General features: G+C 39.7%; 4 protein-coding genes across 5 annotated transcripts; 1 reads left to right on the top strand and 3 right to left on the bottom strand.

Moving 5' to 3' along the window:
* Positions 1-59,080: 59,080 nt before the first annotated feature.
* Positions 59,081-67,137, bottom strand: dsc2l (desmocollin 2 like). Its single transcript, XM_075483320.1, has 16 exons — positions 66,824-67,137; positions 66,600-66,690; positions 66,238-66,446; positions 66,049-66,147; positions 65,533-65,682; positions 65,114-65,258; positions 64,867-65,021; positions 64,606-64,740; positions 64,277-64,462; positions 63,877-64,124; positions 63,538-63,680; positions 62,763-62,984; positions 60,878-61,099; positions 60,512-60,627; positions 60,066-60,389; positions 59,081-59,738 (listed from the first exon to the last, which is right to left on the bottom strand). The coding sequence occupies exons 1-16, from the start codon at positions 66,860-66,862 to the stop codon at positions 59,541-59,543; spliced, it is 2,682 nt and encodes an 893-aa protein (XP_075339435.1). The 5' UTR covers positions 66,863-67,137; the 3' UTR covers positions 59,081-59,540.
* Positions 67,138-70,143: 3,006 nt separating this feature from the next.
* On the top strand, positions 70,144-78,029 carry LOC142399002 (desmoglein-2-like protein). Of its 2 annotated transcripts, none has more exons than XM_075483318.1 (15): positions 70,144-70,234; positions 70,315-70,524; positions 71,091-71,213; positions 71,808-71,966; positions 72,060-72,201; positions 72,290-72,453; positions 72,554-72,688; positions 72,776-72,961; positions 73,096-73,373; positions 73,843-73,985; positions 74,100-74,321; positions 74,797-75,027; positions 75,259-75,380; positions 75,475-75,801; positions 76,025-78,029. In XM_075483318.1, exons 2-15 carry the CDS (start codon positions 70,471-70,473, stop codon positions 77,027-77,029), a joined length of 3,291 nt encoding a protein of 1,096 aa, XP_075339433.1. In that variant the 5' UTR covers positions 70,144-70,234; positions 70,315-70,470; the 3' UTR covers positions 77,030-78,029. The 2 variants fall into 2 exon arrangements, with proteins under 2 accessions (XP_075339433.1, XP_075339434.1); XM_075483319.1 differs by having other exon boundaries at positions 70,218-70,234; positions 70,318-70,524.
* Positions 78,030-81,060: 3,031 nt separating this feature from the next.
* Positions 81,061-86,068, bottom strand: LOC142399001 (tubulin beta-2A chain). The gene is made up of 4 exons (XM_075483317.1): positions 85,860-86,068; positions 85,296-85,404; positions 83,976-84,086; positions 81,061-82,483 (listed from the first exon to the last, which is right to left on the bottom strand). The coding sequence occupies exons 1-4, from the start codon at positions 85,914-85,916 to the stop codon at positions 81,399-81,401; spliced, it is 1,362 nt and encodes a 453-aa protein (XP_075339432.1). The 5' UTR covers positions 85,917-86,068; the 3' UTR covers positions 81,061-81,398.
* Positions 86,069-86,664: 596 nt separating this feature from the next.
* On the bottom strand, positions 86,665-119,322 carry LOC142399000 (solute carrier family 22 member 23-like). Its single transcript, XM_075483316.1, has 10 exons — positions 118,255-119,322; positions 112,100-112,203; positions 111,856-112,010; positions 99,397-99,565; positions 97,562-97,689; positions 95,235-95,337; positions 94,273-94,508; positions 93,044-93,076; positions 91,986-92,109; positions 86,665-91,277 (listed from the first exon to the last, which is right to left on the bottom strand). The coding sequence occupies exons 1-10, from the start codon at positions 118,690-118,692 to the stop codon at positions 89,708-89,710; spliced, it is 3,060 nt and encodes a 1,019-aa protein (XP_075339431.1). The 5' UTR covers positions 118,693-119,322; the 3' UTR covers positions 86,665-89,707.
* Positions 119,323-125,668: the final 6,346 nt, after the last annotated feature.

Raw genomic sequence — 125,668 nt, 5'->3', positions numbered from 1 at the left:
CATGAGCAGAATAATCAATGAGCAATGTCTTCCCTGCTTTGCAAAAGTGAGACATATGTTCCACTCACTCACATTTGTAGCAATATGTCAGTGCGAGTAGGACAGGTCTTGCCAAACCTCTCCAATAGGAAATATGAGGAGGGAGATTTTATTTAACAGCTCATTTAGCATTCATGTATAGTACCTTTAGCCCAGGTTCTTAATGGCCTGTATCCCCCAGGATTTGTCAGAAGATGTATAAAAATGCAAATATATCAGCAGGAAGCGCACCCAGCTCTCTTGGCATGGTGAGAGATTTGATAGAACTGCGTTAAAAGCTCAGACTCCAGTGGGAACCTTTAACTGGTCTTCGGCATTGAACGGTTGACACACTTTATCAGAAAGGAATGCAATGTCAGAACATAAATTAAGATTACAAATGTTTTTAACCTTTAACCCATGTGATTAATTGTGTCAGTATCAATGTAAACTTTGCTTTTAATGGTTCTGTTATAACATCCTTTATCATAATCCTTGTTTTTGTAGTTGTTTGGTAAGTGCAAACTACCAGACTAAACATGGAGAAGCAGCATTTAGCTGTTATGCTGCAAACAAGTGGAACAAACTGCCGATGGAGATTAAAGGAAAACTCCGGGGCATTTGAAGCGCAATCCCATTGCTAGAGGTTGTTAAATACTGATAGTAGGACATAGGCTGGTGCAAATCGGCGCTCCCTGTGTGGAGATCGCGCTGTTTGCGTAGCCTGTCATGCGCGCGCCTACCTCTTGTCGGTAGGCGCGCGCATGTGAAAGCCCAAAAGAGTCAATGGAGAATAATCACATATACAAAACAATTAATCTTCTCTAGAAAAACTGCGTTCAAGTATTTAAAACATTACAACAATATTACTGGGCATGTATTGTTGTAATGTTTTAAATACTTGAACGCAGTTTTTCTAGAGAAGATTAATTGTTTTGTATATGTGATTATCGTCCATCGACTCTTTTGGGCTTTCACATGCGCGAGCGTACAACTAACCGGTAAGTGACATGCTGTTTATAAAGTTGTTTTGTAACGTCCCCATGCCAGTAATGTGAGAACCATGCATATGGTTTTGATGGTAAGGCTTGTGACTTTATTGTCGGATGGTTTATAAAGTGGTGTGACGTTTCTGCAGTGTGCAAGTTGTTGTTTTACGTGGAAGGGTTAGCGCTTGCCCCTAGCCACCACGTATTAGCCTCGCATGACAGGCTGCGCGAACAGTGCGATCTCCACACAGGGAGCGCAGATTTGCACCAGCCTGTGTCCTACTATCAGTATTTGACAACCTCTAGCAATGGGATTGCGCTTCAAATGCCCCGGAGTTTTCCTTTAAACTTCCATCAAATGTAGACATTTTTAAATCCAGGTTAAAAAACATTTCTTTTCTCATGTGTCTATGCATGAAATCTGCACGATATCTTTTAATTTATCTGGACTGTTGCTTGTTTTTAAATTCATTTTAATTATTTTATTTGTTTCTCTTTATATTATTTTATGTATGTTTAATGCTTCTTACACTCCTTGCTGCAATGCTTTTATTTTATGTAAAGCACTTTGAATTGTTTGTACATGAAATGTGCTATACAGATAACTTTGATTTGATTTGATTTGATATTTTCAGAGAAATTACCCCTTATTTGTTTAGCTACTTCTGCGATTGCAATGTGCGTCATATTTGTGCCAACACTTCTACAGACTGCTGACTAACACAGTGACACGTTTTTTGGGGGAGATAAGTTTCAAGATTTGATCTGTCCAATATCTCCCGAGATGTATCTCCTTCTGTCTGTAATGCTTCTTGGCAGTTTGCAGCTAAAGCACATAAAATAGATGAATGGTGTTTTGAATATCCAGGAAACATGCACAATTTATGCTGCTTTACTCAACCATGTCTGTGTTTCAGCTGGCTATCCCACAGCTTCTTAATGTCTACTAGGTGTGACTGAATGTAATTATGAAGAAATAAATCACCTTTTTGTCTGTGGATTAAAGGAGTTTATGTTTACTTTCATGGAAAATAACAGAATAACGTTTTTAGAAAAATGTACAATGCAGATTATCTTATTGAATTGCACATCCTGTCAGGGCCAAAAAATTCCCCCACACAAATGCATGAACGCACATCCCAACACACACAGTTGTGCATATGACTTTACAAAACATCCCACTGACTTCCATTTCACTTCCTTTACTATATTACTATTATTTACTTTTTACTACTAATCTTGACGAACCATAACCTAACATTAAAGAATGTCTTCATTTTAACGGGACTTTTGTCCCCACAATGTGACACTGTCAATGGAATAAGGTCCCCCATATCAAGAAAACTACTTGGAGAGACACATGGGACATCGACCCTTCTGAGACAAGACCAAAACTTTGAGAGTCTGAGACCAAGTCAAAACCAAACCAAGACCAGAGCAGTAAGATGTTGAACCTGGAAACCATAGGCACTCATCAAAACTCATCTTAGAGATCCACATTACAATACACTTCCCCTGTCTGCCCATCAATATTCCTATCAATGTTCCTATTGTGCCCTGCACAATAGATGTGCGCGTACGCATTAGTGCACCATAATCCAGATTGAATTCATCATACAAATAATCTACACTAACAGAGCAACTCTAGCAGAGTTGTTTTTAATCAGACTAGTCCTAAGCAGTAGATTTACCAAAATGATTTCTTTAAGGTGAGGAAAATATATAGTTTGGCATCTACAGAAAAAGTCCAAGAGAACTTGATTTTTGCTCTCCTTTGACTACATAGCCTACATAACGTTTTCACAGAACTGCTTCTGTGAAAAGGTTCAAATGTGGTGTCACAATCCTCTTGGGTGAGACTTGTTACCTTGATCAACAAGTAACTGTTGACACCGAGATGTAATTGTAACATATTGCTTGATGTCGGAACAGTTTTAAGAAGTAATTTCACATTTTCCTGTGAGACCAGGCAGGCTGCAAGACCAGGCAGGCTGCAAGACATGGCGGCGCACTGGGATGTATAAATGAACACAGCCAAATGACTATATGCAGTCCACGTGAGCACAGTAAGATATAAAATACTCTGGCAAGGGCCCAATATCTGCCTGAATAGCTGAGGTTCCCACGGTTCTCAATAGCTGTCTAATAAATGAGAGCACACTGTGGGAGGTATATTAATCACTAAAGCTCAACACTGAGACACAGAATCCTTGCTCAGCCCACCTGGCTAGTTTTCATGGCACCAAGGGTCAGTCTTTTGTAATACAAGGTCGTGTTTTTAGTTACAGTGCTCGAAGAATGAGCGTAGACATGAGAGTGTGTGTACTGTACGCATGTCTTGTGTGTTTGTGTCGGCTTTTGCAGATACAGCAAAGTCTCGAGTAAGATAAACACCTTTCTTACTTACAGATACCACACATTTTCTATCACGCCCACAGTTCCTGAAGTGAGAGAAGAGATGAGCAGCGTGATCATGTTTAACAGATCATTTAGCATTCATGTTAAGGACAGTTTGCTCCAAGGTTTAAATGCTCCAGCACGGACAAAACTGAACCATCAAACACAGGCCAGTATTTTCAATTTGAACACAACTCAGCTGGAGGTGTAGTGATGTTTCACGTAGTTTAACGTCTCACCACAGGAACTAATCTGTGCACAGCTCATTTTCCATCATTTCACGATGTGGCTGTAAGTGCCCTGAGGCGAATCCTTCTTGTCTGAAAGTTTTATAAAATGTTAGCAGCTTTAAAGCCTCTAAAAATAGCCCTTCTACTTTTTTTTTGTTCTAGTCCTTCACTTATTGTGTCAAGCGAGAGGACCTTCACATTCACGCCTGAGCATGGCCTCTGAGTTGGAGGCTTTCTCAACTTGATCCACTTTTTTCATTCCCACTGCCTGCCAATTTTCCTGACAACTGAAGCAGAATGCAGAGAGAAGGGAGTAGAGGCTGACGCAAAAAGCATGACAGTCTGTCTCTGGCTCTTGTGACGGCTGTGCTCCCCCTTTAAACAGTGCCCACCCCTCCTGTGTTCCTCCCCCACACTTACCAGAACAGGGTTTATCATCTGTGATAAAGTTCCTAAGGTCTGGGAGGAATCAGCTCGGATGTTTTCTACATTAGGTCAGCGTGCACTAATGGCAAAACTCCTACAGACCATGTCATCGCCACAGGGCAACAGGGTAGCAGATACTAAACCAGATTAACTCTTCGCCCTCTCACTCTCTTTTTCATCTTTTCTTTTTCAAACACACAGACGCACTAACACAGGAAAAGTCACAGTCAATTAGAAAGATAATTGCAGACCCCAGCATATGCAGTTTATTTGAATCTATGTAATTTGAAAATAGATAAGAAATTACATATTTTATCTCCTGCTCACACACACTCCTCCGTCAGATTCCATTTATTTGGCAGCAGTAGCAGACAAATCAGACAAAACCGTTTGAAAAGATTTGCCCGAGCAACATGTTAGGATACGTCTGCATATATTTGCAATGTGAACTTCTACACCGGCACTCTGATGATGCCTTCACTCTGACTGGTGTAGTTCAGGTGTCTGAGAAATATCAGCTGCCAACTCACCTGAGGCCCACAATTAGCGCTGAGCAGCTGCTGAGATTTCTGTGCCACAACAATTCACACTCTGTGGACACACACTGTCAGCCTTACAAGATCAGCCGCACACAGTGATCAGCCTGTCTTCTCTCCTTCCCACTTTCACTCTTTTGTCCTGAACGGGAAAGTGCTTGCAAAAAGGCAGTACACCTTCTGCCTTACCTAATGCTGAATGCTAAGCACCGGTTTTCCTCCCGAAGCAAACCGCACATTAAAGTGAATTCATTCATTTTCATCAGAGGGCCTTTGGATGGAAACAGACTGCTTGTTGACCCCCTGCGCAGAGCAGCCATGCGCTGGCCCATAGGTAACTATGGCCAGTGTAACATCAATAGTGGTGGTGGCACCATTAATGAGGCACAGTAGCCGTGTGTGATGTGAATCATAGAGAGGACGAGAGGGTTCCTTTTGCTGTGTGAGGCACACATCGTTATAATGGATATTAGCAAAGCCAGGGAAGGTCTGGGCAGATGGTTTCTCTTGAGGTATTCCCTGTTAGGAGCACTTGTCATAAGTGAAACTTGTCACATTAAATTATCTCTCATACTATATAAGAACAAAAACAATCATCATAAGATGTAGACAGACAGACAGACGCTTATCCTGCAGACAGTATTTCAGAAGCATTTTTTCAGCCCCACTGCACACATCACATTCATTCAACTAATTACATGTTCATTTTTCACTTCCAAAACTTCAGCAATTCATTTAGTCCCTTTGTCCTTTCTTGTTTAGCCTTAAAAAAATGGATGTGTGGTGTTCCATTACACCAAGGATCAGATGTTTCACGACTAAAACTGCGTGTAAGCAGAAAGGCAGAAATGTGCTTACACCCAGATTTATAAAGCTATGTAGGTGTATTTCTCTTTTTTTCTTTTTTGTCAATTGAAATGACCATGAAACTACACATAAATGTAGAATCCTAATTGCCGCTCTCTTTTATTGCCACGAATGCATGTGGACATTCCCCTTATTCATCATTTGCACATAAAAACGTTGTCGGCACCACAACTAACATACGTCGGTGAAGTAGAGAAAATTAAATTTGAAGTTTGATTTTGTGATTTTAGTTCTAGACTGACCAAAATAAAATATATTGAATGCTGAAAGGAAACGAGCTTTGTATGTTCAGAGCAAAGGTAAAAGAGTATAGGTAAAAATAGAAGGGTTGAAAACTCCCTTCAGAATCGGGGCTGCAAGCAAAGAAGCGACCACCCTCACTTCATCTTCAGTGGCTGAATACATCGCCTGTAGCCTGCAGCATGGAGCCTTGTGTGGAGGTCAGAAAGGAGACACAAATGTAGACATGGATCGTTGCACGTTGACTGTCTTTTAGACAGCCTTTGATAGCCTGTAGCAGTGTATGGCAGAAAGGGAAATCAGAACAATCTCTAAATATTAAAAAACTTCTTTAAAGCCTCGTCAGCGAGGACATCCGCAGGTATCCTTGCCCACAACCAAGACTCATGGCTGCAGTATGTTTGGCGCTTGCAAATACATGACATGTTTTGAGTGATGTTCAGTTTTTTTCCTACATTTCAACTTGACCATATTACCATCAAATTGCTCTGAAACAAGTGTATAGGTAGTCCGAAAAATAATCTATAAGGTAGGCACATTCTCAGTGTTTTATTTCTGTTAATATTCAGAAATACATTATATTCCTTTAAGCTCATTAAGTCCTTTATTTTAGTAATACAGTTTTGATGGATCACAAAATACACATATCTCTAACAATGACTATATTAAAAAAAGTTAATTAATGAATTAAAACTTTAAATTGAAAAAAAATTTAAAATTTAAGTGCAGCAACACAAATAATCACCGGATTGTGATGAATTAACGAGACTACTTAGAAAGCTCCTTATGATCAAGAATTGCTTTTTCTTTGCCTGTTATATTTAACTTAGTAACTGATAAGATTTTTTAAGTGATGTATTCATAACTTCTATTAATATACTATCATAGCGATTTGTCTGAAATTTTTTTGCTGAGATGCTTTCGTGCAATTAAGAGAGCAAACCAATGTAGTGTTTTGCTGACTGGTGTGTCTTTTTAAAAAAAATTTCTAAGTCTGATTTAAATACAAACTAGGTTTCCAAGTAGCCATCAACATTGAGCACGGCTCAGTAACTCAAACATTTTTTTAATTACCTGTCGACACTGGAGGGGATGGCATGCAGAATGATATTGATTCAAGCCCTAAACGAACATTCTCTGTGTGAAACTGAATTAACATATTGGTAAATGAGCACATAATGTAGGCATAAACTTAAATGCATTTAAAGTAAAATGAGTTTCACCTTACATGCTTGTGCAAATGTCCCCAAGACAGACACAAGCTCTCTCTCGCATACACACACGCACGCACACACACACACTGCTGGAACTTTTATGACTGCGGAATTACCTGAGTTCATGGAGCATAAGGTACGGTAGCATTCTGCTTCTGTGCTGCCAGGTGTCAGCGTGTAACCGGTGTTTACATAAATGAAGGAGTGTAAATGTCTTCAAAGCGGAGCAGATAAAAGAACAGCAAATGTCTTATACGGTGTATTTGTCAGTAAAAAAGAATGAAAGATTCTTCCTGGAAGCAGCACATGTGCCTGCCTCAGTGCCTCCTTTCTGCTACCTATGTGAGAATTTAGTTTTTCTTTCCAAGGGGGTGAAGGTCTGCTCGGTGAGAGTAACATATTGCAACTGTACCAAAACAAACAGGATAAATCTCACCAGCAGAGGCAGTGGTGCAGAAACAAGCCTGACAACAGCCGCAGGGCCCTGCGACTACTGCACCCTGCCTAATCAAGCAGCCGCTTGAAAACATTGTCACTTTTATCCTGGCATAAAGAGTTGTATAAGCATACGGTTTCAGGTTGTATCAGATACAGAGGGAAGACAAAAGAGTACAAGGTTTATTTATTTAATAGGTATTGAATAGCCACCCTTCCAGGTGTAGCTGTATAAATCAGGATTGGGCAAAAGGATGTAGCAACAAAGGAAATACAGCAGGGCCAGCTGCCCGAGAAGCAGGGTTGCAGGCTTGTTTTTCAGAAGAATGCAGTAAGCGTCTGAAGAACCAATAATGGAATGTTTTCATTGGTTGTCTTACTTTGGTTCGAAAAAGAAAAAAAATACCTCTGAGTGCCTCAGCTGTTATTGACTTACATAAAATTCGAGTGTTGAGAAATTAGCGGTAAGTTCTGTGTGGAAATTCAAAGCAAAGCAGGGTGGTCAAATGTCCTCCAGAATCTTTCATGTTTTCATACCCACCAAATAATACCTTTGGAATTATTATACTTTAGATCAAAGCAGGACTCTTTATGATCACAGTCAGACATTCCTTTCTTTGAAATATCCTCTCTGCAAACATGAGAAAATGTCGACGCTTTCAGCCATAGAGCAAAAACATTCATCTCTGACTTGAGAAAACATTTCATTCTCTCTCTCAAATCTCCTGTCTCTTTTAGATGTTATCATTTTTTTGTGCTGTATTATTAATGGAAGCTGATTACCAAGTGAATTAATTCTCATCCCTTTGAAGAGTACCATGTTGGATACTTTAAATCTCTCTGAAAGTGTCTGTCAGAACTACATGAAAGAATGTCCGGGCAAATGTAAACCCGCAGTGGCTGTAAAAGGCATGTTTCAGTCAGCTGTTAAAAGATTAATAAATGCCTGTTAAGCGTAAGGCATAACTACATAATATTCAGTATGTTGTGATAATTAGAATTCACTATTTGAATTGTTGAGGTTCGCTTGTTTGACCTTCATTCATGCAAATATTTTTTTTTACCCGTCAGTGTTTTCCATTTCAGAGAGGCGAGCCAGAGCAAGTGACCTTCTACTCTTATTCTTTCCCCTCTATCCAGTTAAGGGTCTCGTAATTACTGGCCTTTACTGCCACTGCATCTCAATGACCCTTGTTCAAATCAAAATAACTCAAGGTTTAAGGTTAATAATTCATTCCGGATAATTGAATTAAAATCATCTTGGTGGAAAGTGTTCTTTCTGATTAAAAGGTAGGAAATTTGCTGAAATGTTTTTTAGAAAATGAAAGTCAGATAACATTCAGACCTCTGGGAGATTGTTCAGTATAGAAGTGAATAAAGTCCATACATGCCTTTTAGTGTGTCTGTTATACATTAAACGGGTATGCGCTTGGAGGTATAGGCTACCATTGATGAACCAAACAATAGAAAAAACAAGGATTTTCATAGTTATTTTGTCGATGTTTTTGTCCAGCAAATGGAAAATATGGTGGGCAACTTACCTAAAGAGATATGTTTCTTTGGTTCAACAGCCGTTGCTGAAAAACCTGATTCAGGATGTCAATTTTTGCGCTAACCCATAGCTAGCATCATGATATAAACCATTAACAATGAAATGTTGGAAAAGTATAACAACCTAACATCTTCAAAGAAATGACACCATATTTTCATCCATTTCCTACTTCCTTTTAGTAAAGTGTCCTCACGCTTAATGGAAGGAAAATCACTTGAAATAGCTATTAGCCGTCATCAGCAGTCAGCTGGTAAGTAATCCTAAGGAAACACTTCTGCTAGAATAACAGAATGTCTGACATGTGTAGGTGAGTTCACATAAGCTGAGGACTTAATTGAGTCCATGTTTATCATGTTTATAGGTTCCAGCCTCTCGTCTAAGTGGTATGACCGTCTTCATTGCGCAGGACAGAGAGGCTGGAAATATGCTTCACACAAAATCCTGCAAGCTTTGTAAGGCAAATTAAACAACGTTCAGATTTAGCCTGTCCCCCTTCCAGGAGAAAAAAAAGTTGACTTTTCCTCTTTTCCCATCCGTGCATAAAGTAGGGTAACAAACTTGCTGTAAGAAGGAAAATAAAGTTTGTGTGAGGAGATGAAAGAAAAACTTTTGAACATCTGGCAAGCAGACGATGGCAGGTTAAGGTAAACAGCGTGTCCTTTTATGGTAGTGCTCCTAGTCTCTTCAGAATCAGAGGTATGATGTGGAACACCTTCAAAGGAGAGAGGGGCCAGCACATCTTGTTTCAATTTATCCCTGCACTGGTAGACATGCTCTTGGGTCATAATATACTCCCACAAAGATGATACTCGGCTTGTGCTCAAACAGTCATGCATTGACAGTGAGCTATGTTAAGAAACTGGCACACTTACAAACACAATAATTGAGTGAAAACATGCATTTCATACCATTCAGACTCACGCAAACAAATTCAGACAGTCAGATATTCACAACCTCACATATTTCCACCGTGACCTTCTGTGAAACCAGGGCGGGAGTAGATTAATTAGTTCACGGCCAGCCCTGAAACTCTCATGCCAGACCTGCATGTCCACCTGTACAACATCTGGCAGCGGGCATCTGGTGCCATACATCAAACTCGCTCCTCCACCTTCCACGCCCCACACACTGAGTGTCGGCCGACTCAAACTAACTTCTTAAACTAACATTTGCTTTACAGGGGAAGATAAAGGGGACTGCAAGGTCCAGAAGCAGAGCAGGTTACTTGTACCTGTTTTTTAAAGGTCACTGCCAGTGCAACTGTACTTATTTTTGGTTGGAGGGGAAATGTTAAAGGAGAGAGAAAAAGGTACAGGAATGCTTGTTCATCTGTCTTTTGTATGTGTGTGTGTGTGTGTGTGTGTGTGTGTGTGTGTGTGTAACCTATTCCAACCTTAGGCTCCCAGCCTCTATACCCCCTGCCTCTGCTCCATGCATGCCCCTATGCCAAAGGCTTTGATGTGACTTGCTGAAATGTCACGAACCTACAAGCGCTCCAGCCGCTTAGAAAGCTCTAATGAACAGAATAAAAACACAACCCCTAAATCAGTGAGCAGGCAGCAGCAACCCTGTAGCTGTCACGCTGATATCAGAGCAGGTCTGCCCTCCATGCTGAAGCTGCAGGAGAAAAACAGGCTTCCTCTGTGATAATAGGTAGCAGGCTTTAGGCTGTTAAACTGGGTTACTTAGTGGTGCCTCAGTGAAGCCCTCTTCTCCTTTGTCTCTTTTCTTCTCTTTCTCACTCCTCACTTTATAGACCTGTGTTAAATATCTACCACCCAACAGAGCACCACTCTTTAACCTTGCCACCCACAGTCCCCCACCCCTGATAACTGTAACTACATTCCGCTTCAGTAATACCGCCAAGTATCACGGTTGCTGGTTAAATAGCACGCTGTCAGATTGCCATGTTTCCATGGTCATGAAGCAGCCAATTGAAAAAAAGGTGGCTATCTGTCTGCTTGTTTGTGATATTTACAATCATGTTTCACTGAACTCTGGCTTTCTCATTCTGTAATGAGGGGAGAAAAAAAAAAAAGATTGCAACCTCTGCCGCTTCTTTCTCTGTGTGTGGCGTCATTCTCTGAGTTGGTGTATAATTGAATGATTTTTTTTGTGCGGGGATCAATGAGATTAGGGATTGTGTTTATTCCTCTGTCGCTCTGGATTAGTGGTTCTTTAATATCTGCCTTGAGGAATAGATATACAGCACACACAGTTTACACAAACACACTTCCACACGTATACACACAGCACGGGTGGCGCAGAGACCAACATGCCGACATGATAGCAAGACAAGGTGTTAAAGCTGTAAATGTGCTTAACGAGCAGCAAGGTGTTTTTTGCGTTAAAAGGAATAACATTATTGTAAACACCTCGTGTATACACCTGTGTTTGCTTTCATCTGTAGGAACACAGTCTTTCCGCTTGCTTTGTTACTGTGCCTTCATACAAGTGTTTGCAAAGTAGCTTCAGAGGAGATTGTTCTAGGAATTTTTCTCCTAGACTGCATTCTAAAAAGTTGGGGGCTCAGACATTTCTAACGCCCGCAGGTCTGTCTGTCTGTCTGTTGCTTTGTGAGTAAGAGGAGAGTTTGCTATTATTAACCTTCCTGTCTTCCTGCGAATCCTGTCCTTCCATTCCACCAGTAATCCTAATAATCCAAGCTTGTGCCCCCATCGCTCTGTAATAAATGCCAGATGCTGATAGCCCAGATAAACAGCAAAAACTGTGTTTTTATCCAAGAAAAATAAAGAAGAGAGGCCCGCTGGAATCTGCATGCTGTGATGAAAGAATGTGAAAACAATAAGCAAAGAAAGGCTCTCATCAGCGAGACACCTAATATACGAACAGATTTGTTTTCTAAGAGGCACACGGTGATTTAAAAGAAATTCAGGCCTACAATTGCCATCCCTAATGGCAATTTGCGGGACCTAATGAGCAAAAAGAAAAGCAGTGTAGGATGATGATAGCAATACATTTCTAAATAACGACCTGAAAAATTGCTAATAACATAACTGGAATATGGGTGCAGCAATCCAAATGTAGGCAGTGGGGAGGAAAGAGACAAATACAACAATGTACTCACAGTGTATGAACAGTCTGATGGTTCAAAGAAATTGCTTTTGGGGCTGTTGTGAAATGAAAAGAAGAAAAGTTATCTATGCACAGCCCATGCTTGCTGGGTCTCAAAAAAAGTAAGTGGCAGTAGAGTTTCGTTCAGATTCATCTACCCAGGTCTTTTGGGGCTGTGCAGATTGCTTTTGCCATTCCTCGGATGCAGCCTAGATCATCATGTGTGGAGGGGTTACAACAAAGTCTGAGAGATTTATCTGTTCATATAACAACCTATCAGGACTCAGTAAATTATCATGCAGAGCACATCTAAAGGAGTTAGCACTTAAATAAAAAGCCAACACTTTTGTTTTTCGATTGAAGTGGCAATGAAAGGTGACAGCAGTAAAGAAAGAGGGAAAGGTAATTGTGGACGCTTTTATATGGGACCCACAACCGGCTGATGGTCCAATTCATGTCACCGGTTTGACTGGAATAATTTCCAAAAATGTCACATGAAGTGTGCATCGCAGTAGACGTTATTGATTTGTTTCTTTTGTCACTTCTCACAGTCGTTCATTGTCCATGGTAGGAAAAGTCTGACTGACCCACTTCCAAAAATGTGTCCTTTTGTTTTTCTCCCTGTTCCTTTCAGCTGAAGAATATTCTGACCTTACTCCCCCACAATACCTCGCCTTTAAGGCTTTTACATGGTCCCTGGTTGGGCACTATTCAGTGTTGCAGTGTTAACTGTGAGACATACCAAAAATATATAGTTGCTTTTATACTTTATGAATCCAAGGCCAAACTGTGCTGCAAGTATCTCTATACTGTAGACAGTGCGACACAATATGGGGAGATTAACATAAAGAATCTGCCTCAGTGATGGTATTTCAAAATGAACTGAAGAGAAACTCTTGACAGCATTGCCGTCTATAAAGATTAAATGCAGATGCTGTAATAGTCCCATAGCTGTCCTCATGGCAAATGCATCCTTTGCACAACGCAGTGCTAAGCAGCAGCTCTGAGACGGCAATGTTTAAGAAACAACTGCGTCTTTGTTTACCACCTGCAAGCCTATCAGCACCTTTCCTCCAGAGACAGTAAAACAAGAGAACCAATACCAAGGACGAATCGATCATAGTAATGGTTTTTCCCTGCGGATAGTGAAGCTGGGGCAGGTGACATATCCACCCCATCATACACAGCGCAGCACTCCATCACCTCTGTCAGCCTGAACTGCAGACTCCTCATTCTATCCAATCTAGTGGTCCTTTTCCTTATCTTTCTACCCAATCCGTTTGCTCTTGATCCCATCCCCTCAGCCAATTTAGATTCTGGAGCTTCACTTTAACCAGTCAGATTCCTCTGCGCTTTTATCATAGCAACCGGTTAAATGAATTGCCACTACCTTTACATGTAACATCAGAGGATATGCAAGGCGAGAGGGACAAAGACGGGCACCCTGCTGCTTTCCTTTGATATTCTTATGCAAGCTAGCCAGACTGCTCACGCGTTTGACATTTGCAGTGTCAAAAATATGAAAAATCTGTTTTTCGTGATGGCCCTTGAGTGATCACATTACGTTCTTGAAAAATATAATTTGATAGTGCATCTCTTTTTCACACATGCACATTAGGCAGTTGTTGTTTCTGCTCACTCATGCTGACAAGCTGAGGTGAACTCAATTTGAACTGAAAAGTAGCTGCAAAATTAATTCCAGTCAAATTTGAAACATTTAATCAACTGACAAAATTATAAATAAACTGGTTCTTTTTCATACCATGATTATGTACTTGTTATTTTGAAATCAAATAAATGAAGGATTTTAATAATTTGGGGAAAAATGACGCAGGGAAGGAAAAATGTTTCTTTGACCTCTTTCTCTTTTAAATCAACAAAATGAAGCTTGTGGGAAGACCAGAAAGGTGCGATTTTCCACAGAATGTACACGCTTGACTGTGCTGTTTATTCAAGCTGCAGAACAAGTAAAAACTCTTTCAATATGGCTGACGGAATCCAAACGCAAAGCGTCATCAAACATGCGGTCACTTAGAGGGTCCGAGACCACTAAACAGTTAAACTCATTATCGCTAAGTATTGAATGTGAAACGTGCTGCTTTTAAAGTTGTTGGGGAATTATGTACATTACAGTCACTACAAGCTCTTTTTTAAAAGTCTGTCTCTGAAGTGTTGTGTCTTTCTTCTTTGACAGTAAAGACGTGTTGCCCAAGGTTTTCTCATAAACCTGTGACTGAGCATGAGCAAACACAATCTCCTTTGTTGAGAGGATGATGGTGGGGGTGACTTGTTCAGATGGTATGCTGAAAGCCAAAGCTGCTCTTTATGTCTCACCCTTTATTTTCATATGGGATGATGGTGGCCCCCATTAGGCAGAGATGTGTAATTGCATGAGTCAGGCATGCTGAGCACCTCTTTTTGTCTCTTTTTGTCAGGCTGCACATCACACTGCTGATTACAGGAACCAGCCATCTGCCAGCCCCAGAGTCCTGATTTTCTTTATCCACTACATATGTGTGTTCGCATGTGTGTTTGTCCCTAATTGTGTGCATATGTGCTCATTTCACGCCCATTTCTTATTTATTGATTCCTCTGTCTCATTATTTGTCTATTTGTCTTCAGTCCATTACAGCATTATTGCCATGATTGCACTTTGGAATAAATCATGCAGAAGGCTGTTCGAAAGTCAAACCACATACTGTACAATGAGGCATATATCCGATACATATTGACTACATTGTGATGGTTTATTAACACAATAAGGATACTTGTTATCGGTAATCAACCAGATAGATTCAACTAAATAGCTTCAAATAGCCCCACAAGGACCACGGGCATGTGAGAATTATTTCTGCAAGGAGCAGTTTCAGAGACTTTTCAGCGGGAAAGCAAATGAGCTCATTTGTACTTGAAAACCTCTTTCCTGTATTACAAATTACTCGAGTAAAAATAGCACTTATTCATGCATTTATCCCTGGTGGAGATGCAAAACTCTTTCATAAACTTTCCCAAACCGCATACAAGAGGAAGAGCACACACACACACACACACACACACACACACACACACACACACACACTGTGCACAGCAGTGTTTTCCAGCTTGAGTTTTTCAATTTGAGCGTTTAATGAATAAAAAATGAATCATGAATAACGAATAAAATTAAATTAAATGTACACAGTGGAAGAATTAGTATGGATATTGTTACCATGTTGCATAAAATTATCTTTTTGGATTGCAAATCATATGGACATATGGTCACGCCGTTTTCAAAACAACATCACTGCATGTTTGTGGGTTTATTGTTCTTAAAAACAGAACTGTCTCAAAGTTTTGAAGTGACAGCTGTTGTTTTAGGCACAATTCAGATTGCATTTAACGCAACTAACGTCATCATTTTTCTTTTCATTGACAATATTTAATCAGAAACAAACACAAAAATTGCCTTTCCGTGCCTCAGAGCTCATTAGTTCATTATGACTCAACGAACAAGCAAAAATAATATGGTCAGAAATAAATCCTCTTTCAAATTGCTTGTAGCCCTCAATATGTCACGTTACATAATTGTCTGTCTCTGCTGTCAGCATGTTACAAAGTGGGAAGAAAAAAATCAAGGCAGGCAAGTGAAGTCATTACCTTCGGATACAATAAATCACTTTCTCCAGGGGTTTTTTGGCCCAACCTTAGTATCTCCAACTAACATGCTGAATGCCACAATTACACCATCACCCTCCACCAGTCATCCACCACAGGGAGAACAGGTTTCATACAAGCCACATACTGCATGGGAATGACAATCCCTCTGTGAGAAAAAAGAAAAGAAAAAAAACTTTGCTCTGTTGCTGCATATAAATTATTAATGTGACGGTGTTTCTCACTATTCTCTTGTACTCTCCTTTTTTGGGCATAATTAAAATCTCAGGAGCACTCTGTCTGTGGTGGGAATTAATCTCCCATGGCACATCTCCATCTGCAAGCTGCATCATCTGCCATCCCTCTCTGCATTAGCCCACAGCTGTGCAACATGTCAGTCCAAACCAGGGCTCCACACTTGCAAAAGGAGTGACAGAAAGCAACAAGAAACCTGGAGATAGGAGGAGGACTGGGGAGGGGTTAGTGTTGAGAAGCAGCAATAAATCTCGATGTTTCACATAGGTTTTGTTTTGCACAGCTGATTTGAGCTTAATTTTCTCTCAAATGACCTTCTCCACTGAGATCTGATTGATACTAATAGCTTATACAGCGCTTACATTTGCGAAGGATAAGAGGCTTTTTTTTTTATTGGTGCAGACAGTTGTTAGTGTGGCAACACGAAGACTGTGAATTTGGCTCTTTCATCTTATGTTACTCTTGAGGGTTGTTAGGCTGAGAGCTTTGGATAACCCACTGCTGTCCATCTACACTCCCCCTCTGGCCGTCCAACATTAATAAGTTGAGCAATTTCTTAAATTGCTGAAAAAAGGCCCAAAATTATCCTAATTTAGCTCATATGACAAACTTTACTAGTTCATATACTATGTTTCTGGCAGCCAAAAAAATACTTGGATTTTTCTGGCAGGTTCAAACATAGTCATTAATCATGACATTCTCGTAAATTGTGCTCTAATGCAAATTTGAGCCTTTTGGCGTTAATAGACAACAGGCAGAGATTTTGCATATATAAGCAACGCAATACAACAGCAGTCAGTCTCAGAGTCCTATGGGTTTATAACTCTCACAGGCACTGGATCGGAAACGGTCTCGCCAACTAAATAGCCAAGTATTTGGCTGCATCATATTCCAGATGATTTAACAGGCCCTCGGCTCCGACGCGCAAGATATGGTTGATCCAATTTAGGCCATGCTCAATCAACTTAATTCTACAGGGGACACGGCGGCTGCGTACTGCAGTGTGTGCAAGAATGGATTGCTCAACAAAGCAGCTTTTAAAGGTCATATTTTCGCTGCATCCCTGCCTAGAAGATCTTAATGGAGGGCACTGTTTGCAAACTGAGTATGTAAATCCATCACAAACATCCAACGGAACACTGATTTATGATACAAAACTACAGTAAGGGGTCCCAGTTTTTAGAATGAGTTTAAAATGCAGCAGGGCCCTGTTTGTGGTATTTGCTCTCTAACAAGACTCAACACTAACATTAAAAGTAGCTCAAAGTTTTAAAGAATTGGTGCAATATGCCGACTTTATTTCACTGTGCACGCTTGTTTTCTTTTCGTTGTAGCCACAGTAATGACTTGCTAACGCTGTAACAGAAGTACGCATGTGTGCACATCAACGAGGTTTTACTGCTTCTTTTCAACATCCTCGTCTTTCTCGTGGGGGAGCACAGTGTCATGATGTTGCTTCTGCCATACAAGGAGCCAATTATATTATCAGCGTGGGACCTCCGCTTGACATCGTATGTCCTGATGGTGTAATGAAATAAAAGAGGTTTCACACACATGCTCCTACTGTGTCCTTGACGGCTGGAAATGTCTACTTTGCAGTTTCTGTAATTTGGGTGAGAGGTGTATTTTCAAAGATGCCATAGAGCTGAATGTTCTCCACAGGGGAATAGGCAACTCCGCCTTCGATTTCAAGGGGCAACTCTGCTCAGGGATGCAAAGAAAACTCCTTTGGGTTGTTTCATGTGGTGAAACTTGCTTTCATGCTTCTCTGGGAAATGAATAATGCCTTATCATTTTTTTCTTTTTATTTGAATCATAAATTATTGTTGTGGTTGTGGGAATGCCTACACTGGTGTTTCCATTCGAAACACGGAGTCGATAATAGCAATGTAGCCCCCTGGGGAATTAATCAAATCTGAAAATGTAAATTATATAAAGAGGTTTTACACATTATGATTGGAGAGGAAGGACTGTTTAATTGAACCTCTATGTTAGCCAAACGTCTGTATGAGAGAAGGCAATGAAATGATTCCCAAATACTCCATCATAAATCAACACAACAATTCACAGACCAGCTTCCTGGTTCAGTTTTAACCGAACATACTGTGTCGTGTGAGCGGTGAGGGATATTTACAATGTATTTTTTTGGCAAACTCAGATGTTTCAGTGCTGTGCAGATATTTGTAATAAACTACATGCAGTTTTTTTTTATAAGCCTAAACTCTTTACCCTTTCTGAGTTCACTTCTACACCCGTTACTGTGAAGAACATAGCTTAAAACAAATGCTGCTCCTCGACTTTAAAAAGGATTTCTAACACTGTTATTAATATTTGAATTCAATAGGACAGTTTGAATTTGAGTTTTAAGCACTTTGAATTGCCTTGTGTACGAATTGTGCTCTATAAATAAAATGGCCTTGCCTTGCCTTGCCTTGCCAGTTATGGGTTTGTTTCATTGGGGGGTGCAATTTTCACAGAATACAAATCTGCTGCAATCTTGAGGAGTGATAATTGGGCAGAGCCAGAGCGATCATAGGTCATGCCAAAGCCATTTTAAGGCCATACAAGTTTGTTAGTTTGTTAATCTGAGCTAATTTTTAGTTAGTACTTTCCTTTTTTTTATCTTGTTTGGCTAGAGCATTTCCAGACATAGAATGTGGAACAAATGTTGACATGGAAACCGTCTACTTAATGATGACGATGATGATTTTTACTGATTGTTGGAAGTGATCAAGTCTAACATGCAAACTTTTACAGCAGTCAAGAATGTTTATTGTAAATGCTCAACATGCTGTTATAAAATGAGCCAAGCAGAGCTTGATGCCGAGCTTTAAAACAAGCGTGTTATAATGAGATCTCCCACCAACAAACAGATGTGGTGAACCAGGATTCTGTGAAGCTCACATCTGTAGATAATTGGATGCTGTAGCTATTGTGGAAAACATGTTGTGGGCCCCTGTTCATTGGTGAGAAGTCATTATCTGTGTTTATATTAATAGCCTTGCCATAGCAAAGCTGCATGTGCAGCATTCTGGATAGGAGGGGGTTTGGCTGAATATTTCTGCTTTCCATTTCATGGTCATGTATTGCTACTTGGATTTTCTGAAGTATTTCAAGCCCCCATTAATCCAACATCTTTGAAGAAAGCCTTTCCAAAAAAAACCTCGGCCTCATACTTTTGCTTACTAAAACTTAAAGGCTTTTGAACAGTTTGCATAAAAAGGTGTTGTTGTTTTGTTTTTTTTACGTTGGATTGACGTTCTACTTCTTTGAACTGTGCTGCAGAAGCTGAAAAAATGATTCTAAATTAGTGAAGAGGCTGTTTGATTCACATTTAGCCTCACCAAAAATTCAAATGATTATTTATCTACTTACTCTGCTTACTTAAAAATCAAGTAGGACAAAGACAGAAAAGCTAGGCCGATTGAGAGGTCAACTGAGTGAGCCAGGAGCTCCAAAACTGTTCAAGAACCATGCCGACTTTAAGTTTGCTCTTCCGAGAGCTCGCTTGGATAGTCACATAGCTGTTACACCAGCTCTCCTGAGTGCTTGGCCAGGAACTCTGGATTAAGAACTGCATAGGACTTAAATATATGAAAGTTTGTATTTTGTAACTTTACTTACATTGCTCCAACTTGTATTGCCAGTGTTCATCAGTTTGCCTTCATGATGTGCTTCTAGTTCATTTTCTAAGGCTAATGTCTTTATTTCAACAACATGTCTACATCTGTGCCCTGACAGTTTTCTGAGCATAAAGCTGACCTGAAGTGTATTTTTCTGGTATTTTTCAGCACCACCTACTGTTATTGGATATCAGGCTCAGAGTGCTTCCAACATGTTGGTGACTTCCGCACGGTGCCTGAGTGCCTCCTTAGCAGATGCAGACAGAACACAGAGCACCGATGCTGGTTTGCCGACATGCAACCCAATGCAACCATGGATTTAATCATATCAAAAAAGAATGTGACTGAAGCAAATCTGAACGTTTTTAATCACTGGATGAATAAAAAGGCTGAGAGATTTAAAACCGAAACAGCACAGTTTTTTTAAAGTCGAGCAAAGTTTCGGGAGCCTTGTTTATTTTGTCCCAAATCTACTTCTTCTCCTTCTTATTAATCTTTCTTGCAAAGAAGTGTTTGTGCAGGAAAAAATAAGACAAAATCTGGAAACATGAAACTACATGATATTGCCTTGAATACCTACTTCAACTCAAATCCCAGAACTTGAGGTATGACACCCATGAACAACATTGTGCACTTCGAGTATATGTTTTTGCAATGATTGCAATAAAAAGTGATTGAAACTGTTAAATCAGAATTATTTCACCATTTTAATCTCTCGATTCATCCTCATCTTTTCTCTATTGGCCTTTTGCTTTGAAAATGTAATAATTGTCATACTTCTTTTTTCATCATCTTGAAGACTAGATGTTCAACATTTTTTCAGGGACCGCTGAACTTCTAAGCAAAAAACTGACTCCTGATTATCTACAGACTTTGCAGAAACCACGTTTTCCTAGTGGCACAGTCAATTAATCGTCCTCCTCAGAGGAACCAAATAAAACCTCTTGTTGCCAAGTTATACTTGCTTAAAATCATTCAATTTATGATCATTTTATTATTTCAATGCTCTCAGCTAATGCTCACAGTTTAAATGCTGCTTGAACCTATATTTGGAACTTTAGAGAGTTTAGCCTCCTTTTTGTGTCAAAATTGATGCAGTGTAGGGATGATTAACCAGGTAAGGATTTTTGGGGATCTTATAAAAAAAAAAACAATCACCAAAACAAAATTTAGTACCATTGCAGCGACTGTTCTTTATTCCCATGGCCTGCAAAGCTCACAATTTCAACGTGAGAGAATCTCTGGATGTTGTTAAAGTCGTGCCACAAATAATTCAAGCTGTTTTGCAGACAAACATTGGTTCTTCCTCGTATAACCTGATAATAATTACATTTTCAAATTATTGCTTGCTGACATGGTTCATGTCATGCTCTGATTAAAAACTGGCAAGTTAAATTGAAATGGGGAAAATGTTTTGAGTTACATTCAGTGCCTGCTGCCATATGGCTCAACCATATCTATAACTACTGTCTAATATATTACAACAGGTCAAGGATAACGCTCATTTTTTAAAATGTTCAAAATCAATTATGTCTATCAAGCAAATAACCAGAAAAAAATATTGATGACAAGACTACTTCCCATCATGTGACAAGAAATCAAAAAGCACCCAGTATTGATTAATGTGTCACATCTCTTTATCAGGCGGAGATTCAGTTAAGGATGTGTTTTTCACCAAGTTTTAAGCAAATGTTTGAAGCTGCATTGACATCTGTGCATTATTCCGAATATAAAGGTGGAACTGTGTCGGCTCGGTGGTTTCGGCCACACTTCAAGATAATGTATTGCTTGTGAATTAGCAATTTACTACTAATCCAAAAGCCTTGTGCATATATCAGACTTAGATTATTATATAATGGCTTTTGTAAGTACATCCAATTGGATTTCATATTCTCATCCATCATCTCGTTTATATATATTTTTATATTGTTATACTTGAACAGGCTCAGAGATTAGCTTTAAGTCAATTGACAGGATCCTCATAAAATGGATATTTTGTACAACATCACACACTTTGGGATTAAAAAAAAAAGTCCAATGTAATGTCCCACATTTAAAAATCTAAACTAAGCTATATGAACCAACTATCAATAAAACATGCCCAAAATAGAAGTATCAAAGATACTTTGAAAGGAGAATATGTTTAGCAATAATTACAATACTTTTTTAAGTTTTTAGAGTCTAGACTTAAATCTACCAAGCGTTAAGTTTTCTGTGCTGGCTCGAGTGCAAGTTCGCCCACATCTTTGCATTCCTCGAAGAAAAAACAGGGAATGCTTCCATGTGAAATCCAATGAACACTGGAAGGGAATTAAACTTAGAGAACTGAAAATCTTCCAGCGCAAGTTCTCTAGCCTGAGGATAACGTTAATCAATTTGTTTTGGGCTTCTGATAATTAGTTTTAGTATTTTGAGGGCTGAATGTCATGAGCTTGCAGCATAATCAAACTATTATTGGAATAAGTCCAGCAAGTTCAAGATGTCAGTGCTCAACCAGCTCATAAATCTACCCATGTAGGTAATATTCAGTATACTGTGGTACATTGTAGTTATTGTAGAGTTGTCTTTGTGTATGATAAAGCCTCATACATGTGAAGGTATATCAGTGTTTTCATCAACACTTTTGAATGAATTACGTACCAGAAAGCCCTCATTGTTTTTAAAGAGGCAAATTGTTTATGCTTTTTCACCCTGTTACTGACTGATGTGGCTGAGGACAAGTTTTATGCAGAGAATGGAATGCTGTGGCATGCATCATCTCCTACAGTCTTATTGTCTCATGCTGATAAGAAGAAAAATATGCCACGTCTTATAAATTTTTATCTCGGTATAAGACAAGAGGGAAGATGAATGCCTTACTGCAGACGGAATTAGTTTTCAAGCACTTTCATTAAAGCATTGGGATTGAAGTAACTGCTTTGCCAGAAAAGATAAAGTTTCCCGAGGCTTTCTCTGCTTTACCAACAAAACGGCTGGGCAGTGTTTGTACTGTGACTGCATAGTATATAATTGAGAGTGTGGCCTGTTTTTTTATATAAACAGGCCGGGATAATTGCTATCAGCGCGCCATCTGAGGAAATGTGTTGTTATCTGTGAAAGCTTTTAAGCCATTTTTTTACAACGGCAGAATTTAATGGCCAAATGGAACTGGAAGGAAGGATGAATCTTTTTTAAAATGGAGCCATGCTGCTATTTTTGGGCTGTTGCTTTTATTTTCACTGATTTTACTGTCATTTGAAGATACTCTATGAGGCAACATAAACCTCTCCTAACAAACAAGCCCAAGCAAAACCCTTCAACTTTCTCTTATTGGACTCATGGCTTCCAAGTCCCAAGGGAACAAAACAGACCAAACATATGATTGTACCTCCATCATACTTCACGTTTGGGAGGAGGTTTTTGGTGCTGCTCTGCAGTGTTTATTCTCCTTAAAAACATAACATTGTGCTTGCCTAACAAAGCAGCTGTGCTCTCACAATATTTGTCAAATCACAGTCATGAGAGAATCCATCTTGACAGGCTTTAAGCTATGCGTTTTTTTTTCACAAGAAGTTGTTTCAGACCAATCACTGGCAACTCATAAGTTACTGGTCCAAGTGACACCAGACATCGATGACCACTCTACCAGAATATGATGATTGCAGTGTTATTCATGACCAAACTGGAGAACTTATTGTTTTTTTTTACCAAAAAAAAGAATGGAGCAAAGACTGACACTGGTCAATTATACTGGTAAAGTGAAATTTCTTTTTTCTTGTTTGGACTAACTTTAACTTTTGAGTTTCATATTACCAACAGGTTTATATATATAGATAGTTTATATATATATATTTTATATATATATGCACACTGATGAAGATGGAATTATTAATAGCTGAACTGAATTTTGATTTGGGGCAGTGCACAACCAAATACCAAAACCAGAGCACTAGTCTGGAGCTAACCTACTAACCTGCCAGTAGAGCTTTGTCTCCCCTTGGGAGAATGTCTTGGGCTCTTCTTCAACTTGTCAACAACCTCCCTGCGTGTCTCTGGGCAGAAGTGATTTATTCTCAGTTCCCACAAAAGAAGGAGTACTGCAGACCTAAGAAATAATTGTCCTACTGAGCGGGGGAAAAAAATCAGCTTGATGATTCCACAACCTCCAGCAGGGTCTGAGAGCAATCTTTTCACCAGTGGTCAAAATTACAATTGACCTTTGATGAATCCAAAACTACACCGTGCTGCTGTTAAATGATAGCATGATATTTTCTTTTCTTTTTTTTCTTTTTTTTTGCTCCATCAGTTAAACTAATGATACATAAACCTATACAAGAGTTTCTAAAAAAAATATACTGGCTAAGCAGCAACATACTATACTAGGATATGAGGTCACTTGAGGCCACTTGAGGTCGACACCAAAAGCAAATTATCCCCATAAACCTGCATGTTAAAATGCTTTCCATTAGACAACCAGGTATACATTTTTACAGCATGTTAAAAAAAAGAAAAGACGAAATAAGTAAAAGCTAGTTTGCTTCTTCACTGCAGCCATTTTCTTTTTTAAAACTCACCTACATCGTCCATCACGTACATTTCATGTACAAAACCATTCAAAGTGTTTTACATAAAATAAAAGCATTGCAGCAGGGAGTGTAAGAAGCATTAAAAATAATAAGAGAATATAAAGAGAAACAAATAAAATAATTTAAATGAATTTAAAAACAAGCAACAGTCTAGATAAGTTCAAAGATACCATGCAGATTTCATGCATAGACACATGAGAAAATAAATGTTTTTAACCTGGATTTAAAATATAGTCAAAAAGTTTAAAAAAAAATAAATAATATTGGCGCCCACCTAGCAGGATGAGCAGAAAATGACACACTCACGAGCAGCTGTAAGGCCGTAAATAACAGTATTCCGGAGGCAAGATTAAAGAGTAGCTAAGGATAAAGATCTATAATCTTACGCTGATTTTAGACATTTCATTTATCGTACAGCGGTAAGCTTTGGTGCAAACTAAATCATGACCACCCACATGCACTACATCAACACCAGCACCCAACGCTGAACCTGTCACGGGCTCCACCAGATATTCCTTTCACAGCAGTGTGTGAGCAGGTGTGTGTCTGTGTGAAAAAGACTATAAACATGTGTTTGTGTGCATGGGAGCAATAAATCTGTGTTAGCAGGACGTGATAAATCTGTATTTGTGCTTAATCTTATTTTCTAAATAAAAGAACTCAAATAAAGAATGTTTGAGGGTAAAATGAATCATCCTTCAACGTACAGTTTTTCTGTTATTATTAAATCTGAGCCTGGTGAGTACCGAAAGCCACACTGATTCAATTTTGAGGGAGAGGGTAAAGATTAGGATAAATTATCTACTGATGTCTCTTTTAGATACTTCTGTCCCACTGATGTGTACTCAACCCACACTATCTCCCCCACCCACCCACCCACCCCAACCCTCCACCACCCCAACTTCTCTCTATCTCTTCCTTATTTGACTTAATGCTGATAAATGAGCCGGTTCTCACCCATTTCTCATCCTGAGCATCCTGGGTGGACTCACTTTGCAGTATCTCCCCCTTCTCTTCTTATGTGGCCGGTTACAAGGGCAAAAAAGATTTGTATTGTGTAATTCCGTTCAAGGGCATCCACCAAAGGATTAACTCGTCAAGAAGATCTGAGTGAGAGTGGGTTACTTGTGTTCATGGACTCAAAGGAGCAACCGTTAGTTCCTCAGATACTGACAAAAATAGATTTCTTTTTTTTTTATTTTTGTAAATTTCTCATGTTCTGTTTTTTGTTTCATAGAACTGTGTGTAGTGATCTGTGGGAAAAAAAAGACTTTTATAATGTTAAAAGGAAAAACACTGGCGTTGTTATTGTGCAAATTTTACCTTGGAGACTTAAAGTCTTTAAAGCTTTGCCATCGATGTAAATGAACACAATTATTCACCCGACTGTTTTCCAGAACATTACTATAATTACCATAATTATATACAATACTTTTTTTTTTTTAAAACTACTTTGCTGAACAACTGGAGCAATATCTGCGATGCCACACTGTTTCATGTGTGATTGCACTTTTTCTGTCAGAAACACTTTTAGCAAACCTATCATAACCCCCGGCCAGCTTTTTTATGTTGCTCTACTTTCTTTTTCTCATTCTATTCTTAAGGCAATGGGTGTTGAGAAGGAGAAACAGAAAGAACTACGTGCAAGTGTAAGAGAGATGTTGAGCTTCACTGATCCTGCTGGCTGCTGCATGTGACACTGGGATGCCATATCTGGGTCAGACCTCTCAGCCTGGTTCAGGCATCATGTGAGATCCTGCCGGGAGTACTCTTTAACAGCAACATGGGTGAGAAGGAGATGGATTTTGAGATTATCTTGTTTCGCAGGTGTGGCGTAGCAGATAAAACACTTCCTGTTAAGACAGCTGAGTGGATATTCATCAGTGGCTCTGTGGGTTGAAACGTTCACGGGCCAGCTGGTGTGTTCTCACAGCTATTGATGGCACAGAATTTCACTTGTTATCTCACCACTTGTACGTGTACCTGTGTCTGTATTTTTTCCTGTCACAAAACTGTGGTGAAAAGTGATGGTAAAACACAGCAGGGTGCTCCCTTGACCCACTCTACTAAGCTATGCCCTTGTGTTACCCAGGGCCTCTGGGGTGCAGGCCTGTTGATGTACATAGTTTAATCAAACTGGCAGCATGGCCTGTGCTGACAGGGTCTGTTATTTGAACACGCTGCACTCTGCAGCTGGCTCTTCATTCCTTAAAATGTGGATCGGTGATTAGAGCCACGGCAACAGACCGCATTGCTTGTTTTCCTGTGCACCAGCTACTCCCACACTCCCTTAATCAACAAGGCACTCCAAAAAGGCTGTGTTGGTCTTGAATGAATTGATTATCTGTTCATTACATGATGATTTGTGCATGTTCATTATGGTTGTTTTTGCGTTGCTCTGTTCTGAATGTCAGACATGTAGTTGATCGTGTGTATGAAAGCATTCGGGAATTTCTGCGCTAAGTTGCTAATACCATTTTGTCTTACAGCACTAACTGGGAATATTTCACTGCTGGAGCACTTTAATTTGGAATGACAGGATTCCTCTTGGCAGAGCCTGTAGTGTCTTGTGCATTCGAATGGAAACATTTGACCGTATTTGCGAGTGGGCATCCTCGTTGCATAGCGTAGAGCTGTGGGAGATAGTGTTAACCTCTTATGTGTTGCAGCCTTGGTGAGGCTGATTGCTGGCAGGTGAAAGGAGGCTGCTGGCAAAAACATGTGTCACAAAAGTGGCACATGTTTGTCTGTAGCTCTGCTTCTGCAGGCCAACAACAGTCACAATTACTGCAATTTACGAGAGACTGGGAAAAAAAATAAAAAAATAAATCTGAATTATTAATCAGAATCATTATTCCCCTACGGTTTCAGTTAATACTATGGTATTCCAAGCCGTTTTTACCAATTGCAGAAGTCTGCTTGACCTTAAAGGGATAGTTCGCCTCTTTTGACATGAAGCTGTATGACATCCCATATTAGCAACATCGTTTATGAACATTGACTTACCCCCCACTGCGTCCTGTGAGCCGAGTTCCAGCCGAGTTTTGGCGTTGACGAAGATAGTCCGGCTAGTTGGCTGGGGCTTAAAAAATAAAGTGTCTTGCTTCTCAAAACAATATGCGTTCAAAAGAGTAATACATTTGCACATTGTTGGTCAAGTTACTTTTAAAAAGTAATTAGTTACAGTTACTAGTTACTGCTCCCAAAAGGTACTAATTGAGTTAGTAACTTTAAACATAAAAGTTGGAAGAAAGAGATGGAACAATTAGAACAAAAGATAAAAAACATTCAAACAGATTATTTTACAAACCCCTCTGAGGCATTATTTAAAGAGCTGAATGAAAATAGACCTAAGTATAATGTACTGTCAATAAACAAGGCAACCAAAAGCTGAATGAAATTGAAACAGTCTTACTATGAGCAAGGTGAAAAAGCCAGTAAGTTGTTAGCCTGGCGTATTAAGCAGTTGGAAACTGAGAGAACAATCAATACAATTACAACTGAAGAGGGTTTAGAAACTAGTGACCCACAGGAAATTAATAGAACTTTCAAAAAGTTTTACGCAGAATTATATCACACAGACTGCTCATCTGCAACTATTGAAACACAAAAGGAATTCTTAGATTCGTTAAATTTTGCAACTTTGGATGACGATTCTGTAAAATCCCTAGACTTGGAACTAATTGCTGAGGATCTATCCCTGGCCATTTCCAGCATGAAGGGAGGAAAAAGTCCTGGACCTGATGGAAATCCTATTGAAATATATAAAATATTTAAGGATAAACTAATACCTCCTCTATTAGATATGTATAATGAATCTTTGGATAATGGCTCCCTTCCTCCATCTCTTAACATGGCAGAAATCTCACTCTTGTTAAAACTAGGAAAATCATCCTCCCTGTGTACATCATACAGGCCAATCTCACTTCTTAACAATGATCTTAAAATTCTCTGTAAAGTGTTGGCTAAGAGGCTTGAAACTCTTGCCACAGATGGTCCACTGTGACTAGAACGGTTTTGTTCAAGGAAGACAAGGTTTTCATAATATGCGAAGAGTGCTTAACATACTCTTTGAAAAATCTGGTTGTCATGACACCGCCATTTTGTCCTTAGATGCCGAGAAGGCTTTTGATAGGGTGTCGTGGCAATACCTATTTGAAGTTATGCAAAGATATGGTTGATCTTAGTTGATTAAGATTAAGATCAGATTTATTGTCATGCATACACACAAAATTTGTCCTCCGCTTTTAACCCATCCAGGTTGGCACCTGTTTGACACACACGCACAGGGTCACACACTCAGAGACAGATGCCAACCTGGAGCAGTGGGCAGCCATGAAGCGCCCAGGGAGCATGGGGGGTACTGTGCCTTGCTCAAGGGCACCTCAGCCGTGACAAGGAGGTGAAATGACAGTTTTTTTGAGTGGCGAGAATCAAACCGCCAACCTTCCGGTTATTGGACGACCAACTCTAACCACTGAGCCACGGCCGGATTAAACTAATGTATGCTGATCCACAGGCCATGGTTTTAACCAACGGACTGACTTCCCAGCCTTTCCATCTGCTAGGGGGCACAAGACAAGGCTGTCCTTTATCGCCACTGCTATTTACCCTGGCTATTGAACCACTGGCTATGGCTATCCGTAAAGATCCAAAATTAGAGGGCATAAAGGTTTGAGATGTAGAACATCGTATAGCACCTTACGCAGATGATATTCTTTTATTTTGTTCTAATTTGAAATATACATTACCCACTCTAATATAACTGATTGAGTTATTTGGGTCTTTTGCAGATTATAAGATTAATGATACTAAATCAGAAATTATGTTCATGAATGAAAATGAGGCACAAAATCCTCCAATATACAGTCCTTTTCGGATTTCCCCAAAAGGCTTCACCTATTTGGGCATTAAGATTTCTCCATATGTTGATAAGATTGTTCCTGACAATTATAATCCAATTGTGGAAAAGGTCACTCAGCTGGTGAACAGATGGACAAAACTCCCAATCTCTATGATAGGACGAGTGAATGTTCTTAAGATGTCAATATTACCAAAGTTTTCATACCTCTTTCAATCAATCCCACTTGCACCACCATCATCTTTTTTTCCCTCATTACGAAAGCTTTTTTCTAACTTCATATGGAACAATAGGCGCCCCAGGCTCAGGTTATCACTTTTGTATTTACCTTATGATAGAGGTGGACTAAAGCTTCCAAACCTTAAGTGGTATTATTGGGCAGCTCTAATCAGGGCAGGGATGTTTTATTTTGGAAAAGATAATCCTCCATCCTGGATTTCAATTGAATCACATCAAATCAATATCTCCCCAAACTTATATATGTACTCTGCCAGTAATAACATACTAACTAGCAAGACAAAAAATCCTTACCTTAAAAATACCATTTCAGTCTGGTTTAAAGTCTGTGCACATTTAGCTGAGCCTCCACAAACATTAACACAGTTTTCCCCCATTTATGGCAATAATGCCTTTCAACCTGGTAGGTCTGATGCAGGATTTAAATTTTGGGCATCTCAGGGTATAGCTAAGGTAGCTGACCTATAGGATGATAGATCTGTCTTCATGTCATTTGAAGAACTTCAGTCTAAGTACACAATCCCTTCCAAACACTTCTTTAAATATTTACAATTGAGAAGCTTTATCCTAAGTCGCCAAGACGGTAGCTTACAACTACCCCCTCTTTCTACTTTAGAAAAAATAATTCTCAATTTCTTAAACTCCAGAGGACAGGTCTCTTTATTGTATAACCTCCTTGTGAGTAATTCCTCAGAATCATCACATAATATCCTTCAAGCTTGGAAAGCAGACTTACAGGAGGATATCACAGAAGAAGACTGGTCTGAAGCATATACTTTAGCTCAGTCACAAACCATAAATATAAATTCTAAACTACTACAATACAAATGGTTGAATAGACTATACATAACTCCAGCCAAGCTACATCGATTTAATCCCAATATTCCAGACACCTGTTTTAAATGTAAACATGGCAAAGGGTCTTTATTTCATTGTATGTGGGAGTGTCCACATTCCTTTTCATTTTGGAAGAAAGTGACAGAGGTTGCTAGTCGGATCATCGAGGAAAAGGTGCCTCTTAAACCAAAACTATGCCTACTGCACATCTATCCAGAAGACTTTACCCCCTCTAATTATGCACAACACTTGCTGAATATTTGTTTTTTGGAGGCTAAGCGCTGTTTGGCCAAAGAATGGAAAACAGAAGTGTCCTGTGTTTTGGCGCAGTGGTTGAAAGGAATGTGCTTTTATTTTGCTTTGGAGAGAATTAGTTATACCACAAAAGGCAAGCTAGACAAGTTTTGGAAGATTTGGTACATATTTAGTAGAAGTAGAAGTAGAAGACTGGGATACTGTTGGAATTTGAATTGAGCCCCCCCCTTTTTTTTACTTTATTTTATTCCATTCTAATTTATTATTATTATCATTATTAGTAGTAGTAGTAGTAGTAGTAGTAGTAGTAGTAGTAGTAGTAGTATTTATTATTATTATTATTATTATTATTGTTATTGGTTTGTTTTTATTTAATTTATTTAATTTTTATGTATATATGTATTTTCTTTTTCCCCTTCAAAGAACCCACAACTTTATCAGTTCTTTACCGATTGCTTTTGTTTGTGTGTATTGCATTGAGGCTGAGACATTAAAGCTGCAGTCTGCAACTCTTTTTCAAGCACAATGCCTGGAACTGTCCGGGGATTCTGAAAGTAGTACATTAAATACCCCAATACAAAAAAAATGAGTTCTCTATGTCCCCTATATGTCCCGCTAGGTCCCTCCAAAGCCAGCAGGTTTGTTTACAAAATTGCAGACCGGACCGGTAAAAGGTAACCAATCAGGTTTACGAGCTGGGCTCTGCTGCCTGTCAATCACCGATTGTGCACGCGCGATACAAGGTAGGCTCGTCCCCACGCTTATTTATCTGGACTATTGAACTTCATTACGGGCTGGTCTACTTACTGTGTCTTCCATGATCGCAAATGACAGGTGAGTTGATGAATGAGGAGTCGTGTAAGCGCATCTGGCGTGCACGTCTACATGCACGAGTTCTCATGTGTTTTGATGGGGCGGGACAGGAAGTTGAATAACTTTTTATTTTTCGGTTTAAAAATAAGCATTTCTTGCATTTTGCGACTACGGAGGTCACCGTTTTCAACTTCAAGCGTTCTGATAGATCATGTAAACTCTTAAAATGCCAAAAAGTAGGACTTTACGTATGACAACAACAAATCCTGCAGACTGCAGCTTTAATCAGCTTGACATAATACGTAATGTGTCTTGAAACATCTTGTTTTCGAGTGGCTCCGTCTCCTTCGCTGGGGCTCACGCTAGCTGCATTTGGATGTGCATGTGTTTTGGAGTTTGCAGCGCGTTTCTCTCTTGCATGGGTTTTGAAGTTTGCAGCGCGTATGCTCCGGTCGTTTATGTGATTGCCGCATTTTTCTCTTGCTGCGTTTTACTGTTGGATTTGTTTTTCCGTTTGCAGCGCGTTTGCACATGTCGGCCACCGTATCCACCCACCCAGCCAATCATCATCGTATTTGCAACGGCGTCATCATTCCCACCCCTGCTCTCTCCAGGCAGCATGCAGCATGTGTAGCCGAAAGCCTACAACCAATTGTAGTAACGCGCCACTTTAAATTCACAGTAACGATAACGGCGTTGTAACGATGGGAAAAGTAATTAATTAGATTACTCCGTTACTGGAAAAATAACGCCGTTAGTAACGCCGTTATACTTAAACGCCGTTATACTTAAACGCCGTTACTCCCAACTAGGGCTGGGCGATATGGAAAAAAATTTTATCACGATATGTTTTTCCATATTGATCGATCTCAATTCTTATCACGATATGTAGTTTTTGCAGTTGCTGCCAGTGTGAGGGACATCCTGAAGCTTGAAGAAACAAGAGATTCACTGAAACTTTATAATAAAGTTTAATAACATAAAAAAATGCCTTCCAATAATGAGCACAAAATGCTTTCGCTCATACAGAAAAAAAACAAAACAATTATTAAATAATAATAATCTTAAATATTTGTTGAGGCAGTACAAAACCAAACTCTGGGAAGTATGCTGTCTGTAAGCATTTGCTGTGTATAGCCCACTCCTTGTCAATGAAATGAATCGTGAGTCATATATGGCTCCGATGTACGGCTAGACCATAGATCGGTGGTGGTGGCAAAGTATTTAATATCATTCAGATGAATTTCCACCTTACGATGGCATTCATCATAAACCTGTGGCATCGCCGTCCGAGAAAAGTATTTTCTACCAGGGAGCACGTACCTGGGGTCTAACACTTTGATCAGTTTCCTGAAGCCTTCTTTTTCCAAGTGTTCAGGGGCATCATATCTTTAGCGAGGCAATAAGTGATAGCGCTCGTTATAGTTTTGCTCCGCTTTGACTGTTTTTCAAACAGGGCAATGGCTGCAAAGCACGACTGGATGGATTGTTGTTTATTGATGCTACCGGGCGACGTGTGTGTGTAGCTTAGCTGTGTGTGTGGTGTGCTAGCTTGAGCCCGCAGTGTCACACTCTCTGTGTAGTTAGTGGGGTGGTGCCGTTTCAGGTGATTGAAAAGGTTAGTCGTATTCCCCGTCCTGGCTGGTACTACCCACCGGCATATTTTGCAGACCGGCTTCGCTTGTTCCTGGTCGCTTTTGCCATAACCGAACCATGTCCACACAGCTGACGTCGTGTGACCATTTTCATCAACAATGTCTTCGAGTAAGGTGTCGCTTTCACGTTCGCCAATAGTTTCACGGTCCTCAGCTTCAGTTTCGCTCATTTTTGACTTCTTTCCCTTTCTCCCTCTGTCTCACTCTGTTTGCAATGGTAGCCACGCTGCTCGCTCGTGGGCGTGTCCTACCGGCATACAGCAGCCGGCAAACTGATACTGGTGTTGTTGCGCGGCGCCTAGGCCTACTTTTTAAAATGTCATATCAAATAATATGTCCCAGGCATATTATCGAAATTGATCAAAATTTTATCGCGATCCCGAACCGAGATCGAATTATCGCCCAGCCCTACACCCAACACTGCATTTGCATCACAAAATCGTCCATCCAGAAGAAGTCAGAACTCACATCGCTTGGCGCTATTTCTCTCTACCTTCGTATCACTACGGGCTGTGTAAACTGTGCAGACCGAGCACTCCCCTTCTTCCGAGCAGTAAACACCGTAACAGGTGCAGCTATCGCTAGGTGGCTGAACGCATTGATATCAAGGGAGGCAAAAATAGCGCCAAGCGATGTGAGGTCTGACTTTTTCTGGATGGACGATTTTGTGATGCAAATGTATTACTCTTTTGAACGCATATTGTTTTGAAAAGCAAGACGCTTTATTTTCGGGACCCCAGCCAACTAGCCGGACTACCTTCGTCAACGCCAAAACGAGGCCGGAACTTGGCTCACAGGACGCAGTGGGGGGTAAGTCAATGTTCATAAACGATATTGCTAATATGGGATGTCATACAGCTTTGTGTCAAAAGAGGCGAACTATCCCTTTAAAAAACAAGTAACACTTTGGATTTTAGACTTTTTTTCAATGATAAAAGAAATTTGGGTGGGAATCCTTTTCAATAGGGGGCCTGTTACTGTGTTGCTTTAAATGGGTATGAAGTTTGGAAACTGACCTCTATCAAAATAGCTAAATACCTTGACTAGAGATGTCCTGCATTATAAGACAGACGGAAATGTGGTCAGGACTTGATTCAGGTTAGACCGGGATGTACAGTATGTAGTCTACAGCTTATGTACAACTACAACTACAAAACAGCTTATGTATGTTAGGTTTACCTTTTTTGTCTTAGAAACCCAGTTGAGAAATGCTCACGAAACAAACACATTTTTTTCTTCTTCTTTTTTTCCGCACCAGCTTCAGGCAATTCCCCTTTTGTTTTAATTTTCAGACAGGAAGCCATGTAGCTATACCAATTTTTTATATCATATACGATGCTGTATTTTACACCAAACCTTATTTCCTGTCCTACCAGGTAGCTTGGGTGTTGAAACAAACTTGCTTTACTTCCTAAACCTAATCAAAGAGTATGAGAGAGGAAAAGTTTAAAATAAGACAAAGATCGTATCACATGGGACAAAAATTGTAGTATTTAGGTTGAATTTAAAAAAGCAATGGTGTCACATTTGGAGTAATCTCAGATCCCTTAGAAAGAGGTCTGTCAACATATTCCACTAAAATCTCTCCCACGACGAGATTATTAGTTGACATGGTCTGGAATAAAATGTATTTGTGGATGTTTTCCGGACCATTCACTGAAATATTTCCATGATTTAAAGAACAGTAGAATCTTAAGAAACATCGACATCTGGTTTTGAGAAATTTAAAATGGCAGCGATTGGTGTATACATAATATTATACAGTGTTTCAAAGTACACTGATTTTAATCCACATTTTCACTGAATCTGTGGAATTTCTGTTCCTCTTTGTGTTGCAACCTATTTCGGCTGATCGGCGGAGATGACCTTCCTTTTTCTTATCGCCAATGAAAATGCTGAATACTCTTCTGCCTGTATTTCTGTTTTAAGGTTATTCTTCACACTGTTCAGTTTGGTAATATCTTTGACCAAACCAGTAGTTCTCTTATGAGCTTCAAATTTCTTTGAACCTCCTTTCTTCCTGTCCACACTGTGAGTCATAAGTACCAACAAATGGACCCTCAGCAAAATTGTTCAAGGTTGAGTCAAGGTTGGTAGGTTGTGTATAAAAAAGAAAATGAGCTCACTTCCACCCACGATAGTCTCTGTCACGCCCAGAGACTCTTGTTTTTAGTTTTCATGTTTAGGTTATGCTTTTGTTTTCAGTCCATCTTTAGTTTTTTGTCATGTCTTAGTTTTCCCTGCACCCGGTTAATTAGTTCACTCACTGCACCTGTTTATTCCCCTCCAGCTGCACCTTGTCCCAATCACGCTCACTCTCTATTTAGTTTCCTGCCTCCCCTGTCGTTTTTGTCGGATTGTTGTTTGTTGCCACCCATGTTCCACGAGCTCCAAGAAGTCTAAGTATTTATTCCATGTAATATCAAGCTAAGTCTTTTGTTTTTTCTCATAGTCAAGTTTTTGTTTTGTCACAGTTAAGTTTTGGAATCCGGCTCAGCCGCGCTTTGTTTTGACCTTTTTGTCTTGAATTAATAAATCTTCCTTATTTGTGAAAGTCCGCACCCGTGTCCACCTCCCTCCACCACACATCCTGACAGTCGCCCTGTCCAGATAACATCTCAACACTGGCTGATGGGTCATCGCGTGGTCATCGGCCAGACGAATCCGTTAAGCTTTATAAGTGGAATCAGATCATCTCAGCAGGACTCCAATATGCATGCAGCGAAGTCTGAGGATATTGCATTTTTTGTTCCAGAATCCAATACATTTATCCGTGTGTCACTGTGGGAACACAGCTTTTACAGAGTCATCTGAAGAGTTTCTTGTGAGAAATTATCATGTCTAATAATAAAGGCAGTCTACAGGTGCAGAGACATCCACCTGTGAGTCTGAAGTAATCATCAAGAGATTTTGGTTTGATCAGCATTTTCAAAGGTGGTACACCCGATCAATACATCAGAACTCAGTCATAAAATGACAACATACTTATCACAATCTCCCATGCTCTATTCCTTCCTCTTCTTTCTCTCCCCATCTCCCTATAGGTATAGAAATGCCAACGTGCGTTCTTGCTCATCTTTGTTCTCCAGAACTAATTACTTTCAATAAAATAGCTTTCCTTTGGGGCACTAATTTCCTCCAGTGTCTGATGAGCTGAAATTATATGTCTAATGGAATGGAATAGTTGTGCACATTAAAGAAATGAAACACACTTTTTTTTTTGTCTTGGTGCCACCTTGAATTAGATTTTAATTTGGAACACACTAACACATAATGGGGTGCAGTGAGCCTTCTTTAGAACCCCTTCTGCTTGCCTTTGGCTTTTCTATTTTCTGCATATTGCCTCTTGTATACATTATGAACTCCAGGAAAGTTTGTACTTAGTACAGCTCCATGGAAGAAATGTTTCTGCAGCTCTGGAGAAACAAAAGCTTTTCTTCCTACCTGGTTAATAAAGTGACATTCCACAAGCAAGACAGCATTTACAACTCTTTAACATAGTCAGTCAGTAAGGTAAAGGTTGATGATACATTAACCTAGAGGCAATTTACTACTTTATTCAAGCACTGCAACTTGGTTATAATGCGTAATTCACGTATCATTTTGACATGGCATGAGTCTGAGCTCCTGCAGCCACATTAACGGTAGCAGTGGGCTCCTTCGGCTTAAGTTCAGCCATTCAGAAGAACCTGATAGGTCACATTATCAGAGTCCTGCTGTCGCATCACCTGAGCCAAAAGAAGACAGAACTGTTTTAAAGCATTGCCGCACTTTGAGCCTCTGCTTTTTGTCTGACCATTTATCAATATTTCCAGCTTCTCCCATCCACTTTTGTTTGATATTTTACATTCAGCAAATTGTCACATGTCTATCAGCTTGATGAGTTTTTTTTTGTATTTTGGCTTCTCACTTGTGCAGAGATAGTGTTTTCAGGCGAAGTGAAAACCGCAGTCTTACTCAAGTTCATAGTAAGTACGCTGTTATTACAGTGCAACTCACCCTTAACAGTTATAACACTGACAGTTTGATAGGCTTAAACAGGTTGAAAAGTGACATTAAATCATTACTGTCATGCTTTATACTTGGTCCAATCTCACAAAAAAAATGTCAAATATCGGGCACATGTCTAAATGACACGTGTGGAACATTGACACAAAAATCATCAGTGACAGAATGACTGAATACCATTCCCATAACAGACAGATGAAGCCATTAATGTTACAAATTTCCTGTCTGAAAAGGGCTGAAAGTCTTTAGGTATTAGTATGACTGTTATGATTGAGAGTGCTGGCCTATAGGCATGCTTAATAATGTACTATCTATTCTATGAATAGCCTTTTCTTTCTGAAAACTCGGTGTATGTTAGTCACAAGGAGAAAATAGGGTCTCACACAGTGTAGAAGTCATTGGTAGTCTCCAGCTTCACTTGTAAAACTCATGCACCAATATCACTAGCAGAACCACACACAAACACAAGACTGTAGAAGTATAAGTTTTTTTTCTCCCTGTTTTTGCACTCTCTTGGGGGAGGAAAGAATAAGCGAGTAAGCGAGGAGAGGAATGTTTGCTCTGACTCTTACATCTGAGCCCATTTGAAAACATGCCTGAGTTCCAAAACAGAGTGAAATAAAAGACAAGATACAGCTGCCTGAGTTAAAAATAAACAAAAAACTCCACTTACGGGAAGAGAGTTGGTAAGAGCTTTAGAGGCTGCTTGAGGAAGCTGACCTGTGGGCTCAGAGGTCGAACTGTGTGTGAATGTGTGTGTGTAAGAGACCTACAGTGGAGAGCTGACTCAGAAAGAATTTAGCAAGGCCTGAACAAACTTTTCCCATACAAAAGACTGCTGAAGATACTAAATATAAAAGATATTATACAATGATATGTAGCTTGAAATGTGCTGACTTTGCTCGAATATAGTCTCTTATACGTATACTCTCTTCTATTAAACACAGACTAAAAATCATATTACTTTCATGAAAAACTATCGTAAATGTTGGGAGCAAAACATTTGAAAAAAAAATTAATTAAAAGATTAATTAGTCTATTCATTCGTTATCGTCTTTGGTCACTATTCAGAATTGTACGGGGACTGGTTCCAAGTTTATAAAGCTAAGATTTAATGACTGATGAAAAATGCTTTTATCAAGTCTCATTAGACTTCTGCCGCAGCCATCTATGTGCTGATGTAAAACCGAAATTAAATAAAGAAAAAAAAAAGGCTTTTTTATGAAACATGAGGGGAGTCTGGCAGCTGTCAAGACACTCTGCTTATAATGTAAGCTGGGAGACAAGGCAGATACAGTGTGTTGAAAGAACTGCACTAACAATAGTAACTCATCAATGACACCAGATCTCCGTTCTTTGACTATTTCACAGCTGAGTCACTGTGCTCTCCACTTAAGAAACTTGACCTACTTCAGCCAGGTATCATGAAACTGTATATTTATATCTCATCTTGTCACATGCTATCACTATGCTTATCAAATTGATTTTTGTCCCGTAACTTTACACTATGATCTCAAGGAGTTACTCCTTGCCCTGCACATTTATTTGAACTCTTACCATTTCACTACATTTCCCTTACCATAAGTGCATTTTGGGCCCGGCTTAAAGTGCCTAATCTGTAGTCCATCCTTTTCTTCTGAGACCTATCCACACAACCACAGCTGTACTTGTAACAGATTTGCATTCATAAGTTTGGCACACCTCAATCAAAGAATGTGCAACTAATATGTCTTAATCTTTACCATTTTTAACCAATGAGCTGAATAGGCCTCAAAGAGAAAGAAGCTATATAAAAAAAAAGCTTACTACTAGCATGATATGGGCTTAATGGCCTTAAAATGCTGCCCAGAAAGCTTAGCATATGCCTGAAGAGATGTGTTTTTTTATATATATACACTGCAATGAGATTGCAATGAGATTACCTTAACTCCATTTCAAAATTATTATTTTTTTAAAGATCAGGTTTAATCAAGTTTTAAATTACACACATTTCTAAAATTGAATTAGGTTTATGGATATTCTACCAAGGCAGAAAGCATGCGCACAGTCTTCCAAAAATCGTTGCACCACTAGTAATTTTTTTGTTAAGGATTCCCAATACATAATACACTCTGTTTGGATTATATATCATGCGTTAACAATACTAACTTGGTATGAGGGCCTTGCAAAATGCAGATAGGAGGTTTTTCCCACTTGTCCTGGATTGTTTTGCAGTTAGGAGCTTTTGCACTTGGTGCAAGTTGGCAAGTTGTGCAAATTTAAAAAGTTAGACCAATGTAGTAAAGGTAATAGTCACTACATTCTGGTATGCGAGGGTCAGAATTCCTTAAGTGGGAAATTCCATAAGTTAAATGTCTTTGCTTCCTTGTTCACTGGAAATGAATGGGGCTGAGTTTAATGTGCATAACTACTAAATAATGACAAAGAGTACTGGCTATTTATGAACTCTGTAGAAGCAAAAACATACACTTTCAACTATGGAATACTATTTTTATTGTTTTATTAAAAAACCTCCAATAACACTGAACAAATTGAACACATATTGTTCGCTGTATGGCTCAAAGATTCAATGATCACTGATGTGTGCAGATGTTTCTGAATCAGACGTGAATGTCACAAGTCCCTCACAACAAAGTTTTACTGTGATTACTCGCTGCTCTGCAGTTCCGGTTGTCTCAAGGAATGTTACGGCTTCTGCAATCACCATATCCTTAACATATGGTAACATAGAAATAGTCAGTTCCCCTTTTTACAAAGTCACATTACTGGGATGGCTACACACTGGCTACACTCACTGCAGTTCAGATCAAAGAAAAAAAATACCGACCAATATCTAGAAATAACACAGAAGCCCAAACAAAGAAAATGTGTGTGATGTATGTAATGTATAAAAAAATTAACAATTTACGACAAGACGGATGTAAGAGATCCCGATAATGATGTTCACATCAGGTCAGAAACGATGGCCTCCAACCACAACTTCAAAATGTTTCATGCCAATAGGATTTTTTTTCCCCCAGAAATAGTTAGCTCAGTCTGGTGCTGAAGCAGATAGTAGGTGTTGCGCCTCAACATATTCCGAGCAAACTTGACTGGAGGTTTTCGTCAGGTGACCTTTATATCACAAGGAAGGGCGGGATTATCTTGCAGACAGACTGAATATGAGAAACTTTCCTTGTTCTCATCATCCAAAGTGGAATCCACTAATCAGAAAATCTTGCAGATGGGAGGTTTTGCGTTCAGTGGCAGTGCATGATATAGATGAGAACATAATTAGTGAAAGCACAGCTGTCTGCACCTAAGCCAAAACAAATGTTCAACCTACATTACAGGTGCCTTCCCTGGGCTTTTTTGCAATACAAAACTGCCTCTTAAATCCTTATTCTGCTGGCAGGCATTGAATCTCTTTTTGTCTCTCATATCTCTTCTCTGAAACTTGCTTGTTTTTTTTATGCCATTTTGGTTTTGTGAGCCATTCTTTGACAGTTTCGGGTTTTCTCTCTGGTGAATGTTGTAACATAGTTCTATGCATGTCCATTATTGCATTGACCCATAATTCCATGCAATGCAATGTAGAACATCACATCATCCACTAATCCTCATTAACACGTAATCGATAACTGCGACAATCGATAAGGCCACAAATAATGTGCTTCTATTAATACATCTTAAATGACTATATTTTTTAATTTTTTTAGTAATAGGACATCATAAATATGTGACACCATGACATCCCAGACATCAGATGGCACATTCTCCTATCATTAATGCAAAGCCTGCCTTGTCTGTGTGGGCATCATTGGTAGCTCTACAACTGATAAGATTAAAAAGGTTAGACCCATGCTAAACTAGAGCAAAGTTAACATTCCAACTGACCTCTTTTTGTAATTCATTTATCGTTTAACCTTCAAAATAATTTGTGTTGTGTTTTTGCTGTGCTGAAGAATTATGCTACAGGATTTTTATAAACCATGAGCTCAAAGTCCCAAGTTGAACAAACAGCATGGGGCTACACAAACACTAAAGGGTTTCATGACTTTGTTGCCGTGGCTGAGATGAGCAAAGAAATGCGTTGAGGTATTTTATTTGAGTTTTCTGTAATGCTATCTAAGGTGTCTCAACAGTGGGGAGTAAAACGTTTTTTTTTCTTTAAAAAAAGAGTTGCTTCATTTGCTGAAATGAAATTCAGTCTTCCTTTTAATGAGTGTTAAATTGTTATAATTTTACATAGTCTTTCTGCACATTTACCTTGCAATCCCCCCACCCCACCTCCAAAGTTCATTTTTTTTTAAATATAACGCTTTTAGAGTGAAAGAAGATGCTATTTTTGACTATTTGGACAAAGAAAAACAGAATGAATTCATTACATCAACCAATATAGCGTGGAGTGTGCTGAAAGAATTACCTGTAATAAACGACAGCACAGGCAGGAAAGGGAGAGATAAAGTGAGTGCATAAAAACAGAGGAAGGGGCCCACCATTTGCAGATTTGTTGGGTGAATTGGCTGGCCATTATCTGGACGGCCAGAGAGGTTTAGCACAGTGTGAAAAATGTGAAGGTGTGTCCTGGCGTGTAATTAACAGATAAACCTGTTGGTTCATTAAATACATATGCAGTGTCCTGCGATTATTTTGCTAGTATTGATCGTCCAGACATCTCCACGCACCTCCCTGCTCACCAGACTTCTGACACACTGCATCCATCACCTCACCTACCTCCACCATATTTATAGAATTTTAATTAGCTCTGAACTCAAGCCAACATCATTAGCTCTTTCTCGCTCTTCTTTTTTTGTAAGCAAACATCCATGCATGATAATAATGGTGTTCTTCGACAGATGCAGCAAGTACAAGGGCAAAGCTTCAGAGAGAAAACACAGGGCTGAGGGTTGACAGTTTAAAATGACAATGAAAAATGAAAGCTGTGGGAAAAAAAAGCATAACACATGGAAGGTAGGTACTAATGTCACCTTGGAATAATTTCAGTATGATTAAATGAGTAGCTTCAACAATCCCCCTTGATGACAGTATCTAAAAAAAAAAGTGGATGCAAGTGATATTTAAGAAGGTTGGTGTGAGGGTCTAGTCGTTCCAAAACAAGACACCTGCACAAAAAAAATGTTGGCAACAATGTTCAGTGAATATTTTAGAGTGTTAATCTCACTGTCTTTGTTTCTCATCACCACGGTAACCCAGAGAAAAAGGAGAACCTTATTAACAAATGGGGGTAGTTTGCCTTTTTGCGATTAAAGTTGTAACACAGGTGTTAAAATTGGCTTTATTAAATGCTGTACTTTTCCACGATGGACACGAGACATGACCTTAACTGATCCAGGAATGGGGAGACAAAACAATTAGCCTGAGAAAGCAGGTGCAAGATTCACACACACATTATTTGGCTTATTCAGAGACATTATTTGGCTTAGTCAGAGAATATGACGAAGCATGTTGAACCTACTCATGTCCAATCATATTTGGTCGACAATGAGTCCAACCTATGTGAAACAACGAGGCATATAAATACAAAATGTTACTGGAAATCGAGGCTCTGTCTGACAGATTTCCTGCGAGAGGTCTGTCATACTGGGTCCAGCGCTGATATACTCCATTTGTTACCACAAATAAAGACTTCATTTAACTTGAGATTACTCCGGCTTGTTCTTCAGCATCCAATGAAAGAATCGATCTAACACAGGTCTGTTTTAAACAGGGGATGCACCAATTGTAAAATTCTGAGTCCATGTTGGTAATGATATTGAAAATAATCATTTGGCCGATGCTAATCGATGAAACCAATTGTTTTTGTCATTTATTTTTCTCTTTATTGGCAGGGTAGCAATGAAATATGCTTCATAAACTAATAATTTAACATTTTTTGTAAGTATTTCAGCCCATCATCATATTATCTTTGATATGTACAAATGAATTTATACAAACATATCAAGACACCTTAATTACAACCTCTTATGGTTGTTTTTAGACTTTTTAGCGGGCTAAACCATTACCAATATAATGATCAATACAGCAAAAACAGAGCACTGCAGATAATGATCAGCCTCTTATTTTCCAATCGGTTGATTGCAGTCAATAAGCTTAACAGTGGCTGAGGCCGATGTCAGGCGTTATACCAGTCCATCCCTAATGTTAATCATGATCTTTTCCTAAAACGAACCAAGTAGAGTTCAATCGAACCAAATAGCATTGAAAATTAAACAAAGAGGTCTATTTTAACCCAGCGATCCTGTATGTGTCTAAACCTAACCAAACAGCAAAAACACCTCATCTTTCTTGTTCTGAATCATGCAGTTTTACTATGGTTTTTCTATGGCAGAAAAGCACTGGCAGGGTGTTGGGTATCACTTCATCACAGGGATTCATGAAAAAAGGAGTTCCAATATGTAGCTTGCATGAGGCTGTAAAGCCCAAATGGATAAAACAACACATTCTCTTGCAGACAGATATGGGATAGACATATGATAGATATGGGATTTCTTTGTACCATATACAAGTTCTGCCCATATGATTCGTCATCCTAAAAGAAGCAACAGCAACAACACCAGCATCAAAGTCCAAGTTACTATCCCGAAGTGAACAGAGTGGCCGCACAAAAAATTAGGCTGAGCAGTATGAAAAAAGACTCTGGGACAAACATGCATATTAAAATACAGATCACTTTATGTTCCATTAGAGATCTGATTACTAACCAGAGGTGTGTTTGAAAACACTCCAATGGCATAGTTTTACCAGAGCTGCTCTCAGAGGATTGATTCATGAACATGACCCTCTGGTCTTTTTGGAAATAGAATTCACACACACATACTCTTAAGGACCTAAACAGATGCACACTATCACACAATACTCACATACGGTAAGGGTGACCTAATTAAGCCGGAGGGCAGGCGTAATTACATGCAACCTTGAGCCGCCCTGTTCTCTATTGTTATGGCTACTTGCGGGTTATGGACTAAGTCACAGTGTTCCCTCACTGCTGTTACCCAGGGACTCATTTTTTTTCAATTCATTAGATGTACAGCTCCTCGGAGATATAAATGTCATTTATAAAGCTTTAAAGGGACATATATAGTCTTGACACATTGTCTTAATGTTCCATTTACTATTTCATGGAACTGCATATAAGAACATATTACTAACTTGTCACTTGGCTCCGTGTTGGCGAGTTATGAAACAGTTACATAAATGAATAATGAAGTCCATTTTGTATTCTTGGTCACAGAATGTTGTCACGGATCTTGTGCTCTTCTAACTGATTACACTAGAATATTGTATGCCAGTATATACTATTGTACGGAGCCCCTTGAGTCTTAAGGTGAAATATATTGGGGTGTCGAGAAAGCGTGCACCCGTTTTAAAAAGCGCGCTCTCATTTAACCAAACCGTGCTCTCCTTAAAATATAGCAAGCGCACGTTTACCTAAATCGTGCGCTCGAATTACTAATGTCGTGTACTCGCTGTAATACAGTCGTACTCACGTTATATCCCTCGTGAGCACAATTTACTGAAACGTGTCTTCACTTTGCAAAGTGCGCTCTCATTTAACCAAAACGTGCTCTCGTTGAAATACAACGCTCGATTTAGTAGTTTCATGCTCTCGTTGTAGTAACAAAGTTATATACCTCGTGACCACAATTTACTAAAGCGTGGTCATGATTCACAAAACGTGTTAACGTTATTTAAGAAATATATAGCCTAATTAAAATGGGCACAAGTAAGCAAAGCGTGGCCACGATTCCACACTCTCATAACATCATGAGCCAAATTTACCAGCAGGATATGATTCTTCACCATTTTGAAATGGACTTAATCAGGGTTTACCATGGGCTAGGTATGGAATACAAGAATATTCTTTCAACCTTGGCGTCCAGTCATGGCATCATCATGAGCCTAGTTGACTCAAAGTACTTCACACACCCTCACCTGTTCTCAAGGCTGCCTTGTAAGGCGCCCAAGTCAGGGCTGTAGCCAAATGAAAATCCTAAAATATTTATTTGCATTCGTTAATTTTTTCCCCAGGATGAATTGAACAGCATCCAAGACACATGGAATGCACATCGCATCCGTCCGTCCAGAAACCCAGGTGTTCCGGCTGGAATACCGGATATAATGCACCTGGCTCCGCATCTGTGGGGGGCTGAAGATCATCTCTTTCCTCTCGATGAAGCCAATCTGACCATCTGCAAGAGGAAATGCACCTTCCTCGACTCCATACCATGCGACATCGATGTATTTGATTTTTGCACAGGCATAATGCAAGAACGAGGGTTACAGTTGACAAACAGTCCAGACCAAGCACTTGAATTATACATTACATTAAGGGACACTGTTCGTCCCATAATATTTGCTTAGGCATACATTCGCCATAGCACAATGCACTTACTGTTCCATTCCAAGCAACTTCCAAATAGATTAAAAAGGTGAGATGCTCACACTGTAATGGTAACAGATTTCGTGGCCACAATTAATACAACGTGCGAACGTTTCAAGCAATTTGGATTTATTGTTGCCATACAGAATGTCGTGGGCACGTCTTACAGATCGTGGGCACACTTTTGTTTATTGCGCTCACAAGGTATATAATGTGGGCACGACTGAGGGGCAGTGAGCACACGGTTTTAGTAAGACGAGCGCATGGTTTATGTATACGCGCGCATGCTTTATTTAGACGAGCGCACGATTTAATAAAGCGAGGGCACACTTTGAAAAGTGAGAGAACGCTTTCTTGAAACCCCCTGAAAAAGATATTGTTTGATCTCCACCGGGCTCCGTACTATTGTGTAAAGCAGAGAGATGATTTTTTTTTTCCCACCAAAGTAGTCAAGCTCCGTAAGGCTACTGATTTTCTACCACCAAGATAATTGGTCATTAGTCTCCAGATTAGTGATGGAAAATGTTGTACCTAATAGACGGCCTACACTCAGACTTATTCATTCGCATATAGCGATAATATTGAAACTATTTGCCTAATATTAAGTACGTCACCCTATGCTGCTAAAACAACTCTAATTCACCAGTGGATATACATAAACAACTTTGCAGAGTATCCTGTGGGGATTTGACACTGGGACGTTTCCTTTGGATCTCTGGATTTCATGACGGGACCTTGAGCTTGCCACGGGAGCTTGGGCTTGATTCACAACAGTGTTTAGGTGATTGGTACATATCGACGTAATGTCCACATACACTGTACGGTACGATTCGTTTCGCATGATCATTTGTTTTAATACCACGGTTGATCAGAGTGTAATCATTTGGCTGTGCAAAAAAGAAACAGTTTCCTCTGTAATGTTGATGAGACAGGTTTTTCTCCCACTTTGGAGCCAAAGTTTTTGAGATTCATGAGAGATTTCATGAAGCAGCAAATCGTCTCACTTTCAACATTTGATACGTTTTCTATGTTCTGTTGTGAACAAGATCATGACATTTTCAAGTCACTGTTTACTGTTCAATTACATTTTACACAGCATCCCAACTTTTTAAGTTAAGGTTGTAGATCTTATTCCCTGGATGGCATATAAAAAGTAACTTGGAAATTTGCAAACAATTCTGCTTACAGGTTTGCATTGTTTCTGATTATTCATTACTATTTGCCATTATTAATTATTCATTATTCATTCTGTTTATATCTTTATTTTTAATTTGCCCCTTAGATTTATGGAGGATTATAGTTTACTATAATAAGAAATATGCAACTTTAGATCTATGATGAATGGTCCTTTAATGCCTATTTACATGAATTTGGTTATTGGAAAACCTGGTTTGATAACTACTGGCCGAGTGCATGTCTCATCATTTTTTCTCCCCCTATTTTTGTCCTGCAATTGTTTAATGAGCTCAAAATAAATCTGCAGACACATGAGGCAGATTACAAAAATAAATTACAGAGATAAAAAAAGAATAATTAGGACAGGAAGCTCCAGCCAAGTCCATAAAGAGAAAGTAAAATGACTATAAATGTTCCCACAAGGAAACATGAATTCCAATGGAGAAACAAGGTACCAGGTAGAGCAAAAGAAGACATCTGAGCTGAGGAGGGGAGCACAGGAGTGTGATGAGGTAAGTGGATGCTGGTGTGTCAATTAGAAACAAAGTGTTAAATAAAAACTGTGTTTAGATTGTCCGCTTGTTCATCCACTCACTCACTTTATAATGTAAGCTGTTCAGGACTCAGTAGTAGATAGGAGGAGGCAGCTGCTGATGCATTTCAGATACCACTTGAATGCATTGATGCTTCATGATTATGTGCCGGATATCATCTCGAAAACCCAGATACATTATAACATACACTCAACATGTTTACTGTATAGACTGAACAACTAAAGCTTCAAATATGGTTCAGGTGCAAATTCTACCAATAGTTTCTCAGATCAGCCAATGGCAGGGGACTAGCCACACTCTGAGACGTCTTAGGAGTATTGCCATGCTCGGGCATTCTCAGCGGGTAAGAAAATCACAATAAAGAGTTGTGGATGTAAGCATGTTCTGTTGCCTTCATAAGTACTGGTTACAGGTCGCAAAGCATGATGGTCTACATTAAAGGATGTGAAGCACATGGCCAGCCAGTAAAGCACCATATGATGGATAATTATATTCATGTAAAGCACCTAATATGGCTGATTGTTTTGAACTATACATACTCGACTCAATTGAATGTGTCCAGCATCAAAAATCCAAAGACCTTGACAGTGATACCATCTCATAATGAAAATTGCAATTCTCATCTTGCAATTTTTCTTTTTTTGCATCAATGACCCCATTAAAGCTCTCCATGATGGAAACTTTATTCATGGAAAATGTGATAGAATTCAGTGAAAAGAAATTTTATAGTGAGAGCTGTTTGCATTTTGCTGCGGGTCCTGTTAGTAATTGATCGAAGTCCTCTGGAAATGCATCCATTCTATTGAAATTAATTGATCACACTGGACAGTGACCCTTCAAAGGTCAATCTCCCCAGTTAACCTGTGTATGGAGGCTGCAGGGCGAGCTCACCCCAGCCAGAACCAATTACTTATTATGCACATATTAAATGAGTCCCAACCGAGACAGAATTTAAATGTGGTTAATAGAACCATCATAATGTACCAAAATTAATTTACAACTTTAATACATTGTACATCTATAACTTGTTTTTTATTCATTAATTTAATTCATTAGTTAATGTGATTTAATTAATCAAAATAGTACTGCTAATGTCAGCAACATCAAGAGTTTGTTTTCAATTTTACCTAAGATTAACTTATTGCCACTAAAAGATAAGATCATTTATTGAAGACTCTGGTTTTCTGAATGTAGCGGTGGGGGGTGGGAGTCATATGCAGAGATCTTGTATATTGTCTAAACCTAATTTTCATTATTCAGTGGAATTATTTCAATTCGTTTCACGGTGTTGGAACTGCTGATGACGGGGCTTTGATTTGACCTCTTGGTGGAAAGGATTATAGGTTAGAGGAGGGGAATGACTGCCAAGTGTGCTTGCATTGATTTCTCCTCCTCCAGTATTCCTTTAGCTGCCACTTTCAAAAGATGAAGTGATTTTTAAAATATGTTCCAATGCCAATCAATGAGAGGGGAAGAGGAGGTAGTTTTGGCATTTAGGAAAGCAGCAAAATAGATTACACTGAGACAGAGGGTGTCTTCATATTCTTTTTTATCTATCTATCTATCTATCTATCTATCTATCTATCTATCTATCTATCTATCTATCTATCTATCTATCTATCTGCCTGCCTGACGTCCGTCCGTCCGTCCGTCCGTTCGTCTGTCTGTCTGTCTGTCTATCCACCTGAAAACAAAAAGGGAAGAAAAAAAGTTGCCATTTTTCAGGAAGTTCTTTTTCAGACTTATTTCTGAACTACTGCCAGGCATCCTGTGGAGACTCCAGGAAATTATTGTATTCTGCCAAGAAATAGTCCACACGTAACCCAGTGCAAAATGGCAAATTATCATCTGCACACAATTAGAGAGTTTTAAAGAGCTGCAAGTAGACAGATTTTCCTTCCTCTACGCTATCTCTACACAGAAGGTGTAGTGTGTGGGGTGTCTGTGTGGTGTGTGTGTGTGTAAGGGTGTCCTCCCATGAGCCCTTAAATTTAAGCTGTATCATCCATGTTTTAGCGGCACTTACTTACTCACCACAGATACAAATAGAAAGCAGTGGAAAATAAACTTGAAATCCAAGTTGGTGCATTTATAATCATAGCTCAAGTAAATTGTGAATCATTTGAGGTCACAAGGCGTTCTATGTACTGTATGCACAACCTAAGGTAGCCAGACAGGTGAAAACATTTTACCCAGAGAAAATCCAAAGTGATCCTCCCCACTTCTAAAACAACTAACTCCCACATAAATCCAACAGCCTAGGAAGATAATCCTTACATCTTTTTTAATTTAGCTAACTGGTTGCTGATTGGCTTAGAATTCATTTTGAATTAGCAATCATTTATGAAAGTGTTTTCATTGTTTTGTCATTTCAGTTTTGTTGTGTTGAAAATAGATCAAATAAACTAAATATAACTAAAGCCTTCTTTTCTCTATCTTTTCTCTATCACCTCTTCTTTTCTGTTTTTTTTTTCTTTTACATATATATCTTAAAAAAATTGTTGCCCATGACATTTTAACCAAATCCTGACCAAATGAGTCTAGTTGATACTGTCGGTAGATGCTCAACCCTCAGAATAGAACACAAAATAGGTCATTTGCAAAAGTCTAGTGTGCTCCTGTGATTCTTATATTCATTTATTTATTTCTATTGATTATCAATTTACAAACTGTGTTGAAACAGGACTTCACAGACATCAATCACTTGGCTGCCAATTGTCTGAGGATGCAGGGCAAGTGCACTCAGATTTGTAAGTTTCGACTTAAGTTGAGTCAGCTGTATGAGATATGGGGTCAACCCCTTAGTTTTCCACAGCATGCATCTTCATTTGCTGGTCTATTTGTGCTATGCTTGCTGTCAGGCTGCTGTGTTGGTAAGCGGCAATAGAGCCAGCCGTTTGAAAGGACAAGGTTGATCCAAGTTTGACAGCAAATCAATAAATGATATACCCATAGCGCCAGTGTTGGTATATATAAGAAATGTCTTTTGAGCTAAGTCTCAGAACCTGAAAGAGATTAACATATAAGGAGTGTCGATGTGGGTTAACATCCTTAGACTTTGGTATAAAGACACAACATAGTGGTCACAGAGCTTAGTAGGAGATTTGCTGCTCTGCAGCATTGGATTTTTTTTTACACTACTGTGGATATATTTACTCAAAGATAATGCATCTGTGTTCCTATGTATCCTATACATACAGTGTTTGCAGATTGTGTTTTGACCCACTGAAACATCCTTAATGACTGACAACTCATCTCTGTCATGCTATTAGAAGATTACGGTGTGTAGAATATGCTATTAGAAGATTACGGTGTGTAGAATAAGCTCTCACACGCACAAAAATATATCTCTAAACCTTTACATTTACTTAAAAAACTTTAACTTTACTTTTTTTTTTGTTTCAAATTCCAATAGTTTAAAAACTTTCTAAGTATCCTCATCAATTTATGAATTTCCCTGATATGGACATCGAGCTCAGAGGTCTGAGGGGGCAGATATTTGGTAACACACTGCGTGTCTACAGCCTCAACCTTTAGCTCATGTTGTTTTGACACCTACAGTGTCAAAACATTCCCTGAAGTAAAATGTGCAGTGAGCCAATTAAATTCCACACAAGACTGTGTGGTTATCAGGGCATAACCCTGAGTGAGACTATGTTTTGTAGTCAGTTGAAGTCTCTCTCTGCACCCAGCCAAGAGACAGGCAATGAGGCAAAATCAGCAGCTCACTCAGACGGTGGTCTGATCAGTCTTATAGATCTTCACTGCAGGGGTTTCACACTAAGAGTCTGGTTTGCCTCCGTCCATGCGCCAGCTTAACATCAGTCCCCATAATCAACTCCCAAACACCTACATGAAAATGGTCTAACATCTTTGTGCGTGTATGTCAGCCACTCTGACTCTCTTCTTTATACTCTTAATCTACCTGTTTATCCTCTCCTCCTCAGCCTGTCTAGCCCTTTCAATCTCTTTCTTTCAACTCAGGCATCTCGCACTCTGCTGATCCCTGCATGTTCAGCTCCTAAATCCTACGGTGCAGCAGTTCAGCTGTTAAATTCTAGCAGTTAGTGAAACATGAACAGTACAGCTTTGCAGAGGGCTCACTTTGATTATGATAACTACAGATTCGGTAGTTCTCTTTGCTCTTCGGTAGTTTGACATATACTTAGGGTAATATCAGCTTGACCTATACGAGAGGAAAATTTCTTTTCAAACTTTCAAAGACAAACAATCTAAGCTAGAGAGAGCTTTGTAATGTAAGCCCCAGCTGTATGAACAAGAACCCGACTTATGACTGTTTTTTCCCCCAAGTCTTGTGTCTTGCAGATACTCTCTGACCTCTGGTTTATTGCACTTCAGTACTTCTGCTCAATAAAGACAAACACAAGCTGATATCCTGACCACACACCTAAACACAAAAGCCTTTTGATGTAGGTCAGAGGTGCGACTGTGCAGCTGAATGGCATCAGGAGCAGTCACCTGCAGCCTTTGACACAGTAATGGATGTGAGGCTTTGTCCTTCACCCGGCTGTTACTGCAGTGGACACTTGATGGTGATGAATGCAGCAGATCCTCTAGTCAAACAATAACTTTAGCGGGCATAAAATAAACCACTGTTATTTTCACGAATCTTGGCCATTAGCTGTTTGTAGAGATTTAAGAATACGTCTAACATATTCATTTCTGATCTGGGCTTTTTAAAGAGTGCATTAATCATGTCATTGTATCCACTGATTATTACAGCAGAGGCTCCTGTTCAATAATGTCTATGTGGACTTGACATTTAAATCCATGGACAATAATGGCATGTTTCTATAGACAGTGTTTCTAAGGGGTCAGGACAGTCATTATTCACTATTTGGAGAAATACAGTTGTCACATATAGTATTAACACTCTTCTCACAGAAACACTGTATTGAGAATCTAGACCAATCTGATTGACTTTCAAAAGAAAACACACCCTCACCCCCTCCCCTCAAACAAATACACACCAACACATCCAGTAGACCGTGAACTGACACTCAGTAGCCTCTGATTACAACATGAAAACATCTTTTTAAAAGATTTGCACGCCAATATTAGTCTTAAACAGAAACGGCCCATTCACAAAATTATTCTTTGCACATGCCTATTTGGCAGTCCTCACAGCAAAGAGGGCTCTTGGGTAAGTCTCTATAGGCTTTGCGCACCTGGGCTGATAATAAATTATCTAATTTTTCCAGGTAGGTTTTGTCAAGTTTTGTGAGATTGTGAGTGACGTGTTAGTAACCTGCCATCCTCAGGTCTCTCCGCAGGTGTTCTGTAGGGTTTAAGTCTGGGCTTAGGCTGGGTCACTCAGAGACAGTCAGAGATTTTTCCTGAAGCTGTTCTATTCCAGAGTCTTCAGTGCATGCTTTGGTTTACTGTCATGATGGTATGTAATCCTTTACCCCAGTCTCACGGTACATGCATTCAGGAGCAGGCTTTCTTCAAGAACCACTCTATGATTAACTATGTTAATTCTGGATTGTTATGTCATCAAGATGGTGAACAGTGCTACTGTTTACCAGATATAGTGCTTACAGATCAGGCCAAACACTTAAAGTTTTGTCTCATCAAATAAGATTGTGTGTGTCCTCAGAGTCCTTAAAAATGTTGTTTAACAAACTCCAAGCAGGTTGAGATGTGTGATATACTCAGAGTAGCCTCTATGTGGCAATTCTGCACTAAAAGTGTGGATGTGCTGATGTGATGGTCATCCTTTTGGCGTCTGAAGCTCTCACAGGGACAGTCAGCTTCTTTAGCTTAAATCTATAATTTCACAGTTGTGCTCCTGGGCCAACCCAAAGCTTATGAACTTGTTTTTAAAAGGTAATCCCAATCAACTGTAAACCTCAAGACAAGAAAATTCACTCAGAGAATTGGACATTTGAGAGGGTTCCAGGTGTTCTGCCTCTATGCGTTTCTCATTCCTCCCATGCTCCTTCTTCATGTTACTATTATTTTGGATAGATACAAATATTGCAACTGTGCTCTTTTGCTCCTCAGCATCCAACACGTTTTTGGCCAGCAGCTGCTTGTCAGACTGGAACTTAAGATTAACTTTGCTGCACTGTTTACAATACATGAGTTTGTGTATCCCAGTGGGGTTTTGTGAATTCTCTGTTCAGATGTTATTGTGTATTGCCACAGCCTCTTGCTTATGTCTCATGCTGTAACCTGCTACCATGTGCAGTCTACACCTGGGATCCTGTCTGCTGTGGTAAGTTGATCTTTTGCTGCCATGCTCAGTGTCTGCTTGGCAGACTAAGAGCTACTACATACTACGAAGTTGAATTATTATTGTTGACCACGAAGTAGGGTTTGGTCAACAATGATAATCTCTCCTCATTACTCTTGTTTTTTTCAATGACCAACTTGAGGCCTATCCTCCCGAAGCTTTTGTTGATGTTCTTTGTAAAATTCCAGGTAGCTGCTCTGACATCCTCTGTGCCATCATCCTCCTGGTATGTGCTGCAGCTGAAGGGGGCTTGGCGGCCTTCAGTGTTGCTTTCCACAGCCACATTAAGTTCTTAATGAAATATGTCAGTGCCTTGCTGCCACTGTATAGTGCCAAGCATTGTAGTTTCCATTTGTAGGGTATTGAGTCAAAGCCTTTTGTTGGAGTCAACAGAGTATGTGAAACCTATTCTGCTTCAACTTATAGTGTTGGATGGTTGCTTTATTGACCATCAGCTGATGTGTTGACCCTCTTATATTATTTTCGATCCTCATCTTAGCTTTGCTCATGTACTTGCTCGTGTGACCACTCAACCTAGCTACTACTGTGTGTATGTGTGCCTGAAGCCGGAGTTATAGTTGACGCGTCTGTCACGGCGGTGGCGGACCGTGACGTCAAAATGACGTTTCAGGCTGGTGGACAGAAATTGTCAGAACTTTGGGGAAAGAGGGAGAGTTCTGTAAGAATGTGTGGAAGAAGCTACGGGACAGATACGTGAAGGCAAAGAAGAGGGCAGAGACTCTGTTGATGCCGGGGGCTTCAAACCTTCACCTCTATTAACTGAATTAAAAAATTAAAATGATCCGAATACTGCAGCAGCATCATTAATTACAGTATTCTTGCTCTTGACAGCGGCATTGTTTTCTTCTCCACTTTCGTGGTTGTAGAGTAGCGGTAACCTTCACGTAGCAGCGTCACCTCTGTGACGGAGAAAATTGCAACTACTGGCGCATCGTCTTGCGCCACTATATATTGCGGGCACGAAATCGTGACGTCATCAACACCGCTCGCGCTAGCAGACGCGGCAACCATGCTAGAGCCTTAAAGCTGGATCACGGCGTTGGTGGCCCGTGACGTCAAAATGACGTTTCAGGCCAGGCGCGAGCCATGAAAAGGCGGCGCAGCACGTTGTCGTGCACCAGTCGAATTTTGTAACTTTGCGCGCGCTGAGAACGACAAACCTGATGGACCAACTGGAAAACAGGCTCACGGCTGACAGTTCTGTCATGTAAAATACTTTGTGCAATTATTTGTAAATAAATTATGTCGTTAGGAATTTGGTGTTGTTTCATTCACTGGAAGCGGCTTTGAGTATTTGCGCTATATAAAACCGATCTATTATTATTATTATTATTATTATTATTATTATTATTATTATTGTTGCATCCTGAAAGGTAACGTTAATTCCTAAGTGTGTCCATTGAAGCACACTAACAAACAAACAAACAAAGGGTAACACAATACACTAAGTTCTAAGCATTTCATCTTACAGATACTGCAGCAGTAGACCGAGATGTCTCAGACTTTCTGCTGCTTAACAGATCCATCTAATTAATGTGAAGTGTGGATGCTTACAATCAACCTAACAGTTCATCTAAGTCCCTGCATGACTGTTTTGAGAAATGCTTGAGAGTGCAGGGCATTCTGTCAAATGGTACTTCAGACGTAGTTATAATGACAGTAAAATGGACAGATATTAAATAATGTATTATACCTGTCAAATTTTTTCTTACGGTTTCTCAATTATGACTGATAAGGTCATGGAAAGAATGTGTGTGTCTGTAGGGCACAGGCTAAGCAGCCAAAGGAGTCAAGGGCCCCCTGGTCCTATCCCCGGGCGAAATGTATGAATTATAAATTGCAACAAGAGATACAAAAAATAAACACAATGGACACAGAAGGCATGTCAATGAAGCTGTATGAAAGGCAGAGACTTGAAAAGACAAAATGGCAAAAAAGGACATAAAATGACTACAAAGGGATGCTAGACATGCAAGAAACAAAACAAAGAGAAAAAACAATACAAAAGGGCTGCAGAAACAAATGTAACAAATTATACATAAACTGTACTTTACTGTAAAATATTAATTGTTTACTTGATTTCCTTGTCTTGGTTTTTCTGTGTTCTGTTTGATTCTGTTTTCTTGTTTGGGTTCTTTGTGTTTTAAGTTATTGTTTTTTAATTAGGGCTTATTCTCTGTTTTCAGTCTAATCTTGGTTTGCCTTCTTGTATATAGTCCATCTTATTGTTGCCTTTTTGGTTGTTCTTGCCTTTGTCTGTAGTCTTAGTTTAGTCTTGCATCAGTTCTGCACTTGTGTCAGTTTAGTTTATACTTTACTCTGTTCCACATTCTCACCAGCAGTTCCCCTGCTTGATCTTCAGTTCCACACTCGCCTGATTTCAATCTGTCACAGCAGCAGTCACCCACTCATCAGTTCCCCCACAGTCTTTATGCTCCTTGGTACGTTTCAGTAATTGTCAGATCCTTAAACGCAGTCTGGTTCATGTCTTCTAGTTATCCTGTGATTCAGTTGGTTTTTCATTAGTTTAGTTTCCGGTTTTCCAGCTTGGTTGCACTTTGTTTGTTTGAATAAAGTCGCCAGTTAAGTTTCCATCAGCCTCTGGTCTGCTGTTCGGTTTTCTCTCCACCACCACCGAACTGTAACAAAAATGACTAAATGTGGTGCAGAACAACCACAAACAGATTAGACTGATGCAAAGCTGCTGCCAAATGCACAGGTGCACAACAAAAATTAGATCTCCAACTGGTTGCGTTGTATCTCTTTAAGTTTGTTTTATAATGCATCTGTGGATGTGGTTACCAGATTGACCATACAGTGTTCATGTTGGATAATAAATTTGCCTGCTGAAAATAAAATGCTCTTGCATAAGAATGATGAAAGCATACTATAGTCCAGGTAGAGTGTGATAAGGGTTATTTGAATGTATGTTACACGTAAATATTCTATTTGGTTAAATATTTCAGCTATTAAAAATGATGCGCTTTAAACCATATTCTTGTGAGTTGTGTCCATTGTGTGGTACACCATCACAGTTCATTTTAGCCGTGAAGATTACACAAGCGAATGAGAACCCTAATCTTGTTCAGATCTTGTGACACCAAATATGATTGAAGAGGACTAAGAGCATGTGATAATTGTGTGACATCAATTGGAGGTGAGTTTTCCTGCCACGATTTGTCACTTCACTTTAATTGTACTGTTGTGACTTCACAGCCTAATTGAAGTGATTTCAGGCGTTTGGTTACATGTGTGACTGACAGTGAAGTGTCTTCTCTGAAATCCGCCACCTTCTATAAATATTCCCCACAGCCACCTTCTCAGCATGTGTTAAACTCAAATGAGAGAGTAAGTGTGACACCTACTGTCCGTCAAAGTAATAACATCTTAAGAGCCTTCCACAAAGAAAGTGCAACTGAATCATACATGAGAGTTGCTTGAAACAATACATAATTGCAGTCTCTTTCACGAGCACTTCGCAGAAATTTGAATAAGTCATCTTGCATGCAGCCACCCTGCACAATGACTGATTTAATTATTCACAAAGCAACCTAAGTTCCATATCTACTTGACCTGGTTTGTGCTTTCCCCTGGCACACCATGGGAAAATGACATTGTCATATGCATTTATAGGAATGCATATGAAATATGTTGCATGTGCAACTTAAAATGATAAATCTTGAGTCCAAAGTCAACAGGGGGTTAAGACGTTTCTGCGCTCTTGGCAGCTGTAGGCACTTCTCCATATTGAGCTCAGATGGAGCCAAGTGTCCTCAGACTCTCTGGTGGAGGTTGAGTACACCCTATCTGGAGAGATTGTTTTCACAGTATGACAAAAACTAATTACAAGCAATAAATTAATTTCACGCTACTGCCTTAGAATTAATTGCATCTTTACAGAAGTGACTTGAAGTGATGGCTCAAGCAGCTCTGATAAGTGTGGACATACAAAGTGGTCTATCAAATTATGTTGCTTATCAGTGCCATTACTTTACTGTTATTAAAGCAGGGATGCATTTCGAACCCCCCCCCCCCAAAAAAAAATTGGAATTCTTGTTTGTTCTCATTTTAAATACTGCTAGGGTATTTTTGTCATGCAGCTTCCGTAGCTGCTGTTTTGTTCAGTGGGTTTCACAAATGTCTCTTTTTAATGATTTAGCTACGTTCTTATATGAGAGTGTTTGGCAATGTAGTTCACTGGGAAGAAGAGTGAAGCAGAGGAAGGTATTCTGTAAAATCTGCAACTGCCATGTTAAACTCTCTCCACCCTGGTTCTCAGTTTGAACTAATGTGATATATTTCACACTCACTCAGCAGTGAGCATCTATAAATAAACTGTGTCAAACGATTTTGCTGTTCAAGTAACTTTCATTCCCAAGTCCCAGTGCCAACTGTACTACATTGCTAACATCTAGCCTAATGCTTGTGTTTATCAAGAATCAAACAAGAAATGTTGCAGCTTTCTATTTCAAGCTTTCACAAGACCAATTGATCAAAAAAAGCAATTAAATGAGAAAAAGAAGACTGTTCATCGGCAAACAGGGGTAACACAGCTGCTGTCTTGTGCTTAGAGTACCGTCTTTACATATTTGTAGTAACGGCTCATTTTCATCATTTTGTGTTCAGTGACTTTTCAAAAGTCTCATTGGACCCTGTGGAAATTTCAGCTAAAATCTGTGCTGATAACATTGTTGTATTTTAACAAGATTCCAGTATTTGATCCTGAGAGACAGGAAGGAATTTCCTCTTCCCCCCCCCCCCCCCCCCCCCCTCTGCTATGCTCTCATGTTCGACACTCATAATCACAATCACATGACAGATGGTCCTTTCTGGACTGTATTTCCAGCCTCAGCTTCAGATGGGGTCACACTGGTGCATGATTTGCTTGGCATCAATAAAGTGTTACAATATGCTTTTTTTTTCTTTTAATTTGCTTTTTCCTTTTTAAAATTTGATCCATCAGTAAACCAAAGTGCAAGAAGCTCAAGGTCTCAAAGGGGTTCTAAATTATTTCCAATATGTTTGTTGTTTTGTCTTTGATTATGTATGTCTGTGAATAATTAAGCACATGGGCCAGTTTGTTATCAAGAAAATAGCACCAACTATGGTAATAGTTCAGTGAAAGTTAATAAAGCTGGACATATACTTTATCTGGAAAACAGCATACTGTTCACTTCCTGTTTCTGGTGGATTTGGTCTGACAATGCAATTAAACTGTTAATAAAATAAAAAGCATGTCACACTTTTTATACCTTTTGAAACTTTGTGGGAGAAAGCACAACACTGTATGTGTAAGAAAGAAAAATAAACTGGAGGTAAATATTAGCTTGTTGGTGTGTGGTTTGTCTGAGTTTTAACAGTGAGCGGCTCAAAGTGCCACATCGAGTAAATCATTCACCAAACCACACACACAGACAGAGTACAATGGGCACTTGTTTCAGCTTGGAGATTCTGCTCTCTCTTTCTGCGGAGCAAAGCCTGTTACTTTTACAGCTTGGAGGCCCAGCCTTTTGTTTCCTTAATATCCTAACCGTCAATAAAATGTGCTTAAAAATATTCTCATTTATTGTTCCTCTAAATTAAACTAATTCAAAACTACACCTATGAGAAAACTTCATCATTATTCCTTGATATCCGTGCATTTTTACAACTTGTAAAACCCTTATGATATCAGATCCTTTTCGATGAACACATTTATGGGCATTTTGTTGAAGTGTCTGTTTTTTCTATGATAGGACAGTCTTGCATTCAGACAGTGGGGGGCAGTGTCACACCACACCGCTCCCATTCACGCCCTTGAGCTGACTTTCACATCGCTGTCATGTCAAATGTCGCAATAACCTCATAGATACCAGATTGAAACTACGCCCAGTTCACTGCAAACACATTCCAGGGTAGTTCAGTTGGAAGATAACTATCATACCACACCAGAACACTTGCGGTGGAAAATCACCAAAAAAAGCCAGTTGTATCATTGTCTTTATTTTATTCTCAAAGTATAAAGAAAAATCTATGAAAGTTAACAGACAAAATCTGCCACACAATTGCAAAACATACCTTTACTGTAGATATAGATGATTTCTAAAAAACAAAATACCAAGCATTGTTTTAAACTAATATAAAACCTTGCAGCCCCAAAAACCCAGGCTCCCAAGGCAAATACCATGTTAACACTTAGGAATGCATAAAGCAAATTATGTACAACTAACGGCATCGCTTAGTTTTCAGTGCAAAAGACTTCTACCAAAAAATAAATCTCCAAAAAGCAAGGCACACACACACACACACACACACACACACACACACACAAACACACTTGGTTACTTCTTTCGTCATTCATGATCAGGGACATACAAAGCATTCAGGCGCCATGCCTCTACATTCTGTACAGGGGAAAGTAACCCTAACATTGATGAGTATCTTTGTTCACGACTTTCTGCAGACGGCTGCAAGGGATTTGAACTTTGGGTCAAGTGTGTTCAGAAAGTCGAGGTTATCGTTGTCTCCATGATCGCTGCAGCATCCCACGGAGCCAGCAACAGAGCCCACCCCTTCATAACCGTAGGAGTGAATGATGTCATCCGCATAACGTCCATCCCCTTCTGTTTGCAGACTTTTCAGCTTCTGTAAGACAAAAGAGAGGGAGTTTGTTATTAATCCGTGTGGACTAAGCCCGGGCGATGAGAGGGGAGATACAGGTAGAGCTCAGGATATGACTGGCAGTCAGATATTACAAAGCGAACAAACAACTCAGAAATAACATTTCTCACCGAGGAGTTAAGAAATATTAAAGCTTGCAAAGGATACTATCCTGGCTTATGGAACAAGATTATATAAAACACTGGAGTTTCTTTAGCTCCAACTGATAATGCAGAAGTGGTCAAACCTCAGAGAGTAAAAGGTGCATGTAACTTCTTGACATATTCTCAAAAACACATGCAATAACATTACCTGTTTTAAATAGATGCTATTTGTTTGCCAGGTGTGATGATTAGTGGAGTTCTGGGTGAGGTATTTGTGGTCAAGGCCCATCCCCTGAAGCTGACTTCCACCCAAATGATTAAGCTGCTGATGTTCATACTGGCCGGAGGAGAATTCTTGCATGTTAGTAGTGGAAATGCCATGCTGGTAAATTCCATTTTCATGTACGCTGTGGCCTCCGAATGTGCTCGAGCTCTGGTTTCCCGGCCACCCCACATTCACCAGAGAACCCTTCACAGGGCCCTTTATGGCTTGCTCAGTGCCCACGATGGGAATTTTGACGAGATTAACATCCTGAGGGGAAAACAAGAGAAACATTCAAATATTTGAAGCAAAGGGTTGGTAAAAAGTTAAGATGACAGTAAGTTTTCTTTATAAGGTAAGCCCAGATAGTGCTTTTATGACAATGTCCTCACCACTTCGTCCCCTGGGCCCTCTGTGTTTGAGGGGAGCAGGACTCCACCACCGTATCCCATTTCGTCAATTTCTAAAGTGTCTGGTTTTGTCATGCAGAAAAATGCCAAAAGTAAACCTGCAATAACAAAGCAGATATGTGAGAAATAAGTATACAACGAGTATACAGTACTCAATTGTGTGGTAGGCATCCCAAGAGTGAAAATAACAAAATGATACATTGTACCATACTATTGCATCTATCACTACTCAGCTCCCAATATCATCTTTACTGCTTTTTATACAGATGCTAGACCCCCAAAAGGCTTCCATACACAGTGGAAGTCTGCATTACTCTGCTGGAAAGACGATAGCTCCAAGAGACTCACCGAGCAAAAGGAGGAGGGCCAGAGGCAACAGCAAAGCCAGTATACCCATCGGCCCTAATTCCACGGATTTTTGATCGGCCAAGCAGACTCCATTCTTGCATTTGCAGATTCTCACTGTAGCCGTCTGTGTTTCACCATTGCCCTGCATATCTCTGACGATTAGGGGGACTTTGTGTATCCCTCTACGAAGCTCCTTTACCTGATGCAACGTTGCGGCCGTGTCTACAGAAAAAAAAAATAGAAATTTGATTTTGAAAAAGGACTCTAAATTACCGTGGGAAATGCTTCAATTCAAATGTACTGATTCAGGACATCTGAAATGACTTTTGCGTGTAATTCAGCCAAAGATGTATTGCTAATCAAAAACAGCATCAAAATGTAAATGGGGCACCATAGGTCTGAAATGCATCGTTCAGTGAGCCGTTCAGACTTGCAGGAAAAAAGTCATGCCACGACTCATCGCTTAGAGTTTCGTTGTCCAGCCTCATTATCTTTATCTGCTCCCAACTTCAGGTTAAGAAGCGACTCTGAGAAGCGACATGTTAAAAAATTCCGGAACTTGCTTTGCTATTAACAGGAAACTGTCATCAGCAACCAGTGGTGAACTTAAACAAAAACAAATGAGCTAGTAATGTTCTACCTGTAGTTTGTTTAGTGTTTACTACTTCAAATTGGTGTTTTTTTTTGTTTTTACCTTTTTTTTTAACTGAGATTTAACCCGGTTTGTTGTATGTGCTGGTATCAGCTGTCAGGTCAGGTACTGTTGCACTCTCAAATGATTCAAAAGTTATAAAGTGCAGCTTGTATACAAGTTCTGCTTCAGCTGTAGCTCAAAGCTGTTGGACGAAACATAGTTAAGGCACACCCCACAGGGTGGAGTTGAATAGCTCACTCGACACCCTTAATTAAGTCTGAAGGAATGGAGCAGTAAAATCATGGTTTTAAAAAGGAGAAGTTTAAATGTTTCTGTCACATTTTGACCAAAATATGTCGGTTTTTTTAAAACCTCAGGATAGTGTTTCAATTTGTGTGAAAAAAAAAGAGCAGCATAACATATCACTCAACTAATATCCATATACGTTGCATTGTGTGGCCTCACCAGTATTAAAGATATTTTTTTTAAAAATGTGTTATTCTGCTCTTTAAAGGCATTGTCAGCACTGCAAAGCCTCCAGCTTCGCACCTCAGAACTGTCATTAGCGAGGAGACATAAAACTAAAGCCATGGCAGCTGATATGTCACCTGCATTAACAAGTTCTCTGTCAGGCCAAGACACACTGATGAGAAGTGAGCTACTGGAACAAGACATTCATGACTTTGAGCAGAAGCTACCAAAAAACGTGGCGTTGGAACCAGAAAACTCTATAGGTTGTTCCAGCTAAGATTTTGCGTGAGACCAGAGTAACTGCTCACATGAGAGGGACAAGCAGGGATTTTTTTTTATTTTCATATGGAACAGTATAAAAAAATACTGTTTTGCATTTGTGTAAAAAAATTTTTAAAAAAAGTGTAATTAAGTATTAATTACATATAATTAAAATCATAATAATTAAAATCATATAAAAAATTCATATAAAAAAATTTCCTACTAGGGTCCTATGATGACCGTAAGACTGCCTGTTGCGTTTTCAGTTGTCAGGTTTACTGCTGTGCTTTTTTTTCTTAAAAAACCTGTCAGAGCCTGTAAAAGTTGGATGAGGCTGTTTAGATCAATATGTTATACAAGCGTGAATCAGGGCTGAATCGTGGTTTCCGTGTTGGTATTTAAAAAAGAACATTTAAATCTGCTTTCACGTTGCCACCGTCAAAAACAACAATTGTAAAAACAAACACATATTTGATTAAAAGACAATATTTGACAGTATTCTGATAATATTTCACCTACCATTGAGTTGCTTCACAGACCATTGCCCATCATGGTCAGGCGGCATGCTAAAGGTGAACGGGTAAGAGTATGGACTCGAGTCGTTGTCTTCAGCTACAACAACCAGAGAGCCAAGCTGTTTTGCATTATCTTCACACAACACCAGCTCAGAGGGGATCGTTGGTTTGTTGTCGTTGAGATCCTCTATCACAAGGATGACCGTTCCGGTTCCCGTCTTGCCGCCTGAAATTCAGCGGTATTACATTGGTTTCAAACAGGACAAACATGGGCATGCCAGCATTTAAAACAAACTTTTTTCTTTCTTTCTTTTTTTTACTGTATTCATGTGGGTGCTAGTTTTCTACAAAAAACAAAAAAATCTAAATTCTAAGAGCACGGAGATATGATCCAGATTTTACACGGGATAAATATGAGTCACTGTACATGAGTAATCACACAGGTGGCAGGTGAAACAGATAGTGTGTTCAGACAGGTACAGGGTGGGGCTGGGATTCTTATTAACCTTTGGCTGTTATACCGCCAACAACAAAAGAGAAGACAGTGACAAACATGGTTTCTGATTATGTAACTAACATACTATACATGTACCGCAAACACAGCAAATTTCCATCCGGTTAATAATTAGACAGCAGCACAGAATTGAAGGCTTTGACATCTTAAAAGGCGGATACGTTTCAGCACAACTACAGAAAAGCAGCATATGCTTGAGCTTGGTATTTTCAGGATGAACTACATGGGTTAGTCACAGATTAAGCAGCGTTAAGAAGCAACTTACTGGTATCAACGGCTTTCATGGTGACGTTATAAATTCCATCCGTGACCAAATGGGACTCTCTGTCAATTGTGTTTGCGACCCTCAGCTCCCCCGTATTTCTGTCGACACTGATCCAAGAACCCGGGTCTTGAATCTTGTAATACCTGAGACACAGTGGAAAAGCTGTATTATTCAGCAAATTCAGTCCTGTGATCAAAGGCTGCCCTCCAGTGTTTGATAAAAGTAAAATAAACTTGAGTGAGGGTCTTAAGGATTTGCTACAGTTGTAACCAGTAGTTGCCAAATTGCACAACAGGAGAGAAACATTTATTAAAGCCTAATTTAAGAGAGATTAATTACTTGATGCCGTTGCTGCTTTTGGTCTCAGGATCCACAGCTGTGTAACTTCCTATCAGTGTGCCATTTGGCACGTTCTCTTTGACACCGATGCGGACAGTAGGAGCGCTGAATTGTGGACCCTCATCAACATTGGTGACAGTGACGTCCACAGGGATGGACATCCACTGAGCCGTGGTGCCAGTAAGCTCCGCCTCATTGCGGGCTAAAATCTCAAGCTTTACTTTTTCGTTCTGCTCATAATCCAAGGGCTGGAGAAACAAAGAGGTGTGAAAGAAGTGCATTGTGCAATAACGCTTTTACATTGTCACATAGTTCACTTCTCAAATAAAGCAAACGTAACCTATTAAATATTGGCAATATATACTACTTATGAATATCTTGCATAAGACAAGGGACTCACCTTGACAACATACAGAAGCCCCTCGTTTGTTCTGTTATCAGTATCAATCCTGAAATTTCCTTTTTCATTTCCCGTTTTGATGACAAATTGGGATTTCCAGTTGGGTGTGTTTATCAAATCTTTATCTTCCACAGGAATTCTGAGGATAAGCATTTCACTTTCGTTTTCTTTTATACTGGCTTCATACTGAAAAAAATAAATGAAAGTAAGTGTGTGTTACCATAGCAACCAAGCTTACAGGAAAATAAGCTCAAACAGCCCCTGTTATGCTTGATTGTGAACAGTATTTCCTGTTATTTTATTATTTTCTCTTTTGCCCAAGCACTTACAGATGTTTTTGTGAAAGTCGGCGGGTTGTCGTTGATATCGCTGAGGGTAATCGTCGCTGTCGCTGTATTATACAGACCATTTACTGCACCATTCAAATCCTTGATCATCACAGTCACCATATGTGTATCTTTTACCTTAAAAAGAAGAATAGGCAAAGCGACTTAGACAAAAAGACGTTAAGATAAAACCGAAAATGTGAGGCAGTATGCCACATGGACGTAAACAAATGAAATCACTAGCTCGGTGATAAAAGGGCTCACCTCTCTGTCAAGAGTGTTGATGACTGTGGTGATGACACCCGTCTCTGGGTGGATGGCAAAACGCTCTAATCCATCCACGAGGGTGTACTTGATCTGAACGTGGGTGGTCTTCGGGTCATCCCTGTCAGTGGCGATCACCTTTCCCACCACCGTCCCTATGGTGGAAATCAAAAACTTAGAGCACCTGCACTGCGGTAGAGCAGTGAGTAACAGCAGAACTGAAGTTTTTGCATTTCTTGTTCCCCACCTATGCTGCATTGCTCGGCCACAGTAAACTGTAGCTGGTCTGTGAATTCCGGAGCATTGTCATTCTCATCATCGACAATTACTTCGAGGTTCAAAGGTAAGTCTGCCATCTGACCTGAATTTGCATCAAAAACACTGACCTTTAACTGCGAAGACAAGAGATTAAAAGATATCATAAGATTAGTAATTAAGAACAAACATATAAATATGCAAATGAGAGTAAAAGATTTCTTGCCATTTAGTTCATTTTCAGTTAGATTAGAATTTCAAATTGTCTTTAAACATGTATAGAATAAAGTATGCCATACTTTATAAATACTTTATAAAGTGTGCAATATTTGGTCATTATTGAATAAAAAAAATAACAAACAATTAATATGAGTAAATAATTGTTGTTTGCATCCCTTTATTCATACTCACAATAAAGCTTGGATATTGTTCACGATCAACTGCTTTTAACACACTCAACTTCCCAGTGTCAGACTCCATTCTGAACAACTGAAGCTGGTCAACGGCAGGTCCACTGATGGTATAAAATACTTTGAGCTTTGATGCTGCATCTGATACAACCTAGATAGATAGATAGATAGATAGATAGATAGATAGATAGATAGATAGATAGATAGATAGATAGATAGATAGATAGATAGATAGATAGAATCAAATATAAATATTCTAGCTTGCACTATTTTGAAATGGATTACAAGATTAAAACCAAAAAAAATATTCACTGTATTAGTTGAAAGTTATGTCATATGTCATATGCATGTCAAATATAGTTGTGTCTTGGTAAGTATAGTTTCCCTTGACCGGAAGATGACCATTGATGCAATCAGTTGGAAATGAATCAAACACCATATGTAAGAAGGTGGGAAAGGGAACATGTAGATTTGAATTTTTCACAAGCCATTTGTATCCTATCAAAAAGGAAATTACCGTGTCAATGTATCTTGGAAAAGGCCCTTTCTCGTTCTCGAGTATGTTGAACGGTGGAGGACTCCAGCGTCTTTTGGAGCGCTTCAGGAGGCCTTTGTGCTGTGACATGAAAACAAGGCATGAAATTTGCAACAAAAAAGAAAGGCCCACAAATCTCTTTAAGGACGCTGGAATGTGCAGCTGCCTTACATCCGTCTCCTGCATTGTATTGCGGACAAGGTGAACTTCCATCTCACTTTCCTGTCCATTATTGTCCTGCGCCGTCACAGAAAATGTCCGCCCTCTTACTGCCACCGACACAGGAGTCAGCGTAACTATCGCTCCATTACTCTCCACCGCAAAAGTAGGGTCCTTCAAAGTTAACCGCAATGACTTAGTGTCACAGTCGGCTGCTTCAACTGGAAAACAAAAAACAAAAAAAACAACGAAAGAGGTAAAGTAAAGATCCAAATAATAATCGTTACAGACAAGAAAAATACAAGCAGTAGACCTACAGCCAAAGAATTCAAAGTTTTCATGTTGAGTTGATGAACAAATACGCAAAGGTGTACCTTTTGCGATTTGGTATCCAACCGGAATAGATTGTGGCACAAGCACGTAAAGAGAGTGTGGGATATAACACGAGTCCACTCGGGAAATGGTCTGAAAGACAAAGTTCATCTTACAGTCTGTTTTTGGCAGCTTTTTATTCGCGTATCGCTTCAAAGGAAGAACAAAACTAAAAAAAAAAAAACTTAGACTGACAAAAGCTAGAACGTAAACTTTAAAGACTTACCAACACCGAGCAGATGGCAAAAAATAACACATTCGCCATTCTTCAATAAAAACTTGACGGACTTTGTCCCGGTCCGAGAGAGGAAGAACCCACGCTAAGTTGCTCTCTTCTTTAGAGAATGACAGATGATCTCGATCTCGCCGCTTGTTGATCCGTCACCTCTCACCGCCAGTTCTTCTACTGTGCGCACAGGGCTTGGTTTTTTCTCCCTGGCAGTGGTTCAACAGACACACCTAGACACACCCAGCGATCCTTCAGAAGAAGCTCAGCAGGCAAAGCACCTTCGTATAGGGTGTTGTCACATGCTGACTGGAGGCTACATCTCAGTGCTTGGCAAATCTAAAAAGTATGCAACTTTATTTATATATATTATTCTTTTTTTTGCCAGCAGGGGGAAACATTGCCTAAGTTTTGTGCCAACCAAAGTAGAAGTTTTTGCCCTAAAATAAATTAAGCTGGAAACAATTACAGTGTATTAAAAACGAGTCTTTGGTGTAGCAGCAGTGCTGTTTGAAAGGGGCTCATTTTCAAGCTGTAGGCAAAAATGCATACGGTTTTGCATTTTTCTCATAACCTCAAGAAAAATGACTGGTTTGCTTGATTTTACAAGTCCTCTGCACAGAGGTTGACCCCTGCTTGCTCCTCCTCTCTCCACACCAGCATTCTGGCAGTAAGAACTGCATTTGGCTCATCACTTAACACCACAGGAATGTGAGCCTGAATTAAGCCTGGTCTGGGGGAGGCTGTGCTCCCACATGGAAGCACTCGCTATCTCTGCAAACTGCTGATAAAAGTGAAGGCATGTGTCATATAAAGCTTGTCCCAAATGAATCCACCGCAACTTGCAGGCCTTGTTTACGAGTTCCTTGGGAAGTCGGGGCCTGTGGGGCAGCAACAGGAAAGGTGAGAAAAAAGTCAGGAAGGCAGTGTTGTTGTGAGTCATGGGTGTGGACATAATTAAAAGGCTTGGAGGTGGGAGTCTCCCACAGCAATGCAAACATCCCCCTCTTGAGTTGGTCCCAAACTACAATAGAAGGTTGTTGTCGTTGTACTCAGGGTTCAGTGTGTTAACAGAGCCTAACTACGGTACGTTTCTGATTAATTTAACTGGGAGACTATGGGTGACCATTGTCTCCTGAACTCTCCCCTGTGTCATTCTTTGGAGAGATGAGTCACAACTGATACATATTACATTTTATAACAGCCCAAGGGAGAAGTGCAGTTTGAAGAAGTGGGGTGAGCCGTTTTTCTGGAAGACTCCTTATGATGAACTTCATAGGAAACAAATATATTAACTTCCTGATTTTAAACTGTACGTCTTGTGCCAGTGGTTATTTTTCTTTTCTTTCTTTAGTGTGAGCACACCGCGTAATTGTAGGTGTTCTTTTAGTTGTCACCTGGGCGTGTCAACTACATCAGCATGACGCAAGCAAACCGTCTGTGTTGCAAGGTGCCACATTTAATGAAAGTGACAGCTATTATGAATCCAGACTACAAAGAGCTTGCTTATGGCATTCGGATGAATGCCAGAAGATGTTCCATCACTAATAGTCACAATATTCATTGGTGTCATTTTTACAGAATTCTGATTAATGCATTTTTGAGCTGATTCATGTGCCTTTGAAACAGACGTAGTGACACCCATCAAATGTTGTAATTAAAAGTTGTTACACCCTGTTTTCTTAGTAACTAACACTTTAATTGAGCGGAACTAACGCCATTGTGTCCTTATTAATGCTGCACCTGTATTTCAACCCACGTGTTTATTGGTCAGTCAAAAGCTCTAATATGGGGGAGGTTTGTGAGGCAGCGTTATTACCGTTTACGAATTTTCAAAAGGTGGTTGGGTCCTTCGAAACTGGAAAGACAAGAGACACACCCACCTCAAACAAGAGACTCGCCCAGCTGCATTTTTGCACTAAATGAGTGTCTTCCAGTAGAATTTGGACGGCATGGGCATGTGAAGATAAAAGCAAGCACTCGCACTGTGAGGAAAAAAAAACATATACAAAGGAAGGTACAGGCCCTGTATGGCAAGGTGAAACTAGTACCGTATTTCGCTTCTCACACACCTTTGACCCCAGAGACTGCATGTTTCATGTATCATGGCAACTCTGGGTGTGTCAGTATGGATCTCCATTTTATATTTGTTTCCCCTGTAGAGGTAGAGCAAATACAGCAACACCTGCAGGCTCATACATGCACACAGTCCTGTGCGCTGTTCTATGTTGGTGTGCCTACAAACTGTGGTGGTCGACTTCAGAATTTCACAGGCACTGGTGGAGTTTTACACATGGGTGAGAAAACATTGGTCAAAAGGACTACATTGCATTTTTTTCCCATATATATATATATATATATATATCGTGAAATCGTGAATAGATTCCAAACGTAATCACATACAGAAAACTAAATGGAAGAATCATAATGCATTTTGCATTCTAAAGAAAAGAAAATAAGATTTCCCACCCTTTTAACCCTGAAGGGCATCTCCACACTTCTGATTAACTGTGTCTCAGTAAAAACATTAAAGCTACTAAATTTTGTTTAATTGAATTGAATAAGAATTGAATAAGAAGAGTAAAAAAGAAAGAAAAACTTCCAGATAACCATAAAGGAGAATTGAATCTGGGTAAAGGTTTGTCAGTGGTGACACGTGCATACAGCAATCATATAGCACCGTGGCACAAAACAACCTTCTGAAAACCGAGGCATTACACAAAAAAAATCCAGAAGCAGCTATAAAACTAAATCCAAGTTCCTATTTTATTTCATTCACACTTTAATGCTTGATAAATGAACCAACTCTGTTTGGACTCGGAGTTGGACACAAGGCACACTCAGGCTGTCAAACTGGAAGAGCATTATTTACTTTTGGATTCCATACCTATTCAAATACTTTATTTTGAAATGGTTTGAAGTAGTAATTAATCACTTCTTGTAAAATACAAACAATTGCCAATTTATCATTCAGTGAGTGGGGTAAATTGCATTCTGCCACCATTTGCACAAGCAGGTTATGGTTTGTAATGTTTTTTTTGTTTTTTTTGACAGTTTTTTGCCTGCTGACACATTTATGTTGGAATGAATATCTTATGTCTCTATCAATATGTATATCCTTATCTTTACAGCTAGTTGCTTTAGGTTCAGCAATAGCAATGTGACAGTGGCAGCAACAATGGAAAAGTAAAAAAGAAAGAAGAGAAAAGTACTTCATCAAGAGAAAATGAAATCAATTGATATGTGTGGACTTGTGCCCCTATGGGGTTTTCTTTATTTTAATTTGTGTGTGTGTGTGTGTGTGTGTGTGTGTGTGTGTGTGTGTCAACGCCCTAATTCACGCGAAGCAGTTGCCGACTCATAAAAAAGGATGTGCTCATACTGAATTGCTTTCCTCTCTTTTCAGTCCAGGTGAGGTTTTTTTTGTTGTCATTTTTCACAATATGCTCAGTCTCCTTCCAAATAACTCTCTCTGCGTCGATTATCAACAGCAGTGAACCAGAGGACCCGCCCCGCTGTAAAACTTCTCCCTGACTTTATCAGAGGTCGAAGTCCTGTACAAAACCAACGAGAGGCTACAGAGGGACTCAAACTGACGCGTTTACGCCTCAACACCAGGGATTAAGACGTTTTTATTTCATCAATCGATGGCTTCTCTGCTAACTTGCAGCCTTTTTCTTCTGCTGGCATTTCTTCTCACTGTAAGTAAACGGTGTTTAGCAGGTTATTATTGTGCTTTGGAAAGCGGATTTTTTTTATTGTTAACAGGCGTGGCTCCTATTTGACTTCATTGTAACACACTCGCAAACAAGCCTCGGTTAAATGCCTCAGGTATGCGTCTAAAGCTACTGGAGACGCGACTAAATGCGCTGCGCTTTCATACATAGAATGACGCGGAGCAGGTTTACATTTCCTCTCCAGCAAAGCAGCTACCTCCATAAATATTGGATGTGGAAAATACTTTAGCGGCGCGAAGTATCGGTCAGGTTCTGGTGTCACATGTCAATAAACTCCTTTTAGGCTAGTTCTTTTTTTTTCTTTCAAAGTAACTAATGTTGTTTTAAGGATTATTACATCAAGATGTAATTCTTTATTAGACGTCCCATAAATAAAATACAGAATTACATACAATCTATTTTTGACATCACATAATGACAAATTATGTCAACAGAAGAAATGTCCATTTGTTTTGAGCACTTTACATTTATATATACATTTATATAAATTTCTTGAATTAACTTTCTCCCATCTCTTTGTTTATCTGCAGCTCACTCCAGTGAGGGGAAAAGGAAATGACCCAGGAAGACAGAGACAGAAAAGAGAATGGATCTTAGCTCCCAGACAACTCATTGAGAACCGTGATTACACCACCTATGACTATATCGCTAAAGTGTGTATTTTTTTGTTGTATTCCTTGAGGAATTAATACAAAACTGACATCCTACCTTTTTATATTTCAAAATCCCTCTTAAATGCTGCATGTTTTCACACTCATATAGATATTTTAATGTGGGTAAAGTAACATTTGAGTATTTAAAATGAGTGTATCATTTTTAATACCATAGTTTGAATCACCCTTCTCACAGGTTTCACCCTCCGGTATCATCCTTTTTTTTTCTACTTCTAAACCAAGCATTGACGTGTGAGAGCAGCTCCACGCACAGTCACTGACAGTGATGAGCGATGAGTCATTTTAGACACAATTACGGTAACAGATGTGTTTGTTTAGTGATTTATATACACCTAGTTTCAAGCTTATATAGTTGATCTCAGACTGCTTATGTTGGTTCAAGTTTATTCTAATGCAGTGATGTCAGTAGATTATGATGTAGATCTGCGTTCAGATGCTCTTATGAGACCAAATCAGTGTGGATGCCATGAATGTGATCTAAACACTGTAAATAAGCTATCCTTGCACTTAAAATGTGAAGGGTTTAGACTTCCAGATGGTTTGATTTTTTTTGCTCATGTGTTTGTGTTCCAGATTCGCTCTGATAAGGAGAACTTTACCAAGATAACATATTCTATAACTGGGCCTGGTGTTGACGAGCCCCCTCTAGGTATATTCGGTATTGATGCTAAAACTGGCTTTGTGAAAGTCTTTTCTCCTTCTCTGGACCGAGAGACAGTCCCCTTGTATCATGTAAGCGCACTTTAAAAACCTGTTTTTTGAACAGTTGTAAGCTGTGCAGTGAAGAAGTGTTAAGATGTGTGTGCTTGTTTTTCTTGTCTTTAGTTAAAAGGCATCGCACGGTTCATCAATGGGACCCACGCTGAAAAGGATATTGACCTTGTGATTAAAGTTGTGGATGAGAATGACTGTCCACCAGTCATTAAAGTTGAACAAGTTGGCTATGTCAATGAATCTAGCGCAGAAGGTATTTTAACATCTGCAGTTTGTTTGTACTATGGCTTCGAAAATGTTTTTTTACTGCACTCAGAACTGTATTTTGTGATGTTTTTTAGGTACTGTTATCATGAAAGTGACAGCTACTGATGCTGATGAAGAGGGTACACTCAACTCTGCTATCTCCTACAAAATTGAAAGTCAGAGTAACATAGCTGGGATGTTCTACATTAACTCTAAAACTGGAGAGGTCATAGTTCGAAAGAACACTCTGGATAGGGAGGTAAGGATTTCCTGTTGTTTTATGTAGACGATGAGGAAGATTCATTCGATGACTTGAATACATTAATGAATGCATTCTATCTCTGATCGCTTTCCTTTAGAAACAAGACACATACACATTGACCATTATTGCCTCTGACTTGGATGGACGTCTGGGAGGAAACACAGGAAGTGGAGAAATTCAGATAAAAATTCAGGACATTAATGACAACATTCCAACCTTGGAAAAAGAATCGGTGGGTGGGACACTGCCACCACAATCGTACCTTCTATTCTTCTCCAGGTGATTATGTTAATCTGTTGGTGTGCATTTTCTTCTGTAGTATGTGGGGAGTGTGGAGGAGAACACATTCGGTATGGAAGTTATGAGGATAAAAGCCATCGACATGGATCTAATTCATACTGACAACTGGTTGGCTGTTTATGAAATCATTTCCGGGAATGAGGCGGGTTACTTCTCTATCACAACTGATTCTGCAACCAATGAGGGAATCATCATGATTAACAAGGTAAAGATTGGTGCTTTGTTGTTATCAGCTGACATCGTATACAGTAAAATGCCATCTGTAATTGTAATGGAGTAAAAATGAGCATGAATGCTACCAGAAGATGCATATCCTGTATATTATCCTTAAATCTACAGGCCCTGGACTATGAGGAGGTGAAGGCGCTAAATTTGGACGTGAGAGTTTCCAACAAAGCAAAGTACGCATTCGGCAGTAGCTCCAACACAGTGGTCGGATCTTCTAAATCGTACCCCGTCAAAATTAACGTCATCAATCAGAAGGAGGGCCCCCGTTTCCAGCCAAGCGTAAAAGTGGTGGCTGTCTCTGAGGACAGCGCATCTATCTCCATTAACAAAGTCATAACTACATACGCTGCAATTGACAGTGACACACTGAAGACTGCCACCAATGTAAGGTACTGTTACTTAGAGTATACTCGTTCGATATGTTAGCACTTTCTGAGCAGTGTAAAACATCACTTACTATTACTGTGAATGACCACGTTGACCCACGAAGTGTTTAGACCCATTTTATGTTCTGTATCTGAGAAAAATCAAAGCCAACGAGTCAAGTGTACGCCAAGTACATATTTCCCCATGAGCAAATCATAGGCATACAACCTTTCTAAGTTCCCTTTTTGACCCTTTAAACCTGCTCCACATTTTAGGCAAAATTGTAAATCTAACCTAGCCTTTTCAAGGTGGTTGTAACTCGAAAAAAATGTCTCTTAATATTTGGAATTTATTTGACTTTTCTTTGTTCTCCTTTCACAAGAGAAGACAAGGAATTAAAAAAAATGTGGATTGTTGAAATTTGTTGGATTACCGATGAAAAGCCCAACAGCAGATAAATAAGACAAATTAATTTTCTTTTTTTACTTCCAGGTATGCAAAGCTCTATGATGCTGACAATTGGTTGTCAATTGATGAAAAGACTGCAGAAATCAGACTGAATAAGGTCCCTGACCGAGAGTCACTGTTCTTGAAAAATGGAACTTATTATGCCAAAATTATATGCATCACAGATGGTGAGTTCTGTAAAATATTCCAATTTTTAACACAGTATTTTTAATCATTTTCTACTGCTAGTTGATATGGTGCACAACACATTCATCATAATCTCTTTTTGATCTTCCTTTCAGACGCTCCCTCAAAAACAGCGACAGGGACTATAGCCATCCAGGTGGAGGACTTCAATGATCACTGTCCTAAGCTGACCTCTACATTTGAGACCATGTGCAGTGACGATAGTGCAATTTATGTCGTAGCAGTAGATGAAGATAAGTTCCCCAATGGAGCGCCATTTGACTTTACTGTGATTCAAGGGAGCAGCGAAGAGAAGTGGACAATAGAACCTCTCAATGGTAAGTAAAACAATTGATGCTTAGCGACTCCCTGTTAAATGGGTTAGCTGATGTCTAAACTAAAGATTGAATTTTATTCAGTGTTTAGCATGAGCTTTTTACTTACAGAAAGTCAGTTTTGTCAAGACTTACATCAGACTTTGATAATATGCAAGTTAGTTTTCTTTTTACTCTTTTTATTGACTGTGTTTCTGTAAGAATTGTAGAAAAAGAAAATTGTAATTAAAGGATTTAGGAGGGAAATATACAATACACTCCAAATCATTTAATCACTGGCGTGTAGCCAACAGAATAATTGCAATCTCTTACTTGAGCTGATATTCATCTTCAGTTTCTATAGAAAATAAATGTTGTGGGAAAGGTGACTGTATTGCATATGTGCAAAGAACAGGAGCTTAATTACTTAATGACACAAATACGTTTCTTTAACAAGATGTGCTGCAGATTTCAAATTTCAGGTCTTGTCGTTCTTTAGGAACCGCAGTCATTCTGCGACAACAAACCCGCTTGTGGCGAGGCATCTACAAAGTGGAGGTGGAGATCAAAGACCAGCAAGGAAAGCAATGTGATGAAATCCAGACCATAGATGTAGCGGTGTGCACATGCCAAGGAAACACTAAAATCTGTGTGCCGCGTGATAAAAGCACAGCGGTTTTTGGAGCTTCTGGTGTTTTGCTTCTGCTGCTGGGACTGCTGCTGCTGCTGTGTGAGTAGAGTTCGTGTTTATCCACTTATTTGTATATATTTTTGTTCAATATGGTCACTTCCTGTTCCAAGGTAGTCTAACAAAAACAAGCTGTAGCATGCAAATTACGCAGTTATCAACTGTCTTCCTAATTAGTTCAATCAATTTCTGAAGAAGACATTTGCTCATGGAGAACTTGGGGCCTTGAACAGTATGCTTTAAAAATCTTTTTTTTTTTTTTTTTTTTTTCAGTGATTCCCCTTCTGCTGCTCTTCTGCCTTTGTGGAGATGGAGCAAGACCGTTCAAGCCTATTCCTTTTGATCCAAAACCAAACCTGATTGCATATCACACAGAGGGACAAGGCGAAGACAAGGTACTTTTACAATCTGTAAAATCTGAATGTTGAAACTTTTTGCATTGTAAAACTGCTGCATCCCTCACTAAAATGGCCATTTTATTTCTCACAGGCAGTTCCTCTAATTCAATTGCCAGTGGAGGTTGATGGTGGCACAGTGAATATCAAGGACATCAACAACTATGAGGGAAATGGATACCTTGAAGGTTTTGGTGAATCAGGTGGAGCAGGCGGATGTATTGATCTAACCAGACCCACTGTGACAGCTGAGAACATGCACCTGTACAACCAATATGGATACCTCAGTGGGCAAAACCAGATGATATATATGGGTGGAGGGATGATGCAAGGACACGACATGAGTTTCTCCCATTACAAAGGTGGAGCCTTTGATGGGATGGCTCTGTCTGATCATTTCCTGGGGGAGTACTATTTAACAGTAAGTATCTTCAAATGTGATTTGGATTTTTAGGCTAATATTTCTGTTTATGAGCATGTTATGGTAGTAATTGTGAAATGATTACATTTGTGTTTTTATGACATGGACAGTTTTCATTAGACGATATGCAGGAGTAGTGCTGCATTATACAGTACTGTATGAATAGACTTGAATCCGCAAATTTAATTGAAATCACATGCGTGCTGTTTTTATTTGTTTGCAGAAATCAAATAATGCTTCACAGCAGTTTACGGTGAATGACCAGGCCCTGGTCTATGACTATGAGGGTCAAGAGTCCCTGGCAGGTTCCGTAGGTTGTTGCAGCCTCCTTGACAATGATGATGACCTTGCATTCCTGAATGACCTGGACCCAAAATTCAAAACCCTGGCTGCGATTTGTCAGGGATCGACCCTTGTGAGCAAGTCAGCCGATGCAGGAGTTTCTAGCACCCTGATCAGACCGGTGTCTCCAGCCAGGCCCTCCACTTCGACCCACACACATGTGCATACACACTCAGAAACAGTCAGGGACAGGGACAGGGTAAACACTCTCAACGCCTCCAATGTAGCTTCTGGTTCCTCCACTTTCATGCAAGAGGAGCGAATCACAGAGAGATCCCAAGGTTCGGTGACTGCTCCCAAGGTGCATGTCCAGGACAAGATTATCATTCCTAATCAGACGCTGCTCGTACAGCAGCCCGCCATGTACTACGCAGCTACACCCATGTATGTAGTTGAGTCTAAGCCCCAAATGGTGCTTGTGTCAGGGGAAACTCAGCAGGTAGTGGGTCAGGCGGGCCAGGTTGGCATGAGTCAGGGGTTGGTGCAAGTTGGTAGTCTGCAAGGCTCTCAGGGTGTGATGCTTGTTGATGGGAAGGTCGGAATGGGTGGAGCAACAGGGTATGTGGCACAGGGTCTACCACAGGGAACCATCTCCAGATCTACACAAGTTCTAGTGGTTGAGAAAGGGTCTTCAGGACAAAAGCAAGGTACACATTTAGTGGAGGGCTTTGGTCAAGCAGAACAGAGGTCTACAGAGGCTGGTGTTGACATGAGTGGCCAAGGGGTGCAGGTGAAGTCCTTCTCACAGAGTTCATATGGTTCCACAGGGTCGAATGAGGACTTTGCACTGACGCAACCCATGTTTCAAGGCAGCCAGAGGGTGGTCACGCAACATAAAAAAGTCTCAGTGACTGAGAGAAATTTTGAGTCTAACACAAGAGCCTAAATTCGCCCTTTTGTTGAAATTGTCCACAAACTGTATGTCACACATATAATGACATGTATTTTTGTAGAGCGAAATGCACTACAGCACACCTAAAGGGATGGACTTTAAATGATAGCAAAACGGGTTGTGTGAACTGCTTGTTCTGAAGCTTTAGTCTTCTGTCTTCTGCTCTAACAAATTAACACAACACTGTATTAGATTTTAGTAAATCTATGAGAGAAAACAAGACAATACATGTACATTACAGCTCAGCTGAGTAAATGCCTTGTCATGTCTGGACCAAAGAATAACCAGTAAGGCTCAATACGATAGCCCTAAAAGTTATGCACTTATTTCAGGTTCAAATCTAAGAAAACACTAGATAAACAACATCACATGAATAATAGGCTCACTTACAGTTTCTATCTACCTGCCATCCTCGTACTCAACCTGCAAATGAGAATTTATGAAGTAAGCATTACAAGGTTTGTTAATAGGCTGCAGCTTGCTTTGCTCCTGTTTTCTGTGAATGTCACTATGAGGAACTCACCTAAAGAACAAAATCTAATATATGAACGGTATACCCCGAAGACAGCTTATTAGACACAACCAACCCTCATTACCACCTTTTTTTTCCTCAATGTGTATATGTGTATTTCTGAAGTGTACAAAAATGCAAGTGTTAAGTGCCAAAGCAGTAGAATAATGTCTTCTTTTTTTTTTGCAAGTCTACTTTGTGCCATGATTAAAGTTTGACTTTAGATAAGTGTGTGTGTAATGTAACTTGAGTATTTGGATTACCAGAATAATCAAGGACAGGCTTGAAAAGCACTGAAAACATTTGTTGGGGGGGGTCTTTGATGCTGTGGTTATTGCTGTTGATCAATATGTATTTTGATATCTTGTTTCTTATATGCTGTAGTGATATGGCAGTGCGGTCATACTGCAGCTTGTTAATGAAAAAAATGTCTATTTTGTCAATTTTTCAACTGCTGTCCTAATAAAATTTAGAAAAAAGAAATAGTCGATGGGTTTTTCTTATGTTATACGTGACATTTGATACATTTTGTCTCATTAAATGAAACAATTACATACATAGTATCATGAAATTACATGACAGATTATTCTTCTTAACGTTCCCTAATCCCACCTGCGCTTTTGGAAATACTATATGTTATTAAGTGTCTTAGTTTAAAGAGACATATTTAAAAAAATAATAATAATAAATTGTCCAATCTTTTTCCACCTCTACCTTTTTTTTTTACTAGATAGATATTGATAGTGTTGTAAAACACAATGTCTGAAAGCATTGTGTGTTGTAGACAGTCAAATGGACCTACAGTGCCATGCAAAAGTTTGTTTCAGTTGAGACATTTAAAACCTAAACTGCTTTTTGAAACGTCCACCTGGAAAACTGGGATCAAACTGAATAACCTTGGGCTCTATTGAGCCAGCAAGGAAAAATATTCTTATCATCGGGCCAGAATGGCATTTGTAAAAACTTTGGAAAATAAACATTATAATTCCAGACTAATAAAAAACAATGTAAATCAGAGTGTGAATGAAATGCTCTACAGAAACTGCTGCATTGGTTTTAGTCCGAGCAATTCTTTAAAGCCCCTTTAATGTATGTGCCTGGCTGATGGGTGCACTAAATAGCAAATACAGTCAGAGCACGAGGGGCTTAAGGGAGGAAGAGGTTAAAACACCCTTCATTTAGGAAGGTTCACATTTCCCTTTAAGTGCTTTCAAGTGAACAGGAGCATTCCTGTGTAGAACAAGGGGTTGCTCTGTAAAGCAGCTCATTCGAAATGCGTTCAGTCAGGTTACAAACTGAGAAAGGGGAGAAAGGAGAAAATCAGGTTTCAGTTAGTGACAATGCAGGTCATGCCATAAAAAGCCAGAGTGGTCTTAAATGAGATGTGGCTGGTGAAAGCCAAAAGACTTAATCTTTTCTTTCTGTTTAGAATTCATCTTCCAAAGTGTAGCTGTGATAAACTGTGATATAAAAAAGCAACTTTTTCCATGAATATTTAAATGTCAGAGAGGGAATTTGTGTCATAGGGGCTGCAATGCTGCACAGTATTTCTCCGGAACAAGCGAAAGGACGTATGAAAATACGCTCTACTAAGTTTCAACCACTGCAGCAGAAATCTTTCGAGGTCTGAAAAAAGCTGTTTCTTTTCTTACATGCTGACTTACAATGACCTCTTCAGAGGTTCATAGCTTTGGTCTTTTTCATCTGATGTGAAAGCTGTGGCAGCCTCAGACCCCCAGAAATCCAAATACAAGCTTTCTTAACATTACAGTTCCAATAATATTCATTTCAAATTGTGAATAATACTATACAAAGTACTATATTGTGAAGGTTGACGTGAAGAACGACGACGAACAAGAAGTGTTGCTCCACCGCTCTCATCTTTTATTTTCATTTTTTGTACCATCTATCTTTTTTGGCCATCAATCATAAGAAAGCACGTGTTTTCAAAATGGAAAATTCTTGCTTTCACACACATGACTAGGGTGTGGATTAAAGACTAAAACTTTTTCCCTGTGCCTGTCAGAACAGTATTGTGACATCATGTTTTATAGCTGAGAGCATGACCATTGTATCAGTTTCAACATCTCACTTTTGTGTGGAGCCCCACATTCTTAACTTATCAACCATCAGTCAGTCTTCTAAATCTCTCACTACTTTCTCTGCATGTTCTGTAAAAACCCCACCCTAGTTTCGTGGGTGTGTTGATCTGAGGCTTCCTTGCAAAATAGTGCAATAAATCAAGACATCACGACAGCTGCCTTCATTAATAGTATAGACTTCTACAAACAAAAATGATGAAATAAAAGCTTTCAGTCAAGCGTTTCTTTTAGTTTATGTACTTTTATATGTTTATGTTTATGCATTTAGCAGACGCTTTTATCCAAAGCTACTTACAAATGAGGATTATAACATTACACTATATATTTATATTTATATATACATATATAAAGAGGAATTGAAGCTATGTTTAAACTTCCTTGTATATTAGAGGGCAAGGCAATAGTTGTTTATGGTTATGAAAAAGCCATTATTGGATCAAAACAAGTGAGCTATCCACCTCTTAGTATTTCTGCAGACTTTACCCTGTCAGCTTCACTGAGCACCATGCACATCAACCTTGACTATAGACTGAGGCCTTCTAAAATGGCTCACAAAGATGGTCTATGACATATTTGTGTATTTTAAAAACTGCTATATTTCCCCAACGCCATTGTGAACTGTCTCTTTCTAGAAAAAGCAATGCAAACAATGAAGTGTATTTGTTTGGTATAGTTCTCAGTTGCATGAAAGTATAAGGACCGATTAGGATCGACTCTCATTAAATCTATTGCTCCCTATTTGACTCAATTAAAAAGCAGATCAACCACCTCTGCCATGTGATTTACTGGCAATGTTGATATTCAATAGTTTTTGGAGAAAAACGAGCACTACGGCAAAAAGGAATACGCTACAACAACCTTTGACTACTCAGAAGATTATTTTTTTAGAACGGATGTCTAATGGTTTTGGGCTTTTCAAATTAAAAGGATTTATCCAAACCCCAAAAGTTGTCTGTACACATTTCTGCAGAAAATGTATATTTACATTTAATGGGAGGAGTTACTTGACCAAAATATGTTTAAAATTTCTGTGTCTGCTTTCTCCTTATGAACATTTTCAATATTTCATTGAATACACTTACATTTACTAACCCTGCTCGTCGAGCACCACTGAATACTGGCAACACCTAAAGATGGCAAAACATACTCAGAAATGTGTTGGACAACCAGATGTCGAGGCTGAAGTGTGAACTGAGCTGATGTGTGAATTTTGGAAGTTTGAGACAAATAGTTTGTATAAACAGCCAAAAAATACTGACGTTGAGAATTTTTAAAATAAGAGGACAGAGATTCTTAATTAGTTATCCATTTCTTCCAGACATAACCTTCTGCATATTGCAGCAACTTAATTGTCATTTTCATAACCCTTTTACAGGGTGTAACTCCAAAAGAAAGAAAGAAATGACGTGAAACATGGTTTAGATCTTTTATTTGAGACCATAGACCGTAAATGCATGGTGAAGTGGATGTTACAAAACTGTGTTTTGGACGAGACTGCAATTCTGACACTGGCGAAGCATGACTTGGAAAAAAAAAATTCTATTAAACTATATTTTAGGTTCTAACTCTACTCATTAGCTTTGTCAGTATAAGCTATGTCTATATGCAACATTTTTGTGGCTAAACAACATTTCATCATGTTCTGCACACTGCAACATTTTGTTAAATATCTGCATCTCTAGCATACTTCATATAATGTCACTGCACTTGTCCAGCAACAACTATTTTAAAGAATTAGTTCAATGTCCCATCAGTGGCGAACATCATGACGGACCTCTTCCTCGTCCTCTATTTCATCTTCTTCATATTCACCCATCTCGTCTGCTGTGGCATCTTGGTACTGCTGGTACTCAGACACCAGGTCATTCATGTTGCTCTCAGCCTCTGTGAACTCCATCTCATCCATTCCCTCTCCGGTGTACCAGTGAAGGAAGGCCTTGCGGCGGAACATAGCGGTGAACTGCTCAGAGATCCTCCTGAAGAGCTCTTGGATGGCTGTGCTGTTGCCGATGAAGGTGGCGGACATCTTGAGGCCGCGGGGAGGGATGTCGCACACGGCGGTCTTGACATTGTTGGGAATCCATTCCACAAAGTAGCTGCTGTTCTTGTTCTGCACGCTCAACATCTGCTCATCCACTTCCTTCATGGACATGCGACCGCGAAAGATGGCTGCCACTGTGAGGTAGCGTCCGTGACGGGGGTCACACGCCGCCATCATGTTTTTGGCATCAAACATTTGTTGTGTGAGCTCTGGCACAGAGAGGGCACGATACTGCTGACTGCCCCTACTTGTGAGAGGTGCAAAGCCTGGCATAAAGAAATGCAGGCGGGGGAAGGGCACCATGTTGACAGCCAGTTTACGGAGGTCGGCGTTGAGTTGGCCAGGAAAGCGGAGACAGGTGGTCACCCCACTCATTGTGGCTGAAACCAGGTGGTTGAGGTCGCCATAGGTTGGTGTGGTCAGCTTCAATGTGCGGAAGCAGATATCATACAAGGCCTCATTGTCAATGCTGAAGGTCTCATCTGTGTTTTCCACAAGTTGGTGGACAGAAAGGGTGGCGTTGTAAGGCTCCACCACAGTATCAGAGACTTTCGGGGAGGGCATGACGCTGAAGGTGTTCATAATACGATCTGGGTACTCCTCCCTGATCTTGCTGATGAGCAACGTGCCCATCCCTGAACCTGTGCCTCCACCCAAGGAGTGGGTAAGCTGAAAGCCCTGGAGACAATCGCAGTTCTCCGACTCCTTTCTCACCACATCCAGCACCGAGTCCACCAGCTCAGCTCCTTCTGTGTAGTGACCCTTGGCCCAATTATTTCCTGCTCCACTTTGACCTGCGTGATATGAGGTTTGAAGACAATTAATAATGAAAAAAATGTGTTTTTGCAAACATTTAGCTCTTGGTATGAATTTTTGAAACAATCCATTAATTAATTTACTTGAAATTTAAAAAAACAGCATGATCCACAAAGGATAATGATAAACAGTGGGATACAAAAGTTTGCATAAACTCATCTCCATGATTCATATGAAAAGTTGTTTATGCATCATTTTTGTTTTGTACAATTTCAGAGGGAAAAAAAAGAGCACCTGCAAAACTTGGAACACCCAAAGGAATTTGAACCGTGAGATAATTTTTTTCAAGATCTGACAGCTTAAGGAGCTTGTTATATCTTTGGTTTTAGGTAATCACATCAAAGCTTTAGAGGTACAAACAGCAGACATTGACTCATCTAAGCAGTTGTCGATACTCTAAGGCTTCAAATAATCAAAGCCCACAAAGAGGTCGATAAGGGCTGTAGAAATTCAGTTTCAGTCATATGTTTCATAAGTTTGTAATGTAATTGCATTTACCAGGAACAGTAAGCATAAGGGTCAAGAGGACGGATAAAAGTTTATCAAAAAGGGTTTTGGTTTTATTCAAATAGTCACTTACAGTTCAATAGAAATGTTTGACTCAAACTTTTGCATGCCTCTGTATCTGAATCACCGATGAAGTTTCATAACAAGAGACATTTCCTGACAACTACGTTATGCACTGTCATGATATTTTTTCATGTTTAAGTCATTGTAGTCTTGAGCATGATTCTCTGATATGGTCTTGTGTGAAAATCTAAATGAATAAAGTCAAAATTTGCAAGGCTCTTCATGACGAAGAAATTGAAAAACGGCAGTAATTGACTTGAATTAAGTGATAAATGCAACTGTTGCAACGCCAAAAAGCTGAACAAAAGAGTGACAAGTGTGACGACTATAAAACGTCCCACCTGCTGAACATTAACATGCTGACACTGGCACAGAGCTTAAAGCACCAGTACACCTCAGTGAGGTCTCACAGAAAGAAGCAGGGCTGCAGAGGCTTTCTGGTTAAATCTGGCTGCCAAATAATTCAAATAGTGTTTTAAATATAAAGCATTAGTAGATAATGAATCAATCATCATCCTATTTGTTTCAGCGTATTAATTAATGTGCATTTTGTTGTTAGGAGAAATAATCATTATGCTGTGCAGTATTTGGCTCCTGCATCCTCATTTGTAATCTCCACAGCATGTACTGGTTTTTTTTTTAGTTGTCCTTTCTTTTTTGCTGAGTCACCAGAAGAGCTCCCACTCCCTCTGACACAGCTGCCCATGGCCAATCAATCACACTATTGGCTCATTACTTAGAGACTGCTGGAGAATTGTGTGGAGAATACGCAGCACTGTGCCATGCTCTCAGGTGAAACTGAACACATCTTTCTGGGATGTGACAGCAGTTGCTGACATGGTGCTGTATGTGCGTTTGGTTCAAGATGAGTGGTGATGTTTGGATTTTCCCTCCACTCACCAAAGACAAAGTTGTCAGGCCTGAATAGCTGTCCAAATGGGCCAGAGCGAACTGAATCCATGGTTCCTGGCTCCAGATCCACCAGAATGGCACGAGGGACAAATTTGCTGCCTTTGAACAGGAAATTAGGGTGGGACAGGGAGAATTAAGGAATGGAAGGCTGGAGAAAGATTTCAACAGTCTCAATAATAGAGCATTGCAGTTAGCTATGAGGGGAAATGAATCAAAGAAAAAAAAAGAAAATGAACATATTTCATTTTCATTCTTTACAATAAGAACAATAGCCTAAAAATATATAAATGCAGAAGTGCTGTTTTCTAAAGGCACAAGCCCAACCAAACCAGCTATTCAAAAAGAGCCTTTTTTTCTTGCACTTTCTGTTGCTCCACCCTCTGTCTGTGACACATCGAGCAAGCAAACTGCTGCAGCATGCTGCAATGCTTATTTTGGACCAGCAGGGCTTCTAAAGTGCTGAGCTCTGCATTCCATTCAGATATACTGTTTTCCTCCATAAATCTCTATTTTTGCTTATCATTGCAGAAGTGTCAATGATGTCTGACTATGTTCTTAAAGAAAAGTTAGTCATTCAGATATTCACCTCACATGCAGTACTGAACTATTAAGCGATGCTGACAACAGCATGCAGCATGGAAACAATGGTTCAATAATGCTTGCTGCTAGGAAAGAGGATAGGGGTAGACATCTGCACATGCAGGAACTCATTAAGCCAAAGCAGATGAGAGAGCAGTTTGATCTCAACCCTGGGAACACCTGGAATGAAATATCTGCTGATATGACCCTCTCTTAAAGCTTCAGTCTAAATGATGAAGCCCAGAAACAAAGTGCTGTGTGATTGACGCACTTTCAATCGTGAGCAAAGTGTACCTCTTTAATGAACAGAGGCTGAGACCAACACTGAAAAGATGCATTTGGGATGACCTTCAACATGCCACATAAATAATATAAGATACTGAGGTGATACTAAAGCAGAGAGGTCGTCTACACAGAGACTGCAGATACCTGTACTCCCTACAGAGAGAAACAGAGAGAAGGGGTGGGGAGAGGAAGGGACACAGAGAGAGATATTTTAGCAGGTTCACTGCCCTATTTTTTTTCCCCGGCACTCATAGTGAGACCTACTTTCCCCTGCAGCTAAATTGGTGACATGAACATGTGGCATTTAAATGAGGTCTTTGTAGCATAAGGCCATGCAATGATAATGAGCAAGGTAAGCACACTTTTACTGTATGTTGTGGTAAAAATATTTCAATTCAAGCATGCCATTCATTAAAAAACAAACTTGGGAAATGTTTTTGTTACCTGATGCTTCATTATAGTAGACATTTATCCTCTCCAGCTGCAGGTCGCTGTCACCTTGGTAACTACCGGTAGGATCGATCCCATGTTCATCACTTATCACCTCCCAGAACTAACACAAGACAAACACATTCCCATGACCTTTTAAGACTAAGTTCATTTGGAAAGAAAAACCGAAATATTACGAGTTTAATGTATGTGCGTCAGCGGGCCTTTTTTTTTTTTTTTTTTCTCCTGCGCATCTGCGTAGTGGCAAAATGACACGCAGCTCTTGGGTCACCGTCGCTGCAGCCGCAGCAACCAAAGCCCGAACGGACTGAACCCCACCCTGCACCTTTACAAAGCATTAACAGTTGATACGTCAAACTTTTTTTGGAAGAAAAATCTATGTCTAATAGACATCAAAGGTGTTATGTCAATTAATCAACTTTGTTAACCATTAATAAATATATATATCTATATCTATATATATATAGATATAGATATATAGATATCTATATATATAGATATATATTTATAAAATCTCTGGAAAATATCACCTGTGATAGAAATAAAAATATATTATACCTTTGCCCCAATCTGATTTCCACATTGTCCAGCCTGGATGTGAACGATTTCCCTCATGTTGAGTTGCTGATGTGGGCAGAGAGCTTCCTTTCTCGACCTAAACGACGTCCGATCTTCAGTAGGTTTCCGTTGTGTTTCTCAAAATCAGCACTTGCCTCATTTCTCGGGTGAACGTTCTCCGGGCGAGATAGATAAACGTACTGCTGATCGGATGACGTTACGCACGGCGCAGCATCCCTGTCAGCCAATAGGAGCGCCCCTGTTTGATGCAGTGGACCAGAGGATCATGCCGCATCATCCTCCTGACATCACCGTGTCCCATGCGGGGAAGATTTTGCCTCTTTTTGCCATATTGAGGTTGTTGTGTACAGTTCAGTTACTTGGTTTATCTGCCAGGAAGGGCTCTCAGAAATATTGAATGATTGCAGGTAGCTACTGGACCTGACTGTAATGCTAAGTAAGCTGCCTATTTAATAACCTAACAACTTCAGAACAAAATATCTAAACAATAGAGCTGCTAGCGTTCCAAGAAATACTACACAAACCTATCTTGCTCTCCAAGGATATATCCAAATCACTGGCTTTTTCCACAGGTACAACAATAACATTTAGAGTTTTCAATTTTAAGAGACTTAAAAATGGCTGAGGGCTTGTGATATGTTTATCCCTCTGCAAGGCTTGTATTCCATTATTGGTTACCACTGTAATGATTATTAAGGAAGTGCAAGACTTTTCTATTTGGGATCAACTTTTAATAAGACTTGCAAAACACTGCTATATAATCAACAACTCACAGATAGCCATATTTGATCAATAAATAGTGGTTTATTTTAACAACAGGTATGGCTTATATACAAGTGCATTATGCATGTTAAAACAACAACAAAATGAAACCAAACAAGTGGGACTTATAAATGTACAATCCATGGTTTTTACATTCATTCAAATCTCCAGTCAAAGAGATTTTGAGTCGCTCGGCTGAAAGAAGCAAAACCTGACGTGTGCACTGGGAACACTTATGTCACCGGGACTTTTATTTGCCAACTCTAACCAGTTCATGCTATGATTTATGATCCTTCATCTTATGGAAACTGGACGCTTCCACACATTTGTTATTTACAAAGTCCCGACCAATGCTTCTTTTCTTTTTCTTTTTTTTTTGCTTTTCCAACAATGAATATCTTCCAAATTACCCTGCTGCTGGTGTTAACATTGCTCTAAATTGCTTTCACTGAACTTTATTTCAAATCACTTTTAAATCCAAATAAAGTTTAACTAAGTGCATACTAAAGCAATGTAATCTCTCGCCTCAGCACTGAAATAGCTGCATGGCCTAAAGTGGAAGTAACAGATCTCAGAGGAGACACCGGTTGTGTTGTGCAGGGACTTTGCACCGTCGTTAGATTCTGCAGTTTGCACGCTGACACAGAGACCAACACTCAGACGACCGAATTACGTGAGAGTACTGACCACGGCAGTCAACACGTTCCCAGATGCCAAGAGTTTCTCATGTAATCAAACATCAACACCATCTCTCACATGTGAATGTATTGCAAAAGTTCATGTGTAATTAGCAGTTTCCCCAATTCATTTTCCCTTTTTTTTTTTTTTTTTTTTTAACTGTAAGACACCAAATCTGACACCATATGACTGCAGTTCATTGTGCTTAGAGGTGCAGCAGCATGGCATTCATGTGTTTGACATAAACAATCACATGAGTAAATCAGTACTACAAATGTGACAATCTGTTAAAAGACCACCCTGGTATCATGATCAACATTTGAGCTTTCACAATTCGATCCAAGTTGCATTCGAACAAAACGCGACAGTTAAGTTTACTCAATCGTCCAAATACCCAAAGATATGTAACCTTTTGTATGAGTACACAGGCTGAGTTCTAATGTGTCAAGTAGCTGTGAGGTTTTATTCATAACTGTGTATCAAAAGATGGTAACAGAAAATGTTATCAGCCTGGTAATGTGTTTGACTCCTGAATGACACCTTAACAGATCACCAACACTCCCTGGATATATGATCTGCGTTTTATCACATTTCAAATGACAAGACATCATCCAGTTGGCTCTAAAATATTACAGTACTGTGTAGTTATCATCGTTATTATTATTGTTATTTATCATCATTATTGTGAGGCTTGTTGTAAACAGTTGTATATTCATCATCACACATCCTTCTTTAGACAAATACTACAACCTCAAATGCAAAGTACTACAACAATCAAGTTACACACGTATTCAAGTCAAGTATTTTGCCGTCCATAGGTGGACATGAGCTTTGGAAGAAAAAGTGCTTCCGTAACAGGGAGTCTGTCATCTTACAAATATCAACAGGTTAATCAATCTATTAGAATTTTTTTGGAAAATGTCATTTTGACAACTGGGTAGCAACTTTTAAGTTACGTTTAGTTGCGTGTGTGTGACTAAATAAAAACACTGAAATACATTAACTATGTTAATGTCAGAACATGATTTGGGAAAAAAAAAAAAAATACTGATTTGAGTGATGTAGCAACAGTTGGTAATCACATTAAACATTTTGGAGTCTGCAGGTTTCAAAAACAGCTTTTGTCTTTTTCAAGAGTTGATAGTTTTGTTGACACGTTCACAATGATGTTCATGCTTTGTCTCCTCTGCACAAAATAAAGTGCCACCACAATAAGGTGCCGGGAATACTGTAAGAATCAAGCATAGCTCTGTACAATAAGGGCACACCATGGGAGATTTTCAAAAAATAATGCTTTGAATTTAAAACAAACAAGTCTGAGTAAAGCTCAACAGCTAATTATCCATTTACTTACATTATCACATTTACAAAAAAAAATTGCATACCAGAGATTTCATTGGCTGAAAAAAATTGGAAAATTAAATTTTTTTCATATTTTTCACCAATAGAACTTCCCATAGAATAATCCATGTGTTGACAAATCAATTAACCTAAGTTCCATCTCACTTCTAAATAATCAAATGGTGATACAGTTTGCAGTCGGTCTTCTTCCGTATTCCTCTTTTGTATAAAGAGTCTTCCAAAAGGGTATTACTTGGTATTTCCCCCAAACAGGCAAATACTGTAACACCGTTAGCATTTTGGCACTATGTCTACAATTAGTTTTGGTCAGAGTAGTTTTTGGCTTGTATGTGCGAAAAAAAAAGAAAAAGAAAAAAGAAAAGAAAAAAATATCAAATTTGGATTATTTACCTTTTAAACTGTAAAAAGCATTTTGTAACATTCAGATTTTTTTTTCTCCATATAGGTAAGGCGACTTTTTTTTTTTTTTTTTTTTTTTTTTTTTTTTAATAAATACAAATACATGAGATGATCATTTTCTTTGAGTGAAAGTACCGTTGATTCTTTTTTTTTTTTATGTTTTCATGTTTTTAGCATCGTTGCATTCTTCACCAGTGCTGATGGCATGTCTCAGTGATTGTGGGCATCGTCTTCAAAATGACAGACAGTGATTTCCCCATCCATTTAAATCATAAGAGTAGTTTTTTTTAACGCTGGTGATTTCCAGTGACATTACTGAAAAGCTTAAGTTCCTGTCACATTGAAACAAACCAGCGAGTGGCACTCTTCACTTGTGTGGTCTCATTTATTGGCTAAATGCACGAAGAGGGGAGGAAGGTAGGGGTGGGGCATTGAGAAACATAAAGCAGCTCTGTAAGACATGTCTACTCAACTCCAGGTGGGAACAGTCTTCATGAAGTACCTGAAGTCTGAGCAGGAAGGTCCCCTCCCCCCTCCTCCTCCTCCTCCTCCTCCTGCGGGATAAATGTGGGTGGCTGCCTCCTGGTGCAACATTTAAAGCTTCATTTTCTGGCTGCAGCACTGAATCACGATGACGATGTGCTACTCACAATGTTGTTTTCTGTGCTGGCGCTCTCCTTGTGACTGACAGAAAGGACACCAGAGTCTATGGGGGAGGATACGGTACAGTCCATTAAAGACGAAGGAGCTTCTGCTTCTGTAGAACCTAAATCTATAATGGAACTTGGTACTGAATCCAAGACAAGGGCAACTACGGGTTCTGGTACAATGTCTGAGACAGTCAGGATGGCTGATTCTGGAGTCAGGGTATTCATAATGTCTGTGACAGGGAGGACAGGAGGAGACACTGCAGTGATGACAGTATGCATTGTAGGGGGAATGGAGGATTCTACTGAGGTCATATGGCCTGAGTCAATAGGTGGAGGAGGTGTGGGTGATGGTGAAATAGTGTCAGGACTCGGGGGAGTAGAAGGATGAGTAGGTCCATCTTTAACATAAGGAGAGGTAGAATCTAACTGTGCAGACTGGGAGTCTCTAATGGAAGGAGTAAATGTAGCTTCATCTGCTATGTCTAACTGGATGGGAATGTCAGAGTTTGGGCTAATGAAGGATGGAGGATGAGAGGGAATGTCACAGTCTGTCCCAGGAAGGGGAGAGGGAACAGGAGAGGGAACAGGAGAGGGAACAGGAGATGGAGGGAGACCGTCATGCATTGATGGAGTGGGGGAGTTTGTAGAAGTGGAATGAGCATCCTCGCATAAAGATGGGTCAGACGCTGTGATGATTGTGTCAATATCGTTATCCAAGGGGTTTGGAGACTCCAACGTGGAGCTAGGTGGGGGCTCAAGAACGGGCGTGGTGCAGATCAATAAAGAAGCGGGCACGGTTTGGGGGAGGGAGGGAGAGGAAGAGTCCTGTGAAGCGGCAGGGCCTGAGCCATCTTCGCTTGTGGGAGAAGGAGCAATGTCATTTAATTCAAGAGGGGTACAATTTGTCTGTGGCTCAACAGAATCCAGGACTGTTGCAGGAGTTTCTTCTGCATCAGGTAGAAGTGGGTCTGTGATGCATGGAGCTTTGTGTAAAGAAGTGGAAGACAACGATTGCTCTTTGCTTGCATGTATGATGCCATCTTTACCCAGGGCTGTTACAGGAGTCGGGGATGAAGATGAAACAGAGTGACCGTTGGGGTCTTTAAGCTCAGGCTTCCTAGGGTGCACCTCCATGTGCATGCAGGCAGACATTTCTCCAGCCAATGGGACAGTTAAGTCCACGGCTGAAGAGGCAGTGGAGTCCATGGTTGACACTGCCGTGGCTGCTGCCTCATGGAGTGGCGTATCATGCACTCTGGTATAGTCCCTGCTGCTCTCAGACGGGGCCAGCAATAGCCGCTGTTCTCCAGGTCTCCTCGGGGGAAGTAGAGGTTGACGAGTGTAGCTCTCGCCATCAGCCAAGGTCTCAGGGAGAGGTTGGTAGCGTGTCTCAGGCAACAGGAGAATGCAAATTATGCAAATGAGAGTGCAGCAGGCAAAAATGATGTGGTGAAGAAAGTAGCCCTTTTGATTGTGAAGTTCCATGATTGGGGCAGTGAGCATGCCAAAGCCAGCACTGGCTAGCACCAGGCCCAGACCACCACCCCTATGAGGAGAGAGAAATTGTGATTACCTGGTAAAATGTAGGAAAGATCACACATATTGTTAAAGCTCCTATAAATGCTGGTCAGTCAGGGTGGTTGACTGACTGATTTTAAGACAGTCAACCACCAAGTCCTAAATGTTCACCTAAGTCACTGACATAAGCAGAAAGTGCTTATTCTTTTGTGATGCACCATTCTGGTCTGTCATTTTATCAAACGGCACCAGAGTGTGCTGCAGTTCCACCAACAATGTCCTCTAAATGCAGTACATTCCTCTCGTTTTTGCACCACCAGATGGTGCTCTAGAAACACCTTCATTAGAACAGCACCTTTTAAATAACCCTACACAATGAATATAAAGAGTAGAGTCATATATTCTCAAAGGAGATGGGTAATTTGCACAAGATGTGCATTACATTTGACTCTGAACGATGAGAGTTTGTTATTTCCCACAGTTCTAGAATTAAGTCCATCATTTAACAGGTGGTGGAGCTGTTAAACCAACTGCAGAATGGATTGTATTGATGAAGAGCAACTACTGTGTGAGCTACATTATTAGCTGAACAAAACAATTGAAAAAAAGCAGTATAAAGAAGCCCTAAAAATGGCCAACATCAGTTAACTTGATTATCTTTAAAAGTCAGATGTGCAAGAACATACACCCCCCACAATCCTCGGATGGTACAGTCCTGGTCTTGCATTAAGTTTACCTGATCACAGTGGGGGTGATCTCAGCACAGAAGAAGATGCTCAGGTTGCTGACTGCGTGGGAGGAGAACATACCGATGATGGAGAAAGCGACGGAGAAGTTCTTTTTCAGCTTATCTGAGCTATCTGCAAACAAAGCAGTGGGCACTGTGTAATTACTGTATGGGTAACAGTGCTGTGTATGTATATAAATGACAGGGGGAAACATTTTTCTTTTCTATGCTTTGTAAAGGGATCTTTTCTAACTGTTTGCATTGAGTATTATTCTATAAAAATGCATTATTTCAGCGTTTTAGCTCAATTCATTATATACAGACACTGTATATTACATCCAATATCAAATGGACATACTGCTTACTAAATGTGCTTTCCTAAAGAATAAGGGTTTAGAATTGAGAGTATTAAATATTTCATCATTTAAAGATAATGAAGCCACATGACAGGTTGTTTTGAAAGAACAAAATAACTTTCCATCTACATCGAGACATCCTTCTGGTAAAGTGGCAATAAAATTGGTCAAAGTAAATTATGTGCCTTCCACACGCTACAGTTTATTTTGATGATTTAAGGGAGAAACAGGCTTGGTGAACAAAAGACACGTTTAATCCTAAAATGGCTCGCATACAGAGCGTTAATAATAAGACATGGAGAGGATGGCGCAGGGATCAGGAGAGAGTGCTCCGTGATCAGTGCTTGCTTCAGTGTAGAGAGGAACGGAGGAGAACAGTGCATTCAGATACAAAGAGCCTCATCCTCCTCAACAAAACGGTAATAAATAAGTGGAAAGACTGTCATAATTACATCATGGACTTCATCTCCAGGGCTAGTGTGTCCCTAATGCAGCTCATTTTGAAAACCTCATCAATAAAATGCTGCAACCTAAATGGTTTGAGTCATGCCGCAAAACAATCCAAATCACACATTGAAAGAATGTAAAGCTAATAAATACGACAGCGGAAAAAACATCTGAGCAAGATTACTCAATTACGGATCAGTTATTCTTCTTAAACATTTTAAGAAAACACAAGTAAGAAGACTGTGAATAAACAGATGTACCTACTTATATTTAGATGGTAACTGTACTTCCCCAGCACTAGAGTTAAAGAGAAAAACAGACGGGCATCAGTGAGAAATTCATCTTGGGCACTCAAACAAGAAGTTAAAATCAGACTCAAACATTCGGTTTTAAAAAAATGAACATGTTGAAAGCTTGTCAACAGTGTAATGACACAAGCTGCTTCAGAGGGAACATGACACATAAGCATAACCTTGATGTGTTGACTCAGGTTAAACAATACGTCTAGCTTGTTTGTAACTGAATAAACCGATGGGCTGTTTTTATCATCTGGAGAACTTTTGGTACACATTGACTAAAACAGTGTAATCATGTCCTGTTACTCCACTAGAAATAACTAAAAGTAACAGAGTTCCCAACAACAAGAATGTTTCACATGGGGGTAAAAACTGTCAAAGGTCATAATGTTTCACTTTCGAGGGCAGTTAGTGCCTCTGAACATGTGACGCACATATATTCACAGAGAGCTTTTTCGACACAACATATCTAAAGCATGTGCCATCAATGATGTAAGCAATATCTCTGCTATATTCAAGTGTTCCAGTTTGTAGTAGAAGTGTGACAGTTTGGATGCATGGACCACATCAGGACTGTGAAACTATTAATTTCATTACATGTGCATTTACTACTATGACCTTCTAACTAAACATTAACTGTTCACCTGAGTCACAATAAAAGTTCCTGTCTGACTGTGTTAAATACCAAAACACACCTTTTCGTGTTTTTGTTCTTGGTCAATTGCTTTATTAAAAACAACAATGATAAACCAACTCTATAAAGAGCACTTTGGGCTGAGTGGAGGTCATTTTCTTACCTAACGTTATGTTGCTGACCTGGCATCAGTACACACAAAGCATGACAGGTCAAGGACAAAAACAATCTCTTTCACTTTGAAACAAACAGTCGCTTCTTGGACTGGCCTCCACCACTGGAACTTCGAGGTTTCTTTCTTCAGCAGTCTCACTGAACAAAGGACGGATTCTAAACTTTATGTCTTGTGTTTATTTTAGCCCTAAAAAATTTTTGGAAAAAAAGTTTCTCTTGATGCAACGAAGCCCGATTGAGAAATCTATATCCAATTTCCCTTTGGTTTCTCTAATCCTTAGTGCTTCAAGCAATGCTCAAACTCAGTGAACTACATCAGTGTTGTCACTTCTCAAGAATGAGAGGGGGATTTCACATCCAAGAATATGCATTTTTCATATATTACTTACAGTTGAGCAGACCAAGCTGCAGCAGCGAAGCCAGGGCAGTGACGATCATGAACATAAGAAGGCCACCACGCCGACCCATCAGGCCTACAGCTGGGCACAGTGCAATGCACGATGCCACCGCAATGCCCGCCATTGTGTAATAGTCAGCATAGAAGTTGTGAAACATAGTGATTTCTTGGACGTCCTGATCCATCATGCTGCGGGCAAAGCAGTGGTGGATCCCATAACCTGTTAGCCTGGGTAAAGATATGCACAGGGATAAGCAGTTAGCTAAAAGCACTGGGAAAACATCACAACATACAGAGGCTATAAAAAGGGATATTGGCCTTGAGACAGCAGCAACAACAGAGAAAACAGAACTGCTCCTGAAAATCAAACAGATTAAATAGTTGGGAGGAGAGGGAAGAGGAAAGGGAACAATTTAATATCAACATGGCGTCTTTCGCCTCCACGAATGTCACAAAATTGCAAACATGTAAACACTGACTTAATGACAGAATACACCTCACAGGCACACAGAAGAATACGAGCAAACACTCACAACCTCCCTTCCTGGTTGTGTAATGTTTCCTAAGGACAAATCTCATGTAAAATTTAAGCTGACTGAGGGATTCAGGGACACCATGCACTGAAGCAGAGATAAAGCTGGGTCGGCTGAGCTACTGATGAGGTCTCAGATGGTGGGATTGAGGAGAGGGGAGATCCCATTGGAGATGAAAACAGAGAGCAGCTTATGTGGACGTGCAGGCTAAAGATCAATTCTGCATCGAACTTGCAGGTTGATAGTGGCATCCTGAGTGCACAAAATGGCGTCTCTGACTGGCTTTGCCCCCACACGTGCATATAAGCATGTACCTGCATTCCTCCCCCTCATAGTTTTCAGATCCTCATTCAAATACATACATTAGAAACTCGACACATCACCGTCCTACTAGGCACAAATACACAGGACCAATACTTACGAGTTGACGCATAGAACAACAATGTTCTTCCACAGGTTCCTCGTCCCAACCATTTTCACGATGCATGTCTTTTTGGGCTTTTTTTGAAGAGCTCTTTGGAGTTCTGGAAACAAACACACCAAGTAAAAAAAATTAAAATAAATCATAACCTGCTCTTTGAACAGGTGTACTTGTTTTTTTTAGGATATTATGTATATTATTCTTTAATATCACAAATGAAAATTCTGAGTATTTTCCTCCTATGCTTAATTTTCTTTTGAAGGGGTTTGTAAACAGTGGTGTAAGGGTGCCTGTAGAAGAGGCCGTACTCCTAATCTCTGCCCCAAAATATAAAATCCACAGTGTTATCAGCAGTAACATGTAAAACTATGCCATATTCGAAAATGATGGACGCAACAATTTTTGTATTCAGATATAAAGGGACAACTTCCTTCCCTTATTTGATTTCCATACTTGCTTCAACTCTTTCAGGGTCACTGGGGGGGCTAAGACCTATCCCAGCTGCGATTGGGCGGCAGTGTCCACCCTGGACTGATAGGCAGTCTATCGCAGGACCAATAGACAAACAACATCCACGCTCACACTCAATATGGTCACCAGTTAACATGTTTTTGGACTGTGGGTAGAAGCCAAAGTACTTGGAAAGAATCTAGACAGAACATGCGACTTCCATACTGATAGACATTCAAGCCAGGGGCCTTTGTGCTGAGAGACAGCAGTTGTCAGCAAGGTGCAAAGTACAGAAGTCTATACATCCTTATTTAGCACAACTTCAGCCTGCCCCAGTCTTACAAAGTTACTCTCAACATTTTACTCTATATTTTGTTGCCGCAGTCTAATGTAGAACTTTTTCCTACGTTATCACACAGCAGGAGCGGGTGCCTGATCATGACAGTCTTACTTAATATTGATCAGACTGCAAACAATTTTTGCGTCTGATCAATATTCCATCAAATACAATGGAAAATAAGGCTGAATTTTTCCAGAAGTTTCCTTTAACATTACTACGTAAATCAAGTTCTCTCAAGGAAAGTTCGACAGCAGTCTGGCTGCTTTGACGAGTCAAGCAAGGACAGCCCTACTTCATTCCATCTGCAGAAAATTCCACATGCATTTTTAATGAGAAGGTGTCAGCCCACACAGCTAGTGACCTGCTGCTTTGTGATACAGGTCTGACAGTGCTCACAAACGATGTGATTCTGAGCAAGCAGCACCCCTGCCCCACAAGTGATATGTGACACAGCAAACAGTTGATGTTTTGGTATTGGACTGCAGGTTGCCATAGAAACACAACACTGATATGTGCTACTGTATTTTCATATTGACTCAGAAATGTGTCAGCATTCCGTATCACCCCCTCAAGGTTATCGCTGGCTGATGCCCTCAGGCTTTCCACTCACTTCTTGGCCAATCTTCAAATCACTGAGTAAGATTTTTCCTTCTCAGATCTCTGCTAATCATTCAGCTCGTTTGCCAAAGATGGCCTAGTCAGACCTTGCACATGCAGCACCCATGCCTATGTGCTAGAACTCTTCTTCTTTATCAGTAGTAAGGACGGTCAGTGTCCAAAAAATGAACTTGAAAGAGAGAAACTGTACAATCAGGGTTAGGAACAGTCTATTTCTATAAACTCAAGACCAGAGACAGCTAAAGCTTATGGTAATGTATTTTCTTCCTCTAAATGCTGCATCAGCACACAGTCTAAAGAGTGCAGTCAGTTTCACTCATACTGGTTCCTCTTTGAGACTTTTTTTCCCCCCCAATAGTGGTTCTTTTTATTTTTCAGAATCTATTGATAACTGCAGTAATTGATCACAGGACAAAAACAGTAAGACAAACAGCATGGGAAGCAGTGCTGTCACAGCTCAATACAAATGCAATCTGTTACGACAACAACACGGTTCAGTCTGCTTTGGCTCTGGCTGGTCTCCTGAGACCAGAGAGATAACCTGGACGTAAAGTGTCTGACCTGCATCCATCTGCCGTCTGACCACCATCATGTCAGCTCATCTCCACTCACTCAGGATATAATGAAATTAATGAATGTTTGAGAGTGTCATAATGTAATGTTCAACACCCACTGCTACCTCTTTAGGGGCATGTTACTATGGTAACAAGACCAAAAAAAAAAATTGACGTAACCTTGTCAATCTGTTTAATTTAGAAAAGCACAGCTGGAGAAACAAACACTTTTCAAACAGAGTGAGTTACTTGGTAGAAAGCACTGCAGAAAATATACAAAGTTCAAATGTACAGTATTTGAATGCAACATAGCACACATTGAGCAACAAAAAAATATCACAACGTGGTATTGCCGTGCCCATTACCTGGAAGGATGTTATCCACATCAAGTTCCATGTTCACTCGATTCTTCTTTGCAATGTGTCCCATGATCCATTTGGAGCGGCAGTACTGCTGAGTGGCCAGCAGCCAACGCAGTGACTCAGGGAAAATCCTGTCGAAGAGACAGGGGTTTTCCTCGTTAATGTGACATGAAAAATGAATCGCAACAGCGAGAGTTCCTCTGTTGTAATACTGATTGAAATCTCACTGAGACAGAGTTAGCGATGCCACAGTACATCTTGTTTTGTCAACCAGTGTCCTCTTTCAACACATATTGGATAAAATGCAGAGCTTGAAAACTGATGGTGAGATTACAAATTGTATCCTAAACAGAAAAAACACACACACACACACACACACACACACACACACACGCAATATATACGTGGCGCTGTCTCGTTACAGCTGTGGCTGTTTTCATATGATATGCTCCATTACCTGGTATTTTCATTACATTACTTTGCACAAATGCCTCTGAGGAGTCTGGTATCTGAATATTAATATCAAAATAGCCTGTGTAACCAGCATTTTGCCTTAAAGAGTAGATGATTCAGTGAGTCTAATGGGCCGTTTTCACAATTTCAAAGAAAGTGGTCATAACTAGAACCAGGAATTAATGGCTTCTTTCTTGCAAAAGTTCCACCTTTTCACCAAGTTTCATGAAATTTGGTTTGCAATTTTTTGCGGCAAACGGCAGATTGAATTTTAATGGCACAGATGTCTACATTGGTAAAAGTGCAGATTTGCTCTGGTGGCGTTCACAGTATTGAACACAGATGGCCTGACTGACGATAATAAATTGCCCGCATGTCTCAGATTGAGTTTACTGTGCAATCTCTGCAAACATTTAGAAGAAATAGATTGGGTCTCACAACCTGCATTATTTTTAATGTCTTTAAATGTGTGTAATCTTTCAAAAAGCGAGACCATGATTGCACAAAAGCAAACTACTATTTCAATTCGGTTCAACTACTTAGCCTCCGAGCTGCCAAGACACGATCACCTCATGATCAGCACTTACATAAGATCTGAAGACACATTCACATAAAACATAAAAAACAGTGTCTACCCTCACGTTAGCCCAAACTCTCTCTCCTTCGTGCTCCTCTGTAGCTACAGTATGTGTCATATTAAAGGCTGACTGACAGCGGTCAAAGTGCTGTGTATCAGCAGTGTGTTTTTTCTTCTTTCCTCTTTTATTCTCCCATTATTCATTGGATGAGCCCACAAGTTAAGTCAGTGTGCTCATATATAAAGCTTTCAATTGAAATTAAAACTCCATTTTGTATCAAACATGCATGTGCCATTACTTAAGCAAGAGTTTTCTTTAGATGAGCAGTTTAAAATTGCTCCAATGGTAGTTTTACACAAGTATAGGATCTGAAAACTTCTTTCAAGTTTGTTGTGTGATTCTAAACTTTGATCTATTTGGCACAACGGAATAGCTTAGACCCTGACAAGATGGATTATCTCCTTGATGTGACCGTGCAACCTCACAAGAATCCAGCTGCCTCACACAGTAACTTAATGGTGGAAAATTCACTAAAGTAGTCGTTGCCTGACCTTTTTCTTTTTTTTTTTTCTTTTTTTTTTTTTTAGATAGAGGGCAGTACAAATGAGTTACCAAAAAGATATTTAATTTAGCTAGAAATTCACAGCTGGAAAATGTCCACACTTCATTTCATTGCCGATGGCTCCACATCTGTTCAAAATACTTGTGTAGATTCTAAACCTCCTAAAAACGCTTAAAACTCAAACAGGGTAAGAAAAACACGGCTCGGTACCAAATTGTATGCACGTTGCTAAGGTTTTTCCTTACCAAATGTAGGACAGCATAAGCAGCAGGGGACAGATGGTGACAACCTGAAGTACCTGCCAGTCGCGACAAAGGTACGCCACACCGGGCATGAGGAGCTGACCACCCAAAACCACAAAACTGGCCACCATGGTCATGGAAAATCGCCACCCTGGCAGGCACAGCTCAATTCCTGTCAGAGAGAACAAAAAAGGTGAGGGAAAGACAAAACAAACAAACCAACAAACAAAGAAAAAAAAATCTCCATTTGTTACTGTTAATTTGCTGGGGACAAAGTTACAAAGGGGGGAGGGCATGATGGCACAAGAAGACAGCCGATACAACATACTTCAGTTTGACAAGGATTGTTCAAATGATATCAATGTGAAAACAGCAAAGTTTGCCAAATCAGCTGTTTCCTATTTCCTAACAGACAAAAACAGTGATGAATGTTCAAGCATACAAGAAACAAACTTAGTTCAGCAGCTGAACATTCTTCATGTTAACACAGCGAGAACAGAGCCGATGATTCAACCACTAAAACAGGACACACCCAAGAAGGTTCGGCAAACAAGCCAAAACACAGATCTGACGATGATCCCATCCTCAGTGAGAGGTGTGTATGCATTTCTGACCCCAAAAAAGATGAATACCAGTGTATTTTATACAGTGCCACTTTTAAGACTTGGCATAAACTTTACATGAGTTACACTTAGTTACTAAACTAGAAATTAAGTCACTTAATCATCTAAAAATGAATACGAAATACACCAAAAGCTTAAATTAAAACTGAATCATTCCTCATCCTAGATTGTTAAATGTAAAAATATCCCTTTTTTTTATGTTAATATAGATAAAGATTTAGTACATTTGATTTAAATTGGTTCTGCAATATTTTCAAAATAAACCCTGAATTAATCACCATGCACAGTTGTTGTTCATAGACAGATGACAACAGACAGATAACAACAGTAAGCTACTGTGAGGGTGAACTAACTAGAAGAGGTTCCTTGTACTCATTTCTCTGCTATCAGAATGGCACTGATTCATTCACCCAGTCATTAGCATGCACATTGGCAGCCAGTAACCCCAGACAGTCCAGGCCTTTAGTTACTGCAGTACAGAGGATAGGTTCCCATGAAACCACAGAAAATGAACACTACTGTAATGCTGCTATTCTCGATAAATCTTTAGTCCTGCTTCATTCATCCCTTTTTGTGATATATCTCTATTTTATTATAATGGGTCTCCTCTGCTGCCCAGAGACAGTTTCAGATGGGCCTTTCAAGGTGACAGGAACAGCATAATATAGTGGGTGTTGGCGGTCCCGCTTCATTCCAATGGAAAAGACTGGAATTTCAATTAGGACTTGCCCCCCTCTGAGGACATGAATAACACTCTCTGTTCACAGACACTATCGCAGCTGGAATGACAAAGCCAATGAGCGGAGAGCGGGGCGATGGGTGCAAGACCCGCTGAGTTTGAACTAACTAACCTCAAGGCTCCCTCTCTGTGTGCTGCTGGGATAAAAGAGCCGGTTCACTGGTTGTGGAACTGCATGGGATTTGAATTCTTTGGTTTTGTATAAGACGTCATGTGCACAGAACAGGTCGCTGCATTGTGAACAGTTCATCTTGTGGTGAGCTCTGGAAAAAAATGCTTATATGCGCCAAAACACAGACGGTTAGTATACTATGGCAGGAGACAAATTAAAGCAAAAAAACGCAACTTCTGGCCCACAGTAAAATATAAGACTCTGTGATGCAGTAGGGGTCGTTTTGCTGGCATGGTTCATATGCGTTTGTTGCATTGCACCTGCCTGTATATATAACTGAACTAGGTTGAACTACTGCATGGCAACCAGAGGCTGTGAAAAGGAGGCCTGAGCTCCTTACTCCTAGTGACCCTAATCCTCTAACAAACCACGACATAACCCTCCCAATGCTCTGTGGCACCCTCTGTCCCACTGACATAAATCTACAAATAACTAATGTGACACAACAATCAACAGCTTTTCAAAAGCTGCTGATCAAGAATGCGTGGCGTGAAAAAAGAAAATACATGGGACATACAAGCTGATAAAAACAGACGTATTAATATACATTTGAAGAAATGCTGATGACATTGAAAGTAAAAATGACATCATCCATGATCAGGCCAATAGCCGATTAGCAAAGATGATAATCCCCAAAGAAGCTTTGACTGGTTTGCTGACTTTGGCAATACAGGAATAAGAGCCATACTCTGGTGCAAGCCGCAGTAGCTGCTAGACTTCTGTCAAGTACAAAGCAGACTCAAGGAAGCACATTATTTTACCCATAAAAGAGGTTGGTTTACCACTTAAGGCAATAAGTGCAGCCACTCCTTGTACCCAAAAGGCCGATGACCATGGGTTCATGGTCCCATGCCATGGGTTCTCTTCCTAATCCTGCTCGCTAGATGTGCAAAGCATAATGATTATGATAAGGTGGCAATTTTCTATTTTGAAAGAATATTTATGGCATAGTTATGATTTATTTTTTTTATGGCAGTTACATTAGCCTTACAATCAAGACTCAGCCTATCCTTAAACTATGTCCCTTTTCTTCTCATGTCATTCATCTCTATTACTGGGATTTGCGATGCTTCAGGGTAAACTGTACCATTGCGCTGAAACCACCTACCCGATTCAGTCAGCAGTTAAATAAGTCTGGTGTCTGCTCTTTCAGAAGGAGGTGACTCCGCCTTGTGAAGAATTAAATAAAGCTAAAATAAAGTGGATTTTCCTACATGGCTCCTACATTAATGTGATCAACACAGCCGTACAGCTGACTCCCAGCTGAAATCAGCATATTTCTTTGCTTACAGTAAAAAAAGATAACTACTGGTATATGCTAAACAGATAAATCCCTCACTACTGATTAGTCACAGCAGAGCAAAACAAAATATCACTAAGTCCCATGCAGAAATGATCCAATAAGAACACAATGTGAGGCTGGATCAGGGGTACTTTCCTTATGACACGCAGACGTTACCAATTCAGAACAGACCTGCATTACACGTTCATCTGCAAACTGCAAGAGAACAGTTGTTCATAACTGAATTCCTTTTGGAAGTGGTGCTGTTCTGAATGGCCTGCTCAAAGGTGAGGTGATACATCTTTCATCATAGAGAGGGGAATTTGCTGGACCACAACCTTTCTCAGTTTGGATCTTCAAGGACACTGATGCATTAATACAGTACTCGCATTGGTGTTAACTGAACGAAGATGTGTGATCTGGTGCATATGAAGGTCACAGCATGTGACTCACATTAATTAAAGCAGGGACCCTCTTTGCACCGCATGGAAAATGCTTTTCTATACAATCACACATTGTACTGCAAGCTCTCAGAGACCGCTTTCATTATTTGGGTGGTCTGCCTGGGGTTCATCCCAGCCTTACTGGGCAGCTGTGCCACTGCATTTCCAACACAACTGCTGAAACCTTACACAGATGTATTCAGGCATGTGTGGCTGTATTCAGCTAATGAGGTTTTGGACTGCTTCTTCCAGAGCTGCACCATCAGCTGACAGCATTTCCTTGTTTGGTGTCCAGTAAACCTTAGTCTTTGGTTGGCATTACTGCAGACTGAACAGTTTTTGAAATAAAAAAAAAATAAAAAAAAAAAACCTGAAACCTCTGTGGAGTATAATGATTACATAGGAGAAGAAATCAAATAGCGTTAGGGTGACTGCACAGTCCTGTTTCAGTCACAGTATATCAGGAATGTCCCAGAATAATTGCTCTTAAGGCCTCCTTCATATTCCAGTCGAACATAATCACCTGAGAGGGCCTGGCAGAAAGCCAATGCACTGATGGAGCATGAAAACACTTATGCTGACAAGGTCAAAGGCCCTTGTTAGATCAATTAAAGGCATGATAAAATGGTCTTCTCTACTTATTGGCATTTGTTTTAGAGTTTTAGCATCAAAGGTACCCTACTGGCGGTTGCCATTTAATATTCTAAGTAGAAATATGCAGGCACAAACTGAAGTTTATTAACAGTTAATCTGGCAAATAACTAAGTTCAAAGTGCACTTTGGAGCATTTTTTCTCATATCTTTTTCAAATACACGGTGGCTGCGTTAGCACACAAACATCCTGAGGTATCCTCCACTCTGCCTTCTTGCGAGCACCAAGAAGTGGCTACTGACTTAAATTCAGGCAATGCTCATTGATTAGTCTCTTATCTGAAGTTGCACAGAATGCCAACTATCACCAACTAGCCACAAGCACTTTCCTTTGATCTATGCATGCAAAAACTCTCAGCAATCAATCAGTAAAGCCCCACCAGTGGAGTATTTTCTCTTGATAATGTTTAAGTGCGAGTGCGTTTGTAAACCCCAACTCCCAGCAGTCCGCCACTTGCTTAACCTTCCTCCTACACAGAAAGATCAGCACATAACAAGGTCTCAGGAAAATGCTCTCTGGGCATAGAGTGACTGATCATCAGCTGAGCTGACAATTGGGTTGACCAAAGAAACAAACACCATGATCAGACAGAAGAAGAACTGAAATAGTATTCTTTTTTATTAACACATCAGAAGAAAGTGCAAGAATGTCTAAGCTGATTTACTTTATCACTGGACTTTACTCAGAATTTGTAGTGTGATATACCTTGAGGTTATGTCATGCAATATGATTCGCATAACAGAAGGGTTAAAAAAATTAAATTAAAATTGTTTTTTTAAAAAGCCCTCTGGCCCAAATACACACACACAGTCTTCTTTTAAAAATGAAGAGGTCTCCTAAAAATCCCAAATGTAGAAACCTTCTAATCGAACACGTGTAAAGTAACTTTTAGACAGAGGAAGTTTGCTGAGCAACAAAAAAAAAAAAATAAGCATGCTCTGCACTAAAGGGAACTTTAACCCTGCTCAGAGTGAAAAAAAAAAAAAAAGACAGTGTGCACCTTAACCCACTTATGAGCAGACAGCTGGAGCGGATTGTGGGGAAGAATGACGGTTCAACCTATGTCTCATGGAAAATACTTGGCTTGCCATTGTGTTTTCTACACGACCTGCAGTCCACCTCCCATCCTGCCTATATAGATGTTGTGCTCCTGTCTTCATTCATTACAGTCAGTCATAACACACAGAGTAAATCAAAAGTTTTATCAGAATTAAATTAACTTGGGTAAGGCCAGATTCAGTGACATCCATCAGCATACACACCATACCCACAAAGCCTGTCTGTCAGACTGCTCCAATAAACAAGTATGTAACATTCACACACAGGAACCATCTAAGCAGATAACTATACAGAGCTCCTATTTTTCTGCACTGCTCCTAGAGCCTCATCTGTGTGCAGAGAGATTAATGCCTGAGGTAAGTGGAGGGCACTACTGAGAGAAAGTACCTCATTACAGCTAACAGTGAGGAAGAAAAGGCCGTCCTGGCCTGGCTAACCTGACAAAACACAGCACAGAGCTGCAGCGGGAAGTGTGCATGACCCATCATCCTGTCTGAATAGAGGAGCATAGCTCCACTGTGAGAAGGAAGGTAATATACACAGACAGCTGGGGTACATACTTGACAATACAAAAAAAAAGAAAGAAAATAAAAAAAAAACTCAATGTAAATGTATAACAAACTACCAAACATTTTGTTTTTTGATTTGCACATTGAGTGAGAGTTCTACAATAGTGAAAATGCATTAACCTTTTTTAATGTGCTCTATTTTCCAAGAGCTAGACAAAGTTTTTGGGCTTACTCTGTGAAAACTGCATAAAATTAACTGTACAGAAGTTATTTTACAGTGACATGCTTTATATAGAGTAAAATCACAGTGTCTATGATACCGATATGTGCTGTATACAGCAGACCATTGACTCGTTTTGCTTTTAGGAATTTCTTTTACTTCTGCCTCAGTATTTTTCATTAGAATTATAAAAATTCTTTTGGTGGTTCATTTATGCTCCATAAATATACAACAGATGACGTGTATCCCATGAGATGCTTCAAATTCATTCTGAACCATTGCAAGAGAACAAAACTGCCAACATACATCATCATACACATACACCTTGCTAAACTAAGGCTAATAATTAGCACACTAGTATAAAAAGCAGCTAAATCACAACTTACAAGCGCTTCAACTGTGACTTTACTCTGCTAATGGATATGTGCTTTCCTTTCCCGACTCTCTCGTAAAATGTAGTTTTTCATCCACACCTCTGTAAATAATCTATCCACACGCAAAGTATTTGCACAAAAGGAGGAACAGCAAACACTATCCAAACAACATGAGTCTCTAGGCGTGTCGACAGCAATATGTAGACACATATATACAAAGAAGTAGCCACACTTGCTAACATGGGCCATCTACCATTCCTTTCTCTTTCATCTACCCTCCCTTACCTAATCTATTCCATCCTGGGAACCCAACTACACAGACATTATCTGGAAATATTAACTAGACAAAACGGCGGCCACTAGGGACAATATGAATAGGGAATTTTAGCTCGGACTCAGTACCAAACCACAGCTCATTTCAGTTCATTGTTGGAAGTTTGCGGTGCGTACTAAAAGGTGAGGTTTTTCCACATCCATCTATGTTGGAAACTAGTTAATTACTGTAATCTTGCAGCATTGCGTTTGTTCTTGTGTAACCTAGTGAGGCCCGTCTTCTGTTCAGACATCTGATTACTTTATTGGGATCTCAAACACTCAGCACAAGAAAAACAGCACAATGGATATCCTATAAAGCTTTATCATAGAAATCCAGTTTGGCAACAATATTCTACCAAATACTTACTGTTTAATTTAAGCTATAACTCGTGCCCTGCCCATAGCTTTCCCCGATAAAAACAAACTATACAGTCTCTCACTTCAATTTCATTTGTGCAATTAGCCAACAGCCTCCTGCAGCTCTGTGTTCAGACAAAATATAGCCTGTCTGGCAATAGAGGATCTCTCATCTCCATTTCTTACACTATTATGTTCAGATATCCTAATCCTTGATTTTGAGAAATTCTAATCCTCAAGGACGTTCTCTCACATCGCTTTAGTTAATTTGCCTACTTCATTTCCTAGATGCCTATGGGATCATGATTATGTTACTGGATTCCATATACATACACAATTAGACAAATACAGCCATATTTAGCTATTTCATATAAATTAAGAAAACACATAAAAAGAAAATCACCCTAAACAACAGTATCTTTTTGACAAAGTTGCACACATTTAGGCTATTATACACAATCTCCTTTGGATACATGTTTTATTACATCTTATATACCATCACTTCTGCTCACTGAACCTCCCACAAGGGCACCCTGAGGAGGCCTGTCCCCCAACAGCTAGTTGATACACCAAAGCGTCTGATTATGAGATTTTTTTTTTTTTTGTGCTCTGGATGCAATGATCCAGAGCAGTCCTGGCCATTTTTGTCAAATGCTGCAGACAGAAAAGTCATACAGCCACTCTGACGCAACCATGTGGTTTGTCAGTCTTGATTCTTAATCTACCTGCGTTTTCTCTTCCTCTATGCATCTCATTTCATGAGGCCTCTGTAACACACACGCCCAGGACATGTAGAGGCATGCCACCTCTGATTCAAACACAGAAAACTCCACTTCAAATTAATTCAGAGAAATTTGCCTTATCACTGTATCACAGTCAAAAAAACAGCCTGTCTTTTAATAACTAACCATTTAAACCGGGACATTTTGGCTGTAGGGTGTAAAAGATTAGGCCAAACAGATAAACTACTCTTTAACCCACAACCCTTTCACACAATCACAGGGGATCTGGACATCTGCCACCCGCAGTGAACACAATCACTGTGTCTCGAGCTGATCACAAATTTCTCATACAAACACCTCGTGCAGCCAGCTAGCATGACTCAGCTGGCTGAAGCGTTGTGTGTGTGTGTGTTTGTTTGGGGGGGGGGCTTTGGGCCAGGGGTTAGAGAGGTGATGGGTGTTTACTGTTGAAATGCATTAGTGGGCACCCCCACGATGCTGAACTACAGACACTATAGCCTGTGCTGTGATGCTAAAAAGCCTAGCCTACAATGATGGGGCACTAAGGTATAAATAGAAACGCATCATATGACTTTCTATAGCTATCGGCTTTGCTATTCTGCTGCTATACTTGGGAGCCAACATACTCTATATCAGTTATACAGGCATGTTCATGGTGTAAACACAACAGGGCTAACTGCTAATATACAGAAACACCTGATCTCTCCTTGTTGTGTTGGTATTTTGCCTATTAGTTAAGCAATCTTACCCAACAAATATCTTACTTTTTCTCTTTTTACTTATATGTTGACAGTTCACATTCTCTCCTTGTCTGGAACTACCCAGCCATAAACTCTAATTTTTTCTGTCTCTCTGAGTGGCAGTTAGCATCAGGAGCAGTGAGATGTCACACCACATCAGTCACTTGAGTCTTGCATAGTGAGGCTTGCCTTTGACCGGTCATTCTGGGGGAGCGGATATAGCAGTTCCACCAAATTGCTCCAAAACCTTAAAGGAGACTCACCCATATCCTGAAGATTCAGTGGATTTCGTGATTGATGCCTTCAGGACTAAAATACATGATGTACAGGTGTTCAGGAAAGTGCTGCCTCCTACCTTGTAAATCACCAAACTTTAGACTAAAACTGCCATTCAAAACAATAAGAAAGATTGCCACCATTATATTGTTACTTTCTGGGTTGAAATAATGTTGAAACAATAGTGCCCAGCCTTCCGAATGCCTGTAATAAGAGTTAATTGAACACGGATTGATAAGAAAGAGGAGATTAGTATAATGTCTCGGGCGCAAACACAGCTGAAGCTGGGATTTGGCTCTGGCTTTCTACTGTAAGCAGTGGCAAACAAAGCAAGCCACAAAAGAAGGTCATGTGGTTTATAGCATCACATGTCATATGACAGAATGAGCGTCAAGACTGCAATGAATATGAAATATGAAAAAGCCTCTCCTGAACTCTTCACATGTGGCCCACTTTCACGTCAATGCAGTAAAATGTCATAACACAAGGACTCTTTCCAGAAAGGTGTTGTTAAATGTCTGCGTTTCTGTGTTCTAGGAGAAGCTCAAGTGCAGTTTTGTCAATACAAAGAGGCTACAGGGCAAATATCATGTGACAAGAGGCCACACATGGATGGAAATAAGGGTGACTATATGCCAACACAAAACCTCAAATATGCACCTAACCAACAAAGCCAGCTTACTTTGAGTGTGCTGTGATGCAGCTCTGGGGGGGGAGATCCAATGCAGTGGCACATGGACAGAGTTATAACTTATGAAGAGTCATAAGCTGTTTAGCCAAAAGCAATGAAGCGGCTTATGTGGGGAAATTAGTTTTATTATTATTTTATGAATATATAATGCCTGAAATGGGAAACACTGTGACAACAGCAAGGAGGAAACATGTATCACTGTTCCTTTTTACTTACAAAAGAGGAACTTTTCTGGTTTATAATTATCATTTGCAGCAAGAAACAGTAAAAATACCTCATTACTGTTGATGTAAAGGGATCAACAAGGGTTATCTAACCAGGCTGCGGAGTCATGATGATGGTGCTTTAAGCAGGCCTAACAAATTCTGGGTTTTCAAGTGGAAGTTGGAACACACTAAAGTTACAGTATAGTTTTCTAAAACTACAGAAAATTTGTGACCATTACATTTGCTTTCCAGTCAGCACAATGTAGCTTCGTAGAATGCAGACAATATAAATGAGTGCCAATTGTAAAAAACATAATAATAATAATAATAACAATAAAGTTAGGGAAGAGGAGAGATGGTGGAACAACACAAAAGAACTTAAAGATAAGTGAAAGAAATAAGACTGATGGAATATGAATGGAAACCATTTTCACCCTGACGGACAGCTATTTACATACTAAGACACAAAGTTTGGAGTTTGGAATGTAGTCCTGCTACAAATCATTTGAAGGAAAAAGTATTCCCTTTCTATTCACTGGAATAGTCAGATGCTGTTGTCATACACGTCTATCTTTATTGTATTCCTATCTCCTTTATATGGTAACGTGTTGAAAAAAATTGACATGTATTGTACAATTGGCGATGCCTTGAATGGGCACATTTCTGTATGTCAAGATAAACCTATTCAGATGTATGAACTAAGACATTTTGGAACAAGTCTGAAGTGTACAATATTAAGCCTTCAAAACTCAATAGACTGCTGATGTATCTTTTATTTTTGTCCTACTCTCACAATCTAAGGGTTACTACATTTGACTAGATTTTGTCAAAAATTGTCAAGCTGTTCAAGCTGGTAGAAATGTGGCGACTCTACAAAACCCCGTCATCTCCTGGGTTCCAAGCACCATGGTGAGCGCCACCGATTCATTCAACCATAAACTCTGGTCCAATGTGAAAACAATGGATGCAGATGTCAAGTTAAATTTGATAGAACGCCAAGCCATACAGTTAAATTCCACCCATTTACCTCCGTCTGTTGCACCCTCGCTCTTTTGTCCAGAGAGCAGTCGTGAACAGTCTTTCTATTTTAGGGGAGTGGTAAAGCTTTTCAAGGTGTACAGTGAGGAGTAAATTAGAAGGACAAGGACACTGGGGGCCCTTGCTTCATCATATTGTCCTTGCTCCCTCCCTTCCTCCCTTCACCAATCTCCCTCTTCAAACAATAGTTGCTGGGGCTACAAAGGCTTTTAAGAATCCATAGCCGAGACCAGAATGTTCCTCAACTGCAATGGAAATGATCAGGGTGCAGTGAGCAAGTCCCTTCCCTCACATTATAGCCCAACAGTGCGTCGAACATATCATTCAAACCTTTTCTGTCAGAGAGAAGGTCACATAAACAGAGGCTTAATCCTCCCACACACTCTTTTTGCAGTGACGGGGTTACCACTTCAAGTTATCACTCCCACGCCATCTCCTTCGGTCATAGATATTATTGTCGGATTATTGATAGCACTAATGCAGATTAACATTTCAGTAAGAGACACGTGCTGCTGCACCTAAATGAAAATAAAAGAGTTCAATTAAAGCGTAAGCTGACTGGTAGTTCTGCAGTAATGACAATATATCCCAACACAGACATTCAAGCTTAATAAGTGTTCAGAGGTCACTGCAACACAATTACTCCTCTTGAAGCTGAATGCTTCCTTCAACTGGAGACAAAAATGAAAGTTGAATAGCTTTTTGGTTCGCTCCATCGGGTTCAGTGGGAGAGCATAAGGTATTAAGAGACGACAGTATGGGCATGATTAATATTGAAATAATTATTTAAAAGAAAATGTATACATACCCATATTTTCAGGTATGCAAGATACAGTGCAGCAACACGTTTAGTGTAGTATAATCAGTTTTTCAATCAAAATTTAAATGTTTAGATTAGAATTTCATCACTGTGTAACAATACGTGTTATCAATATTATACAGAGATAATACAAGCACTCATCCATACAAAAAACATTGAACTCAAAAGTACAACATGAGCTGCTCCTACTTCCAAGAAAAGGAGCCAAACAAACCAGTTTGACCAACAGGGGAAAAAACAAGCAGGAAAAGTGAGCAATTTTCCATCATATCTTCCTTCGATGGAACAGGTCTTTGTTTTCTATATTTATTTCTATTTTTCTATTTTTGTACTGCGTTGGTATAGAGTTAAATTCGTACCTTGAGTGCCTTAGGCGAAATGTCAATTTTTTTTTTTTTTTATAAAAGGCCAAGTTCGTCAGCAAAGATCACAGAGGACACACTCTAGATTATCATTAGGCAAAATAATATGGAGCCAATATGAAGTCCACAAATGACTAATTTATGCACCCAAATGATGTAATCAAGGCCATTTTGTTTCCTAGTTTATCATTCTCTGGTTGTTTATCTAACCAGACTTTAACGTAATATAATTTTATATAATTAGGTAAAGGGATGCACAAAGGTGTGGTGGTTAGCATCATCACCTCAAAACAAGAGGGTTCCTTGCTCAAATCCCGGCTGGGGGCCTTTCTGTGTGGAGTTTGCATGTTCTCCCCGTATATGCATGGATTCTCTCCTGGTAGTCCGGCCAACTCCCACCGCCCCAAAACATGTATGTCAGGTTAATTGGCGACTCTAAATTGTCCCTAGGAGTGAGTGTGATGGTAAAGGCAAGGCAATGATCAGCCTAATTAATATTATAGTCATATGTGAAAATGTATTAGCCTGGGCTAACTTCTGTATTTAAAAGCGAGATGGCAACAGCTACACAAGGCTTGAAAATAAAAATAAAAATAGTGGTTCACAAACCAGTAGATGCCTTCGTGGTAGCTTTCTCCATCTTTTATGTACAATCTTGGGTTAACATAAGTCAGCTAAAAGCTGGGACTTTTAACCAACTCACAGCTAAATAATTAGCATAGTTACAGGCAAAAGCTGCCACAAAAAGGCAACCAAAGAACTAAAACTAGCCGTAACTGAGAGGGAACTTTTTCAACCAAACCTCCTTTGGTGCATTTAGTTGAGCGACTGAGTTACTTACTGAGGACGTAGAGAGATAAGGTGATCCCTGCCAGGCAGAAGCCCTCAAAGAAACGCAAGGTACTGAACATGGGGACGTTGACGGAGAAAGCTACAGTCAGACCAAACACCAGCATGAACAGCACCGATATGATCAGGACTGGGTGTCGGCCAAACCTACAGAGTAACATGAAAATGAAAATGACTTGTAATGTAGAAAACATGTCCTAATGATCTGTCTGTAATGGTTGGTGCAAAAATCTTACCAGTCTGCAAGTATGCCAAACACCAGGTAGCCAAAGATTGATCCCACCAACAGAGAGAACTTTGCAATGTGGACTTTCCATGCCGAGTCACACACCAGACTCCACTGTTGAGAAAAACAAGAAAATTAAGCTGGTTTAAATCATGCAAAGGTGGGATATTAAAAGATTTTTTTTGAGGACAGTGCTTTTATATCTCAAACATTCTAAGTTGTATCTATCATAGAGCAATATTTTCTTAAAAAAATATCTATTTTCTTAAAAAAGTTCATCATGTCATCCAAAAGAGTGACACGCATCCTAAAGTTTGGTGGCATTTAGCCTTTGGAAATCAACATCAGGGATAGCATGCACTATTCATGCCAGTAATCATGGAAGAGATGACATCAGTAAACATTTGCCTATCGTATTATTTATTTTTGCTCCTTGACAGTGTCAACATAGTACATGACAGAGCACTTGTTCTCTTTTTCCCACAGTACCCCTCAACATGAGTTATTCCTAGAGTGCTAACGATGTAGTTGGTGGCTGTCTTTGCATGACACACACACACACACACACACTTTATTTTTCCAGCACTAGTGAAACAAGTTTTGACAAAAAGACTTCATGATGGACACAAGTAATGACTGTAGAGAAATGCTGGACACAAACAGAGTTGTGAAGGTGAATTTCTCAAAGAAGGAAACTGAATACTGAAAATATTATTCTTCAACTTGCAGCTTGGACTACCATAGACATCGTTGGCCAGATTATTCAGAGAGAACCAGATGAATTTTGGAGAGGAACAGATGTGTATTGGGGATTTTTGTGACATCATTTGATTCCCATCTCACTTTCACCAAAAGGAGCAACATTAAGGAGCAAATAGGGGCGTTGTGGCCACAGCAGGTGCAGAGTGCATGTGAGGCTGCTCAACCATGATTTCAAATCTAGCCCATAACCACACCCTCTCACTGTAAACAAATGCATAAACAGATCATGTATACTGAACTCTCTGAGGAGCTCCAACCTTTCATGACCTTCTAGCCATAGTGAGTGACCTGTAGAGAATGGAACGATCCACGATTACTCAGAGCCACCCAGCCATCACATGATCCACACATGCCACTCATTCATGGTTTCAGTATCGATGTCACCAGAGAAAAAAGACAGAAGAAAACAAGTTCCCGTTGCGTAATCACAGGACAGACGAGATTGCCCAAAAAACAGAAGCTACTCTCCTCTGAGACTGAGACAAATCTATAAAAACACTGATATGGAACTCTTGGCCTGTGATTACACATAGACTGGAACTGCATGTCTGGACGTTTGGCGACTGTGCAGAATGGACATGTGCTAGTGGCAGCACACAGATGACCAGTCATGTAAAAACAGCAACATCAGCATTCCCAAATCACATGTCACACATAGTGCACCAACATCTCACAAGAGTTACAAGATATCTAAATGTGTCAGCAGTTTAGCGGAGCACGGTGCTTTTTTTTTATTTTTATTGCAAAGCTTCATTAATGAGCTTTGTTTAGAAGCATCAGCCAATTAACATGTACTGTCAACCATGTCTGTCTCCAGGACAACACAACAGGGCATCCATACAGTCTAAAATATAAAACTTGAAAGACTTCAGAAAAATATAAATATATAAAGAGAAATCCTGTCTCTGAAACTTGGATTCAATGCCAGCTTGAGTCAAATCTATTCAGCCTGTCAGTTCTGCTCCCATCATTTCTGACACTTGGTCTGTTTCCATTGTATTGCTCATTTGAGAGTAATGAATAGAAGTGTGTCTGGAGTCGGGTTAGATGTATATGAATCTTTTAACGGACAGAAAATGAGGGAACAATGAGGGACCGAAAGAAAATCAGTCAAATTCTTGAGTTTGTTGACCTCTCTCAAATGACTGACCACCAATGATCTGTCTACGCCATTTAGGCTCAAATGAAGATGCTCTCAGCCACAGCTGCACATTTCTGTACTCGTTGAACTATAAAGTGGTGGGTGGAGGTTTCAAGGGAAAGGGAACAGGCCTGGAGGGAGGGAAGTAGACGGGGGGAGGACAAGAAGAAGGAGAAAATAAAGGCTCTGCAGAACGTAGCAACAGAATGCACAAAAGATATGGGGGAAAGAGAAGAATAAAAATCAGAAATATGGAATGGACGACAGGCTGAAAAGACAGTGGGAGATAGGAGATGCTTAAAAGCAGTTGTAAGGAAAAGGCAGAAAACACACTGAGAGACTGCTGCATAGTTACTGCCTAGCAACAGACCGTCACCGAGGTTATCCGACTCCCGTCTGCTTTTCAAGTCTAAGTTTTAGCCCAGCTGCCTCGCCATCATCGAGGGGTTGGAATCCTTTGATGTGTTGGTAGCATATGTTAGGGTACAGAAAGATAACAATGTACCGTTAAGAGTGAACGAAAACAAAGTTCTCAGTCGATACTAGACAAACGCAAACTTAATTTCACTTTTGTGGCAGTAAGAATTCAAAACTTAACAAAACACAAACTATCACGTGTATTTGAAAGGTTGGCTGATGGCAGTTATATTTTCCTGCTATCAGCAGTCACAGATGGTGAAACAAGAAACCCTTGTCTACTGGTCTATTATTCATAGCCCCCCCTGTTCATGACAGTTAAGCATAACAACACATCTTTATCACCAAAAAGACTTGATGTGAAACGACAACCCACAAACACAATCCAAATTCCATAATACCATTCAAAAAACAGCCGTAAAGCATGACCAAGGGTCGGACACCCCACAATGTCAATGAAGGCCCGTTACAAAACAGCACTTATCTGAAAAAAAGCTAGCAGCACACACTCTTCTCACACACACTCACAGAGCCTCAACAGAGTTTTATCTTCTAGTCACACAAGCGCCTTTTCCTCCCAGCTGACGCTGTGAGAGGCTGTCACTGTGTGTTGACTGGGTATCTACAGTGGGGTCATCACCTTTCGACAGCTGAGAGCGAATCAAAAGAGTCCCACACTGATCCAGGGTCTGTGGAAGGAGTCAAACAGCTGGGTAAACAGTATAAGGGACACATAGCAGTGAGGCCTGCAAGGGTGTTCAGCTACGGTATCATCTTTCAGATCTATGGGTGTGCAGCCTCATGTACTGTGATACTGGGGCTGGGTGTACCCACCAATGTTCTCTGACAACATATCCACCTTTGCCCTTTCATGGGAAACATAAGATTAACATGCCTGACAAACACATATATTTCAATATTCTCAATTATTTGACCCGATTCAAATTATTTGTAGTTTCAGTAAAGTGTAAAAACAACTTAGAAAATATATATCATCTTTAATCTATCATCTTAAAATGTTAAATTTGGCAAATATATGAGGATTGCTACACTATATGACAAGAACCGAATCCCTCAAACATGCATGCTGTATTCTAAAATTTGGTCAACTTTTCCTTTGAAATTACTACATTGCTGCTGATTATAATTCCATATATCACCTTAATTGCCTAAGTGTTTCAGCTCGGTAATCAGTATAAAAATTAAATCAGAATTATTTTTAATTAATAATTAATTCAAGCTATTCATTATTCAAAAACACATCCTAGTGTGCAGAAATTGCTGATGCTTTATGAATATCTGACATTTTCCTTTCTAAATGTACATACATTTAAAAACTGAACCAAATTGATTCTATGTCTTAATTTGTCAGTTATGTTGTCTTAACGTCAGCGAATCATCATAAGAGGAGAATCATAAAGAGAGTTTAAAAAGACCATTGGGTCTTTAACTGCAAGCGCATCCTTTTGTCATACAAACACTTCATAAAGAATCACTAAAGAGATTAATCTGTGCTTTGAAGAGGTTCTCAGGCCACTATTTCAGGAAAGCTGTTGCCCATCTGAATAGGAACTGAGCAGGTAGGTTGCACAGAGACTCCGTCTCTGAGTAATGATACATTCTAATTTCTAAGGCTCAGCTCAATTAACAGGGACCCTAAGGACTGCTTTGACTCAATTAGGATGGGTCTCCACATTAACCACTTTGGATCCTTCACCACCACTTCAGCTTCTGTTGTCATCATCCAAACAATGTTTCTGTGTCACTGAGAAAAGAGGAGGAGGAGCAGAGAGGTTTTCCTACTAACCATGTGGCAGAGAGTGAAAACATCTATCAGTAGTTCCATGCTGACCTAATTTGATAGAGATGTATCAACACAGTGGTACAGGGTCTGAATGTGTTGGTGTATTTTGAAGAAGTTGGAGCTCTGCTTTGCTTTTTAGGGATCGAGTGTCACGGATAACTGAGCTCAGTCATGTGCAGTTATGTCTATGCAATCCAAACACAGGGAGAAATGCTAGGTCATCACTTCCTGCTTTAGTGTCACAACCTTGTTCCTGCACTGTGTTCAGAAAACGGGGTCTTGGAAGAAAGAGGGGCTGGTTGTCAAAACAGGCAGGGCCAGTGACAAGTGCGCTTGTCAGTTCTGTTTCAATTAGGACGCTTCTTCTGCATGTTATCCGATTCAGTTTCTCCTGACAGTAACCTTGTTAGAATAGAGATGCCATGGGTCAGGAATAATGAGCAGTGTCACACAATTGAACCAACTGCTAAGACCCATCACTGATCTGCCATGGTGGTAGTATCAACATGACATTCTCAGCATGTGTGCAAAGGCAACACAAACTTTAATAGCTACAAGTTACAATGCCAGCATACCAGTAGAGTCAGCACTGTTTCCATACATCAGCCTTATTATGGAACACTTGTTTTTGTTTTAAACCATGAGAGAACTGGCTGCTAAGAATACTGATCCACCCAGTTAGAGTTCCTCACATATGACTTCATAATCAGCTGCAATTTAGGAGTATTTAAGCCAATGTTTGTAAAACAGTTTATCACCCTGACCTTTAATGCAACCCCAGCTTCACAAAATACCCAATGGATGATAAATGAAATCAGGTATTAAACTATTAAACTGTGCCTCAGCTCATGGCAAAGTTAAAATGCCACAGGGGCATTTTATTTGCTTTATTTCAAGGGGGACATTATCAGTTACAAGCAGATGGACTGTTGGCATCACACTGGATGCAAGTCTCTCTCTCCCCCCCCCCCCCCGTAAAGCAGAGTAAAACAAACCCAGCCTCAAATCAAACTCTTAAGAGATATTGAATCTCATTATGACATGCGTGCCAACCTGTTAAGAGGTGTAGGCTGCTGCAGATTAAAATGCCATTTACAATGCTCTGTATGTGTGTGAGTGTTAATCAATATTTACACTTTTTCTTTATGGAAATGTATTGATCGTTTCTCGTTCTCAATCGTGCTTTACAATTTGAATATAAGAACTTTCGAGTGCTAATAATTACATTTTATTTAGTATTCTGATATCGTAATGTTTTCATACCCCCCCCCCACACACACACACACACACACACACACACACACACACACACACACACACACACACACACACACACACACACACACACACACCCCTTCAGCTCACAGTCTATAACAATGAATAAAGGCACAAGCTGCGCAGTATCTTAACGTAAACGTAAAGACACCACTGCTGACAGACTAAAAGTAGCCATCAGCTCTGAATGCTGTAAGAATATCTCATCAGTGTTTGATTAGGGTAGAGGTGGGGCGGGTGATGTTTGGCGAGGGATGGAGTTGCATTATTCTAGAGAGCACACTCATGACCTTTGCTCCAAATCAAAGGCTCCGTGTCAATTGTTCCCATCAGGACAGCCGGTGAATTCCACGAGCCCTCGCGGTTTTGCTTAATATGCCAATGCTGGCTTCTACATCTCTGCGTCAGGTGCTGGGGTGACTCAATGTCACGCTTTCATTTATGGGGTCCTACTACTTCGGCCTCCACCAAGAACCTGCGTAAATCCCAACAGATTTGAAATAAGAGGCTCTCTGCACGGCGAGATGTGGAGAAATGAGCGCCATAATGGAGCTGTAACCACAGCCACCACACGAAAGCTGATAAAGAGGACTACTTGAGCTTGGCGGCGACAGCCGAAGTCTTTTTAATGACCAGAGTAAAAGTGCAATAATTTGGATCTCTCTGGCGATCCTATAAATCGACCTTATGAGGAGAAATTCTTATTAGATTTCGCCGATGCACAACAATAACACCATGTAGAGGATCCCCATCCTTGTGATCTTACCTTTGTAACCACGTTCTGCACAAGTCCCGAGTGCAGCTCGAACGTCCACTCGCTGCACTCACACTGCATGTTGGCCGTGTCGTTTTGCGTGCTGTGGTTTCCATTGATATAAATAGGAGCCGAGCGTGCGCTGATGTTTTTTGGACTCTCCAACAACGAGGAATAACCGGCACTCTGATTAGTCAGGTTTGCCAAAGGCTGAATACATGTGTTGTTTGGCTGGGCGAGAAGGACATTATCAGAGTACTGGCTGAATCCAATAAATAACGCCGGAATCCATGTCAGCACGATCAGCTGTTTCTGGTACTTCCCAAATCCCCCGAGAAATGGCAGAACTGAGCCGTCGATGCGTGTCAGCAGCCCCGGCGACGTGGTTTCGGGGGACACGAAGCCGTTCTCCGGCTGATGGTCCCCCGTTTCGAGCTGCACCAAGGCCATCGCAGTTTCGCTGATAGATGCCTCCGATGTGTAGCGAAGCCGGGGTTGCAGTGCTACCCCCTGTCGACTCCACAATGCGTCAATGCCCCCAGCTCCGGCGGTGAAAGCCGTGCGCAGTCAATCACTAGAATGGAAATAAGACGCACCTCCTTATTATCAGGAAGCACTTCCCTCCGTCCGTCTGGCAGTAAAAAACCCGTTCGGGGCTGACAGCAGGCACAAGCTCCGAGACAAAAGGCGGATTGCAGTGAAATAAGCAATGACTAGGAAAACTGTTCCATGTTTTCCATCGTCCGATTCACTGTAGCCTGTCTCTGTGGGTCAGATATGGCAGAAGAGTCCACGGAAGTGCTTCCAGGTGGAGCCACAGGTAACACACCTGAATAGAAAGGCTGACTGCTGCTGACTACCTTAACAGGGCAACCTACTCTGGCAACCACCTTGAAAATAGATTCCACCCTCTGTGTCGTGGTATGAAAAGTCAAAAACTGAAGAATAATGTTATTTCCACTCAAAATATTTCAGGGAAGACATGTAAGTATAAAATGTAAGTAAGTTATGGCAACAAAGGGATTTCGAACAGAAAAAAAATAAGAAAGAAATGTCACAAGATCCCAGTAGTTGCAAGTGATATTATTTCTAAGATCGGCCTATAGGCAACTTATTGGCTGTTAAAAACAAACAAACAGACACACGCACACAGAAAAAAAACACATTATAATCCTGAGCGGATGTCCTGTCAACGGTATGGAAAGGGGAGGAGGAACTATGTACCCGCCCATTTCTTTAGCAAATAAAGATAGTGCCAGGGCAACAGTGGATGACAGTCATTTGAATACATAGAGAAGTGAATAAGTATATGGAATGAGAAAGAAAGGTGTGCACGGATAAACATTTGCTGGGCAATTTATTTCATGGTAACACCAGAAATCTTCCTCTGTGAGCAAATACACCAATCAGCCATAACATTAAAAACAAGTGTGCAACACTGATCCAGTGCACTGCTGGGAGAACCTGCATGCTGGGACTCGTGTGAATTTTTCTTTGACACCTACCTAAACATTTCTACAGACCAATCACCCCCCCCCCCCCCCCACAGCCATACAGTATGGCAGCACCACTCCCGTAACAAGCAGAAGGACAACATTGAGCATGTCAAAGAACCTGAGGTGTTCCCCCGAACTCTCCAAATACTAATGCGATCTGATTGTATGTAAGCAGGCCCAATACCATGTCACTCCCACTACTATGCTTGACTTTAAGCATGGGGCACTTTTCTTTGTACAAATCACTTTTTACCACCACACAGGCTTGACACCATCGAAAGCAAATTTGTTCATCTTGGTGTCATCAGATCACAGGACATGGTTCCAGCAATCCATATCCTTAGTTTGTTTATCTCTGATGAGACAATGATAAACAAATTTGCTTTCGATGGTGTCAAGCATGTGTGGTGGTAAAAAGTGATTTGTACAAAGAAAAGTGCCCCATGCTTAAAGTCAAGCATAGTAGTGGGAGTGACATGGTTTGGGGCTGTATGGATGCCATCAACAGTAGGAAGCTGAATTTCACCAAAAGAAACATGCTTGTCAACATGTACTGTGACTACTGAAGCAGATCATGATACTCTCCATAGGATTTCAGTCAAATCTCACACACATCTCTTTTAGCCTGGTGCAGACTCAAAATGTAAAATTTCAATGTAAGGCAAGGATGAAACGCACAACGATGACCTCCCTTTTAATGCCTTTTCATTTCATGACATTTCGGGCCAACACGGCCCATTCTCAGGGAGTTTAACATAGGGGTGTACTCACTTTTGCACCAGCATAATTTCACAAAAATGGACAAATATGTCATTTAAGTTATATTATTGACCTTTCTTTTCTGTTGTAAGCTGAACAGATGTTGTATTAAACTTACTCTATGCACGTTTTGGGAATAACTTGTGTGTGTATTAAAATATTGTTCAAAATGTTACTTTTCAACAGGGGTGTACTCATTTTCACTGTGCACTGTATTTTGGCAGGTTGAGGATAACACACTTTATATTGGTCCTAATGTTATGGCCGGTTGACGTGTATGCAACATCTGACGATTAGGGACAGTTGTGTTTGTAGTAAGTGGAGGCAGCATCCTAACGGTCTATTGGGGATCTAATCTCCTCTCATAAATCTTAGAAGCATAGAGGATTTGTTAGTGAGGCCTGATATACTGATTAAGGAAAAGTATCCAATATTGCATAATGTGTATGCAAAAGTATGTCAACCTTTGCTTTCACCATATGCAGCAATGATTACAACTAACATGTACATGATATTTAGCAAAGTTTAAGAAAATGCAGACGGGCAGCAATGGTGGACTTGTTAATATTAGAAGGGATCTCAGGACCACTAACATACATCAGAAACTGACCATTTCAAACCGGCAATTTTCCACACCAAGTGAAAATAGCTCAAACTGTGCTGCAGTATAAAGCTGGAGATAGACACCGATTCACTAACTACAGGTCTGTTTCTCTACTTCCACAATTCTCCAAAAGTCCTTTAAAAACTGTTCAATAATCCACTAGAAGAGTTCTTATACAAACTCAAAATACTCTCCGACGGTCAATATGGATTCTGATCAAACAGTTCACTGGCATTAATTGATTCAATTGAGGATATAACAAATGCAATGGATCAGAAGCAATATGCATTTGGAGTAGCCCTTGATCTTAAGATACTTTTAAAACAATCAAACAACATATTAATCAACAAACTGGAAAGGTATGGAATCAGGGGGTAGTTTGTACTGGGTGGAAAGTTATTGAAGAAACAGGAGACAATTTGTGAAGATTATAAAATATTCCTCATCATGCTTAAACATTGCTTGTGGTGTTTCCCAGGGGTTGATGCTGGGTCCAAAACTGTTTGTTATGTATGTAAATGACATTTGTACGGTATGAGACGTATTAAAACTAGTATTATTTGCTGATGACGCAAATATTTTTTTGTTCTGGTGGGAATTTAAAGCAGTTAATGGATAAGGTCACTTTGGAAATATGCCAACTAAAAAAGTAGCTGGACAGTAATAAGCTATCTTTAAATCTAAGTAAGACGGAGACAATATTATTTGAAAATTGGAAAAAAATACATATTGATTGTGTATATATTTATAGAGTTCACGAAAATAATCTTCTTGGATTGATATTAGACGATAAAACAAGTTGGAAATCTCATACAAAACATACACATATCAAAGTTTCTAGAGGCATTTCAGTACTGAATAAAACTAAACACAATTCACTCAACTTTCTCCGTTGAGCACTGGTTTCACCTTATTCAAATTACTGTGCAGAAGTTTGGGGCAACACATAGAAGTGCTCGTTATCTATACTGCAAAAAAAAAGGACCATGAGAATTATTCACGATACTGGTTACAAAGATCATACAAATCCACTTTTCTTAAAATCAGAATATTAAAATTCATGGTTGTGGTTCAATTTCACACTGCATTTGAATTTCCCCCACTGGGGGATGAATAAGGTATTTTTCTATTCTATTTTGTATTTCTATTTCTATAAATTATGTATAAAGCAATAAATAATTCACGGGAATAGTTTTTTTGCAAGATACAGGGAAGAGGTATGTGTGTTTGTGTGTGTGTGCATTTGTGTGCATGTGTTTATGTACAGTATACACATGTATTTGTGTATGTGTATATATGTATATATGTACATATATATGTATGTATTTGTGACTGGCGATCTGTCCAAGGTGTACTCTGCCTCTCGCTCAATGACAGCTGGGATAGACTCCAGCCCCCCCGCAACCCTGAGTTGGATTAAGCAGGTATAGAAAATGAATGGATGGATATATATTATATGGGGTGTGTATGTACTGTATGTAGATGTTTGTATGTGTGTATGTATATACATGTATATATTTTATATGTCAAGTTATGAGGACTATTGTTTGTTTGTCTTAGGTTTTGTTTGCTTTTCTGGTTGTGAAAATGAAGCATCCGTTCATCCATCCATTCATTCATTCAACCTGCCTGGCTGTGGATTGGTGGAAACCAAGCTATGTAGGAATGGTCAAATAATCTTTTCTAGGTTGGTGTGCAGCAACACGTGCATACACCTCCACAAAATTGTTGTGGAGATCAGACTTTGACAGATTGTTATTGGAAAGAGAAAAAAAACAACCATAAAACACTTTTACCTTCAGATTAACTGGTAATCCTACATACTTTGTATGTACTGTTTACAATTACACACGTGTCATATTGGAACATCCTCACAATAAATAGATGGCCACATATTTTTTTCCCTCTTTTGTTTAAGTAGATTTTCTTTGTATATTGTTATGACTTTGAACAAGTATGTTAACATCACGATAATAACTGAAAAATTTGTCACAAAGCTACTAAAAACTCCCAAGTGATGCTTGTTTCCTCATAGCTTTACATTAAGGATTAAGGATGTAAGTTACTACCTTTAAAGCACACACCTTTCGCACATTTTACCATTCAAGAAAATCTTTATCCTTTTTAGAAGAAGAAGAAGAACTATTATTTATATAGCACCCTTCACAGATAAAAATCACAAAGTGCTTTACACAGTAAAACAAAACCACCAAGATATGGATACACAATAAAAGTGACATCGAGTTTTAGATAATGGATACATCTTATTATTTTCATGTAGCATACCATTTTATTGAAATTCCACTATTAGAAAGAGAAATGTATGATCTTTTAAGTTTATGCTTTGAAAGTAATCTTAAAAAAAACTTATGAAAATATTTTTTTTTTCGAACAAACACTCAGATTTAACGTGAGCAAACAATTTTATTCATAAACTCTTTTTTTTTGGGGTGCTTTAATACCGCTTCTTCTGGAACTACCTTTGCTGTAGAGGAGCTGGACCATCTGAACTGTAGCCTATCATAACAGTTCAGTGTTGGCCAGGTTTGATTCACACCCTGAGAACCTGTTTTTATCTGAACACAGATTCTGACGCCATCTACAGCACACCCTTGATCCACTTAGCAGTGCTTCACCCTTCTGTCCATAACATGCTATTACATCTTTATGTTTTGCACTTTTCATTTTCATCAGTTTATAAGAAAGAAAAGTGAGGACATTTATACGCACACACACACACACATACATTTATATGTACATATATGTGCATGACCGTCATATATACCATACATATGTATATGTATGACACATATGACCATCTTCCTCTCCTTTTGATACGTTTTTAAAAAAGCCACCAGTTGTTGCACTGAAATAAACCTTGATTTGATGCCAGCTTATATCAGCTTTTACATGTTTTTCAAAAGTGGACAAAGTGCTGTTCGTTATTGTTACTGCGTAAGCTGCAAAATTTGCCCCAGTCGTGATGACAAAGGCCTCTGCACTGCCTGCAGCGTCTGGCTGCAGTTTGTTACACACAGATGACCCCTGCAGGCAGACCGGCGCAATGTCACTGCAGTTTAAGGCTCATAGCATGTGCACCATATAGTTTTCCAAGCCAACAATCATGCAGCATGTGAAAGTTTGAATTGTTCGTGTTTTACAGTTGTTTGAAGTTGTTTTGATAACAACAAAGCCAGGATCTTGTCCTCTGTGTGCAGGTTAAGAATAACGGGTTAAAATGAAATGCACATTGTTAATATTCAATAATGAATTAATTAGATGATAAACTATCCTGTTGACTTAGCTTTTCTTTTGTCTGTGCTTTATTGTCTGACACATAAACAATGGCAGGACCAAATTCATAATAAGAAAAAAGATCAAATACCAGCCAGACAATGCTTTTTTTGTTGCTATGTGCACCAAATAAATTGAATGTCTGCACCAACAGAAACCGGTTGACCGTTGTACTGCCATTATCGCGGTGTGCTGTTTGTTATCATTCAAAATTGCTTACAAACATCCCTAGCAACTAATCCAGGTGTGTCCAGGACCCGCCCATGTGCAATGCAGTGAGTCAACTCAGTGTCTGTGAACACGAAGGGTTGTTTTCTCTGTCTATGTCTCATAAACCAGTTGCTTATACAAGAGGTGTAAAAGAGAAAAAACGGCTGGGTGTGTCTGCAGCTTTCCCTCAAGTGAGTAATTAAAAACTGTTGCACTGTGAAAAAAAAAAAAATACATTTCAATTTCAGACAGGTGTAGGTGAGAACCAGAGTCACCAGTTTCCTTGGTTATCCACCGAGACAGAGACTATAATTATTTAATGTGACCAAAAAGAGTTCCCTCCACTGGTGTAGTCATATATATGCTCATATATGCTTTTTGAATGCAAAGTTCAACAGATGGTAAAATATGGGATTTATTAGTTTGAAGATGGTATCGGCTCAGATAAGTAGAGACGACAGCAAATGTATGGGTAGAGTGCTTGTGTGTAGCGTCGATGACAGCGCAAAGATGTGCACACCTAGATGCAGGCATCCATTAAACCGCCTCCAGTTAATCTCACAGATAAGATAGCTTTGTTGGTGTCGGCCAGCGTTTACAAAGGTCACACATTGGTTACATATAACGTAGGTGCTATAAATATTGGTGTCAAGGGTAGCCTACTACTTTCCTGTTTTGCATCCAAAGACAGTGGTGAGAATTGTGGGCGGCATCTCTGTGCTCATCAATGTTTCATCAAAATTCTCCATGATATCAGTAAATGTTTATACTTTCGACGAGCACTTGGTGTTCTCTGAAAGGCCTTAAATTTTCAGGCTGACAGAACTTTTTGGTTAATGACTAAGTGTCATGTCCTTTGTAATGTTAACTAGGGGTTTGGGAGTGTTTAATGACCTGTGGGGCGAGGTTTCATTCTGCAGTGAAAGACATTTACCATGAAGAATGCTTCTCAAACTCCCACAGATATTTTTATACCAATTATCTTGATGTTCAACTATTTCCTGGGGGTGGGGGGGCAGTAGTTCAAGTACTTAGACCAACGTATATTAAACGTTTTAAACAT

This window comes from Odontesthes bonariensis, chromosome 14 (genome assembly GCF_027942865.1).
Source record: "Odontesthes bonariensis isolate fOdoBon6 chromosome 14, fOdoBon6.hap1, whole genome shotgun sequence".
Lineage (NCBI taxonomy): Eukaryota > Metazoa > Chordata > Actinopteri > Atheriniformes > Atherinopsidae > Odontesthes > Odontesthes bonariensis.
Note: the sequence above shows the minus strand (reverse complement) of the source record. Positions and strands in the feature narration are given on the sequence as shown.

What these genes read in the sequence shown, in the direction of transcription:
- dsc2l (XM_075483320.1), bottom strand. Translation starts at nt 66,862, where the DNA reads ATGGCGAATGTGTTATTTTTTGCCATCTGCTCGGTGTTG. An exon ending in CGACTTTCACAAAAACATCT is followed by an intron (nt 64,463 to 64,605) that starts GTAAGTGCTTGG and finishes TATTTTTTTCAG; the next exon opens with TATGAAGCCAGTATAAAAGA. An exon ending in AGGGCCCAGGGGACGAAGTG is followed by an intron (nt 60,390 to 60,511) that starts GTGAGGACATTG and finishes TTTTCCCCTCAG; the next exon opens with GATGTTAATCTCGTCAAAAT.
- LOC142399002 (XM_075483318.1), top strand. Translation starts at nt 70,471, where the DNA reads ATGGCTTCTCTGCTAACTTGCAGCCTTTTTCTTCTGCTGGCATTTCTT. An exon ending in CAACCTTGGAAAAAGAATCG is followed by an intron (nt 72,689 to 72,775) that starts GTGGGTGGGACA and finishes TTTCTTCTGTAG; the next exon opens with TATGTGGGGAGTGTGGAGGA. An exon ending in TGGGGGAGTACTATTTAACA is followed by an intron (nt 75,802 to 76,024) that starts GTAAGTATCTTC and finishes ATTTGTTTGCAG; the next exon opens with AAATCAAATAATGCTTCACA.
- LOC142399001 (XM_075483317.1), bottom strand. Translation starts at nt 85,916, where the DNA reads ATGAGGGAAATCGTTCACATCCAGGCTGGACAATGTGGAAATCAGATT. An exon ending in GAAATCAGATTGGGGCAAAG is followed by an intron (nt 85,405 to 85,859) that starts GTATAATATATT and finishes GTCTTGTGTTAG; the next exon opens with TTCTGGGAGGTGATAAGTGA. An exon ending in GCCTGACAACTTTGTCTTTG is followed by an intron (nt 82,484 to 83,975) that starts GTGAGTGGAGGG and finishes CATATCACGCAG; the next exon opens with GTCAAAGTGGAGCAGGAAAT.
- LOC142399000 (XM_075483316.1), bottom strand. Translation starts at nt 118,692, where the DNA reads ATGGCCTTGGTGCAGCTCGAAACGGGGGACCATCAGCCGGAGAACGGC. An exon ending in TGCAGAACGTGGTTACAAAG is followed by an intron (nt 112,204 to 118,254) that starts GTAAGATCACAA and finishes TTTTCTCAACAG; the next exon opens with TGGAGTCTGGTGTGTGACTC. An exon ending in TGTGGATAACATCCTTCCAG is followed by an intron (nt 95,338 to 97,561) that starts GTAATGGGCACG and finishes GTTTGTTTCCAG; the next exon opens with AACTCCAAAGAGCTCTTCAA.